This window comes from Doryrhamphus excisus, linkage group LG2 (genome assembly GCF_037039965.1).
Source record: "Doryrhamphus excisus strain RoL-2023G ecotype Guam linkage group LG2, RoL_Dexc_Guam_v1.1, whole genome shotgun sequence".
NCBI lineage: Eukaryota > Metazoa > Chordata > Actinopteri > Syngnathiformes > Syngnathidae > Doryrhamphus > Doryrhamphus excisus.
The window spans coordinates 12,612,621-12,720,802 of NC_136358.1; the positions used below are offsets into that span (position 1 = coordinate 12,612,621).

General features: G+C 42.9%; 9 protein-coding genes and 1 long non-coding RNA gene across 12 annotated transcripts; 4 read left to right on the forward strand and 6 right to left on the reverse strand.

The window, feature by feature from the left end:
• Positions 1-8,597: 8,597 nt before the first annotated feature.
• On the reverse strand, positions 8,598-29,016 carry slc41a2b (solute carrier family 41 member 2b). Of its 2 annotated transcripts, none has more exons than XM_078798035.1 (10): positions 27,710-29,012; positions 27,386-27,493; positions 26,548-26,619; positions 25,611-25,755; positions 25,369-25,515; positions 22,021-22,168; positions 21,385-21,464; positions 14,690-14,821; positions 14,454-14,602; positions 8,598-10,950 (listed from the first exon to the last, which is right to left on the reverse strand). In XM_078798035.1, the coding sequence occupies exons 1-10, from the start codon at positions 28,244-28,246 to the stop codon at positions 10,765-10,767; spliced, it is 1,704 nt and encodes a 567-aa protein (XP_078654161.1). In that variant the 5' UTR covers positions 28,247-29,012; the 3' UTR covers positions 8,598-10,764. The 2 variants fall into 2 exon arrangements, with proteins under 2 accessions (XP_078654161.1, XP_078654165.1); XM_078798039.1 differs by lacking the exon at positions 8,598-10,950 and adding an exon at positions 13,961-14,336 and having other exon boundaries at positions 27,710-29,016.
• A 610-nt stretch (positions 29,017-29,626) lies between these two features.
• Positions 29,627-31,336, forward strand: nopchap1 (NOP protein chaperone 1). The gene is made up of 4 exons (XM_058078083.2): positions 29,627-29,790; positions 29,960-30,028; positions 30,100-30,233; positions 30,303-31,336. Exons 1-4 carry the CDS (start codon positions 29,730-29,732, stop codon positions 30,474-30,476), a joined length of 438 nt encoding a protein of 145 aa, XP_057934066.2. The 5' UTR covers positions 29,627-29,729; the 3' UTR covers positions 30,477-31,336.
• On the reverse strand, positions 30,305-37,862 carry rint1 (RAD50 interactor 1). Of its 2 annotated transcripts, XM_058078072.2 has the most exons (15): positions 37,602-37,862; positions 37,409-37,534; positions 37,037-37,152; positions 36,780-36,953; positions 36,572-36,712; positions 36,304-36,493; positions 36,089-36,199; positions 35,783-36,008; positions 35,580-35,717; positions 35,418-35,512; positions 35,018-35,122; positions 32,858-33,078; positions 32,597-32,777; positions 31,993-32,111; positions 30,305-31,083 (listed from the first exon to the last, which is right to left on the reverse strand). In XM_058078072.2, exons 1-15 carry the CDS (start codon positions 37,833-37,835, stop codon positions 30,870-30,872), a joined length of 2,391 nt encoding a protein of 796 aa, XP_057934055.2. In that variant the 5' UTR covers positions 37,836-37,862; the 3' UTR covers positions 30,305-30,869. The 2 variants fall into 2 exon arrangements, with proteins under 2 accessions (XP_057934055.2, XP_078654152.1); XM_078798026.1 differs by lacking the exon at positions 30,305-31,083 and having other exon boundaries at positions 32,570-32,777.
• Positions 37,863-43,517: 5,655 nt separating this feature from the next.
• Positions 43,518-45,915, forward strand: prl2 (prolactin 2). Its single transcript, XM_058077988.2, has 5 exons — positions 43,518-43,573; positions 43,649-43,827; positions 44,532-44,639; positions 44,811-44,990; positions 45,502-45,915. The coding sequence occupies exons 1-5, from the start codon at positions 43,552-43,554 to the stop codon at positions 45,694-45,696; spliced, it is 684 nt and encodes a 227-aa protein (XP_057933971.2). The 5' UTR covers positions 43,518-43,551; the 3' UTR covers positions 45,697-45,915.
• hspa14 (heat shock protein 14) lies at positions 45,235-49,867 on the reverse strand. The gene is made up of 14 exons (XM_058077742.2): positions 49,750-49,867; positions 49,402-49,482; positions 49,135-49,217; positions 48,397-48,445; positions 48,217-48,322; positions 48,061-48,151; positions 47,888-47,992; positions 47,629-47,790; positions 47,392-47,547; positions 47,212-47,314; positions 46,922-47,137; positions 46,635-46,799; positions 46,449-46,516; positions 45,235-46,383 (listed from the first exon to the last, which is right to left on the reverse strand). Exons 1-14 carry the CDS (start codon positions 49,804-49,806, stop codon positions 46,305-46,307), a joined length of 1,521 nt encoding a protein of 506 aa, XP_057933725.2. The 5' UTR covers positions 49,807-49,867; the 3' UTR covers positions 45,235-46,304.
• A 2,352-nt stretch (positions 49,868-52,219) lies between these two features.
• cdnf (cerebral dopamine neurotrophic factor) lies at positions 52,220-54,547 on the forward strand. Its single transcript, XM_078798064.1, has 4 exons — positions 52,220-52,685; positions 52,862-52,989; positions 53,193-53,334; positions 53,781-54,547. The coding sequence occupies exons 1-4, from the start codon at positions 52,610-52,612 to the stop codon at positions 53,945-53,947; spliced, it is 513 nt and encodes a 170-aa protein (XP_078654190.1). The 5' UTR covers positions 52,220-52,609; the 3' UTR covers positions 53,948-54,547.
• A 964-nt stretch (positions 54,548-55,511) lies between these two features.
• On the reverse strand, positions 55,512-58,587 carry krr1 (KRR1 small subunit processome component homolog). The gene is made up of 10 exons (XM_058078042.2): positions 58,434-58,587; positions 57,900-58,075; positions 57,686-57,820; positions 57,475-57,600; positions 57,299-57,382; positions 56,738-56,794; positions 56,357-56,527; positions 56,192-56,269; positions 55,921-56,017; positions 55,512-55,857 (listed from the first exon to the last, which is right to left on the reverse strand). The coding sequence occupies exons 1-10, from the start codon at positions 58,507-58,509 to the stop codon at positions 55,706-55,708; spliced, it is 1,152 nt and encodes a 383-aa protein (XP_057934025.2). The 5' UTR covers positions 58,510-58,587; the 3' UTR covers positions 55,512-55,705.
• A 197-nt stretch (positions 58,588-58,784) lies between these two features.
• On the reverse strand, positions 58,785-65,752 carry LOC131132432 (uncharacterized). Its single transcript, XM_058078040.2, has 19 exons — positions 65,637-65,752; positions 65,505-65,563; positions 65,383-65,443; positions 64,952-65,094; positions 64,810-64,874; positions 64,644-64,737; positions 63,990-64,259; positions 63,640-63,924; positions 63,144-63,380; positions 62,594-62,911; positions 62,399-62,502; positions 61,308-61,527; positions 61,074-61,226; positions 60,664-60,854; positions 60,165-60,316; positions 59,699-59,956; positions 59,460-59,613; positions 59,245-59,377; positions 58,785-58,916 (listed from the first exon to the last, which is right to left on the reverse strand). Coding segments are annotated over exons 1-19 (3,024 nt in total). The 5' UTR covers positions 65,639-65,752; the 3' UTR covers positions 58,785-58,791.
• A 1,186-nt stretch (positions 65,753-66,938) lies between these two features.
• LOC131132433 (cAMP-regulated D2 protein) lies at positions 66,939-77,712 on the forward strand. Its single transcript, XM_058078041.2, has 8 exons — positions 66,939-67,441; positions 68,470-68,671; positions 68,818-68,951; positions 69,020-69,147; positions 69,284-69,402; positions 71,862-72,002; positions 72,080-72,252; positions 77,059-77,712. Exons 1-8 carry the CDS (start codon positions 66,998-67,000, stop codon positions 77,509-77,511), a joined length of 1,794 nt encoding a protein of 597 aa, XP_057934024.2. The 5' UTR covers positions 66,939-66,997; the 3' UTR covers positions 77,512-77,712.
• LOC144901978 (uncharacterized) lies at positions 76,185-84,063 on the reverse strand. The gene is made up of 4 exons (XR_013630173.1): positions 83,847-84,063; positions 83,611-83,783; positions 82,893-82,952; positions 76,185-76,450 (listed from the first exon to the last, which is right to left on the reverse strand). It is a non-coding gene; the product is annotated as an uncharacterized LOC144901978 (long non-coding RNA).
• Positions 84,064-108,182: the final 24,119 nt, after the last annotated feature.

Below are 108,182 nucleotides of genomic sequence, written 5' to 3' on the forward strand. Positions count from 1 at the left end.
TTAAATTGTATGCATTTTTGGATGCTTCTGGGGCCCCTGTTGACTGTGTGTGAGTTTTCCCCTGTTCTTTTGACCAGAAAAGTGCATTAGAAGAAAGTTGAAAAAAAACAAATCAAAACAAACCCGACATACTAACCTCCTTATGATTTTTGTCAAATATCAGTGCCCTTAAACTATGGCATTTCATGCCGTTTTTGGGTGCTTCTGGAGCCCCTGTTGAGCATGTATAACGTTTTGTTTTGTTTTTGGTTTTTTACCAGAAAAGTGCATTAGAAGCAAGTTGAAAAAAAAAAAAAATATATATCTATATATACTGTTCTCCCCCTGCATGCGTGGATTTTCTCCGGGTACTCTGGTTTCCTCCCACATTCCAAAAACATTCTAGGTTAATTGGCCACTCCAAATTGTCCATAGGTGGTTAGCACGCGGGCCAGCTAGGGGACCCAACTTCAATTCCACCCTCGGCCATCTCTGTGTGAAGTTTGCATGTTCTCCCCGTGCATGCGTGGGTTTTTTCTGGGCACACATTTCAAAAACATGCTAGGTTAATTGGCGACTCCAAATTGTCCATAGGTATGAATGTGAGTGTGAATGGTTGTTTGTCTATATGTGCCCTGTGATTGGCTGGCGACCAGTCCAGGGTGTACCCCGCCTCACGCCCGAAGACAGCTGGGATAGGCTCCAGCACCCCCCGCGACCCTCGTGAGGAAAAGCGGTAGAAAATGAATGAATGAATGAATACTAACCTTATGATTTTTGTCAAAAATAACCCCCCTCAAACACGGCCATTTATGCCATTTTTGGATGCTTCTGGGGACCCTGTTGTGTGTGTGTGAGGTTTCCCCTGTTTTTTTTTTAACCATAAAAGTGCATTAGAAGAAAGTTGAAAAAAACAAAAAAACACATTTGTTTTACTCCACCACTGAACCACTGCTATTGTAATTGCATAGCTCATGTGAAAATGTGCAGAAAAGTTGTTTTTGAAAATTCATAGCTGTTTTAAGACGGCAAAAAGAATGATGAAGAAGTGGTGCATAGTAAAAAAAAAAAGACAAACAGCGCCTGTTGAATTTACTGCCAAGTGCCTAGAAGGAATGAAGCCAAATCCTTTTTGTAGTACCATACTGAATTCCATTTTTTTTCTTTGCTTATATGCATCATAATGAATTGCATCAAATCGCAAGAAATTGCACCATATCGGATCGCATTTATAGCATTTATAGTATCACATTGCGAAGAGGGTGAATTGTATCGCCAGAAAATCCCATGTATCGTTAAAGTATCGTATCGCTGGCAGTGCATCCAGATGTGTATCAAATCATCCTCAGTGCTGTGATTGACATCCCTAATATATGATAATATAATATAGTATACTAATATAATATAGTATAATATAAACCCAGATTACCAAACAAAAGAACAAAAAGTCTCAATTGGGTTTCTTTTTGCTAGTGTCCTCTTGTCTCAGTGGATGTCCATATACTGTGATTCGATTTGTCAAAAATGACACCATAAAACATCTATGGATGTCTCACTACTTTTATTTTTGGTGTTTTATTTATGGCTGTCAGAAATAATATTGAAAGAAAGACTTATATTGAATTAAATAATCCACAATGAGGTTGGGGCCGCACGGTGGACGAATGGTTAACATGTGGGCCACCCAGTCACAAAATTTCACCAAAAAATGATGACCAATAGTTTAAATTGTATTTCACTGTCTCTGTGAAAGACAGTGGATGTCCATAAAATAACAGAAATAAGAGCGAAAAAGCACAGCCAATACACAAACAGTGTAGGATAAGTACAGCTCCACCATGCTATACGGCAGCTACTGTATATGAGGGGACAAAGTGGCATTGTGACTGTTTGTGTAGCATGACACCCAGGATTAGTTGGCAAACAAACTTGAAGAGCCTTTGACATCGTGTCCGTGCCCGTGCATGAAACCAAGTGACGGGATTAGAGAATAAGTGGCAGCATGAAGCCTTTTTTAAACCCTGCATGCTCCATCTTTTGTTATGATTTGGAATCCATAGACCAGACAATCAAACACTGTGACTTCTCGGATTAGCTTGTGTGGGAATGTCATCAAATCAATAGAAGTCAAACCATGGCTCCTAAGAGGATTATCAACACATACATGAACACGCTTGAACGGTCATATTTCTTCTTCTATTATTCATACACCATCAGAGAGATGATATTTATGAGGCGACGTGCAGCAGCGCTGGTCTCCGGTGGCTCGTCATGTTGCTTACCTGCAGGCTCCAAGCAAGGCTCATTAAAACTCCAGTGTCTACTTCTGTGGGCTTATTGCAAAGACCCCCAGCCCCCCTCATTAGGCCATAATGGCCCGCTATTAAGGGCGGAGTACAGTCAAAAACAGCACATAAAACCAAATAATGGGAGAAGATTTCACCACGGACTTGCTTTTTGTGCAAACAGTGCAGATATATTCACTAAGCTAACCGCTGCAAACATGCTCAGGCCCAATCAACATTTTTTTGTGGAAAACACATTTTGCACACATTCCACCAGATTTGTCATGACTCCCCATGACTGAGAAGCAAGCTTGGGACACCAATGATGCTGGTGTGAAGTGTCCTCAGAAGAAGACGGCCCAGCTAGTCCTGGAACATAAGAGACTACTCTTGGATCTCAGCAGAGAAAAAGTGTGCACCCTTCTCGGTGACATTTTCATTCATTCATTCATTCATTTTCTACCGCCTTTTCCTCACGAGGGTGCTGGAGCCTATCCCAGCTGTCTTTGGGCGAGAGGCGGGGTACACCTTAGACTGGTGGCCAGCCAATCACAGGGCACATATAGACAAACAACCATTCACACTCACATTCATTTTTTTACATCATTGCATCCGTCTTTATGACATTTCTTCAAAACATGACAACATGAACATAGTAACACTTTTAACCATTTTCATGGCTAGACACTAATATGAACACTGAGCACTATCATGCTAGGTGTTAGCATGCTAACATTAGCATAGGAACATTTTGGGAAGTCACTGTTACTGCCATTTTGGATGCTTCTCAGGCCCCTTTGAGTGTGTGTGAGGTTTCCCCCGTTTTTTTTTTGTTTGTTTGTTTACCAAAAAAAGTGCATTAGAACCAAGTTGAAAAAAACAGAAAAAAATGACATACCGCCTTACGGTTTTTGTCAAAAATCACCGCCCTTAAACGCTGGCATTTTATGCCATTTTTGGATGCTTCTCGGGCCCCTGTTTAGTGTGTGTGAGATTTCCTGTTTTTTGTTATTTTTTTTTTTACCAGAAAAGTGCATTAGAACCAAGTTGAAAAAAACGGAAAAAACGATATACTAACTCCTTACGTTTTTTGTCAAAAATCACCGCTCTCAAACTCTGGCATTCCATGCCATTTTTGGATGCTTCTCATGTCCCCGTTTAGTGTGTGTGAGGTTTCCCCCGTTTTTTGACCAGAAAAGTGCATTTGAAGCAAGTTGAAAAAAACAGAGAAAAACGGCATACATACGTTTTTTTGTCAAAAATCACCGCCCTTAAACTCTGGCATTTTATGCCATTTTTGGATGCTCTTTGGGCCCCTGTTAAGTGTGTGTGAGGTTTCCCTGTTTTTTTTTTACCAGAAAAGTGCATGAGAAGCAAAAACAAAAAAAAACGACATACAGTAAAGTCTCGTTATATCGATATTCTCGGGAGTCGGAAAAAATACCGATATAAACGGACTATCCATATATCCGATCCTGCGCCGAACTGCATTAAAAGTGGGCAATAATGCACTCGACATTGTTCTATAGTGTAGAACAATGTCAAGCAGCTTAAATCAATCTTTGCTTAAGGATTTCAATACCAAAAAAGAACACGGCGAACGGCTGCTTCCAGTCAACTTTATTTTTCACACTTCCACCACCAGAGCACAGCACACACACCGATTCCCACACTTCCTGGTTCACAGGTCATGCTCAACCCGCCCCACATAGCTGGCCAAACACATGCCTGTATAGAATCTATACACACGAGAGAAACCACGAACGCCAGCATGTACATATGAAAAACAGTGATTATTGCAAGCGATAAAAAGATATCTGAATACAACACAATTAAATACATGTATTTGTACGCTTGTGTCTTCATTGGAATAGGTGTGTATGCTATGTCAGTTGGTTCTTCTGTTGCAGGCATGTGTTTGGCCAGCTATGTGGGGCGGGTTGAGCATAACCTGTGAACCAGGAAGTGCGGGAATCGGTGTGTGTGCTGCGCTCTGGTGGTGGAAGTGTGAAAAATAAAGTTGACTGGAAGCAGCTGTTCGCCGTGTTCTTTTTTGGTATTGAAATCCTTAAGCAAAGATTGATTTAAGCTGCTTTTGTATCGATATAAGCAGACCAAATTGGCTGGCGGGAGATGAAAAGGGCATCGTAGTAACCGGATTACCATAATAACCGGGTATCGTACTAACGGAACTAATTATATCATAAAAGACTAGAAATTTGCCGGGAAATGAAAATAGTATCGTAATAAGTAGTAATTCGTTATAACCAATATCGATATAACGAGACTTTACTGTACCTACTCCCTTACGTTTTTTGTCAAAAATCACCGCCCTCAAACGCTGGCATTTTATGCCATTTTTGGATGCTTCTCAGGCCCCTATTTAGTGTGTGTGAGATTTCCCCTGTTTTTTTGTTTGTTTTTTTTACCAGAAAAGTGCATTGAGCATACTTGCAGTTTTCCTAACAAGTGTGTGAGGTTTACCCTGTTTTTTTTTTTTTTACCATGAAAGTGCATCAGAAGCAAGCTAAAAAAAACGACACACTAACCCCTTACGTTTTTTGTCAACAATCACCACCCTCAAATACTGGCATTTAATGCTATTTTTGTGTGAATCGTATCTCATCGTATCTCATCGTATCTCATCGTAGCCCCAGAAAATTCCATGTATCATTAAAGTTATGTATCGCTTGCAGTGCATCAAGATGTGTATCGAATCATCCTCAGAGTTGAGATTTACACCCCTAATTTGAAGGTTATACTGTCAACAGCCTTAATGTTAGTGAGCTAATACAAACATATTCAGTAAAGTCTCGTTATATCGATATTGTCGGGAGTCGGAAAAAATATCGATATAACCGGACTGTCGATATATCCGATCCTGCGCCGAACTGCATTAAAAGTGGGCAATAATGCACTCGACATTGTTCTATCGAGCAGCTTAAATCAATCTTTGCTTAAGGATTTCAATACCAAAACAGAACACGGCGAACGGCTGCTTCCAGTCAACTTTATTTTTCACACTTCCACCACCAGAGCACAGCACACACACCGATTCCCGCACTTCCTGGTTCACAGGTCATGCTCAACCTGCCCCACAGAGCTGGCCAAACACATGCCTGCAACAGAAGAACCAACTGACATAGCATACACACCTATTCCAACAAAGACACAAGCGTACAAATACATGTATTTAATTGTGTTGTATTCAGATATCTTTTTAGTATTTAATTGTGTTGTATTCAGATATCTTTTTATCGTTTGCAATAATCACTGTTTTTCATATGTACATGCTGGTGTTCGTGGTTTCTCTCGTGTGTATAGATTCTATACACAGGAGAGAAACCACGAACGCAGTTGGTTCTTCTGTTGCAGGCATGTGTTTGGCCAACTATGTGGGGCGGGTTGAGCATGACCTGTGAACCAGGAAGTGCGGGAATCGGTGTGTGTGCTGTGCTCTGGTGGTGGAAGTGTGAAAAATAAAGTTGACTGGAAGCAGCTGTTCGCCGTGTTCTTTTTTGGTATTGAAATCCTTAAGCAAAGATTGATTTAAGCTGCTTTTGTATCGATATAAGCAGACCAAATTGGCTGGCGGGAGATGAAAAGGGCATCGTAGTAACCGGATTATCATAATAACCAGGTATCGTACTAACGGAACTAATTATATCATAAAAGACTAGAAATTTGCCGGGAAATGAAAATAGTATCGTAATAAGCAGTACTTCGAACGAGACTTTACTGTACAAACATTTTTAAAGTATTTGTTTGAATAAATTAATCATAAAAAAGTAATTATTTGTGCCATTCTGAATACCGTATTCGGGTTCGGCTCCACCCCGTAGCACCAGCTTCTTAGAGCACAGCACACAAAATAACACACTTTTCCCCGAGTTGTCTTGAACGCAGCATAATCATAGGATTGGACACTAGCTTTTTTTTTTTCCGTTGGTCATATTGAAATGCCAAAGAGCCTGCACAGTGCCGGAATACTTCAAGCCCTGCTCATGTGAACACAACAGCTAGGTGTTACAATGATAACATTAGCATGTTAGCATCGCCAGCATGGTAACAGCATAGTAGCATATTTAGACATTATTATAGGTCGACACTATTATGCTAGACGTTAGCATGTTAACGTTAGTATGTTAGCATTGCAAGTATGCTAACATGAGCATACTTGGCAGTTTTTTCCTTTTTTAGTATTTTGAGATGTAAGCTTTTATACAAACTATGGGTTATCATACTAGCATTAGCATTCATTCAAAACCATCCATGGGATGTTTTCACGGTCAACAGATCTAACTATGTAGATAATAGGACTAATACTTATAATATGAATCATAATATATGAATCATAACATGGGGGGAACTAGGGCATTTTGCAGAGTGCTTTTCTAGCTATAATAAGCATTGACACCAAAGGGTTAATGATGAATGAGTTTACACCCCTGGTCCATGCTATACTGAGTGACGTCTTACCTATGATAGGATAGTGAAATGTCTATATTAGCGGAAAGATAACAACTGTATGAATTTGAGCTGCAGAACTGCAAGCAAATATGTCAGGTGTCCTAATACTTTTATATTACTGTAACACTGTTTTTCGTTCTGGCGGCATAGCTGAATGCCAATGAGGACCACCCACATAAAGACAAATGGACTGGCGTTTTACAGAACACCTAGTACAGGCTGACTCATCTGTCCTCTGCACTACCTCAATCCATCTCCCCCCTGTCCACATTTCAGATAGTGTCCGTGTAAAAGATAGAGGACACTGGTGGTGGTGGAGGGGTCAGAGGTCACATTCAGGTTGACTGCCAGCCGTCTGAGAGATGAAATATGCATGAGGAGGATGTGGCACAGACTTTTTAAAAGAGGACAGGAAACATTGTTTATGAGAACATGATTAGTATGTAGAGCAATGCACGGCAGCAATGTCACCCTAGGGTGCCAGCAGGAATTATTCCTTTATTCCCCCCCCAAAAAACTTGCATAAATTCAATAGCTTATCTCCAGAAGGGAACATTGTTGTGTCTGTCTAAAATTCGCGCCGGGTCATAAAACATTTAAGGTATCATGAGACTTTAGCTGGCTCTGCATGCACTTTAATAAGCTGCTGGCGGTGTGGAAGTCATGCATGTTCCACTTGCTTACAATGAACCCATCAGTGCCATTAGTGCCGAATGAGCAGTGTGCTCCTTACCGCTATTACAATATTGGGTCTATCACGCAACATAATTGATACTAAATATCCTTGTATCATAATCCATATAGTCGTCCCTCACCACATTATGGTTTTTCAAAAATATATGAATAAATCATGCTGTTTTGTGGTTGAACAATGAGAAAATGTGCATATTTAAGTAAATGCAATGTAATTTGTGCCAAAAATCAAGCATTTAAATGCATTAATTGCAAAAAAAACGTGTAATAAATAAGAAATCTTGCTTTATGGAATCACAGTCGGCTCTGGAAACTATTAGCAGCGATAAACAAGGGACAACTGTGCTCCTGCCGACCCTTCTCATCCTTTCTTGGCTATTTGGGGCAGGTAGGACCTTGCTTCGGATACAACGCAGCAAAATAATAGTGGCCTACAAAATCTGCCCAGCAACAAGCTATTTTATGGTGCCATGTCTTGTGTATGTACCTTTGGTCTAATTTGGATCTAAAAAAATTATAATTTCAGCTACGGTTTGCATAAAACAGTGATTGTTCCCTGCGTTTCTTTTGGGGGTGTTGACTGTCAGCTCCAATCAGACCTCCCCAAACCCCCTTCCTGTCTGCAGGCTTCATGTAAACATAGTGCTAATAGCCCGGAGGGTGATTAGATGACAGACATGCAGGGGATAAGGTTTCACGGGACCTCTAGTTAAGTCTGGGTCAGTGCTGTTGAACTGACAGGCAGCTCTGGAACCCCAAAATGTCAGCCGTTGTAAATAATTGACCTTATTAAGTTTCATGATTAGCAATGCTGGTGAGAAGCGTTACTATGACTGACAGTTGGCAAACAGTGAGCATGAATAATGGAAATGCACGCTACTGTACCGAGCTTTGATCAGATGAGCCTCAAGAACATTGCTTTAATGATAGCGGCGATCTTGCGTCCACGTCTTGTGACCTTGAAGCAGCAGATCTTAATCCCATGATGGCGTGTTAGTTTAGCCTTTTAACCACAACATTCACACGTGAATCAATTTTGCCCCTCAGAAACAAGATACAGCAGCTTCTCATGATACCGGGAATCGATTTTATGCAGAAAAAAAGGAAGAGAAAATGGAAGAACACGTGGAGTTGGTCCCGAAGAGCATCACAACCTAATCAATGGACCCATGAGAGATATATAGAATTTTATTCTAAATACATATATTCTGACAAAAATGTTAAAAGGATATATACTTCATCCACCATATAGCGACAACTGCTACTTTGTCAGTAGCTTTGCCAGCTCTGGCATGAAACGATCAACACTTGGAAATGAAATGAAAGAAAAAACACAAACACAAGACAAAAAACACCTCGTGAGGCACATATTGGAATTGAAGAGAAGTACTGGTTCCTGTCCCTCCCACGTACACAACACTTAATTTGAATGACATACGTACTGTACAAACCGCACCACAGAGAAGGAATAAAAGTAACATTGACATTTCAGTCTGATCACATCATGCTGACATGAAAATGAGAACGGTATGCATGCATGTTGTCGTAACGCATGTGTAAACAATCCACTTCATGTGTGCTACAGTGACCAATCCTGTACTGCATTCATTGCGACAAAGAGGGTAAAATATGTGTATGACTAACAAACATCTCACTTGATTGCGCTGAGCATAGTGCAGACCAACACTGTTTGTATATCACCAGCCAACTTCCACACAGTGGAGAAATACTGCATGTCTGCATTTAACATTGGGTGTATGCTGGTGTGCCAAGTCAGAGAACAGAAAAGGACTGTTCAGCCCACCTTGAAAAGTGTCTACTGTGGAATAATTTACACCCATAAAGTATTCATTTTTTTCAAAATGGATACAAATCTCTCGATTGGCACCCTCCACAAACCCACCTAATGATGCTAAATAAAAAGTAACAAAATCTCAACTGGTGGGTACGACCCAAATATCCTATATCGCTTGCTTCACCGTCATGGGGTGCAAGCCAAGTTTAGGGGCAACTTTGTCAAGCTTGAGCAGGAGGAGGGAAAAGCACTGGAGTGGGTCCCTACTAACACAAAGCTGCAGATATCTGCTGGAGAAGAGCACACCATGAAGACATGTGATGGTGGCTCCGGCAGCCAAACCAGTTGACAACCACTGCTGAAAATGCTCCGATTCAATTATATCAACCACGAGTCTCCTATATCAAAGCAAATAACAATCGGGTTAAAAACAAACATTAGCATTAGCATTTGAAGTCTTGTGAGTAACTTTATCTCCCTCTGCAGGCAGCTGTTGGTGTGAAAGTCATACGTGTAACACCTGCCATAATGTTGTTTACAATCAACTCATCAGCCAATCAATGCTTGCTGAGCAGTTTGCTCCTTAGCATTATTACAACATTATTTCTGGTTGTTGCACAATAGACTTGCTAATAAATAAAACAAAGAGCTATGTCTCCCTTTCCACTTTCCCCTTCACTGCAAATCATTATCCAAGTTTAAAACATGAAGTTGATACCTATGATGAGCTCTCAAATGCCTCTCTTCAATTATCGCCTCATTCCAGTAATAATGCAGTTTATGGAAACAAACACCCTGGCTATAATTTGACAATTGAAGGTGCTTCTATTCCCTTTTTTTAACCCTGCTAGAAGCAACATGGCACGTAAAAAGATATGAGACATTCCAAGGCCTTTATCCCATTTGCTGCACTGTACCTCAAAATATAAACTTTGTAATGAATATAAAGAGGTGATGAATGAGGCTTTAGGGCAGGAGTGTCCAAACTTTTTCCATCAAGGGGCACATACTGAAAATTCCAATGATTCAGGTGTCATTTTGATATTTAAAAACAGGCTAAAACCAACGCATGTAATGTAATGCGTTATAGGTAACAGGCATGGAAACTTTTGTTGGGCCAATAATAAACAAGTGGTGGGCTGGCCACTTTGGACACCCCTGCTTTAGGGCAATCAGGACTCAATTCAATGTGAATTAAATGGTAGGCTCATCAGCATCGCCATGTGTCTTATTAGTAACGTACGGACTAACATATCAGAGAGAATTATGATCTTATTTGGAAATTCTGACCTTTACATCACCCCGATAAGGTACGTAAAAGGTTAAAAAACGAGGACAATCCATCAGTGATTCCTGTGAAGTTGGGGACTTTTGACTGATAGAATAGTTCCAACAGATCTCCTCATGGAAAGGAAGTGCTTTGGTGCGAAAATTGCAAAAGTCATCATGAAAAAAGTCTGGAATCATGTTGTGTCTTGTTCACAGAGAGTTAAAAAAAAAGGCTTTAGTGTACTAGAAGTCAGATGGCGTCAGGCCTCACTTTCAGTCGCCCACATCACTGTCCTGGTCGCCTATGAGCCACAGGAAGTGGAAGCTGAGTGCCAGCAAGGCGGTGCCCAGCAGGTCCCCCAAAGCCGTCAGGTAGGGAATGGAAAAACTGTCAGGGTCTTTGCCGCTCCTCCACATGGAATGTACCATCCAGTCGGCTATGCACAACAGCAGCAACACCTGGACGGACAAACGTTTGGGCATTTATGTGAAATTGTAACAAATCCTTATCTTGGTTTTATTAAAAAGGCATCAGTAAACCTAACTCCAGTGAGCATACATAGTATTCTGGTCACTAGGTGTCAGTAATGTTACATTACCCTAACTTACAATATGGAGTCAGCGATGGATGCATAGTCCAACATGACATATAATAGTGTATAAAAGTTTTGGGCTTCTTTTCTTACTTTACCTTTCTTTACCACTCCATTTCTAAACCTTTCTTACATTTAGAATAAATAAATTGGAGGCTAACTACTTAGCTCAGATTTTGCCATGCTTAAAGCTGCAGCCGTCCCTTCAGAGCCTGCGCAATGTGGTGTCAACAAAGAATAACAAGAGAGTAAAGGCGACTGGGGGTGTTATTTCATGTCTACAGGGCTCTAATATTGGTAAAAATGCTCTATGCTCCAACTATGAAAATAGTCCATTTATTGGCAGGGAACCAATTCACCACAATAAACGAGTAAAACCACAGTTCCAGACACTGGAACGAGTTAACTGTTATGTCCTATTCAAAAATTTGTTTTGAAATACCAACATAACGTTACTGAAAACAACACATCCTGATATTATTATTATTATTATACAGTAACAGTAACAATATTTTCCAAAATGCTAAGAAAAATCACAGCTTAATATATGCATACTGACGTATGGCATAATAGAATAGATTAAGGAGCCAGTTATTCATGTTTGATGATTTATATTAGAGTTTGGTCCAGACAGCCATGTCTAAAAGGATACGTTACTCCGGAAAGTTAGCAAAGGAATAGGAAGTAAATAATGGGAACAAACAACTTGTAGGATCAAGACTGTTGAGATGAAGGATTTTAAGAGTCATAACCCTGAAAGAAAAGCGCAGTGGGAAGAGCGGCAGGCTGTGACTAGTAAGAGTGTTATTCAGAAGTCATGCATGAAGAAAGTGCAGCAGAAAGAAACAGATAAGTCTATTAAAAGATAAGGTGAAAAGTCTATAACTCTAAGGGAATTGTCTGTCCAAGCATCATATAAACCAAAAGTATTGCGGTCATTTAAGGCTATATGCAGCCTTTGAACCAATGGGCTGGTGGTATCTCGCTGTAAGATAGATGGGACTACAAGCAGCATGAAGAGGAAGTATAGTATATATGAATGAAAAACAAAACACAGATTTATCAAACGTGATAACCAGCTGACAGTATAAATCCAGCTTAGTCATTATTAGATTATAACTACAACAAACCTGACGAATGCTATCCGATATTGCTAACAGTGCCTTGTGTACTGCATACGGTGTTGCTGCTATTAATTTAGTATACAATGAGTCATCCAGATGAACTAATATGAAATTGAAAATTCCAGGGGGGGAAATATTCGATCCCCTGTTGATTTTGTAAGTTTATTCCCTTCATCAACCGTACAGAATGTTTTGAAGTTCAACAGAAGATAAAGAATAGCACCAAAAGCATTAACTACATGTTAGAAATAAATTTATATTTGATCCCCTGGCAACTAGCATGCATTCTGACATCTCCAGCACACATGAAGCACACAAATTACTCATGTAATTCAGCTTGGTAAATATGAAGACCATTCATTCATTTTCTACCCTTATCCTCACGAGGGTCGCTGGAGCCTATCCCAGCTGTCAACGGGCGAGAGGTGGGGTAAACCCTGGACTAGTCGCCAGCCAATCATAGGGCACATATAGACAACCAAGCATTCACACTCACATTCATACCTATGGACAATTTGGAGTCGCCAATTAACCAAGCATGTTTTTGGAATGTGGGAAGAAACCGGAGTAAAACCATGCATGCACGGGGAGAACATGCAAACTCCACACAGAGATGGCCAAGGGTGGAATTGAACCAGCATCTGCGCTCTAACCACACGACCGCGGTGCAGCCCTATAAAGACCATAACTGGTGCAATAATGCATTAATGGAAGAAAAGTGAGGGATCAGCCCTTAAAATTACAAGGAAGGAGCTTGTTGATGATGTCAAGAGAGTTGGGAGCTCGGTCACTAGGAAAAGCTTCAGTAACACACCTTGCCGTGATGGACTGAGGCTGCCAGAAATTTGCCAATCAACACCTGAATGACTTAATCAAGACTTGGGAGTATGTGATGTGGTCAGGTAAAACCAAAATGCTCCTCTTTGGCATCAAACCAAACCAACACCATTCCTACTGTCAAACATGGAACATGGAAATAAAATCTCCGTAGGGGCTGTTTTTCTGCTAAGGGTAACAGGAAGAATTAGATAAGATGAAGGGCCCTTGCTATGTAGAATCTTCAGGCAGAACACCAAAGATGGGTCAGTGATGAATCTTTCAGCAGGTCAATGACCCAAAACATACAGCTTATGCAACATAGGGGTGCATTCTAGAAGAAACACATTTAGATACTGGAGTCTGGGGACCATAATCTCATAGAAAAGCTGTGGAGCAAGCTGAAATGTAGAGTTGCCAAGCAACAGCCTTGTAATCTTCAGGATTTGGAGATGATCTGTCCTTCCTGAGATGTGTGCAATCCTACAAGAAACATCCAACCTCTATGCTTGGCAACAGGGTTGACTCCACCAAGTACCACTGTAGGTCACGTTTTGCTTCCAAAACTTTATTTTGAACTTCTATGGAGTCCTCATTTGCAAACTACCCAGAAATGTGGAATGTTCATGTCTCTGTCGGGGTAAACTTACAAACTCAGCAGGGGATGAAATAATTTCCCCTGCTGTAAATTTGGTTCAACAAATAAAATGGGAGCAAATATAGCTTTCACGTCTGCCTGGCTCCTTAATCATAGCCTGAGCAGAAACAGCTGCCAGCACATCTACTCGACTTTTCTAATAGTGTTCTTCACTTTTAATGTTGTTTTCTTTTTCAGAAGGACTATCAAGAATGTTTAAAAGTGTGTTTACTCTTGCACCATACTCTTGTACCTGCACCATATTACTCAATGCATCACAGATTCTGCCTCCACAAAGCTAGGAATTGGGTATTTATTAACCAGTATGATTATTTTGGGGCATTATTGCACCAGTGTCATGGCTCAGTAGTAACCTATTTGCAAGGGTGGCATTGTAGTGGAATTGACATAAATTACATAAGTGGTGCCGTCAATTATCAACTAGTGAAACCTCATAAACATTAAGACAGTTCATGCTGCATTGGAAATAGCAGAGGTAGTTCTTCACAATGCAAAGCATTCCCTCTACCGACAAAACAAAAGAATATCTGATATAGAATAGAACAGAAAAAGAATATTCAGTCATTCTGTCTGACATTGCCTAAAACCACATAGCTCTAGGAATGGAGATGATGCACACAGCTGCATCTTCATCCTGTACAGTGCAAGTGTGAACTGAAAAGCGCATTGAAAGATTAATAACACTACGTCACAATAAATTAATTTTGGCTTTGCATGTTTCCTGTCTATAATGCAAATGGTGTTGCTTCTTACTAATCAAACCATGCTTACCTGCAGCAGTGCAGCAGCCAGGTATACAGACATAAAGATAGGTGTCAGGGTAGTGTGTCCGCTTTTCATCAGGTGAATGGTGTAGAGGAAAATGACGTGACCAGGGATCACCAAAAGAAGGAGTACCTGAGCAGATCTGTGATTGGCTCCTGATTAAATATCAAAACGTAGAGACAAATGTTAATCGTTTCCTTGAGAACTGCTGAATCGTTCAATCACGGTTGTGCGAGACTTACCTGTCCCACAGAACGTGCGACAAGGGTAGTAACAGCCCTTGAACTCATCAGGAACTTCCCCGGGGGTGCAGTGGAAGTGCAGGCAAGTGGAAAACCGGCTGGACTGAATTGCCACCAAGTTACCCCCGATACCTACAAAGACAAAAAAAAAGGTGGTTAATTAATCTAAAGACAAGTTATATGAATTATTCTATACACTAGGTGTCGCTAATGTTACATTGGTAAGACATGACGTAATATTAGCTTACTTTGACACTGCACAGAGTCAGCCATGGCTTGCCCGATATGACATAGTGGAAAAAAAGTTCTCCTCAGATTCCGCGTGCAAGTGGTAAGTGTTCTTCTTACTTACTTCTGGCGGCAGAAAATAATGCTGAGCAATTGTGAGGTCTGACTTATTCATGGAAATGAAAATGTACTCTTTTGAACGCATGTTGTTTTGGGAGCTGAGATCATGAGCTCCTTCGGGCGGCCGAGCAACCATGGCAGCCAAACGCATTATGGGATGTTAGTGTATATTTGGGATATTATATACTTCAGGCTATTAAGTGTTAACTTGCAGTGTGATGACTTTACCCTTCTATCTAAGATGACATCGTGAGTCAGACTGTTATATTGCGTAATGACCTCCTGCGTTTTCCGATACGATGATAAACTCGTGAGATATAAACGTGTTTTGATGATTGGCTCCTGTCAATTACAGAGCTGTCTTGTCCTCACAAACTTAATCATGGGAGTGCCACAAGGCTTTGTGCTCAGTCCAATGCCATTGACTAATCATATTCTGATACGTACAGTGAAGAAAATAAGTATTTGAACACCCTGCTATTTTGCTATTTCTCCCACTTAGAAATCATGGAGGGGTCTGAAATTTTCATCGTAGGTGCATGTCCACTGTGAGAGAGATAAACTAAAAAGAAAAATCCAGAAATCACAATGCATGATTTTTTAACAATTTATTTGTGTGATACAGCTGCAAATAAGTATTTGAACACCTGTGTATCATCTAGAATTCTGACCCTGAAAGACCTGTTAGTCTGCCCATTAGAAGTCCACCTGCACTCCATGTATCATCCTGAATCAGATGCACCTGTTTGAGGTCGTTAGCTGCATAAAGACACCTGTCCACCCCATACAATCAGTAAGACTTTAACTTGTAACATGGCGAAGACCAAAGAGCTGTCCAAAGACACCAGAGACAAAATTGTACACCTCCACAAGGTGTCACCTCGTGGGGTCTCAATGATTCTAAGAAAGGTGAGGAATCAGCCCAGAACTACATGACAGGACTTGGTCAATGACCTGAAAAGAGCTGGGACCACCGTTTCCAAGGTTACTGTAGGTAATACACTAAGACGTCATGATGTGAAATCATGCATGGCACGAAAGGTTCCCCTGCTTAAACCAGCACATGTCAAGGCCCGTCTTAAGTTTGCATATGACCATTTGGATGATACAGAGGAGTCATGGGAGAAAGTTTTATGGTCAGATGAGACCAAAATAGAACTTTTTGGTCATAATTCCAATAAGCGTGTTTGGAGGAAGAAGAATGAAGAGTACAATCCGAAGAACACCATCCCTACTGTGAAGCATGGGGGTGGTAGCATCATGCTTTGGGGGTGTTTTTCTGCACATGGGACAGGACGAGTGCACTGCATTAAAGAGAGGATGACTGGGGCCGTGTATTGTGAGATTTTGGGGAACAACCTCCTTCCCTCTGTCAGAGCATTGAAGATGGGTCGTGGCTGGGTCTTCCAACACGACAACGACCCGAAGCACACAGCCAGGAAAACCAAGGAGTGGCTCCGTAAGAAGCATATCAAGGTTCTAGCATGGCCCAGCCAGTCTCCAGACCTGAACCCAATCGAAAATCTTTGGAGGGAGCTCAAACTCCGTGTTTCTCAGCGACAGCCCAGAAACCTGACTGATCTAGAGAAGATCTGTGTGGAGGAGTGGGCCAAGATCCCTCCTGCAGTGTGTGCAAACCTGGTGAAAAACTACAGGAAACGTTTGACCTCTGTAATAGCAAACAAAGGCTACTGTACCAAATATTAACATTCATTTTCTCAGGTGTTCAAATACTTATTAGCAGCTGTATCACACAAATAAATTGTTAAAAAATCATGCATTGTGATTTCTGGATTTTTCTTTTTAGTTTATCTCTCTCACAGTGGACATGCACCTACGATGAAAATTTCAGACCCCTCCATGATTTCTAAGTGGGAGAAATAGCAAAATAGCAGGGTGTTCAAATACTTATTTTCTTCACTGTATGTTTTTAACACATTTTATGTACAGCATCATAAAACTAGGACACCTGAAAATGATACTTATGGTGATGATTCAGCTAAACACCCTACAAATTACATTGGGGTCATGCATAGTCGCATTTTCCCACCTTTGTGTCCCCCCTTCAGGATTACAGAGTCATGACTGTATAATACTAATATCACTTTTTCATTTTTATTTATTACCTTAACATGAATAATAATTTGATACATTTAAATTAATAAATATGTCTTTACCAACCATTTTGGAAATAAAATCCAGGCCCTAATGTAGTCTAAACAATTAATAGTGGTTTAGGTTACTGTGTGTTTGGCTGTGGGCAAGAATTGGCACGGGGTGGTTTTAGGATTGAGGCGGTAGCGCCATGTAGGTTTGAGGCAAATTTGGCTTATTCGGGTCACTGGGTCTGACAGGAGTGAGGATGAGGATGGTGAAGAGATCTGGGGTTTTAGCAAGGCTGCAAGAAAAGAGGATGGGGTGGTTGGGCTTTGTGTCTGTCTAAACCTGGGACATTCTGCCCACAGGGATACAATATAATGAGAAGAAAAGACATCATTTATCGTGGAAGTGAGCTGTAAAGTTGACAGGTAGCTAATCTGAAATTAAACAAAAAAACACCAAGAGGCAAAGATGGGGCGATGATGAGCCAAGATTAAAAACTCATCTGTATCAATTTACTGTGGTGAGAAAATATATGATGTTTTACAATAACATGACTGCAGTGTTCGCGAACCAGACAGAAAGGTTAAGGAATATATTACAACAGTGCAAAGCAACTACATAATGAGAGAAGCGTCAATAAGCAGATATATGATAGAAAATCTGGAAATAGCCAGTATAATTGGACAATTTGTCAATAGAACACAGATTTGGTGGCTCCTTTCATGGAGTGAGGGGGGGTTCAGGTCCCACATCAGCATGCTTCTGCAAAACAATGGTTAATAGAGGACATTAACATACTAACTAGTGCATTAGATGACTGACAAATACATTAGTGCTAAACAGATGTCCTCTGGTAGCCCGTCTGCCACTAAAAAAAGAGTTGTTTTTTTTGATGAGGAGAATGAATATTAAATGGAGGAATGAAAAATGAAGGCAACATGTTTTATCTACAACCTTTACAAAACATGTTTTAGCTTCACATTTTGTTTGTACTGTATTCACGTTGTTACTTATGTTGTAATATCTACAGTTGTGCTCATAAGTATTTATACCCCCTAGAAAAAAATCCAGCATTCAATTCTTGTCAATTGTGTCTTGGATGTTGGGAATAGACCTTGATTCAGTTAGACATAGTTGTTATGCAACAATCCAAGGCACATTTGATTTGGGTTGACGGGCATTATGACATTTATGATAACATTTGTATTTCATCGCCTGTTCAAAAGTATTCATACCCTTGTCCTCTGGAAGTATAAAGTCATCTGTTTTTCATTGTTCAAGTATTTTTCTACTTGCAAGATGTGTCTTGTTGGTCCCTGCAATGTTATTCAACAAATCCAAGTAAACATTAAGTATAAATTGAGAGGATTGGTGAGGTCACCGTCATTTCGAAGTCCTCGCCAGATTCTCCACCATGGTCAAGGAGAAAGAACTGAGTGAAGACCTGAGGTCACGTATTGTGGATGCACACAAGGATGGTTTGGGCTACAAAGCAATATCCAAGCGCTTTCAGGTCCATAGAGCCACAGTCCAGAGCATCATTAAAAAGTATTCCACACAGTGAAGAACCTGAGAAGACCTGGATGGAAGCCCAAAGTCTCAGCCAGGCAGGCGAGAAAATTGGTACGGGCCGCCACCATAAACCCCCATATCACCACCAAGGAGATGACAAGGGAAGCAATATCTCGAGACAGACACTGCACAGGACATTGAATAGGGCAGGACTCAATGGACGCCGACCACGCAAGACTCCACTCCTCAAACCCAACCACACAAGAGCACGTCTGGACTTCGCCAAAAAACACCTAGACGAAGCCAAGGCATTTTGGTCGTCAATTCTGTGGTCAGATGAGATGAAGATGGAGCTCTTTGGGCACAGAGATGTTGCTTACGTTTGGCGAAAGAAGGGTGAAGCTTTCAAACCAAAGAACACAGTGCCAACTGTTAAGCATGCAGGAGGAAGCATAATGCTGTGGGGCTGTTTCTCTGCGAGTGGGACGGGGAACCTCATTAAGGTGGACGGCATTATGCGGAAGGAACAGTACATTGAGATCCTCCAGCAGAACATCCAGCAGTCTGCTGCAAAACTTGGTTTAGGGCCACATTGGCTCTTCCAACAAGATAACGACCCCAAACATACCACCAAAAAAGTCAAGAAATGGTTTGAGGACAATGAAATTAATGTTTTGGAGTGGCCAAGCCAAAGCCCGGACCTCAACCCTATCGAAAATCTGTGGCGGGAAGTCAAGGTGAAGGTCAGTGCAAGGAAGCCATCCAATCTGAAGGACCTGGAGAGAATTTCAAAGGAGGAATGGGCCAAAATCCCTGTGAAAACGTGCCAGAATCTGGTAGTCAACTACAGGAGACGTCTTGAATCTGTCATTGCAAACAAAGGCTATGCCATTGACTATTAAGTGACATCATAAAGCAGGGTATAAATACTTTTGAACATGAGATGTTTTGCAAATTTGTGAAATAAAGCAGAAATAAGAAAGACATTCGTCTCAAACATTTATGCTGTGTTTGTTAAAACCTGTTGTATCATTTTATGTCATTTGTTGTAGAATAAATGGAATCTAGAAATAAATACAGTAAAGTCTTGTTATATCGATTTTCTCGGGAGTCGGAAAAAATACCGATATAACCGGACTATCCATATATCCGATCCTGCGCCGAACTGCATTAAAAGTGGGCGGATCTTTGATATGGCATGTAATTTTCTCCTTGAGTTCATGGATTGCGTATCTAGCATGCTTTTGTACTACAATAAATTTTGTACTACAGTAAATAAAAATAAACTTACGCTGTAGTGATTACCGGTTACCGGGACATAATTCACCCCGGAACTATCGATAGGGAAGGTGTTGCCACCCGGAGGGGTAGGCCCGAGGGACGGGTGTTTTCCGCTGTGTGTGCTGCACTCTGGTGGTGGAAGTGTGAAAAATAAAGTTGACTGGAAGCAGCCGTTCGCCGTGTTCTTTTTTGGTATTGAAATCCTTAAACAAAGATTGATTTAAGCTGCTTTTGTATCGATATAAGCAGACCAAATTGGCTGGCGGGAGATGAAAAGGGCATTCTAGTAACTGGATTATCATAATAACCGTGTATCGTACTAACGGAGCTAATTATATCATAAAAGACTAGAAATTTGCCGGGAAATGAAAATAGTATCGTAATAAGTAGTAATTCGTTTTAACCGATATCGATATAACGAGACTTTACTGTAGTTCGGAAATACTCCAAAACTGATAGGGGTATGACTACTTCTGAGCACAACTGTACATTTCTTATTTTATTATAAGAGAATACAGCTCACAGTGCAGTTTTTCTTATTTTTCCTAATCAAGCTCTATGCAGTGCTTATCAACTATGCACACATCATCCCTTAACTACAGTGTGGCCTTGCTAACTACATTTTTCTTTAATATGTAATGGTGCATTTCAATAAAGATGAGACTCAATAAAGATCACTCACCCTCGCACATCACAAATTCTCTGATCGCGACCTGGACGCCTCTCAGCGGCAAACTAATTTGAGTCAGAATTGCTTTCCGTCTCGTTGACCGTCTCTCTTTATTAACATTTAATTAAAACCTTATCGCTTGCCGCTGCACCGCCATGGACAGTGCGACTGAGCCCATTAGCGGTGAGAAGTGGGCGAAAGAGGTGCCGGGAGAAAATAGGAGGGAAAATGACCACGATTCAATCTTATTGGGTTGTTTTATTTATGGTAGAGAGCATAGTTTGTGTTTTTTTGATTTAGCATTTATTCTTTCACACCTGAGAAGGTGAAAAACACATTTCCATGCAAATATGCTGGCTTGGCTACAATTTGCAAGTCCATTATAACATTTGAAGGTGAAGGTCAGTATCAGATGATGACTCAGCGTCAACTGACAGTTCTCACGATACAGCTTTTCTCCCAACAAGAAATCTCATCAGGTTTAATCTCCTGGGATCTCAACATCCCTACTGCTTCGCGGTAATGGTGTTAACAAAGTTAACAATACTACAACACATAAACATAAACAGATCCATTTTTCATGAAAAAGACACCTTTGACAGAAGCAGTCAACCATGTATGACGACTTAAACAGGCACGAGTTAGTGACAATAGAAACATGTAAGACCGGGGCTTCAAGAGTTGGTCTAATGTCCCAGGTTGATAAGTAAGTTAAGAACCACCATGATCACCATCAGCCATTTGAGGCATCATCAAGTTGCAGTTGCAAGCGTTGACTCACCATTGATTACCGGAGTGTACACGACAATTCCAGCCAGATTGGGGTCAGACACCGTCTTGTCCAGGATGAGTCCTCCGATGCTGCAGAGGACAACATAATTAAACATAGTTTACAAGCCCGCTTTTACCTGATGCACCAACATGGCACCTTTCCAGCTTAATGGTGCTCAAAAGACCTCGGTGGACCGTTCACATGTTGACGATGCTTCAACACAAACTCAGGCCAGCATAAGTATGAATTATAGTCAAGGACTCTTCCAAAACTAAAGCTGATTTTTGTGTGTGTGTGTGTGTGTGGGCACACTTCTTTATAAATGTTCCAAAGCTCACTGGTTCCACAGTATGATGAAAATAAATAGTATTTGTTTTCAGCTCAAGCTGTAACGCCCCAATTTAAATGGTTTCAAGTGCACACCACTGTAAGAAATGAGCACAAAGGAGGCAAATGCTGTATGGCTAAAGCTCGGCGCTTAAGGGACCTCAGGAGCATCTGTGCTTAGGTGCTGTTGCAATTTGTTCAGAGGATGAGTCATCGGGCAAAGCAGACGCTTGGGTTACAGACGCAGAACGACTGTTTTTCTTCCCTTCTCTTTTAAAGTCACCGGCACACGCCCACACACACACAGCAGGCAAATACCTGCTGATGACCATGGCAGTGATGACAGGCTCCCATCCTGAGTACAGCAGGGTGCGGCTGGCCGGGTGCTTGGAGGAGATGACCATCCACAGAGGGGTCAGACACATGAAGAAGGCACAGACCACAGATGACACGTATGGGTAGGAATCTGGAGAGGGAGTTTACAGTACAACCTTGGTTAGCATAATCAATTCATTCCGGAAGGTCTGACAACCGAAATGAACGCAAACCGAATCAATTTTTCCCATCACAAATAATGTAAATCCAATTTATCTGCTAAAAATGTCAACACGAAACACATTTTTTGAGTTTTACAATTATAGTTTTACATGCACTATATTGGCAGCATAAAGTGTAATGAACATATTATGCTTGATTTCCTGTGATGCCCCTGGATGCATTTCACAAATATTACATTGTGTAAGATAAACAAATCCAATTCATTCATTCATTCATTTTCTACCGCTTATCCCTTATTAAGGGTCGCGGGGGTGCTGGAGCCTATCCAAGCTTTCTTCGGGCAAGAGGCGGGGTACACCCTGGACAGCCAATCACATGGCACATATCGACAAACAACACTCACATTCACACCTAGGGACAATTTGGAGTCACCAATTAACCGAGCATTTTTTTGAAATGTGGGAGGAAGCCAGAGTACCCGGACAAAAACCCATGCATGCACGGGGAGAACATGCAAACTCCACACATAGATGGCCAAGCTGTGAGGCCTGCGCGCTAACCACTCGGCCGCCGTGCAGCCGCTGCAATAGTCAATGTAACTTTTAAACATTGTCTCATCAAAAATAGGACCAGTCAAACTAAAATAACATGTTCTACGACTATCAACTGTGAGACATGTTAGTCTTAAGAAATTCACAAATAAAACGCTGCATATTTCTATGTGGCACAAACAACAAGTAAAGTATGAAACTATGGACTAGTACAGCGAAATTATAAACTGTGCTTATTCATCTGCCGGTTGCGTCTTATTTTGCCGCGTGTGACTCTGGGTGATTCTTCCCCGAGGTGTGATATTGGATTTGAAGTATTAAAAGGAAGACACCTAATTCCCTCTCACAGCGTTCCACAATCATTAGAAATTGCATATTTACAACCCGAAGGCAAAACGTGGAAATAGCTTTTGGACATACCGAGCAAGCAAGATTGTTGTTCTGTGGAGCCTGACACCATGACAAAAAAAAATCCTATTTAAGCCAATATCGGCCAATATCATCAGACATACCTAATTTTCATGCCCACCCCATCTCCCCAACACTCTTAACTGCAATATTTATATCATATCTTGTATGTTCAGCATGTATAACACAAAGCTTTCCAAGACTACCCTTTTGTTGCTTAAGGCTAATTACCCTGAGCACCTGCTTAAAGCCGCCACCCACCAGCTGGATTTTTTTTTCCCCTTGCCAATACAAAATAACTCTGGTTGGAAAACAGTCCAAGGTTTATATCGGGATGGTGTGAAAGTAAGAGAACAGAAAGGGCTGGCTGTTCAGCTGAATACAGGGGCATCTGACTTTTTGGCACATTTAATGAGGCACAGAGGTAGAAGATGTGACCTTCTGGAGAAAAGTTTGAAGATTGCAACAACAATCTTGGTCGCTTGGGCTTTTAAGGTTGCATGGATTTCCTTGCCACCTGTATCAAGTGCTTACTCAAGAGGCGGTTGTTTAGTGGTGTTTCCAGACATGCTAACTGTCCCCACAAACAAACTGGAAATGCTTCTACATTTTGGAAAACAGCTTGAGGGAATGCCCATCCAAAGTAGCCAGTTTGGATGAGCTGGTTGTGGAAGTTTGACTCGGACTCCCAGCTCTGCTTTAAGACCTCTGACCCCCAAGGTTTCTACAGACACATCCCATTAAAATCTTGCAGAGAGTTTTCCTTCGAAGAATGCTGGAAGACCCCACGGGAGACCAACTCCACATTTCTTCAGTTTCTACTCTTGTACCTCATCGTAACGGCCATTTTTCTTATTGCTATTGTGTATATAGGCTATATCAGTGATTCATATACATTTGGTTCTGTGCAACTCATTCCCTGGATGAGGATGTCACAGTACTTGTGCAGCAGAGAAACAGAAAACAAAGCTGATATAATAATCTGTAACTGTTGGGCAACATGACGACTGTTAAAAGTGCGGGTGGTAAAATGGCACAACAAAAAGCTTGAATCGTTAAAGAAAACTTGGAAGATTTTTGTGTCAAATCTGTCATATTTGGCATTGTATGCTACTCGTTAATAGTAAAATCAAAAACTGACCATTCATCTATGGTTGAACGGCAGCTGTTAAAGCAGTCTGTAATTAAAACCGAGTGATGCTGCTTTACTCAGGATTTCATGTTTTCCCCCAATGCAGCTGATCACTTTTTGGTTTCCAGGTGTGAGCGGGAAAAAACAGCCTTTTGTTGCACTTCAGCACGGCTGGACGGGAACAACACGAACATTGTTCAGCAAAGAGACGCAGCCAGACAGCCACTCTGCTGTGGAAATATTAAATCTGAAGGGTGTTTAATAAATTTAGCTCACAGCGTGTCTCTGTTTCTCTCAGAGCAGACATCTGTGTCACGCACTTGAAGCTGACAGGGACAGGCTGTATGTGATGTTTTTCAGAGGAAATATCGCTGACTGTATCCTTGTATTACAAGCAGGTTTGGGTGTGACATGAATTAAACATGTGGAATGTGCGGTGAGAAGAGAGGCGCATCTGTTCTCCACACAGGGAACGGTGAGAGCACAAGGTGAAGCGGCAGTGACCTCTACTGGCTGACTGAGGAATTGCGACACAGAACATTAAGAAGACCAACAACTTGAACGTTGACACGTTTCTCTGTGATGCAAAGTGTGGAGTTTAGGACGCGAGGCAAAGCCACTAAACAGTTGCCCTTTTGTCTACATAACTACCTACAGATGAACGGGTAACTTCTGTTTTAGATATAGGCATCTTACCACTGAGTTAGTTTATCCGTAATCCAAATGATAACGATGAAAGTGGCCTCTCTGTATGTAGCTTGAGACGTCGGTTTACCACTTCACCTTTGCCGAATCAGGAGGGAAGCTTTATGACAATAGACTGATGTCATACGACATCTACAAAGTGACGTTTATGCATCTGACCCATATGAATAAGAATAAAATTATGCACTACCACTCTCTCAGTCAGGGGGCAGTAATGTGTTATGAGGTGTCAAGACGGAGCAGCTGCCGTCAACTGCTTCATCAATGTAAACTTATAGTGCCTGACTTTATAATCCATCACCCATCCAGTTCTTATGGGACATTTGGAACAGTAGGTGCCCCGAATATTGATGTTCAGGTTAATTCACCCACCTAGGCACTTGTAGAGGCCTTGACTTATCCAGGCCAGGATTGCCAAGGTTATGAGGTCACCAAAACTTGCTGCAATAGGGGTGGCAACGTTGTCCGGGTTAATGCCTGTCTTCTTGGAACCCACAATCACGCCCACCATAATGAAACCTAAGCGAGTAAGATGAAGCAATCAGAAGTCCATACTGATTTTGTGTGGAGAGGACAGCAGTAACTCAGCTGGAGGGTCGGAATCAATAGTTTACCTTGCAGCATGGAGGCGATGAAGGCCGTGGCTACACTGCTGGAGCACAGCAGCACGGCGTGGCTCATCTGGAACTTCCCCTCTGGGATCCAGCCAAGAACTACAGCTGCGACAGCTGCCATGAAACCCACTACAGTGGCCTGAACCTGCCGACAGAAGGACAAAGAGGGGGTGGTTAAAAAAAACTATTTACTTGCTGACACTTGACTAAGGACAGATTGTGAAACACTGGGCAAACAGGGATATTATGGCGAGTTTATCAATATGTCGGTATATGAGTAACAGTGTCTGTGCTCAGACTTACTACAGGAACAAATAATTTGGCTTCATTCGACTCCATATTTAGACTCTATGATTCAGCATAACTTTTTATTTGTGGCGGAAAAAAAACACATTTCATTTTTAAATAAATATAAATTGTATTTTCCCATTTGTACTTTTTGGCCACACTAGGTTTACATACTGTATGTGATAATAAAGGATACAATGTCGATATTTACAGGTACTTATGCACCCAATGGCTCTGGAATCATCAATTTTCTATACTACTGTACTTGTTCTGGTGACGGGTAAGCTGGGGCCTATGCCAGTTGACTTTGGGCGAAATGCAGGGTACAACCTGGACTGATTGCCAGCCAATCATACTACACATATAAACAACCATTCATAGTCAAAGTCACATTCACACAATGGACAATGTAGAGTCTCCAATTAACCTGACATGCATGTTTATGGAATGTGGGCAGGGGCAGAGTACTGTATATTACCCACGCATAATTGTGCCGCTCATCTGACAAACTCATGCTCTTGATAAATAGACCATGATTTCAACAGGCTACAGACATTCATTGCCAAGAAGCATTACAAAAAAAACACAAATTTCCACACATTTCAACAAAAATGACATAATTGATGTGTATCCACAGTTGAATGATTACCTGCTTGAGTGCCAGGTTGCCTATTATTAAATTCCACTTCTCTATCGGAGAATCCATCTTGCCCACGTTCACCTGTGTTGGAAACAAACAACAACAGCAAAACAGCAGTGAAGTCACATGCAGCTTTGGTGATTAATTCGCCAAACTAAGTTGTTTTGAGTAATGTTGGCATCTCTATTCAAACACTTGTGGTTTTGAGTTCAATCAGACATGCTAATAGGCTTTGCTCAGAGCTGGTACATCTTGTTTGGTTGGCATCTGGAGGACGTTTGCATAATTAAATATTTCTGTTTCTATGTTACCTAAGTTGGCTGGACTACACGAGAGAAGAAATGCTCCTCAAAAATTGCAGTTGGGTAAGACAGATTTTGTTTCATAAACAAACGATAAAGCCGCAAAAAAGCAGAGACAAAACATGTGCCGACTTGCTTTTCCCATAACAGCACCTTCAGTAAACGCTCCTTACCTGGTTAGCTTTGTTCAAACGCCAACAGGTGTTATAAAGCAAAATATTTAATTTACTAGTGTTTAGACTTTTCTAGCACACTGTGTGCCTTTGAGACATAAGAGAACAACACTGACATGAGAATCTACTCTGCTATGAATATGGGGCTTGTGTGGGGCCAAAAGCAAATAAAGAGATTTCTACGTGCTGCGTTTTGAGGTTTGACAAGTGGCAAATAACAGGGAAGCCCACTGAGACCTGTTGTTAAATAAGGTTTGATTGTAACTTAACCCGTTCACACATATTTCCACTCTGGCTTTGAGTTGTGGACAATTACGCAAATCATCTACGCCGTCAACCTCAAATGTGTACATGTGGTTATTTTGATCTAACCGCTGTTGAGAGGCGTGAGGCCAGCGTCATCTCCAGGTTGCCCTTCAGGCCAAGCAGAGCCGGAACCAGGATGAAGATCTCTGTGATGTACTGGAAAGCCTCCCAGTGCTGTAGGGAAGAAAAGGGAGCAAGGCATGTATTGTTTGACAGAACATATCAGTAATGAGATATTATTTTTAAGGGGAGATCAATTGAAGCATCTTGAATCTGTGACCTTGGGTATACAAACCAACTGCCTTCAATCTTTAATATAAATTCATACAATTAAAATATGGTGCAGACAGAGTCCACAAACCACAGTTTGACAATTGTAGCTCATCTTACCTGCACAATGTCCAGCACCATGCCAGCTGATACAGTTCCAAAGCCAGCCAGCAGGAAAGGCACGATGATCTGCAAAGCCATAGCAAGAGGGGACTCCTTGGGCAGGATATGCACTGCCGCTTCCAGTCTTTCCTCCTCCCCGCCTTCATCCTCATCAGCATCCTCTTCGGACAGTCTCCTCTCAGCCAACATGGGCACCATTTCTGAGTAGCTCCCATCTCCAGAGTCGGATAAAGTCACAGACGACCGAGATGCGCGGTCCAGCAGCCGTCGGCTTTCTAGTTGAGACGGTGCTTCTTGTCTGTAGCCATTCTGGAGGGAAGTGGCCTCATGTTTAGCTCCAAGGTCCACCATAGCCAGACGCTCATCCTGGAGTTTGGTGTACCCAGTTGGCACCATTGTTTGCAGGAGAGACGTGATCCGACCAGATGATTTTAAGGCGAAAGGACTCCGGCCACCGCCTGCTCCACTCATGCGTACTGTAAGGCTAGAGCCCAGGGACTCCCCTATTGCTCCTCCTAGACTCTGGATACTCATGATGGGTCCTCCAACAACAGTGTCTCATCTCCCACAAGCCAGAGTACAAGTGTCAGTCGATGGTGATTTACAAAGGTACAGGTAGGCCATTAGTCTGCAAAAAATACACCAAAAATAAATACTGTAAACCTGCACTGTAACATTTAAATATTAAGACAGCAGTAGTACATAAAGCCAGAGTGTCCAAACAAGAAAAATTAAAGGATGCAATACAATGTAGGTGAATAATACCCAAAGAAAACAACACGTTAGCATTGTGTGATAGCTAACAAAGTAAATTTCTTCATCGTGTGACAATAAACCTCATTATTGATGAATTAACTACATTTTACAAGATGACTACGGCCAATGAAAACGAGCTGAAGGCAAAAAATGGCCCTCGGGCCACACTTTGGACAACTATGCCAAAAAGTCTTAATGTAGCCCTAATGCAGCCCTGAAAGTAATTGGGGCAACAACATTATTCAGGCCCATTTTCTTAGTTTAAAATATCTGACGCCTAAAATGTAAAAGCGTCACACAGCTTCGCCAACGAACCACTAACGTTCAGTACAGTCGTCATTCCGTATTTATGTTCGCGAGCGTTGTGCTGCATTAGCTATAACGTTAGCTGTGTAGAAAATGCAAATGCTGGACCGCTCCATCTACTACTGAGAAAACGGTGACTATTTAGCCCACACAACAACCACATCCTCATTATTCAAGTTGAATTTCATCGACTGGGAAAGTTACCAGTCGTCGATATCGCATCCGAGAAAAGGAAGATGCTAGTGTAGTTTCCTAAATGACAGCCAGCCGCGTCACAGCCAAAGATCGTCTATGACAAAACAATTGGTCACTACTTGAAGGAGCTAATTTTCATGAAATACGTGTGATCACATATACGTTTTTGAAGACAGGAAAATAATATAAACAAGTACATACTTTTTAAGCTTGTATCCTAAACGTTTATATTATACATATATATCCCATGACTTTGTTTTATCTTACATTATTGTATGTTTCACCACTTCATGACGTGCTTGCTAAATATTACATTTTCTATAAATACACAAAGTACACTGAATTGTATAGACAAAATACATTTGTTTCACATTGAATTGTATTTACCTTTAGAGATAAATGCGTGTTTTATTGAATTTTGTGAAGTAAATTAAAATAAGTCCGAGTGTGACGTCCTCCACAGTACCGGTTGAGCAGCCTTTGAGAACAGTGTCTCAATTCGCGGACTTCCACACATACTTTGTGGTTGTCTAATTTATTTATTTATTATTTGTTAATCTCATCTTATCTGTCATCACTTACTAAAACAGACATTTTCAGCAGTCATTCGATGTATCGTGCCTTCTTTGTATGTCATTTTACTCCCAAACTACAGAGGGCGCAACTGGAACATTAAGTTTATTATTTGTTATTCCTTCAACGCGGATGTTACGCTAACTAACACATGTAAGGATTGTTTTGTAGTCGTGTCCCTTTAGCGATGGATGAAAAAACTAATAAATCGAGTTCAAAGGATTTGCTGTCATGGGGCAACGGTGGAGGTTTGTAAAGAAAGCTTTTTCTTTGCTGTTAAACTGGAGGTTAGATGTTCGAGTGGGGAGGGGCGCTCGCGTTGGCTGGAGTCGCAGCATTTATATTGGAACACATGCTAGCATGTATTGGTAGACAATCAACGCTATGCACATTTGTTTTTATTGAATGACGTCACAGGTCTTGCTGAGAAGCTACTCCTGAAACCAGTGACTGCCTTGAAAACCGAGAGACTTCCACCAAGCAGCGGTGAGATGTGCTTTGCATTGCAGTTTGCAATGTTTAAATTGAGAAATAATGGTTTGTTTTTTGTGTTTCAGTGATGGAACGGTTGCAGAGTTTTCTCCCTCAGATTGCAGAAGCAAATCAAAAGCTCAAGCAGCAGATGGAGGGATCTCCTGCAGCACACTTCGACATAGAGAATGTAGAGGAGGCGGAAAAAGTGATAGAGATGGTGAGTGTGAAACACGTTTTACAAATGTCTTTTCATCTGATTATTCAGATTTTTTTGCCATCTTTCCAGGATGTTGCATTGGTGGAGCTCAGCGACTCTGAGGGTGAGGAGGATGCATCAGAATCCGATGAGGACTCTGATGAGGAGTGTGGTTTAACTGAACAGAACCTCAAACTACCACGACACAACAGAGGCAATAAGGACAAAATCAACATCCAGGTTGTGGAGCAGAACGTGGACTAGATGTAGGACTTTATATCAACAATGGGACTTCTTTACGTTGATGAAAAAGGCATTTGTAGGACACAACACTTTTGTACAGAAAGATGGAAGAGCTTCCTCAGCCCCATGGGAACAGTTTGTGCCTTCAGAGCAGGCAGCGCCATTCATACAACATAAGTCAAGGCGTGATTTTTCTAATGTGCCATGGCTCAAAGGTTGGGAAACAACGCTTTATTGTATAATTTCTACATGTAATTGCTTTTTGTGTGTGTTTGGCTTTGTCGGAATAAAATAATCCACACCAGCTTGGATTCATGTGGAAATTACCCTTGACTTCAGATCAAGTCGATAGGTATTTTGTTGATATTAAACTAGGTTTCATATTGATCTCGATTGAAATCAAACCCATACACTTCACTGTCCGGGCCAGGAGGCTCTGAGGTTGAGGAGAATGAAGACATCACAGGGAGCCAAGTAGTAAACGCCCAACTCGTTCAACACAGACTGCGGTGAAGGGTCATCCCTCCCCGTCCAATCTCTGGTCGTCTCCTCAGATTCCTTAATGAGAGTCCTCAACAGGATGGCAGAACCCACGTTGAGACATAAGATGATGCAAGCCTCCTTGACACTAGCAAAGTACATAGTAGATTATTTTTCTTTCTAAACATCAAATCATGGAGACATAAAATGCTTTTAAAATATAGCTACAACAACAACAAATATTCATTTAGCTGTGTTTATGACTTGTATTTGTTCACAATATATTAGTTGCAATAATGATTCTGTTTCTTCTGTTTTGTGGGATGTACATGTAACTAAATAATTTGGTGGTCAAAGCTGTTTTCCTTTCCACTTTCTCATGCACACCAAATCATTATTAAAGTTCTAAAATAAAGCCGTTGTGTTCATTCATTTTCTACCGCTTATCTTCACGGGGGTGCTGGAGCCTATCCCAGCTGTCTTTGGGCAAGAGGTACACCCTGGACTGGTCGCCAGCCAATCACAGGGCACATATAAACAAACAACCATTCACACTCACATTCATACCTATGGGCAATTTGGAGTCGCCAACTAACCTAGCATGTTTTTGGAATGTGGGAGGAAACCGGACTACCCGGTGAAAACCCACGCATGCACGGAGAGAACATGCAAACTCCACACAGAGATGCCCGAGGGTGGAATCTAACTCTGGTCTCCTAGCTGTGTGGCCTGCGCGCTAACCACTTGGTCGTCGTGCAACCCAGCTGTTGGATGATTATGTTTTTTTTCTCTCTCAAATTATTGCCTGATTCCTATTAACACAGTTTGCAGTTCAGATAAATAAACAAGCATTTATGCTATACATTGTTAAATTAATACCTCTACGACTATTATTATCTATATTTCTCATTAATATTCCAATTTTGCTGGGTATATGTGTTAGAAATGTCCACTTTGTACATTCTGGCTATGCTTGCTGCATATTGTATTTCCTCTTCCAATAGCAGATGAATGTAAAAGCTGTGTCTAAAATGCTGTGATCTACCAGTCCACTTACTGCTTAAAAAAGTTCTCCGGTCTTTTGCAGTGGTGTCCGAAGAGAGGAAAAAGATTTCTGGTCATGTCAAACTGAAGCTGAGCCGCTCCACCATCACTGAAATGATTAGACAGAATCACCTGAAAAATAAAGTATGAGTAAAATACAGGTAAAAGGTAAAAGTAAAACACGTGAATTTATTTTGCATACATGTGTACAGTATCTAAAACAAAAGCAGTACACCGCTCACATTTCAGCAGCGATTTTTATCATAACATATCTTCTTAAGGGGCAATACTATAGAAAAACATAACTTTGTTATACGTTAAAGTAGTAGTCTGACCTGTATAGCAGTATAGATGTACAGAAAATGACAACACACTGCCATAATTGTCTAAATACCTGGCAGCACAAGTAAGAAGATGAAGGAAGGATGAAGAAGTGTGACAATGTATACATTTAGACAATAGTGGCTTTGTATAGACGTAATACTTCTTACACTGACTACTCCATAAGGATATCAAAGTTTCTTTTACATACTAATGCCCCCTAAGAAGATAAAATAAAAGGCTTGCTGAAATGTGAGGGGTGTACTCACTTTTTATGCAGCATGCACAGTCCTTACTTCTTGGTAGAGAAAACTATCAAGTCTTTCTGCAAGGCCCTGCCAAGCCAGCTGGAACAGAAACAAACTTAGGACCTGGTGGAGGTTCAACAGACTATCCCTGATGCAAAGCATCATGGGACATGCAGAACTGGACAAAGTCATGGCAGACATGTCATGCTGGGATGGATGACAAAACCATCTAAAGGAAAAGACAGAAATAGAATCCATCAATGCCAAGTTAAGCGTAATGAAGGGGATTTTGATGTTTGTGTGTCCCACCTGTCTTGGCAGTACGCTACGGCTTTTTCCGTGATGTCTCTCATGATTCCATCCAGCAGCCTCCCCATCATGTCACCTTTGAGTCGATCCAGCAAGGCCAGCAGACCTTCAAACAACGAGCCCTCCAGAGAAGCCAGACGACCCATCTCCATCACCCCGAGACCTCCCACGACTGTCTCATCGCCCAGGGACACTGCAGCCTGCTGAAGTTGTAGGAAGAACTGCAACAGAAACAATAAAAAGGTGCGTGTGTGTGTGTGTGTGTTGGAGGAGTATTTATCAACAAATGCTGCATCGTGTGGTAGCTTGGTGCTGCATGTTCAACACATCAACACATATTTTCTATACGGAAAGAAAATCAAACATATATGAGATTTATCAGTACCAAAAATTAACAATACAATAATGCATCTGATTTATACCAACAAAAATATACAGTGCATCCGGAAAGTATTCACAGAGCTTCACTTTTTCTACATTTTGTCATGTTACAGCCTCATTCCAAACTGAATTAAATTAATCTCTTACCTCAAAATTCTACACAAAATACTCCATTATGACAATGTGAAAAAGTTTTTTTTTTGACTTTTTTTTAATTTATTAAAAATAGAAAACAAAAAAATCACATTTACATAAGTATTCACAGCCTTTGCCATGAAGCTCAAAATTGAGCTCAGGTGCATCTTTTTTCCACTGATCATCCTTGAGATCTTTCTACAGCTTAATTGGAGTCCACCTGCAGTAAATTCAGTTGATTGGACATGATTTGGAAATATAATAACTGTCTATATAAGGTCCCACAGGTCCGATGGTCACTCTGTCAGAGCTCCAGCGTTCCTCTGTGGAGAGAGGAGAGCCTTCCAGAAGGACAACCATCTCTGCAGCAATCCACCAATCAGGCCTGTATGGTAGATTGGCCAGATGAAAGCCACTCCTTAGTAAAAGGAACATGGCAGCCCGTCTGGAATTTGCCAGAAAGCACCTGAATGACTCTCAGACCATGAGAAACAAAATTCTCTGGTCTGATGAGACAAAGATTGAACTCTTTGGTGTGAATGCCAGGCGCCATGTTTGGAGGAAACCAGGCACTGCTCATCACCAGGCCAATACCATCCCTACAGTGAAGCATGGTGGTGGCAGCATCATGCTGTGGGGATGTTTTTCAGCAGCAGGAACTGGCAGACTAGTCAGGATAGAAGGAAAATGAATGCAGCAATATTTAGAGATATCCTGGATGAAAACCTGCTCCAGAGCGCTCTTGACCTCAGTAGACTGGTCATGTACCTTGACCATATAGACAGTAGACATTAGCACACAGCCAAGATCTCAAAAGATTGGCTTCAGAACCACTCCGTGAATGTCCTGGAGTGGCCCAGCCAGACTCCAGACTTGAATCCGATCGAACTTCTCTGGAGAGATCTGAAAATGGCTGTGCACAGACGTCTCCCATCCAACCTGATGGAGCTTGAGACTTATTGCAAAGAAGAATGGGCAAAACTGCCTAAAGATAGGTGTGCTAAACTTGTGGGATCATATTCAAAAAGACTTGAGGCTGTAATTGCTGCCAAAGGTGGATCAACAAAGTATTAAGTAAAGGCTGTGAATACTTATGTAAATGTGATTTTTTTGTTTTCTATTTTTAATAAATTCAAAACATGTAAAAAAAAAAACTTTTTTCACATTGTCATAATGGAGTATTTTGTGTAGAATTTTGAGGTAAGAGATTAATTTAATTCAGTTTGGAATGAGGCTGTAACATGACAAAATGTAGAAAAAGTGAAGCGCTGTGAATACTTTCCGGATGCACTGTAAGTAAAGCTATTAAAAGCTACATTGATGAGACAAAAATCTACCGCAGGAAGTACTGTCAAGAGTCTATATTATGATTTTTATGTCTTATTTTCTCTGATTATATCTACTAAATTTGGCAATACAAATGTAAAGGTAACAATAGAGGTATTACTTCATGTCAAGGGGGCACTAGTTATGATAAAGAAGATCATACTTTATGGAAATTCCCCTAAAACAGGCAGATCTGGAACCAATTAACCGTGATCAACAAGGGACGACTATGATGAGTTAGCCACTGCCAACACAAATAAGTACTGGGGCATGCTCGATATAGCTGCCATTTGAAAACAAGGGAAAAGACAAACGTACCACATTGTCTCCCCAGTCTGTCAGGATGGTTGAAATGTAGTTGACCGCATTGAGGATGGCACAATAGCGCGGGCTGAGTGGGCAGCGTGATTCCTCCTTCATCACCTAGGAGAGAAAAAATGGCCACCACCAAGATTGAAAAATCCTATGGGAAAATGGAATAGCACCAGTGAAAATGGAATAGCACCAAATTGTACAACATGGTAGATTCCAAGGGCCCCTGGGAAGTGATGAGAAGCTCAGTGGACCGTTCTAGCTAGCTAGGTGGTAGCCGCCAGTGACATATAGGCATGTAAAGAAACATGCAAGAAACGTTCAACACCAATAGGTTTGGGTGCTCAAACAGGCTAGCATTGGTTAGCGTGTCAAGATGTCAAACAAGTCTTGTTGACATTCTTACCTGGGTGAGTCGTATACGGAAGTCATCGACCAGTTCTCTTTGTAATTCCAGAAACTTCAGCTGTGCAGAGACACAGGGTAAAGCCTGGTAGCGGTCTGAGGAAAAAAAAGTTAAATTCATTAAAACACACAAATGTGTTACTCACAGAAAGGTCATTCTTACCCGTAATAACCTGGAGCAGAGTCATGAACGTCTCAGCGCAGTCCGGAGACTTAAGCTCATCCATGTCACGGATGTCTTTATACTGAGAGCTCCATGCGCCCTCGGCTGACAGCATGGCGTCCACTTTCTCCACAGCCACTGCACATACGACCGGTGAATCCACAACAAATTATATGTTGACGGGTGAAATTTTGCCCACATACTCTTCTTCTCCACTGTGAGCCACTTCTGAAGGATGGCGTCCTCCAGCAGGAGGTGGAGCAGACCAGGAAGCGACGCAGGGTATGAGTGGTTGCTTCGCAGCTCCTTTTCAAATTGCAGCACCTCCTCCACCAGGTGGCAAAAGGGCGCGTCGTCATAGAGCAGGCGGGATGCATCACCAGCTACCTTCTCCTGGACTAAAGATAGCAGGCCTCGACACAGCTCCACCTGCATGTGGACATAGTACATTCTCTTTGTGTTTAAATTGTTTTATTATATTATACTCTATTTTATATTTTTATACACACCCTGGCGTTGATGGTGGCACCAGCTCGGTCCAGGATAGGCTGGATCTTTTCCTCCATGAAGCTTGTGCTGTTCCCTATCCACATTAGCACCTGAGTGAGGTACCACTCTGGCTGAAAATGCACAAACAAATACAAGTTTCATATACCAATTAACACCTTAATAACTGTAGCTGGTGAATATTCCGGGATCCCCTGTATTTGTTTGGGAGACAAACCTTGCTGAGGGTGTTGGTCTGTCGATTGCCATAAAAGTGGTATCTAAACCTCTTGCTGAGCGGCTGCATCATGATCTGGATGGGCAGGCAAAGGGGGGGAGCTTGAGGACAAGGCGGTGCTGAAGGAGCGCCCTGGGTGGAAGGTTCAGCTTTCGAAGGAGCAAACGTCCGCTGAGAGATGAGGTCATCACTAGAGAGGGTTGGTTAAGGAGTACAGATGTATGAGAGAGCCACAGGATGTAGAGTGGATTTCCAAATGAAAGGATACGGTGTCTGCAGGGCGAGCAGCTGTGTGACGAGCAGCTCCAGCTGACTGGCAAGCTCTTGCCCACTGGCAGTGGGTGTCAGGGACTGGGTCGGAGGGGAGATAATGGGCCAGTGAAGCTGTGTCAACACCTTCTCCAAATCACTGCGAACGAAATAGGATTATATTGTATGTATTTTACAACCCTGGAGCTTTAGACGTTTTTTTTTACCCGGCCAGGCGATCTTTGATGATCTTGTGCCAAAATTGTAGAGTTTCTCTGAGAAAGTCACGGAGGTGAGAACATTTTGACTGACTCAGTCCGGCATCCATCACAGCCATTCTCTCAACAGCCCTGATGGCTTCCCACACACTGCTGGTCATTAGACACTGCTGGACGACAGCACTGTAGGTGTACAGTTCAATGCATTGTTATTGACTCTATCAAAGCTAACATACTTCGACTGTCAAATAGTCTACTTTCCGTACCTCAGCTCTTCAATGTGCTGAAGGCAGCGGAGATAATTCATGTGTCTCTCCACTGTCTCAACCTGGTTAAGAGTCTGGCCAAGGGTATCCATCCATGGCTGGACCTCTTCAAGATGCTACAAGATGATACATGACAGTTTCATGGAAAATATAATTGAAAATAGAAATTAAATATTGATTTATGAAGTAAAGTAAAGGTAAAGTAATAGAGCATTTTGTTTTCAGCTTAACATTTTATCCAAAATCCCCATGTCCGAATCCTTTTGTGAGTAGGTGTATCCAGTATGCAGTACTTAAGGAGTGCAGTTAATGATGAAAATGCTTACTATGCATGTAAAAATAAAGTACGCTACAATATGCTATCTACAGTACCTGGGACAGTGTTTCGGAGATATGTTTTTCTCTCTGTAGGAGCTCATCCAAAGAACATCTAGCATCTTCCGCTGCAGAGAGAGCTGCAGACACTTGAGGAGGCACAGAGCTGGACACTGTCAAGACCTAAGAGACGTACAAACACATGCACATTATATTATACAATGACCACATCATATTATCATATGATCACCTGTTCTTCCAGCAAGCTGTTTTCCTCCTTGAGTTTGTGCAGCAGGCTCCCAACGTTCTTCAGGGATTTGACGTCGCTGCCCACCTCTTTGTCCAAAAAGTCTACCACATAGTCGCGTAACTCGTCGGAAATGAGTGAAAAACAGCCGCCGTCCTGAGTAACTGTCACAGCAGGATTTAATAAGTCTTCTAAATGTTGGTCGGCGGTGTTTTGTTTAGCTGCGGACGCCGCCATCTTGGCTGTCAACAAAACTTCCGCTCCGAGTGCCACGGATGCTACGTGAAGGGGGGGCGCTTGATTTTGAATTCGGCGTCGACCGTGGGCGGTGACTTATGTAAAAGAAACGTGCATTCCCCGCCAGTCAATCAACCGGTCTACACGGGGTTAATGGATGTATTGAAGATTATTAGGGCTCGAGCACTGACCAGTGCGAAAGCCCTATTGTAATCGTAATGTTTACAATTGTCTGTCACTGTGTGTGTACATAGACTCTAACGCGCCACCAGCTGGTGGAAATGTATATCTGCCGTAACTTCCTTATGCATAGTCGGATCGTCTCCAAATTTTCTGATGGGTTGGGTCATCCTCCAGTCTCTGACTGTGTGTGTACATAGACTCTATAGCGCCACCAACTGGTGGAAATGTATATCTACCGTAACTTCCTTCCACATGGTCGGATCGGCCCGAATTTTTTCTGGTGGTTTGGGGTACCCCCTGGTTTATGACTGTGTGAGTACATAGACTCCATTGCGCCACCAACTGGTGGAAATTTATATCTGCCGTAACTTCCTTACGCATGGTCGGATCGTCTCGATTTTTTTGGTGGGTTCGGTCACCCTCCAGTCTGTGACTGTGCGTACATACACTCTATAGCGCCACCAACTGGTGGAAATGTATATCTGCTCTAACTTTTATCCTGTGTAGTCCGATCCGCCCGAATTTTTAATGGTGGGTTGTGTCAACCTCTGGTATGTGACTGTGTGTGCATATAGACTCTATAGCGCCACCAACGGGTGGAAATGTATATCTGCCGTAACTTCCTTCCACATGGTCGGATCGGCCTGAAATTTTTTCTGGTGGTTTGGGGTACTCGCTGGTCCGTTACCATGTGTGCGCATAGACTATATAGCGCCAACCACTGGTGGAAATGTATCTGCCGTATGTACCTTCCACACGGTCAGATTGTCGCAAATTTTTCATGGCAATTTGGGGCGTCAGACAGGACGTGACCGCATACCCGCATTGGCACCGGTGTCGCCCCCTCCTGGTAGAAAATTATAAGTGCCGTAACTCCCTTACGCCTTATCAAATCGCCCCGTTTTTTTACGGGGTGTCCGCGCGCCCCTCCACTCGTGCGTGTACCCCCGACTCGTGCGTAGCCCCGAGCGGCGCCGGGGTGCTCGAGCCTGCTCATCACTGCTTGCAGTTTTAATTAGTATATTCGGACTTGGTATGTATAGTTTTAAATAAAAAAAAAAAGACTTTTGCAGTTAGGGCCAAACGTGTGAGTGAATTTAAAGGACCAATTAAGGCAGGGGTGTCCAAAATGGTCATGCACATATTGTGAACACTGTGAATTCACTTAAATCACAAAATTTTAATCCACCTTACTCAACACTTAATTTGGCCATTTCAAAACATTTGAAATATATTCCTCTCTCTGTAATGAATGCATTTAATATGAAATAAAATAAAGTTTTTGGCCATATTGGAATTTTTATATACATATATAAAATATATGTCTACAGTGCATCCGGAAAGTATTCACAGCGCTTCACTTTTTCTACATTTTGTCATGTTACAGCCTCATTCCAAACTTACCTCAAAATTCTACACAAAATACTCCATTATGACAATGTGAAAAAAGTTTTTTTTGACATGTTTTGAATTTATTAAAAATAGAAAACAAAAAAAATCACATTTACATAAGTATTCACAGCCTTTGCTTAATACTTTGTTGATCCACCTTTGGCAGCAATTACAGCCTCAAGTCTTTTTGAATATGATCCCACAAGTTTAGCACACCTATCTTTAGGCAGTTTTGCCCATTCTTCTTTGCAATAAGTCTCAAGCTCCATCAGGTTGGATGGGAGACGTCTGTGCACAGCCATTTTCAGATCTCTCCAGAGAAGTTCGGATTCAAGTCTGGACTCTGGCTGGGCCACTCCAGGACATTCACGGAGTGGTTCTGAAGCCAATCTTTTGAGATCTTGGCTGTGTGCTAATGTCTACTGTCTATATGGGGAAGGTACATGACCAGTCTACTGAGGTCAAGAGCGCTCTGGAGCAGGTTTTCATCCAGGATATCTCTATATATTGCTGCATTCATTTTCCTTCTATCCTGACTAGTCTGCCAGTTCCTTCTGCTGAAAAACATCCCCACAGCATGATGCTGCCACCACCATGCTTCACTGTAGGGATGGTATTGGCCTGGTGATGAACAGTGCCTGGTTTCCTCCAAACATGGCGCCTGGCATTCACACCAAAGAGTTCAATCTTTGTCTCATCAGACCAGAGAATTTTGTTTCTCATGGTCTGAGAGTCATTCAGGTGCTTTTTGGCAAATTCCAGACGGGCTGCCATGTTCCTTTTACTCAGGAGTGGCTTTCGTCTGGCCACTCTACCATACAGGCCTGATTGGTGGATTGCTGCAGAGATGGTTGTCCTTCTGGAAGGCTCTCCTCTCTCCACAGAGGAACGCTAGAGCTCTGACAGAGTGACCTCCCTGACTAAGGTCCTTCTTCCCCGATCGCTCAGTTTAGACGGCCGGCCAGCTCTAGGAAGAGTCCTGGTGGTTCCAAACGTCTTCCATTTACGAATAATGGAGGCCACTGTGCTCATTGGGACCTTCAAAGCAGCAGAAATTTTTCTGTATCCTTCCCCAGATTTGTGCCTCAAGACAATCCTGTCTCGCAGGTCTACAGACAGTTCTTTTGACTTCATGCTTGGTGTTTGTGCTCTGACATGCACAGTCAACTGTGGGACCTTATATAGACAGTTATTATATTTCCAAATCATGTCCAATCAACTGAATTTACTGCAGGTGGACTCCAATTAAGCTGTAGAAAGATCTCAAGGATGATCAGTGGAAAAAAGATGCACCTGAGCTCAATTTTGGACTTCATGGCAAAGGCTGTGAATACTTATGTAAATGTGATTTTTTTGTTTTCTATTTTTAATAAATTCAAAACATGTCAAAAAAAACTTTTTTCACATTGTCATAATGGAGTATTTTGTGTAGAATTTTGAGGTAAGAGATTAATTTAATTCAGTTTGGAATGAGGTTGTAACATGACAAAATGTCGAAAAAGTGAAGCGCTGTGAATACTTTCCGGATGCTATATATATATACACACACATAAATATATACACACATATATACACACACACACATACATATACACACAAACATACATATGTATATATACATATATATCCAAGTTGGGGGTTCATGTTGAGGTTCATTTTGCAATTACATTCTAGTATGGCCATGAAGAGTGAGTCTATAAGTAGATAGATTCTTTATTGTCATTGCACAAAAACACAGTTGTGAAATTGCCAACGAAATGTCGTTGCCTGGCTCCCATATAATAACAGACACAAAAGAAGTAATTTAAATAAAAAATAATTTAAATAATTTAAATAAATAATAATAATGTAAGTAAGGGGGCTTATTTGGCATTCAGCAGTCTGATGGCCAGGGGGAAGTAGCTGTCTCTGAACCTGGTCGTCCTACAGCGGATGCTGCAGAGCCTTCTCCCCGATGCCAGGCGAGAGAACAGTCCATGCTGGGGGTGTGTGGGGTCAGAGCAGATCCGATGGGCTCTAGATACACACCGGCTGTTTGCCATGTCCTTAATGGGGGGGAGCTGGGCCCCGATGATCTTCTCCGCTGTCCTCACCACTCTCTGCAGTAACGTCCAGTCCGAGGCCTTGCAGCTCCCAGACCAGACGGAGATGCAGTTGGTCAGCAGGCTCTCGATGGTCCCTCTGTATGGTCCTGACAAGACTATATAGTGCCTTCGGGCATGAATCCCCACAGGTTTCTGTGCAGGTCAGTTTGCAGAGGACAAGAGGAAAACGTGCAACTATCTGCCCGACAGCTAGTATGTCACGCTGTGTTTGTGTCAGTGAAAGTGCAGCAAAATCACGTGGATCCCCTCATTTTTCATTGCGTCCTGAGGGAACGGGACGGGCATGATTGGTTTTGGCAATTGCACTTCTACAAGGAAGCACATACAGTATATAGTGTATAGTATATATCACAGTCATTATTAGGGCTTTAGGTGTTGACATAGTATGCAAAAGGTTTGAATACGATATTGAATGATGACTGTGTACACTATCTCACAAAATTTCCTGTGGGCCAATATTATAGAAATGATATACTTTAACTTGTATGGCTTTTACAGCCATTACTGTGTAAAAGTAATGGCTTAAAAATGTCACAGTACATGTTGGAATGAACCGCAGCTCCTCTACTACTGGCAGCACTCGTGCAGCACCAGGCCATGACACCAGCATTGCTATAGTATTGCCCTTTGTGAAGATACAAGAAACGTGCTTCCGGGTGAGTCACCTGCTTACGAGATGAATCCAAGCAACGGTCTAAAGGACATGTATACTGCTGTACAGTGTCATTGTCAGGTCTTATGAAGGTCTTTCTTCCCTTCCTGTTAGTGCCAGCGGTGAGCCCAACGACCTTTCATGGGGACATGAATCATACTCACGGTGAATGTCTGCTGAGTAACCGAAACATTCAAGATGTGTGCAGTGGTATGACAGCCCCGCTTAATGATGTCATTGCTTTCGTAGGCCGCCTTAGGTTACTTCATTCAGATTGTCACTTGTGAATGCACCAAAAGAAGACGGGTGCATTTAAGGACAACAAGCATACAGTACAGAAAGATGTAGCTCAATATAATCATATAAAAAGAGGTGGGGCAGCAACCATTTAGCAAAATTAGAGGAATCTCCTCTGCTGCTATTTTCTTGTGTAGAAAAAGTGAAAGTGCAAGTGAAAGTGCAGAAACTTAAAATAAAAATGGGAAAAAAAGCTCAGCTTTTGGCTTCGTTTTTACACTGAAGGCATTTCTTGGCTGGGAAACAAACAGATGGCCAATGCAATGAAAGGATATTCCACCACCAGAGATAAATATAGAGAGAATGTTTACTGTAAGTACATGTATTTAAAAGATGTAATAAATCATCTAAAGTTATATGAAGAAATCAAGTATGGAAAGACAAGTTGATATTGTGTAAAAAAAAAAAGACAGGAACTAGAACTGGAGGTAGCAGAGATGAGGATGCTGAGGTTGTCATTGGGAGTGACCAGGATGGACAGGATCAGGAACGAGTACATCAGAGTGACAACATGTTAGAGGCCTTGGAGATAAAGGCAGAGAGTGAATATATTGGTAGAAGGATGCTGCCAGGTAGGAGGCGTAGAGGAAGACCAAAGAGGAGGTTTGTGGATGTAGTGGAGGAGGACATGAGGGTAGCTGGTGTGAGAGACAGATGCAGAAGACAGGGTTGGATGGAGGAGATTGATTTGCTGTCACACGGAACCACATGGAACTCTCCCCTTAGTCTATATATTATAACATCTGTGCAATTATTATAACTACCTAATACTCAGCTACAGTAATTCTTTTATCACCTTGGCTGTCAGATTAAAATTTTCTATCAAATGAACTAACTTATTGCAAATTCACACTACTGTTTTCACTAACATTAACTGATATCACTTGTTTTTTTTTTGAGTGTGTGTGATGTCAAACTCTTCTTAATCATGATTCATAGGACTCCAATGTCAAATGTGACATGTCTTTAACCTCCCTGTTATCCCTCCCCGCCCGTGGCTTTTTTTTCCTGACTATTAAAGCCAAGAGTCAGGGAGGGACCTTCACAAGATCTGTTCTGACCAAGGAGCTCCTCCACACTTTGCAGGATGCTGGGAAACCTCACATCAGGTATACCCATTTAACTTAATGTCATCCTGTTCTCTCCCCTCTGTAAGAATGCATCTATTTTAATTCTCCCACTAGTTTGGGTGTTATTGCTGTGTCTGACATTGGGCAGCCAACTCACGGACGTGGCTGCCGCACCTCTCTGTACCAACGCCCCGGCAAGGTGTCGCATCCTCGCCCTGGCCAACCTGTTTGACCGAGTCATCCAGCACTCAGCCAGGATGCACGGCATCTCCAATGGCCTGCACTCGGAGCTTGTAAGTCCGTTTTTTCATCAATGTATGCATTATTGTTGTGAACTATTTAGGTACATTAAATTTGGGGGTGAAAAATAATGTTAACTGCTAGGTACACAGTAGAAAAAAATTGTTTTTTTTTTAATGATGCTGTGAGAAATGTATTAATTTACCAAGATATCTTCCTCACTGTGGTTTTAATTTAATTTCATAAGTTGTAATAGTCATTATTTACTTTATCTGGAACATGCATCACTGTAGTATATCTCATTTACACAACTCAACATGTCTGAAAAGTACTAGGAAGAAACAGAGCTTGTTTGATCAAAGCCCTTCTCTATGTGTCAGGAACCCTAAATGAGGAAAAGCGGTATGGAAAATGGATGGAAATAGTAAAAACAGGCGTAGAACTGACATAATCGTTGCATCATGAATAGCTGGATATTTTTTATGATTAGACATTCATATGTAGATGTATTCATTCTCTATTATTTTGGCTACCTTATGGAGTAACAATATGTTGCATTGAAGTTGTACTCCATCACTACAATAATATACATAATGTTGAATTAAGAGTGCAACAGCATGATTAATATTTGAGCAGGATCTGATTGGATGTTGAGTGAATTCTACTATTTCATTCATTACTACTGTCCCGAAACCATGACATTTTCATGACCCCCCCTTTGGCATTTCATTCTCGGATTTCCACGTCCGCTGACCAGGAGCAGTACTTCCTGCCCAGTAGGAATCACATTGGCAAGGTCAGCCGCAACTGTCACACCTCCACCCTCCTGACCCCCAACGGCAAGGAGAACGCTCAAAGAATGGCGGTGAGTGAACCGCGTTGCAGTGTCCATGTGATATTCACTGTACTTGTGTATTTGTATTTGTGTATTTTTTGGGGGGCAGGTTCTAAACTGAATTTATAATCATCTACTTTACTATGCAGTGACATTTAAGTTTTGGCCATTTTCCAACATGTTTCCATTGTGTTACTGTAGCGAGAGGAGCTAACAGAGGTGATCCTGAAGCTCCTGGTGGCGTGGAAGGACCCCTTGTGGCATTTCCACCAGATCACCGCCCACCAGCATGACCTCGCCAACTTCAGCTTAGATAAAACTCTCGAGATGAGCAACATGGTGCACGAGCTACGCAAAGGCGTGGAGAAAGTGGCCGAGAAGGTACGCATCACCAGCTAATCATAAGTTACTGGAATCCTAAACATAGGATGATGTGAACAAATTGAGAAGGGGTAGGATTGAATAAGCTCTGCTTTTTCCTAACTTCTTTTCGCACATATTGAATTGGGCAACTGAGCTAAAACACATAATGACCATGTTTTTTCTTATAAAACCATTCATATAACTTAGAATGCAAATAGAAAATGTAACAAAGTTACACACAGAGAAATACTTTATAATAACTTTATTTAATATTATTTTGAAAGCCAGTGGCAGTTCCTCTCACTCCAAGTCAGCTGGGATAGACTCCAGCCTATCATACTTCACTATATCTCTCTATATTGAATTGTCACTGCACTCATGAGATATGCTAAACTTTATAAAGATGTTGCATTTAAATGTATTGTAGTCTAATAATGCATGTAAAGTAATAGAAATATACCCACACACAGCATATACCTAGTGTATGTTGTTATTGTGTTATCATTTGTGTGTTATCACACTACCTTAGATGCAGACGCTGGGAATAATAAGCAACTCGGTCAGTAGCCTGTCATCTTTGGAGGATATACTGCCCTCTGAAAGTGCTGAGTGGCGCCTGATGAACAACCACGAACTCCTCTACTGCTTTCGCCGAGACTCCGACAAGATCCAGAACTACCTGAAGATCCTCAAGTGTCGCATCGTCCCCGAGTACGGCTGCTAAATAGTAGAAGAGAGGAAGAAATAATACAGAGCTCCACTTCAGGGAATATACATTGGAAAGGAGTTTTAAACTACACAGATTAAGATGTAGTTTACTGTGGGATGTGTTTACTGCTGTTATGAAGCAATAGCGAAACCCAAAGACTTTGACAATCTCTATTCTTAATACAGCACAGACAAGGACTATTGTTAGTATTCCTGTTTCTGTTCATAACATGTAAATATAATGCAATATAAAATGTTTGAACAAACATTGGAGCAATGTTTTTGTCATTCTCTACCATGATGAAAGGAGCTAACTCAAACCATCACAATGTACCCCACTGGGCATCTTCCAGTTGTTATGAGCCACACACCACTGAGGGTCTAAATATTTTACACGATGGAATCATACCGCATCCATTATGACAAAACAGATTGATACCGACTGGTCACAATATTAGATAAAGAGTGGCACACTTGAATTTTGAGTGCATAAGTCTGCTCATACTAAGAAGTAAAGCCTGTAGACTTTGAATTTTTTATTGAATTCTATGCGGTAAAAAAAGAATTGGACTGGAACCGCGTGTGATGGCATGTACTGTGTTTTGGACTTGTACAGCAGTTATATCAGGATGCAGCGGCTATGGTGATGACCTCTGACCTCCCAGAGTTCTGCTCCACACAGGAAACATGAACGGAACCATCCCTGCAAGACAAACACATAGACTGTGAAGCAAACACACGGCGATGTTTTACCATCATGGTCCGTACCTTGTCATGGTGACTACAGTATCAAAGTTGTGGTGTGCCTCTTGCGGCTGCAGGTCACGCAGGATAATCTGTACCAGAGGACGAATGCTTCGCATCATTATCATTACGCATTGCTAGTTTTTATCAATTCAAACAGAGCGCAGAGGGATCTATCATTTTAAATAAGAGTTTAGGTTTTTTGGGTACCTTGGCAAGCTTCTCTGGCTGCTCTGCAGCACATCTCTGGTAAATCTCGAGGCAAACCGATGAGAGTTGGCCTCCTCCGCTAAGGGTGTGATGTCTGCGTGCAGGGAGCGGCAAGCCAGATGGCAGTAAAACGGTGAATGCCTCCCCTCCGGATTCATCCACCTCCTGACAAAACACCCGCAACAAGTTACATTCTACATGACACGTGCAAACTAAAATGTGTCATGTGTCTCATGTGTCAGCAAAATACATCAAAATGCATTGGTCAAAATGAAGAGTCTGCTGACCTTGACTAGTATGTCTGAGGCAGACACATCCACTTGGACAGATTCGTCATCAGCAACAAGGTGGTCCCTGCCGACCAATAAACCTGCCTGGAGGGCCGCCCCCACTGCAATGACCTCATCAGGAGGAGCTGAACTGAGGAGTTCCACATCAGGGAACATGTCGCGCATCATCTGCTGCAGACGAGGGATGCGGGCCGAGCCGCCACAAAGAACCACCTACAAGAAATGGAGAACTGGGGGATTACACTGGATCTTGTACTTGATCAATGTGTGGCTTTCACATACCGTACCTTGTTGATGTCACTGCTGGAGAGTTTGGTCTCCTCGAGGAGCCGTCTGATTGGCTGGATGCTCTTGTTGAAGAGCGAGGAGCAGAGCAGCTCAAATCGAGCTCTGAGAAAACAACACCATCACAAAATGAAAATGTTTTGGGTTTTTTTTTAACCACTTTCAGTCAGGTTGTCACTCACCGAGAGACATTGCAGTCAAAATCCACACCATCGTACAGGGAGTCAACAAAGCAGTTGGCTGATCCCAGAGATGATAGCGAGTGCTTGGCCATGTCTGCGCCGTTCATCAGCTTAAGCATGGCCCGCGGATTACTGCTCACGTCATGTTTAAAGGTGCTGCACCACAAAAAAACCAATGTCATATAAAACCTCTACTGCTGTATGAAGCAGAGAAGGGGGAGTCAGTGTCGTCTGTACCGTTTGAACTCGGTGGCGAGATGCTGGGCCAAGGCCTGCGTAAAACTCTCCCCACCGATGCTGTGGTCGGTGTGGGTGTTCAGAACCCGGAACATTCCACCGTTGACCTGTAGCACCGTCACGCTCAGAGAGGTCCCGCCCAGTTTGTAAACTAGAACATGGCTGCATAAATACATAAATATATATATATACTGTAATGTTTTAGTCCAAAACTGTATAACCTCAGTGTCATATCCTCCAATAAGGCCGGGTGTGATACCTCTTTGGAGCGGAACAGTCCTGTCCGATGTTATAGGCTAACAGAGCTGCAGAAGGTTCATGGATCAACCTGAGGACGTTGAACCCCGCAGCTTCAGCTGCCTCCCTGCACAACAAAACACAGAATGTGAAGGGTAAGAATGATAATATTTACATTAAAAGAATGTGACGCACCTTAGCGCACGCTTCTGAGTGTTTCCAAACTCAAATGGGACGGTAATGACGGCATCTGTGACATCGGAGCCCAGAGCTGACTGAGCCGTTTCTGCAAAAGCAGAGCATTACGTCGCTGGAATTTTTGTAGGGCACACGTATGACTGCAGGCGTTACCCTTCATTTTGTGGAAGATGAGTTTGGCAACATTCTCCGGTGCAACATACTGTGGTTGTTCTCCTGCAGTAATCTCATAATACGGCTTCCCACCTCGATTTACCACCTGGGTAGAACAACACTGATGTCATGTTCACATCACACACAAAATTAACAAATAACTACCAACAAAACACTCACCTGACACTTGGTCTCTGATTTATGAGCTTGCGTCTCTGCGTCATCAAAGCTGCCCGTAGAGAAACACAATGGAATATGGTGAAATTGTTAGGGATACACTAAAATGGCAGTTCAGCATTCACTCCCGGCAGAAAATAGAAAGTGGTTTGATATCGTTATCCAGCACCAGGTGCTGTCTCACAAGTCAATTCACTAAACAGTTTCCAGCAGGAAGAGGTTTTATTTATTTCCTTCGAGACTTTCCCCTATTCAGAATATGAAGCACCTTTCACTATTTTCTGCCACAGAGTCTTGCAGCTGAAATGGTAGATTTGTCTCTAATTATGTTTACAATGTCTAATATATGATGTTACAGTTTTTTGGAAAGCTGACTCTGTTTATATTTAACTGTCACATGATAACCTCTCAACATCCATTGCAGCCATTGCATTCCCCCATCTGTGATCCCTTCTCAAGGTTTCTTTTTCCCTACTGGATTTTGAGTTTTTCCTTGCCCTGATGGGGGTTCGGATCAGTGGATATCGTCTGTCGTCTATTGTCTATCATGTCCTGTTCTCTACTGTTGCCTACTTGTTAAGCCCTTTGAGGTTCTTTTGTGATTAAGGGCTATATAAATAAACATGACTTGACATTGATAAAGGTTGATGAAAAAAACAGCCATGGGCCACACTTTGGACACCTCATCTTGGGAGATATGAAGCTATCAAAAATAACACGTAGAACATGACATTATGTTACCTTCTGCCCAGCACTTGCTTGACTTTGACAACTGTGTTGGCAGCATTGCGGACCCGTCCTTGCTTCGCTGCGATACCCACAAGCTGCAGACGGTAAGCATATGTATTACACATCTATATCAGCGAGTACAGTATAAGTGTCATTGGTTAGACAATACAAGACATGCATTAGTGTTGGAGAGCAAAGCAACCTCAGGCAAGACAAAGCACGGAAAAAGTTAACACTGGTAGAGAGTGAGAGAGAATCACGTAAACTATTAAATCGTACCTTCTCATTGTCTCTATAGGCGACAACAGCTGGAGTCACTCTGTCTCCTGCATCATTAGCAATGACGTCAGCTCGGCCCTCCTGAACACACATACAGTACGTTATAAACTTATTACAACAAATACACAAACAAAACACAAAAATATACCCACAAATGATAGGAAATACCCATTACTAACAACTTCGGTCTCTTTAGCTGAAAATGTGCCATACAGCAACTCAAGGAAAGCTGGCTTACAGGTTGTAAGACGTTTTCGTGGAATTACGGCGTCGTAATAATAGTCTTTACTGCTAATTTCCGTAGGTACCAAATGACAGATGATATAAACATGAGTGGGTGAAGCATACCTTCAATATAGCCACACAAGCGCATGTGTAACCGAAGTGAACGCCAATGGCAGCCATGCTTAAAGCGCTGTGACCGGTGTCGGTAGGGACGGGGCATAACAATAGCTTCCGGGGCAAAATTTTCAAAACAAAAGCATGAATTGTGTTGTAAGAAAAATAAAATAGAAGAGCCCGAAAACTGTTGTCGTAATTAACATAATTTAAAAAATCCAAATAGGTGAGGTTTTTCATCATATCTAAAGGTCTAAAATGTGTTCCGAGTGTGAACGAATTTGACGAATTTCACTTTTCATCTGAATGAGTGACATGTCAGTTGAAAGCTTACAGCCAATTGAAAGGAGATTCCTTCCCCACATAAAATTCGGGCCAAGAGGTTAATTCGAAATTTATCTGAAAACAGGAATTTACACACCCACTTTATTATGGTGGTCCTATCATAAGGAACGTGTCATAGTTTCTGGTGGAAATTATTTCAGTGTAACACCTAACAATGGGTATACAACTAATAACATAAGAATCAACTCGGCATTCATATTAAATTGTAATGAAGAGAAGACAGCAAAGGTAAGATTCAGAAACGGTCATTTTTGTCCTGTATTGTCTTCATGTCTAGTGAATTTTAGACATATGATAATACTAAATTGCTAACGTCAGCTTCAAGCTAGGCGAAGTTTACTGATATGGATTTATGTTATCGAATGTTACTTGTCTTTTTAAGTGCTTGTGGTTGGAATTTTCCGTCAATTGATTTTGCTGAGCTTTGCTGCGTTAAGTACAGCATTGTTGTAGTGAAAACTATTGCTTGTTATTAATATACCCCGGTACCAAGGTATTTTGGCCTCACAAATATACAGTGAAGAAAATAAGTATTTGAACACCCTGCTATTTTGCTATTTCTCCCACTTAGAAATCATGGAGGGGTCTGAAATTTTCATCGTAGGTGCATGTCCACTGTGAGAGAGATAAACTAAAAAGAAAAATCCAGAAATCACAATGCATGATTTTTTAACAATTTATTTGTGTGATACAGCTGCAAATAAGTATTTCAACACCTGAGAAAATGAATGTTAATATTTGGTACAGTAGCCTTTGTTTGCTATTACAGAGGTCAAACGTTTCCTGTAGTTTTTCACCAGGTTTGCACACACTGCAGGAGGGATCTTGGCCCACTCCTCCACACAGATCTTCTCTAGATCAGTCAGGTTTCTGGGCTGTCGCTGAGAAACACGGAGTTTGAGCTCCCTCCAAAGATTTTCGATTGGGTTCAGGTCTGGAGACTGGCTGGGCCATGCTAGAACCTTGATATGCTTCTTACGGAGCCACTCCTTGGTTTTCCTGGCTGTGTGCTTCGGGTCGTTGTCGTGTTGGAAGACCCAGCCACGACCCATCTTCAATGCTCTGACAGAGGGAAGGAGGTTGTTCCCCAAAATCTCACAATACACGGCCCCAGTCATCCTCTCTTTAATGCAGTGCACTCGTCCTGTCCCATGTGCAGAAAAACACCCCCAAAGCATGATGCTACCACCCCCATGCTTCACAGTAGGGATGGTGTTCTTCGGATTGTACTCTTCATTCTTCTTCCTCCAAACACGCTTATTGGAATTATGACCAAAAAGTTCTATTTTGGTCTCATCTGACCATAAAACTTTCTCCCATGACTCCTCTGTATCATCCAAATGGTCATATGCAAACTTAAGACGGGCCTTGACATGTGCTGGTTTAAGCAGGGGAACCTTTCGTGCCATGCATGATTTCACATCATGACGTCTTAGTGTATTACCTACAGTAACCTTGGAAACGGTGGTCCCAGCTCTTTTCAGGTCATTGACCAAGTCCTGTCGTGTAGTTCTGGGCTGATTCCTCACCTTTCTTAGAATCATTGAGACCCCACGAGGTGATATCTTGCATGGGGCTCCACTCCGATTGAGATTGACCGTCATGTTTAGCTTCTTCCATTTTCTAATGATAGCTCCAACAGTGGACCTTTTTTCACCAAGCTGCTTGGTAATTGCTCCGTAGCCCTTTCCAGCCTTGTGGAGGTGTACAATTTTGTCTCTGGTGTCTTTGGACAGCTCTTTGGTCTTCGCCATGTTACAAGTTAAAGTCTTACTGATTGTATGGGGTGGACAGGTGTCTTTATGCAGCTAACGACCTCAAACAGGTGCATCTGATTCAGGATGATACATGGAGTGCAGGTGGACTTCTAATGGGCAGACTAACAGGTCTTTCAGGGTCAGAATTCTAGATGATACACAGGTGTTCAAATACTTATTTGCAGCTGTATCACACAAATAAATTGTTAAAAAATCATGCATTGTGATTTCTGGATTTTTCTTTTTAGTTTATCTCTCTCACAGTGGACATGCACCTACGATGAAAATTTCAGACCCCTCCATGATTTCTAAGTGGGAGAAATAGCAAAATAGCAGGGTGTTCAAATACTTATTTTCTTCACTGTAACAAAACATTGCATCCATAGTAAATAGATACTCTTCCTGTTCTTGTTCACATTTTCCAGGAATTAATGAAAATGACTAAATTTGTTCTCGCATGAACTTAACAATATTGTGTTAAGGAAACAAAATCAAATATTTTGTCATTACTATAGTGATGACCACCACTAGGGGGCTACATTGTTATGGGGGTTTTACTTTGATGAAATGTATTGCATTGTACAGTAGTGTCTATGACAATTTAAAAAAGCGAGTGGATATAAGAGAAAAGTTGAATTGTAATAATAAAATGACTCTAAATGAAGAATTGTCTGTCGTGTTGTGAGTACAGTGACGTTGGCAAGTGCAAGTGGGCTCGGGGAAGTACACTTGCTTGGGACATGTAGCTATTAATAACAAGCACCACTATGTCGCCGCTATTTCTCAGCACTCTGCTGCTGCTGTTAAATGGGGTGTCTTATTCTGCAGCAGGAAACTGTGACGGTGAGAGCCAGCTGGTTATAGTCAATATTGCAATTGATCAACAGCTTTATATATCTTGCAGTTGCTGACTGTATGTACAGTATATATTGTATTTATTATCTTGCATGTCATGTTTTCTGGCTTCTTCACTGATAAAAGCACATTTTATGACGACTAACTACAAAACTGCCTTGCAGTGTGCGTGGGCTTTCTCCACAGACTATATGGAAGTGCAGCGTCTACCCATAAGGAGCTCACTCCTGCTCTGGTGGAGGAAAAGCTGTTCCAGGCCTGTTCTGTTGCCCAGGGGAAGGAGGCAAGGCTGGTGAGAATAATGACAAATGGTAAAAGTAATGGCAAAAAGTACATGGTGACAGCTGTAAATAAATAACATATTTGTAAAATTAAATATTTACAATTTTGCATTGTCTTTTTTTTCATTACATGAATACAAGTACAAACTATTTTGTTATGGCTATGAGTAACACAAAAGGAGATAATGGAGTGCATGTTGTTGTGCTGTACCAGTGTTACTACCTAGGAGCGAGCAGTGATGCAGCCACCCGTGTCACAGCATCCGTGTCCCAGCCTCTTGCCTCCCACATTCCTGTTGACAAGATATGCCAGCGTCTCAGCAGCAGGGACATGCAGATCTGTCAGCTCAAATATGGTAATTATGTTGCGACCCCGATGCTATTCAGCTGGTTTCATTTTCAAGATATTTAAAAAAGGAAATTGATGACATTGGATCATTTTAAAATCATTGTCATCTATGTTTGTTAAATTAGAGAAACTACCATTCCCGCTTCAACACATGCAGCAAAATACTGTAGATCTACTTATGCAGGTTTCTGTAAGGGTGCCTTGTAACTAGTGATGTCACTAAAACAGCTGAGTTATGTAAACATACTGGCCTCTAAAGGCCAAATAAATAAATGAAACGTAATATTTGGTAAGTGTGTATGTCCACTTAAACCAGGGGTGTTCAGAGTGCTGACTGGGGACCATTTTCAACCTGCAGCCTAGCCTATATTGACCTACACTGACGGGTTTTAGTATATTTAATGTACAAAAAATAATCAACATGACTGGATAATGTGTTTTGTTTTTTTACAGAGCCTGAGCCGAGACAGTTGAGCAGTGAAAGCCTGAAAAAGATGAAGGTGTTGCAGCTGAGGAATATTTTAGCATCCTGGGGAGAAGAGTGTCGAGGGTGCTTGGAGAAACATGAGTTTGTCAGCCTCATCCTGGAAAAAGCACCACTTCAGAAAGCGGAGCTGTGAACAAAATCGATACACCAATGCAGATCGGGGTCAAAAGGACTACAGTGGTATGAAAAAGTATCTGAACCTTTTGGAATTTCTCACATTTCTGCATAAAATCACCATCAAATGTGATCTGATTTTTGTCAAAATCACACAGATGAAAAAACTGTCTGCTTTAACTAAAACCACCCAAACATTTATAGGTTTTCATATTTTAATGAGGATAGCATGCAAACAATGACAGAAGGGGGAGGAATAAATAACTGAACCATCACATTTAATATTTTGTGCCCCCCCTCTTTGGCAGCAATAACTTCAACCAGACGCTTCCTGTAGCTGCAGATCAGTCTGGCACATCGATCAGGACTAATATGGGCCCATTCTTCTTTACAAAACTGCTGTAGTAAAGTCAGATTCCTGGGATGTCTGGCATAAATCGCTGTCTTGAGGTCATGCCACAGCATCTCAATGGGGTTCAAGTCTGGACTTTGACTTGGCCACTCCAGAACGTGTATTTTGTTGTTCTGAAACCATTCTGAAGTTGATTTACTTCGGTGTTTTGGATCATTGTCTTGTTGCAGCATCCATCCTCTTTTTAGCTTCAACTGTCTGACAGACGGCCTCCTGATAACATCCTGATAAACTTTTGAATTCATTTTTCCATGAATGATTGCAAGTTGTCCAGGCCCTGAGGCAGCAAAACAGCCCCAAACCATGATGCATCCTCCACCATGCTTCACGTGGGGATGAGGTGTTGATGTTGGTGAGCTGTTCCATTTTTCCTCCACACATGACGTTGTGTTCCAAGTGTTCCAAGAGTGTCCAAGTGACTTTTTGCGAACATTAAACGAGCAACAATGGTTTTTTTTTAGACAGCAGTGGCTTCCTCCGTGGAGTCCTCCCATGAACACCATTCTTGGCCATTGTTTTACATATAGTTGATGTGTGCACAGAGATATTGGACTGTGCCAGTGATTTCTGTAAGTCTTTAGCAGACACTCTAGGGTTCTTTTTTACCTCTCTGAGTATTCTGCGCTGAACTTTTGGCGTCATCTTTGGTGGACGGCCACTCCTTGGGAGAGAATTTACAGTGCCAAACTCTCTCCATTTGTAGACATCTTCTCTGACTGTCGATTGATGAACATCCAGCCTTTTAGAGATGATTTTGTATCCTTTCCCAGCTTTATACAAATCAACAATTCTTGATCGCAGGTCTTCAGACAGCTCTTTTGAGCGAACCATGGTGCACATCAGACAATGCTTCTCATCAAGACAATTCAATTTAAGCCACTCATCAGTGATTGAGCACACACCTGACTTAATATAGTTAGGTAAAAATCGGTTTCAATTGTCTCCTTAGGTAAAGGGTTCAGTTACTTATTCCTCCCCCTTCAGTCATTTTTTGCATGCTATCCTCATTAAAATATGAAAACCTATACATGTTTGGGTGGTTTTAGTTAAAGCAGACACTGTTTTTTCATCTGTGTGATTTTGACAAAGATCAGATCACATTTGATGGTGATTTTATGCAGAAATGTGAGAAATTCCAAAAGGTTCAGATACTTTTGCATACCACTGTTAATGAATCAAACATGACATGTTGATTTAATTTCAGTCAGCTGCCCTCCTCGATATGCTTACAAATATAAATATCGACCGTAGAAAACATGGGTGAAATTGGTCTTCTGGTAATCGATCCACCTGTGGAATATCTTTTTGTGCTTCCAGAGTCCATCAAACAAAATATCACATATCATAATACAGTTCAAGCGGTGCTCAGCTTTTGATTTTTGTTTTTTTGTTCTTTTTGCCTGTGGTTACACTAGTAGGAGGTGCTGGATTCACCGGTGGTGCTCCCAGTTTTTTGGTTTTAGCTTTTCTCACTTTGTCTTTCAGGGCAGCGATGTCCAGCCTGCTTTCCAGAGGAGCTGAAACAACAGTTCACGGTTTTAGCCACATAATGTTTCTCCAAGATACGTGACAGTTTCTACCTTTTGCAGCCTTCTTCAATAAAGGCTTCTCTTTCGGAGGAATAAAAGCTTTCATTCGCTCCTCCTGCTTCTTGGTCAGCGCCTTGGCCTGCTTGACCTAAAATAAAATACACACAACAAAGGCGGCCATGTTTGTCATGTCATATTAGGTGAAAGGTGTACTTTATAGCACAAGTACCATCACCTACTAGTACTATGTGGCTTGTACTAACAAATAATTGGCTTGTGGCATATGAGATTTATTAAAACTTTAATAGCGCATGCGTCCCACCTTTATTTCTTCCATTTTCTTCCTCCTTTTCACACTTTCCCGCAGGAAGAACTCTCCCGTGGCCAGCTCCTTGTCAACCTTTTAAAAGGGCAACACATTCAAGTGTGAAAACATGGTAAAAGGTCTCCAGTTATAATTGTATTCTTATTTAACCGTCAAACTGACCTTGCTATCCGGCTGTGGTGGCGGGAATGGTGTGTACTCTTTCTTCACACTCTTCTTTTTGGGCTCCTTGCGCTTGGTCAGATTCTTGTGGCGGAACTTGGGCAGGAAGCGCTCCCAGTTCTGCGTGCGAAGCTCAGTGTCTTTGGACAGTTCTCGTTTGATCATCAGTGTCTGGCAAAAAAGGATTTTGATAACCACCTATGACACTTGTCACTTTATATAAATCACTTGGCACTATTAATGCCCTCAGCTCCAAGTTGACCCTGTTTTGGCAGGGAAACCCAGAGAGATGTGTCTGTCAGTAGGTCCAGAACAAGGATGGAAAACATCTTCATTGGGCATGTGAAGCTGAAGTGAAGAAATTCTGTTTGTGAGGCTTACCTTGATATTATAGATAGGGTGGATGTTCTTCATTGTGTCCATGACAACCTTGCGCACCTACCAAACAACAACATTTCATCTATATATTATGTCAGGGATATTCAACTGCATTGTTTTCGCAAAGCCATGGACCGGGGTCAAAAGTCCTGCACAAAATCACCCAGTTTTGCAGAATCTACTGCAAAAATGTTTTATATGAAAAGCTGTATCCTAATAAACAGGAATGATTATGTTATAGAAAGGATCTTTGACTCATATAGGGCAATAGGCCCTTAAAAATGGGAGGCAATTTGAAAATCCCCACCATTATTAGTGGACCGCTGCAAAAACACTGGAGTGCTTTTAGGGAAGGATTTGCGGCTCTAAGCTGCGTGGTAGTAAGTCTATATTTCCGCCAGCAGAAAGTGCTTGTTGTACACTTGATGGCATGTCAAACTTAATGGCACAGGGGGCTGAAACTCAAAAGGGAATGATTTAAAATGTGTTTTTGTAGTAATGCTATTGTCTATAGGTCTACCACTAAGTCTATGGTTATGCAGGCACAGGAGACAAAGTGCTCACCTCCTTCAGGCCGTTATAGGGCCCCAATGCCGACACTGTGTTGCCCTGCACCATCACATAACAGTTGGTCAACAACTCCAAAGCCTGGAGAAGACGGAAAAATAAAACATTCAGTAGAGCCAGAATTCAGAAAACAAAAAAAAATTCTAACAGCGGTGGCAAATGTTGGGACTCACTTTAAGGGTGGAACCTTTGGGGCCGATAAGACGCTGTCTTCGCTTCACAAATCTTTCCCTGTTCCTCACCAAGGTCCCTATTTTGATGATGTCACACGCTATGCCATCCTCTAATATCCGTACTGCCTGGGGTGGAAAGGAAAAAAAGACATGTTTGAAATGAATATGGACACTGTAGACTTTGGATTTCAGCGATGTGCACTGCATCAACCTGCTCAAAGGACACACTCCTGGCAAGGAGCTTAATGAGATCCCTTGCTCTAATGATGGCATAAGGGTCAAAGGTCTTCTTGGTGGTGCAGACGCTCATGCTTCCCTCAATCAGGTCCAAGGAGGCTTTGATGTGCTAAAAAATTTGATAAACCCTCCGAGCGTTGGAACTCATTTCATTAAATCGACTTTATGTGGTACATCAGTGTACTCACCAACTCTCCTAAAGCCTTCTCCACCAACGGCCAGCAATCTTTCAGGTAGGCTTCTCTGTACTTTGGGAAGAGTGTGGCGAAACTACTCTCCTCCAGCAAACCACGGGGGTTGTCGTCTTTGGTGAAAGGTTGCTCTTTCCATCCATTAGGGACAGTCAGAAGTTCAGCTTCATCCACTACGCGGGAAAAAAACACTGTAGATGATTTGGTAAACAATGACCCTCAATGTAGCGTTATGTGCTAGGAACACAAGGAAACTGACTTAGTTGTGGTGGACGATGAGCAGATCAACCCTATACATATTCAATCACACCCAAAAAGGGTAACAACTCAATAAAAGACCAGTAAATATGTTGTTAATAATAACAATCCAAATTGTTTACAAACAACGCATCGTGTACCCTAGTAAATTAGCTTCATGCTAATTCCTGCGCGTTAACAAACAAGGTGGTTAGCAGTGATTCAAACATCCCACCGAGTGAACACTGGTACCACTTTTGTAACAACACATGGCATAAGACATTAGGAAATTACCTGTTTTTTTGTTGTTTCTGGATTTTTCCATAGGTTTTGCGTCCCTCACGTTGTCTGCCGTGTTCCCAGACTCCATGTTTACGCAAAAGAGGAAGTGACGCGAGATTTTATTCTTCGGGGTTTTACTAGTGTTCGGATGAAGAACACTGCTGACTAGTGCGCCACCAGCAGGCAGCATGACAAACAATGCAGATTTTGAATGGGAATAATTACATAAAACTTCAAATACTATTATTAGGTACTATTAATAATATAACTCAACAGTTGTTTATTATTTAACAAAAGTCAGATAAGGACTCAATGACAGTAAAGTGGAACTTTATGAAACACACTAGAAGAGAAAAAAATATCCAACACTTTATTTCAGCCGTGGTCTGTCATAAAAGGTCGTGATGGCTTTGGTTGCACTCACTGACAGTAGTGTTACTCCCAACATGCTCACTAGACCCACCACAACGAAGATCATTGTCACATGCTCCGTCCCTACAAAAACACGGGGAAATGTAACAGTAACACAATCAGCATTTTCAGGTGCATGCAGAGGTAGATAAAGCTGCTGGATGCTGACCACTCATGCCATAGATGTAACAATTGCCATCTTGTGAAGCGAAAAATGGCAATATTTTATATTTGCGGGCCTGGTCCTAATTAGAATTATTTGCTTTTGTACTGTGGACCACACACCCGGTGACTACAAGGGTGAATGAAATAGATGTGTTATTGTTATGTCGCATTCTGATTTTCAAAACATTTAGTTATGAAAATGCATGCAAGACAGGAATGTCAATATTTAACAGGCAAGCTGACTCACAAGAAGACGGCCGGACACCTGACATCCCCCGGCTGACCATCAAAGGTCCAGCGGACACCACAGCAGCTTGTTTCCACTTTGTGTCCATTATCTGATTGCTTTCTCTCTTGATGCGTTGATGGTTGGTGCAGTTCTACATGATTGAAGGAATAACAGCATTATATTTACTAGTATCATGATTAAGTGCAAGTAAGTGAGGCTTTCACAGGCGTTACCTTTGTGCAGTTGTCTTTATGTCCACATACGCTGGCCAAGCAGTGGAAATAAAGGGGCAGTTCTTCAGGCATATGGAACATTTGCAGGCTGAATCTGCTTTTCTGATCCACGCCGTTAGGAGAAACCCACCGGAACGTCTGGTCAATGGAACAACTAGAGTGAAAGAAAAAAGAATCCCAAGTCATTGAATACCCATTGGGTCATTCCTGTTCTGGGTCTTAACATGTAATTCCCTCACCCATCCTGAAGAAAAATGCCTTTAAGGTCACCCTGTGGTTCGGAGCTCTCCGTAGCCCAGCAGGACTCCACGTGCACCAGGACATTTGAGGCAAAAGAGTTGTTGGTATCCAGGGCAACCTCAAAGAACAGCGTGTCTTCTGGCTCCATACCTACAAAGTCATGAAAGCTGCTGCTATAGGACACGTCTCTGAACAGCTTCATGGTCAAGCCCAGCTGCAGAGAAGCGTTGAACTCCACCAGAGAGTAGGCAGAGAGCCTACAACACAATAAGGAAAATATATATGCAAATTATACAACACTCTCTGGTATGCATTTGTGTATGCCAACCCTTCCACCCCCACTTAAACTGGCATGCCTTTTATGGTACATAGGGGGCGCTACAAACGTCATCTGCCTTTAATGAGCCGCTATTTGTTTCTAATGTCCACAAATGTATTTTCAGAGAGAGTTTATTGTCAACTCACCACTTCAAATCAACGCCAACATGGGCATTGCGAATATAATGTAGCGGATAGACGCACTTCCACACAACTTTCAGATCCCTCCGGCTGATGGCTTCGTCCTTGGTCAACGTCACAGTGAGTGTGTTTTGAAACTCAATGTGAGTTTTATTCAGCTAGGTAAATGAATTCATGATTTATTATAAAAATATTACATTGCCATGATAAAATTGAAGAAACAATGGTGAAATATGAAATGCTTGCATTACACAATGCATGGTTATGTAGTGGATGGTGTCACGTCTGGCAATGCATAAACAAATAATGCAAGCAAAGCAATTGGTACTAATGTTTGCGCTATTAATAATTCTGAAGGAAATAAATAAATATAAATAAATCTGAAAGGAATAATAATAATAAGTGTATATTTTTGCCAAGGTGGTGCATAATGCATCCGTTGACAATAAATATGTAAAAGTAACAGATAAGATCGGATAGGTAGAAGACAGGTCTAGTCACTCACGCGCCTCTGCGTCCCACATTCCGAGGCAATTCTGGGGGTGTGGAAGTGGTACATCAACCCGCTTTCCTCCACTGCACATCTCCCATCGTTCAGCTTCACGTCCACCTTCCCTCCAATGTAAGAGGTCAGGTAGGGTTTTGCGACTCCACCGGTCATCACCGTATCCAGGCACTGACTGAAAAGGCCTTTCTCTGTTGTAAAAGTTGAGGTATCAGAAATCGAAAGGAGAGGTAAGTGACTTTTAAATGTCAACAGCAAAGAGGGATGATCACACTTTTTTGAGCATGACTGAATTTCTTTTAGTCATCGATGAGAAAAGCAAAAAATATATTATTGAAATATTTATCTAATATTTAGTGTTCTAGTCATATTTTTGCTGTTCACAGGTTAGATGGGTGGATTTTCTGTACCGTTGCAGATACGCTGGGAAGGTGCAGGTGGCTGAAGCACAGCGCCCACATCATAGTAGCCTGTATTGCATGCACAGTGGTATGAACCCAAAGTGTTGACGCACTGTGAATTCTGGGGGCATGATTGGGCTTGTGACGCACAAAGATCTGGACCTGTGACAACAAACACACACACACAATTCCACAAAATGTGCAATGACTTCAAACTATTCTCTGATTGCAATCCTCTCCTACCGTCCCAAAAAAGGACCCCATCTCTAACTGAGATGTTAGTACTGTGTAGGGATTCAATATAAGCCATGTGAAGTTGAACTGGCAGAGGCATGTAGTCTTCTTGTTGGGCCGCATCAAAAAGCATCAAAAGAACCTCCGTTTTGTTTGGCTCGGCTGCAGGTTCTATGGAAGCCAGCTCAACACGGACTGCCGGATGGAAATCACTCAACAACAACTCCAACTGGAGGACACACAAAATGAAAACATGAATGACACTTGCAATATTGTCCACACAAATACGGATATATTCAAGAACACACATTTTCCCCACTATTTCACCCACTGTCATGCACATCTAGGCCAATCAGAAGCCTTGGAAAAGCCGCCACAGCTGACATGGTTGCCAATTCAGATTTTTCTGTTCATCAAAATATAGTGGTCATTCAGTTTTTTCATTATTTATTTCCAAATGGTCCAACAAAATCTGATATGAATCCAAAATAATCTCAAACAAATTAATCCATTACAGATACCCAAAAGTAAACAAAATGCAGATTATTGGGAATAATTACACTTTTACAAGCGGAAAACAATACAAAAATAATTCTAAATGACGAATGGATGGAACTTATTGTTGATGTGGACATCATGGTGAGATCGAATTCATTAGTGTCAGACTCAAGAAAAAAAATGTACAGACTGAGATAGTACAGAGGAAACGGACTATGGTAGTTTGTTCCGTGCAATAATGTATTGTATGAAAACAGAAGAAGAATTTAGATATAGATTTTAGATTTAAATGTAATTATTTTGAAAGGGACAATACATATTAATGAACACTCTACATGTACTGTAAATATGTGAGTTTGTAGCCAAAGGCCAATTTCCGTCCCCAGTCCCTGTGATGAAGGTTGATGTTAAAATTTGGCAAAATTCTTCATCGAAATCTGAGGTGTAAGAAAACCAAAGTTTAACTGTAGATGTACAAAAATGTTAAAGCCCGTGATTTCAGATATTTCATCTTGTTTTAGATTAACATTTTTAGTGCAGAGACTAAAACAGCCCAATGTTGAAGGTGGAGAATGAAAATATCGTAACATGCTGTGCCTTACCATATTTTGGGCACTCTCCACCATTGCGGCTGTTGCCTCGGACAACTCATCCTCCATGTCCTCCGGGAGGGAACCCGGCATGACGACTCTGACCGCATGAACTTCTACAGCAGCACAACAAATCAGTGCTGAGAGAAATATACAATAAACGATTACCCATCAATGGTACAAAATACACATAAGACAAGATTTGACCTTTGTCTTCATGTCCGTGAAGTCCAGCCCCCCTGACAAGGAAGCCATAGGTTGAATTATCGACTTTGAAACACAACAGAGTACGCTCTGACTTCCACTGCCCGTCACACTGCTCCCACACTTCAAGGGTGTACACCTTCCGATCGTCCAGCCCCGGGAGACGTAGCTGCGTCTCAGTCATATTGCCCGTTTGCAGCGTGGTGCCATTCTCCAGGGACAGGGCAAATGAAAACACCAAAGCAGAGTTGTGTGTGCCAGGAATCCACAAGGCCATGGAGTCATTTGTGCGGTACCTGAGCTCAATCACACCACGAGGTGCTGGATTCATGTGCAGAATCAAAAAGGTCAGGATGCAAAAATGTTATGACAATTTGTAAAATGCAGTACAGTGCAAACTACAACTACAATAATAAACAACGCACAGTACTTTGATTACATCATTGGCAGATAGTATACTTCTATGTTCGCTTTCCGATGGAGTAAAGCCCAACTGTCTTAAGAGGTATTTATCCTGTTGATGTAAGAGTAATTGCTAATCATCAATAGTTACCTGTGTGTACTGGGAGCATCATTCCATCTCCACAAAGCGCTTCCACCCTTGCATGGTAAAGGCGGCATGGCAGCAACCCCTTCACCGTGTAGTTGGTGACATGAGTGGTGCTCAGCAGGGTGCCCTCATGGTAGATCCTGACCATAGGGATGGACGAGGCGTTCCTCACCTCCCAGCCCAGCGTGTAGTTGTCGGGACCCAACGATATCAAATGCAAGGCCTCAATGCTGGAGTGAGCTGCGTTGCAAAGGGGAGTATGTTAGGTTGGTCTTCATTTTAAAAAAGGTGCACTATTGGTAATGGTTTAATTTCATTTGAACATGCATCAGATTACAATTGAGTGCATCATCATCAGTTCACAGTTCCAAGTGTCCAAAAGGGGTAGGAAGAACCAAAGCTATTAAAGCGAAATTGAAGTTTTAATGAGAATGTAATGTGTTACCCCTAGAGCCTGTCTATGACCACATTTGAGAAAACGCCAACATGAAGAGCTTACCAGTATTTCCATCGTTCAGGATCATTCCACTGTAGCGAGACTCACTCCCTGACCGGCAAACAGTCTGCAGGCCAAACCTGACTCTGCTGCAGGGTTGCAGGTCAGACAAGGTCCATGTAAAATTGTCCGTCATGTGCACCTCTTCCACAACGCGGTCTGTCCCATTGAGATGGAAGGACGTCAGCAGGAAAAAGGAGAGCCTGGACCTCTCAGGGTAGTCCCAAGTCAAAGATATGCTAGTGCTATTCCACGAGCTAACCTCAAAGTTGACAGGAACAACTGGATCTGATGAAAAAAAACAATATACTTAACAGCGGCGCCCACTCTCAATATAATCCACCCGGCCTTACCAGTTACAGTAGAGAGGCAGCTGACAAGGTGGGCATCTGCAATGTCCACACATACTATATAGAGCGTGCAGGAGTGCATGTTCGTGAAGAGATAATGGCTGGAGGTGGTCATCAGTATGCTCTGGATGTCACTGAAGTCCTGGTCAATACGGTGCAGTGTCACAGTGCTGCTGCTGGAAGAGACTGGTATTGGTTGGCCCTCTCTCCATGAGAACAGCAACGTGGAGGAAGACTTGGACTGCAGCTTGATCGGATAGCTCACAGAGTGACCTGGGATGAAAACAATGACTAAATAAATGATGATAAACAAATAGAGATATTCAAGATGCAACAATCATTAAGATAAACGATCTTATAGTCCTGAAATTTTGTATTAACTTTGAAGATGTCCTTACAAATCACTCACACAGTATGTTTATGTAACTCCAGTTTGGCTTGTTTTTTCAAATTAACAAAAAAAAACCCCATCATTTCAGTAACAATGCACTAATGCAGAATCTAACAGTAAAAGCGACACATTTTGCTGCATGATTTGACTGGGAAAAAGCAGCACCATCAGGTGGACAAATATAGTATACAAATAAAAAATTGAAAAGCTGGTGGTCCAGTTGTGTGATCAAATAACCAAAGAAATCCACAGTCATGTATTCTTACCGAAAGCCAGGAAGACGTTTTCATCCTGGTAGAAGAAGAGTGTGCCATTTGCACACGGAAACACCTCAGCGGGACCCAACAAATCCAGCATAACCTAAAAACAAAGAAGGATTCTGACAACAGTTTCTGACATTGAGCAAAAGCAGTTAGTATAGTATTCGATCACCTGTGTGGTAACTGTCGGATGTTCCTGGGGTTTCTGTCGACCAGTGACTTTGGTTTGCATGGTATCTTACAATTACAGATCAGCACATCATAAGAATGCAAACAATTTCGGCAGGTCAGTACACTAAAGATAAAATGCTTACCTGGGGAGATAGTTAAAGTCCATGTGTGAATTGTGTCTCCATTTTCAAGGGTTAGTTTGTTCTCTACACCTGGAGGTAGAGCCAGTGAAGTCACCTTGCCCAAAGTCTCAATGTATTTTAATTCTGTGTCATTGAGCCAGATACTGTCATCATAGTCGGAAATGGACAAAACTGGATTCAGTATCAGAAAACAACTACATATTTAGTATTGCTGCATTTACAGTAACAGTTGTTGTATTTATCTTTTTTCCTTTTCCTTCTAAATGTTATTCAAAGCTTTAATTTGGAAACACAATCTATGAGCAGATGAACGAATACGTGGGGGGAAATACAAACATAGCATTACATTCATTTACTACAAACATTGAAAACAAACAAAATGGCGCCCAGGAGCGGAAAGAAGGAAAACAATGAAAAAAGTACGTTTTCACCTTTTAAGAAAATCGTTCATGTCCAGCCAGCAAATGGAAAAGGAAACGCCACCAGCACTCCCTAATAAACAGAATATGACAAAAGCATAATTATATATATTTAAACGCACCGCCATACTTACCGTATAGTAAATTAAGCAGTAGCGTGACAAGGACGAATGGAAAAATGTCTACGGAATTCCTGTTGATAACGATATCAAATTAATATTAATCAAAAACATTACGGTTAATAATTGAATTGTGATTTTTCTCACATTTTCTTCGTGATTCCAGCAAAACAAATAACGTATTTTATTTATTTATTTTTTGGTTAATGGAAGGCCTTACGAGAACTGTTACACCATTAATAAATGACAGGTGTGTGATTACGTCACCCGTGAACCCGGAAGTTAAAACCCAAACTAGTTACGAAGTTTACGATTTTAGAATTACTTAGATTACTTGGATTATTGCACTTTATGTGGTAAATATGTTCAGACCTATCAACTCTTAACTGGTATACTAGCTTGTCGTGGTGACATTTAGTCAGAAATTTTACACTGGGCAGTCTCTATATGGGTTTCACAAGTGCTTCATATTATGGCCAGTAGGTGTCAGTGTGCACCCAAATATACATTCAACGTGTGTCGTGGGTGTGGGTGATACTGCAAATGCAATTTGATACCAAGTAAATACAAGAGCAGTTTTGCCAATACTGATATTTTTTTGTAACTTTGCTTTAATTCACGATTAATCATAGTGAAACATGGGTCAGATGCTTTGTCAACAAATTTATTTTTGAACAATTTTGTGTATATAGTATAAATAACACAATTATAAGACAATGGAACAATATTAACAACTATTATCTTTTTCCCTTTTTGCCCCTAAACTCTCCTGAGTCCCAATACAAACAGACTTGACATAAAATGTACCCACTCCGTTTGAAACAATTTCTTCTGTTTAGATGAATCCAATTGGAGAGGCCAACTAATTAGCTCGGTAGCTTGCTATGCTTAGCGGCTGCGGCAATGTAGGTGAGGGTTGGCTTGTGTATTCCACTTTGTGCCTCAGGGGGCAGTAGTGAGTCATTCTTATTTACCATGACCTGAAAACTGAAAACGATATTTGTGATTTAAAATATAAAGTCAGGACTGACTTCTACTGTATAATTTAACTATTGAATGGATAAAAAAAATATTTTTATTACTAACAAAACGGGTTTATTATGCAGCTCACATATTTTGCGCACAACACTGACTCAAAGCAATTCAGCTGAACCAGATCACTTTAGTGACTCAGAATGGGCGAATTTACCCCCACTAATCATAGTTTCCCTTGCGTGTAGCCTGATTAAATTGAGAAAAGTAAAGACGATGTGTCCTCCATTACAGTCCTACATACGATGCCTGTATTAAGGTGCTCGAGGTCTGGTGGACAGCACTGTGCACAGTCAGACAGAGCTACTTTTGTCTGACAAATCTTACCATGCAACTGCTCAAATTGGAGTCACAAGCCTGGCAGAGTGTTTGAGGCTGCAGGCTGGTGAAGGTTTTGTGACTTTGCTGGAACATCACTCAAGTCAAATCATGATCTGAGCTGAGAGTGGAGGAAAAAAGAGCTGTTCAATTGCAACATGGGGAGCTGGACGTGTTTGTCGTTGTTGTTTTTTCCTTTGGTGCTGGCGACCAAAACTGATGATGAGATCGACCTTGTCACCTTTCTGAGAGGAATGTCCCCTGGACTCACGGTGCGGGACGGGCAATTTGTCATGAACTCAGAATTTGAGATAAACTCTTCTGAGGTTTTGGAGAGGCTGGAGGACAAACCAGTCAAGAAGGACATCAGTGGGACTCCTGGGCCTGTGGTTGGGACCAAAAATGGTCAAATGAAGGGTATTGCAGTGGATAAGGCCTATATATTCTATGGGATCCCATATGCAGAACCCCCTGTGGGGGCTTACCGCTGGAAGCCCCCCAGACCTGTGAGTCCTTGGAAGGGGGTTTATGATGCCACCTTCCCCAGGGCGCCATGCATGCAGAGCTGCAGAGGACCAATTGCTGAGGAATGTCCTCAAAATGTAAGCAAAACGACAACTTGAAACTTATTTTCAACAGTTTAGGCCACAAAATTGAGCAAAACATTGTACTCTATTATTATTACTACTCTATTATTTGTATTATTATATATTCATTATTATTGTGTGGCGCCATAAAACCCCATAAGATGGGCTGACTTGAAATTTCTCATAAAGCTCCAGGCCTTCTTCAAAACTATACCTTTAACGTGTTTTGCCGAATTATCACTAAACCACGTACACGTTTGGACACTGTTTTGAGTAAGAATGGTCGAAAAACATGGCTGCTATCAACCAAAACGTCTTTGTCCATAAGTCCATAACCGTTTACAGTTGTCCCTCGCTATATCACACTTCAAATATCTCTCCCTTACTTTATCGTGTTTTTTCCAAAAATAATTAATAAATGATCACTGTGATTGACTATGGCCTACTATTAGTCAAAAATATTGGAAGATTAATTATATGTAGTATTGTGGTCAATAGACATCATTGATGTTCTAAGACATGACATGCATGGAGACGGCTATTGAGCTGTGACTGAGTGAAAAAAGGTTCCCCTCTCATTCCATGTGGAAGTGGTAATATTGGCTTGTTTGTCCTTCTTCCACACGTCGTTTAAAACTCTTTCCTAAGAATCACAATTAATAATAAGCTTGGTAGCTTCCTATGCTAGCGCCGGCGGTCTCTTATGTCCCTGCAAGTGATAATGTAGCCTGCACAATGCAATGTAAAAATAATAATAAGAGTGTAAAAGTGACTATTGGTGTTATTTCATACTCTAATAATGTTAAACCCCTACTTGGAATGCCATAATGCCAGAATGCCACAGGTTTTCTATGCTCTAACCCCAAAATAACCTCACATTCAGGTTAATTAATATCGAATCTTACTTACAGTCCATGTAGGCGAGGTATTGGCTTGTCTATTCCACTTTGGGCCTCAGGGGGCAGTAGTGAGTCAGTCTTACTTACTAAAAACTAGATTTGTGATTTAAAAGGTAGTTAAATCTTCATATTGTGCCCATTAAGGTCAGCGAGGACTGTCTCTACCTCAACATCTTCGTCCCCCTGGATGTGAACTTCAGCTCCCCTCTTCATAGTCCGCTTCCTGTGATGGTGTGGATCCACGGAGGGGATTTCATTGCTGGTTCGGCCTCCAAGCCGCTGTATGACGGCCGCTTCATGAGTAACTTCACAAGCACTATTGTTGTAAGCCTGGAGTACAGACTGGGTGAGAAGTGATTACATAAAGTACATGTGTGTGAGCATCATGATTGGAAATGGCTGATTGGAATTACTCCACTTTCCAGCCAACACAAGTCATTTGGTAAATAACACGCTGAAGTTAATTATTGTGTTGGTGACTTGTGATTTAAGGCGCTTTCGGGTTCCTTGTGTCCGGCAAAGATCCTGCCACATCCGCTGTTGGGAATTATGGGATTCTGGACCAGCAGGCGGCCCTCCTTTGGGTCCAACGGAACATCCCTATGTTTGGAGGCGACTCCAACAAGGTGAGTATATACACAAATGAAATGATGGCAGCAAGCTTGAAGTGTAAGAAGAGCATGTTTTGTGTCAGGTGACGATATTTGGAGAGAGCGCTGGCGCTCAGTCAGTGAGTCTTCACCTGATAATCCAAAGCAGCAAGCCTCTGTTCAAACAGGCTGTTCTGCAGAGTTTACCCTTCTCTATTCCTCTCAAGACCAGGTAGGTGATCCCCAGACTGTAACAATTCAGATTAGATTAGATAGACTAGATAGATTACAAGACAGTAATAGCTTGCAGAGTAAAAACAACAAATAAAGTAAGAATACATCTTTCAATTCCCCTCCAAATCTCTTAGATACAATGCCCTGGCGCTGGGAAAGGATTTTGCAAAGAAGACCAACTGTTCCATCAGCGACCTGGTCTGCTTGCTGTCCCTCACGCCGCAGGCCATCTTGGAGGCGCAGATAAAAACAAGTAGGACGACAAAAACACCAACCCACACTTAGCAAACTTAGCAACAATGTTACATATAAAAGATGGGGGATACACTGGCAAATTTATGATAGAATGAAATTATGTTTTTATATTATTATGAGATATTACACAAATTTAATTAGTCTGGAGGTTTTGTTCAGATATCTTAGCATTGGATTGGTTTTAGCATCTTTGAATTTTTCTGTATGATGTCCTCCTATCTTAAGTGAGAAAAAAAAATATTTTGACGTGCCAAAATGCTTGAAACAAGTCAACATACCATTTTGGCAAGTCAAATTGTATTGGTTTTTCTTCTTATTTGATATAATACAGCTCAAATTTGAGTACATATTACTATACTGCATACTGATGAGATATGCATAATAAGATAAGCATATCTACATTCGCTAAGTATTTTATAAGCAGTTTTAATCTTGATGTTTTTTGGGGGTGTTTTTAGAACCACGGGCATCCATCCATTTTCTTCCGCTTATCCGGGTCCGGGTCGCGGGGGCAGCAGTCTTAGTAGGGAAGCCCAGACTTCCCGGTCCCCGGCCACCTCCTCCAGCTCCACCAGGAGGACACCAAGGTGTTCCCAGGCCAGCTGTGAGACATAATCCCTCCAGCGTGTCCTAGGTCTGCCCCGGGGCCTTTTCCCGGCTGGGCATGCCCGGAACACCTCACCAGGGAGGCGTCCGGGAGGCATCCGGACTAGATGCCCGAGCCACCTCAACTGACTCCTCTCGATGTGAAGGAGAAGCGGCTCTACTCTGGCTGAGCTCCTCACCCTATCTCTTAGGGTGAGTCCAGCTACCCTACGGAGGAAACACATTTCAGCCGCCTGTATCTGCGATCTCATTCTTTCGGTCATGACCCAAAGCTCATGACCATAGGTGAGGGTGGGAACATAGATCGACCGGTAAATTGAGAGCTTTGCCCTCCGGCTCAGCTCTCTTTTCACCACGACGGTCCGGTACAGCGACCGCATTACTGCCAAGGCTGCACCAATCCATCTGTCGACCTCACGTTCCCACTTTCCCTCACTCGTGAACAAGACACAGAGATACTTAAACTCCTCCACCTGGGGCAGGACCTCATTCCCAACCAGGAGGGAGCACTCCACCCTTTTCCGACTGAGAACCATGGGCTCTGATTTGGAGGTACTGAGTCTCATCCCAGACGCTTCACACTCAGATGCAAACCGTCCCAGTAAACGCTGAAGGTCGCAGCCCGAAGAGGCCATAAGCACCACATCGTCTGCAAATAGCAGAGATGAGATTCTAAGGCCCCCGAACTGGACTCCCTCAACACCTTGGCTGCGCCTAGAAATTGAAAAATGAAAATTGTGAACCGAATCGGTGACAAAGGGCAGCCTTGGCGGAGGCCAACGTTTACCGGAAACAAGCTCGACTTACTACTGGCAATGCGAACCAGACTCCTGCCCCATTTGTACAAGGACCGGATAGCACGTAGTAGCGTGCCACCAATCCCGTACTCCCAGAGCACCCCCCAAAGGACGCCACGAGGGACACGGTCGAATGCCTTTTCCAGATCCACAAAGCACATGTAGACTGGTTGGGCAAACTCCCATGCACCCACAAGCACCCTCGTGAGGGTGTAAAGCTGCAGTGTTCCACGACCAGGACGAAAACCGCATTGGACCTCCTGTATCAGAGGTTCGACCAACGGTCATACTCTTCTCTCCAGCACCCTGGAATAGACTTTCCCAGGGAGGCTGAGGAGTGTGATCCCCCTGTAGTTGGAACACACCCTCCGGTCACCCTTCTTCAAAAGGAGGACACCACCCCAGTCTGCCAATCCAAAGGTACTGTTCCCGACTTCCACGCAATGTTGAAGAGACAAGACAGTCCCTCAAAATCCAGAGCCTTGAGGAATTCTGGGCGGAACTCGTCCACCCCCGGAGCTTTGCCACTGAGGAGCGTTTTAACCACCCCAGATACCTCAGCCACGGTGATGGCACTGTCCACGTATGTGTCCTCAGACTCTGCTTCCTCTATGGAAGGTATGTCAGTGGGATTGAGAAGGGCCTCAAAGTATTCCTTCCACCGTCCGACTACATCCCCAGTCGAGGTCAGCAGGCCCCCGTCGCCACTGTAGACGGTGTGGACCGGGCACTGCTTCCCTTTTCTGAGGCGCCGGACGGTTTGCCAGAACCTCTTCGAGGCCGACCGAAAGTCGTGCTCCATGGCCTCACCAAATTCCTCCCACACCCGAGTTTTTGCCTCGATAACCGCCGAAGCCGCGAACTGTTTGGCCTGACGGTACCTGTCAGCTGCTTCCGGAGTCCCACAAGAGAACCACGGGCAGTTGTAAAAAAAAATCCCTCAAAGAAGCTGTTAGGAGCTGTAATAATTTTTTCCTCTCTCTCTCTCTGACCTTCCATCAAACCCTGTGAGATCATTTTTTCAAGCGAACTGACAATTCTGTGATGATTGTAGGTTCGAGGCTTGTGAACCCGTTCAGGTTCCTGGAGGTGTTTCAGACGTGGGGACCGTTCATTGATGGCGACTTAATCAAGGAACAGGCGGTCGCTGCCTTCCAGACGGGCGACTGGCAGAAAGAGAAACCAGTGCTGCTAGGTACACACACACACACATATATACGTACGTATATCATAGACAACAATTAGTTACAGGGTTAGATTTTTGTCTTGCAGGTACAACCTCGGAAGAAGGCGTGATCTTTGTGTACGGCATCTTTAACAAGCCTGTGTCTGCAGTGAAGTCCATCATCTATGTTACAGCCATCTTCAAGCAACATGCTCTGCGGATCCTGCACAAGTACATGCCTCTTTATAGCGATGCCGATCGTAGAGATATGCTGGCTCAGGTAAGAAAAACTGGAGGTTAACAGAGCACTGTTCAAACTGCAGTAGAACAGCAGAACACCCCTGCATTCTATATATACACATTGAGATCAATATTGTCTCTTGACTTGACTTGAAACATTTACAGGGACCTTGTAAGGATGCCGGGGAGGTTGATGACCAATCTCATCACAGTCGAGGAACAGAACTTATACATAACCACTTGTATTTTTACATATAACACGACTCAACTCGAATTGGATCGACCTGAAAATATCATCAAAGACCTGGAAGTTTGACATTAATGACTTGGACTCATCTTATTCTGATGATTGGAAAATACTCCAGATTTTAGGTGAGCGTGTGGAGCAGTATCCGCCACAGCGTCTGCCTAATTGGATGCCTCTATTAACATCCAATCGGGTTTGAGAACAAACATAGAAGGTGTGGATTACATTTCTGTGCACTGAGCAAAGTTTGAATGCTATGTCAACAGCATGCTATGTCCCACGGCTATACTTGTCACACTGGTCTTGTCTTGACTTACAAAAACACCTCTGCAAATAACGTTTACATTTGTGTCACCAATAACACAACGACTAAGATGTGGCTGTTTTGTTCAGCATACATTGACCCACATCGCATTGGTTTTAGCATCTTTAGTGTCGAAAATGTATCAAAGCGAGGCCCCTGGCATCTTTTATAGCGGCCATTGCCAGTGCTGAATCTTACTAACGACCACGAGGATGTCTGCAAAGCTGTATAATGGCTCTTCAATTTAACTTCAAGCCTCATTGCTCACATTTCACGTTGCAATTATTTGTAATGTGCTGCAGGCCTTTGTGAGCGATATGATCATGTGGAAGCCAAATGTGAAGTCAGGGATTTCCAAAGACTGAGTATGGAGGAGGCATCCACTGTTCTGTTTTATTCCCCAATTGTGAGTTTCAGACATAAACAAGTTTTCTTATTTGTTTTTATGCTCCGAGAGACTTGCTGATTACATTTGGATTGTTTTTCTCTATTGAGAACTGTTTATACATACAAGTGGACTATAGCAGGGTTTACTGCTTTTATTTATCAGACTTGCACTCAGGTGAAGATAAACAAATAGAATAGAAGAGACTCTCAGACAAACCTGTTTTGTTGCAGTTTCTTGCCGTAAACATCACTTCATTTGCCACCCAAAAGACCGTCGGTCTCCTCTGCATCTTAACGATGGTTTGTATGTGGAATTGAGATGTCAATCAAGTGAGATGTCTTCTAAGACAACCTTAACACATTTTGGCCAAAGCTGCGGCCCTCTATGGGCAACAACAACTGTGATGTGACCCACACTGAAAACAAGTTTGATACCAATCGACTGTCATATTTATTAGAAACAATTTGTCTCAACAAAAGAAACATTTTGAAAAATCATGACCCATTGTCATCTAAAAAAGCCTCTTCTTCTACTACCAAGTACGACTAGTTCATCTTCATACATTCACAAATAAGAATCCAATTCAATAATGCTGGAAACAAAAAAAAACTAAAAAAAAAACATATACAAAAATATTCAAGCAAAATATGAAAATTAGGTTAGGGAAAAAGTTCTAATATTATGGGACTAAAGTAAAAATATTAAGGGAATAAAGTCAAGATATTATGAGAACAAAATGAACTCGGAAAAATTTAAAACAGATGGAAAAAATGCTGAATTTTTTCAAGAATAAAGTCAAAATAGTAAGAGAAAAAAGGTAATATTCTGATGAGAAAAAACATCTCAATTTTATGAGAATGGAAACTTGGAATATATTATGAGGAAAGATTATGTAATCTTAGTAGCATATAGTTTAAATATTATGGAAAAATATATTTTTTAAAGTCATCATATGATGAAAAACAAAACAATGAATTTTTGAAACAGAATTTTGGAGGAAAAAGTTATATTGTAATAATTATAATCTAAAGTTATTTTATGACAATAAAGTCATAACACAGTATTACGAGAAGGACATTTCCAAATATTATGTAGAATATTTGGAAAATGAAAAAAAACTGCATGAAGAAATGGGGGTGAAAAGAGCAAAAACTGAGTTCTTCTAGTTATGTGTACATGTGTTTATTGATATTCAGCAATGACTGTACCATAGCTACACAGACACAACCGAACATTGGGTTCCTGCGGTTTTAAGAGTTAGCGTATAGCAGCTTAAAAAGAAGCTTAAAAAGAAATGTCTTTAGTTCAAGCAGCTTCGTGCTTCACATGCTGAAAACCAAATCAGAATCAATGCACTTTTACTTCAGTGTTTTCCCTTCCACCTAAAGTGTCTGCATTGTTTACATCATTAGTATTTGAAAGACCATATAAAAGCCAGCACTTGAGGCCTAATGACTGTAAATGTCGCGGTAAAAATGAGCGCAGAAAGGGAAATCTCTGATGATCAAAGTCACTTTAAAGCTCCGCCGTAGGGAACATTTAATTAAGCAGAAGAGACAATAATGTGTGCAAATTTGAATTTCTCAGCTCATAGAAACAGATACAGTCGCTCAGACTGAGACCAAATTGCATTTCATTATCGTTCTTCTGTTTATTGACACTTTTTGTCTTCTCGTCTGAAGAGCTAACAGGGATGTTTTGGAGTAGGTATCTAAATCTTGAATGGATACCTTTTGAAATGACAGTGCACACATGCTGCATAATACAGATGGATGGTCATGTGTGGATCAATGTCTACTATTGCTTGCGACCTATTCCATGATCATCACTTTAGTAGATCTCTCCTGCCTCCAGAGGGAGCTAAATCTCTAGCTTAAAAGGCAACACTCCCCACCCCTTATCATTAGTATGTTGGTGAAGCATGTGACCCATCTCCATGGGAGTCACCAGAGTTGGGCTGATTGAGATGCAGCCAGACCGCAAACACCAGGAAGTGATTGGTCTGTCATAAACACCCACGGTGACGGGTCATAGCCCCCAGAATAATTGATGAAGAGACACACAGAGATGGCTGGCGAACACCAACTGGAATGTCAATGCTAAGTTAGCTATTACACTCATCTAGCTTTTTCATCATACATCTCACTGTAACAATTCACATTTTACAATTTTACACATTCCTACAAATTACAAACTTGTAGTATACAATACTTACAAACATCACGTCTTGACGACACATATCCCGGCTGGAAAATATTGAGTGAATTGACTTGTGAGACAGCGCCCTCTGGTGTATTCATAGCTACAGCACTCCCCCTTCCCCCCCGCATAGACATGCATAAAAACATTTTCTAGTTGAGTTTCCACAAAAAGTACCACCCACCGGAACTTGCAGCAGGTCATTACTCAATGTAAAAGTCCAACTCACGGTGTCATCTTACAAAGAACACTAAAGTCATCAGACAGCAACTTAACACCCCAAAAGTAGCTAGGAAATATACAACACAAGTACCAATACCAGCTTCGTCCCATGATGCAGGAGTGGGCAAATACTTTGACTCGTGGGCCGCATTGAGTTAACAAAATTGTCTGGGGGACCAGAACATATATTTAACACACACCCACTATTTTATGTTTATAATTTTCCTTGAATTATTTGTCTAATTTCATCTATACAAGTGTTATACTATCAGCTGTATGTTCTCATGTCCCTTTTTTCAGGAGCACTTTAAACATCAGACCACATCAAACTATGTCATTTAATTTGACAGTTTTGTTGTTGTTTTTTTTTACTAAATAAGACATACGACTTGAAGTAATGTTGCCAGTTTGTATGTTAAAAGTTTAAATACTGAGATACTGCCGGATTCAAACACTTGGTGGGCCCAACAGCTGCCATGGATGGCTGCCGGCAGCCCATAGCAGCCATTTGAAGATGGCATGTGGCCCTCGTGGAAAACGTTAGGACAGCCCTGGCTTAAAGCAATCTTAATGTAGCAAATGACATTTTGGCCACTACATTCTAGGGGGGTTTCTTGATTTTGCAGTAAACTGCAGCCTCTGTCAGTTTTCAGTGCAAGGTGTGCGCCTCAGGGAAGCATCGAGGGTCAAGAGGTTGATGCTCCCGTTCTTATTTAGTATTCAGTGACAGTCCAATGTGCAGCATGGGGAGACAGTGGACACACACACACGTATATGCACACACACATACCCTGAATGCCACTTCTCCAGAGGATTTGAGGGGAGGTCAGCGTAAATGTCAGAGAAGGTTGATGTAGAGAGCTCAGCATTTTTTATGCCTGTAAGAACAACAAATGGATCAGCATCATTTTGGGGGAAAATGCATGCAAGGATACAGTTCATACTTCAAAGCAGCAGCATTTTATTTCCATCCATAACTGCTGCTGGAAAAAAGTGAAAGTGTTTGTCCCAGAGAAGAGCGAGCTTTCATCTCTTTTGGAGAAAAATACCATAATGTGCGTGTGATAATGTGTAGGTGTGTGGATCCATCAGCTGTACAGCGGTGTGGGTGCAGGTTCCAGTAAAACATCGATGAAGGCTGGTGTTTCCTTTTTTTTTAGCCAGGAAGTAAAAAATAGTTGAAGCTGAACTGCAGGTTTACAAGCGCGGCTATCATTATTTTGTTTTGTAGATAACACAAAGTGAGAGACGTGGGAGGATCGATCCAAACATCGATAGTACCGATATCATGAGTAGTGTAGAGATATTTGCTTGATCAGATCGATATGTTTCAGTTAGTAGGGCTTTGAGGGAAAAAAGTGAAATAAATTTTGCTATTGTTTACTTATTTTGGACTATTGACTTAATTTAGCTCAAACAATTGTGAGTACTGTAATTGTACTGTTTGGATGAGATTGATACCATAATTCCTTTTAATTCCCTTTAGATCGTCACAGACTTCGTTTTCTTGTGTCCGTCTCGGAGGTCGGCGCGTGCTGGCACAGAAGCAGGCAGCAAAGCATGGATGTACGTCTTCGACCACGTGGTGTCGGACCCCGCCGTCTGGTCCGGTTTGACTTTCTGCTACAATCACGCCTGCCACGGCGCAGAGTTGCCGTTTGTCTTCGACTCCGCGCTGGTTGCCAACTTTACCATGACGCTCCCCGAGAAGCTGCTGTCCAATCGGGTGCTGTGCTACTGGGGCACCTTCGCCCACACAGGCGACCCGACCTCGCGGGCCCATCAGACGACCTTCTGCAGGAAGCAGCGTCTGCCACTGTGGCCTCGCTACTCTGACACCAGTGGATGGCTGGTCATGAACCTGACGGTGCGTTCACATGCACAAGTCGGGACCAGAAGCCATGTGTGTGACTTCTGGGACCATCTAGGTATCTACTAGAGGTCGACTTTCTTTGAAGGCCTCGTTTTCACTGTGTATGGCATGAGCTCACTCTAACCATGATGAGCATTCTTTGTTGGCCATTTAACCTGTGTCTAGATCACAGCAATGGGAATGTTAGGTTCCATTAAAAAAACACCCAACCGAAACTGTACTGCTGAGTGGAAATGGGCCTCCGAGAGAAGTACTCTGTATTTGTATTACCACGTCTTTACAACAGAGAAATCATTGGCCAATAAACATTTACAACAATAAAGTCCTCATCTGTTCAGTTTGTTCTTTCCAAACGAATGATCTCTCTGTCTATGGATCGAAAGCAGAATTACGGTGCACGACACCAGTCACACCATGACTTCTACAGACTGGTTTATTTGACTAGTATGAGTGCTCCAATCTGTACTCAAGCATTGTACACTTGTAGCATTAATAACTGGGCCTACTAGTTAGTAATGGTAACTTGTAACATGAATAACGAGAACAACCTGAAATAAGGCCATAGAATGCTCGGTCAAACTCGATCAAATCATTCTATCATTAATGTGATCGCTCATCTCACCAGTTATTAACAATTAACACAACTTTGCATAATAGAAATAACCAGAAAAACAACAGTATGCTTGGTCATGCATGAGCACATGTGCAACCTAGACAACTTATATCATTAATGTAATCGCTTGTCTCACAAGTTATGAATGATAACCACCACCTTGCATAGTAGAAATAACCACAAAAACATGTCATTAAAGTGATCGCTTGCCTTGCTAGTTATTTATAATAACCACCACCTTGCAGAATAGAAACAACCAGAAAAACAGAAAATAATCCACACAACAGTATGCTTCGTCATGCATGAGCATCAGAATGTGCAAACTAGACAAGTTATATCATTAACGTGATCACTCATCTCGCCAGTTATGAATGATAACCACCACCTTGCATCATATATACCATAAATACAAAATAATCCACAAAGTGAAAGCCCACAATATGCTTGGTTGCCCACAAGCATACATGATACATGATAACATGTATGCACAAATCACTAATGTGATTGCTCATTTCGACAGTTATTAATGATAACCACCATCTTGCATCATGGAAATAAACAGAAAGACTTTGAGTAATCCCAAAGTAATAAGTAAGAATTCTAGGTCATGCTTGCTTGTTCTCATATAATATTTTTTTCTATAAGGGTGTTTTTTCCTATGTTGCTTAAATCAGGCATGACCAGCAATCTTGTCTCCATCAGGTTTAAACAACCACGTATGCATGCAAACACGTGCATCAGCTCAATATAAATGCCTGTCTATACTTGCATTGATTAGCAGTGTTGTGTGTCGTGACAAATAAGGTGCATCCTGGCCATCTCATTATCTACTTTGCTGTCATCCGCTATCAAAGCACCCCCCCCCCCCCGCACCCCATTCAGCTGTCAGAAATGGCTGATAGCTAATCAATCACAGGTCATATTCCAAACATACTAATGCACATATTAGTTAGAAGTTATAATAGAGAAGGGACGCACATAATGAAAAAATAAGAGTAGAATTAATTGTTTTTCTGCACTTAATTGCTTTTGTAGCATTATTCAATGGGCCACACTCGCTCTAACACATTTCTCACTGAAGAAGGCGCCACATAATCAATACAATTATGTGTCTGCATGTGGTCTAAAAACTCAGAATGTTTAGCACATTGAATCCTGTTACAATGTGACGCATAAACCATGCGTGTAAATGCAAACCCATGCCATTTATCATATAATGGAAACAGCACACAATTTATTTTCCTGGAAATGCAGTATCCCCAAGACATACATATTAGTGCAAATTGAAAGGGTATAGACTACGGTACAGTTTGCTCATAAATCACAGAGAATGTCGAAATTCTAAGCGGTGGCCTGTGTAGAGAGAATTAGGTAGGTTGCAGAAAATAACAGCAGCAGTTTGCCTGACTAAGATATAGAAGTTGGCTGCTTGTTTTTGTTTTCACACCATTACAAAGATTATATGCACGCTAGGCCCAAACCGTAAGGGCAGCCATAAGTGTCCTTTTCAAATACCTCCACCTGTTTTCAACCTCAATACTGTTGTTATCACTTTCTAGTTTAAAACAGTGTTGTGCAATTAAAGTCTGTGCTGCTTTGAGCGCTCACTGATTATCCCCCCATAAAGAGGAGATGGCCTAATAAACCAACTTCATTTCAAGGTCCATAAAACTGACGGCCTGTGAGGCTGTGTGCGTGATGAGCAGCGTAGTTAAGTTTAGGGTCGGCCAGGTGCACCTTCATCATTGGTTGGTTATCATGATGAGGGGCTCTGGGCTGGTTGGGGTTCCAATAAATTAACCCCACTCTAGAAGATGTATTGATCCCTCAGTGCATTCCCCAGTGGTTACAACTTTACCCTGCTTGGCTTTGTTGTGATTGGATGAATCATTAATGGCGGATGTTTTTGTAAACAGTGAGCATATTATCATTGGAACGTAATGCAGTGTTACATAATAAAATGGGCTTTTTACCCCCTCAAAGCACGTCACATAAAGAAGAAAAGACCATTATACAAAGAGTCCTTTGAGTTAAGACGTGACAGATGAACTTGATAGGAAAGTTCAAACCCTTCTTAGTACCCTTCTCCACAATTCAGAACAGAAGTCCTTGTTTCCTTTTTTATTTCTGTAACTGTGTAGAATGGACTGACGTTTGTGGTCTCTCTTATTGAATTTAATTGTAAAAGGGCACATTTTTAAGTTGATTAAATGACTTCTTTCTGAAAATGACATTATCAATTTGGTATCATCATTAAAATGAAATATAATGAATTCTATAAAATATAATCCTATTGATTTGGGACTCAAATGCTCTACCTGACCACCCAAAATAAATTTAAAAATCCAAATAAAATTAAATAAATTTGGAAATATTATAATAGACCATAAGAATAATAACTCTAAATGATCTTCAGAAAAAGCATCATTTTTGTATATATAGTCCTCATCAAAATCTTCAGACCAGTTGAAAAATTGCAAGAATTTACATTTTTCACTGTTGGAGTTTCAAAAAGAGAAAGAGTGTCAAATTGTCTTTGATTTTTGAAAGACCACAGCCTTTAAAAGCAAAAGTCTTGGCAAAAAATTTCTGTGACACTGGCATTATCTTTTGATGGCAAAGAAAAAAAAACTTTCTCGCTTTGAACGCAGTCAGATTATTAAGCTGCATAACCAAGGCTTTTCACATCTTGAAATATTGTCATTGGGACAAAAAAAAGGATCGAACCGTCTTTGACAGTACAGTCGACTATTCTTCAGGCCTATGGGAGGTGAGCCATGGTCCACAGATGGCCCCTGGGCTACACTTTCGGCATCTTTGGTTTGCAGGTTTAACCAGGAATACAAGAATGTCCAAGTTCTGTGTCCTTGGCGCTGTCATTGGTCATGGTTTGCATACTCAGAGGTGGATCTCTGCTCCAGCTCGGTGGATACCATTATTTGAGAGAGGAAATTGAGGGTTGGGCAATATCGGCTAAAAAGCCAATATCGGAGTAGTGGAAGTTGTAAATGTGGGTCAGTGTTTCTGGTAGTGCTGCTAGTGTTGGTACTGTACTCGACTGTGTAATAACAACAACAACAACAACAACAACAACAACAACAACAACAACAACAACAACAACAACAATAATAATAATAATAATAATAATAATAATAATAATAATAATAATAATAATAATAATAATAATAATACATAGTTTGATCCCACCCCAAAATAAGCCCAAAATATCTAATAATTGCTAATGAATGTGAGTGTGATTGGTTGTTTGTCTATATGAAGAGCTTGCAACCAAAAGGCGCTAAATCCAATTTTCACTAAGTTGCATGTTTTTCATGAGTTTAATAGACCTCTGTCAAGTGTATCCAAATCACATATTTTGGTCTTGAAATCATTTAAAAAAATATGAAAAAAAGTGATATGAAATTCATGCTTTCAACCAAAAGGCGCTATTTCCATTTCAGATTTCAACCAAAAGGAGCTAAATCCCTTTCTTTATTCTTTTTTCTGATTGGCCCAAGTTTCCCATCTATTGATAATCTGACCAATCAGAGAGAAGAATACAATTGGCACTGCACATACAGAAAGCCAGTATCAGTGCGCATCCTGTTTTGTTTGTGTACATTAAGTACACGTATGATAGTTACAGTATGTTATGCAATTCAGGAGAACACAAATTGTGTTTTTACAGTATTCTGTAACATGGAAGGTTTTTTTTACGCCATAAAAGGCATGTCTCTACCTTGACACCTCCAACATTCATGAGAAACATTATTTTACTTGTACTAAAAAACATACAATGTAAGATGTAAGATGTGAGATGATTTTTGTCACTGGCACCTTCATGGTGCAGTCAAATATGAGCACTGCTTTTAATAACATTTTTATTATTGTCTGCAAATTGTTATTTTTCATGTGTCGCTCTACTGCAGCCTACAGGTTGAATGCACCTGCAATGTATGACATGTCTTGTACCATTGTCTTGTATAATTGGGTATGTTGAGTTGTGTTAAAGCTGATCATCATGGAATGTGGATGATGTCAATGTGTGCTATAATATCTTAACAAAATTTTATCAGTAACAGTGTACTAGTGGTAGGTTATAACATTTTGTTTCTGTAATGTGTGAAGGTGAATGAGTGCATGTGTGTGTGTGTGTGTGGGTGGGGGGGTGTATTGTATGTTGAGAATGGCTTCTGTGTTGTAATTATTTTATTAGCATAGCACATTAAAGCATCTTACATTCTTTTACAACAATGCCATTGAAGAAGCTAAAGGTGACTTTATTTCAGCCAAAAGGCGCTAAATCCGTAAAAAAAATTAATTACAAAAATATATAAAATACATGGTGTGTGCAGGATTTTTATAGCATGCATTTTTATGACCTATATAGCTCTTTCATTTGCAATATAGACTTGATGACCAAATAGGTTGATATGTGCATAATTAAAAATCATTGATTTTCTCGAAATCAGTCAAAATGGATTTAGCGCCTTTTGGTTGCAAGCTCTTCATATGTGCCCTGTGATTGGCTGGCGACCAGTCAGGTGTACAACCCCTCTTGCCCTAAGTCAGCTGGGATAGGTTCTAGCATAACCCCACAACCCGAGTGAGCATAAGCGGCATAGAAAACGGATGGATGGAAGTAGCAAACATTCACAATCTACTTGCAGTACAAGATGTCAGCACATGGATATCCTACACGTTTTCACACCTTACTCCAGCCAAAACTCATTTCCTTTTTCTCTGAAAAGCAACAGTAACTACAACTGATGGCTAATTTTATCTCCTGAACCTTCAGATCCGCTCTGTAATTAATTAAAAAACATATTCTCACCTCGTTCTGATCGTCTCCATGTGAGGATACAGCGTGACCAGTGCATGACTGACTGATGACCTATAGATCAAGGTGATAGATCAAGAAGGTGATTAAAATAGTATTAAAATAGAAAAGAGACAATGAAATAAAAATGAAACATACTTCTCATGGTCACACATGATGTGCCGGGTGTTGATTATGAGCACCGACTGTGCAAAAGCCTTAAATATATTATTGTCATACTGAGCCACGGGTGAGTGAATATCGTGTTTGTAGTTCCAAACATACTCGCTGTACTGCGGTACATTTAAGCCTTTTCTTTGGTCTTCAGCCTTGAGCGTCTATCAAAACATATCGCATTGTCCTGTGTCAGCACAGTGGCAGCTCGCCTGTGTCGACTCTTTATGGCTTTGGCTGTGGTTCTCTTACAGTGAGCAACAAGAAGACCCATCATTGTGTGAGTGTGTTTGTGTGTTTCATTATAACTCTCCCAAAATGTTATTATGCAGAATGATCAGCGCAAACACACACAAGTTTTAGCATCCTTAGACAAATGGTCAGTGGTTTACAGACTAAGTTACTAAGTTCGATACGATGGTCATGTTTTTCAACCAATCTTTCTTAAATTTTGCACACACATGCTCGACAGTCCCCTAAAAGTATATGCTACATTGTGATCTTAGCACCTTCAAGCTCAATGAATTCCACCCATCCATCCTCTTTCAAGCATCCTCACCTGAAAAGCTCAGGCTTCCCCTCTCCCTGACGGTCTCCTACCAGTCGGCGTCGGGGAGGCATCCTGACCAGATGCCTGAGCCACCTCATTTCTCGATGTGGAAGAACAGCGGCTACACTCCAAGTCTCTCACGGTTGACAGCAATTCTCACCTCAAGGGAGAGTCCAGCCACCCTACGGAGAAAACTGATTTCAGCCACTAGCACCCTTGCACCATCTTGTCCTTTTGGTCACTACCCTAAGATCATGAACATAGGTGAGGGTAAGAATGTAGATTGACTGGAAAATTGAGAACTTTGCCTTGCAGCTCATCTTTCTCTTCACAAAGTCCCCATCACTGCAGACGCCGCACCAATCCACCGGTCGATCTCCCGTTTCATCTTTCCCCTGAGTTACTTGAACTACTCCACTTGGGGCAGGATCTCATCCTCAACCCAGAGATGACACGAAAATCATGGACCCATATTTGGAGGTGCTGATTCATCTATGAACCAATCCAGAGAGAGTGAAAGATCACATCCTGATGAAGCCACATCACATACAAAAATCAGAGACACAATTCTGTGGCCACCAGAACGGATCCCCTCAAAACCCAACCAATTTCCAGCCATCAAGCTCTGATACCGATCATAGGGAGGGAAAAATCACCCAAATTAGGTGGTCTGGCACCTCGAACACGGTCCGAAAAGTCCCAAAGTAGACTGGTTTGGCAAACTCCCATGCATGCTCAAGGATGCTACTGAGATGGCGGGTAGTTTGAACAGTCAGGTGTTTGAACACCCGTGAACCGCCGTCGTTGGTCTGTCAACTCAACTTATGGGGTGACACTTTTGGGCCCTGAACCACCCAAAGTGTGGTTCAGAAGTAGTAGGGTACATAAATACATACAACACAATATTCATTCATTCATTTCCTACCACTTATCCTGAAGAGGGTCGCGACCTGTCTTCGGGCGAGAGGCGGGGTACACCGCCTCTGGACTGGACTGGTCGTCAGCCAATCACAGGGCACATACAGACAAACAACCATTCACACTCACATTCATACCTATGGACAATTTGGAGTCGCCAATTAACCTAGCATGTTTTTGGAATGTGGGAGGAAACCCAGAGAAAACCCATGCATGCACGGGGAGAATGTCATGCCCTGTGCGGGTTTGTGCGTGACAGTTTGTTTGGTTTTTGTGTTGGACTTCCTCTGTTGCCTTGTCTGCCTTGGTTGCCATGGTTGCCCACACCTGTCCCTAATTTGTGTATCTATTTAGTTCAGGTGTATGCGTCTCCCTGTGTGGGATCATTATCATTTGTCCCTCTGCTACCTGAGTTGCCTTTTTTCTGCTGCCGCTATTATAGCAAAAATAAATATTTTTATTTTCACTTTTGGTCTGGCTCTCTGCATCCTGGGGTCGTATCGCAACACCGCCAAGCGCAACCGTGACAGAATGATCCCACCAAGTGACGACGACCTCGCAGAGAGCGATTTTTGGACCTGGCAGCTCATCAAGGCCATGGAGGACGAGGAGAGGGCGATGCTGCCATGGGAGATGGAGGACTTGGTGCGCGGTCCGGACGACAGGTTCGTTTCCACGGCGTGGCTGTATCCCGGACCCACCGACGGCACTCCAAACCCTCCGCGACGCCGACGCAAGCCGCGGCGCCACAGAGCGAAGCCAAGCTCGTCCTCCCCTCCACGCAAAGCGAAGGTGCACCCGCCCTCATGCCCTGCCGGCCTCGACGAATGGACCCGGCAGTTCTTCCAGGCGATGAAGCAGGAATGTGCAAGGTACACCCCGGAGGAACTGGAGACCATGGAGTGGGGGCCGGGCGGCACCCTAGTGCCCATGGCGTCGGTGTTCCCGGTACCCGCTGCACATCCTCCGACGTGGCGGCGTCGCCAACGCATGGCACGTCGCCAAGAGGTGTGGCCGCCCTCTTCCGCCTCGCCATGTCACGCCACGGCACAGCTCAACCCTCTCGCTGTTGCCGAGTCGCAGCCCGTCGTGCATTCCCCGACGGCTCCCGTGCCAGGTGGCGAAGCTCCCCGGATTCCTCCAGTGCCCAAGCCGCGCAGCCCCTGGGGTTCCCAAGACCCGGCTCCCGTGCCAAGCTGCGTGGCCTCACAGATTCCTCCAGTCCCCAAGCCACGCAGCTTCAAGGTTCCTCAAACCCCGGCTCTCGCACCAAGCTGCGTGACTCCACAGATTCCTCCAGTCCCCAAGCCACGCAGCTTCAAGGTTCCTCAAACCCCGGCTCTCGCACCAAGCTGCGTGACTCCACAGATTCCTCCAGTCCCTAACCCACGCAGCCCCAGGTGTTTCCAAGACCCGGCTCCCGTGCCAAGCTGCGTGGCATCCCGGATTCCGCCTGTGCCCAAGCCGCGCAGCCACTGGGGTTCCCAAGACCCGGCTCCCGTGCCAAGCTGCGTGGCATCCTTGATCCCGCCTGTGCCCAAGCCGCGCAGCCCCAGGGGTTTCCAAGACCCGGCTCCCGTGCTAAGCTGCGTGGCATCCCGGATTCCGCCTGTGCCCAAGCCGCGCAGCCACTGGGGTTCCCAAGACCCGGCTCCCGTGCCAAGGTGCGTGGCATCCCTGATCCCGCCCGTGCCCAAGCCGCGCGGCTTCAAGCCTAAACAAGTGGCTGCGGCCGGGACTGCTGACCTGGAGGAGCCAGTGACCCTCCTCCAAACCTCCCTCCTCCCTTCCCTGGTTTCGGCTCCCTCTGATGACGGCGTCTGGGATCCGCCTACGAGAGGGGGGGCTAGTACCACCTGCTGGGCTATGCTGGAGGCACAGCCCAGCCTGCCAATAGAAAGGGAGGATGGCGCCACCTGCGGGGGGAGTGAGGAGGCACAGCCCACTCCACCGGCAAGACGAGGAGCAGGGCCTGCTGGAGCAGATGGAGAGGCTCTGGCAGGGACGACACCTGCTGCTTCGCCGTCTCCGCGTCAGGGCTGGACGCCTGCTTCTTCGCCGTCTCCGCGTCAGGGCCGGACGCCTGCTTCTTCGCCGTCTCCGCGTCAGGGCCGGACGCCTGCTGCTTCGCCGTCGCCGCGTCAGGGCCGGACGCCTGCTGCTTCGCCGTCGCCACGTCAGGGCCGGACGCCTGCTGCTTCGCCGTCTCCGCGTCAGGGCCGGACGCCTGCTGCTTTGCCGTCTCTGCGTCAGGGCCGGATGCCTGCTTCTTCGTCGTCTCCGCGTCAGGGCCGGACGCCTGCTTCTTTGCCATCTCCGTGTCAGGGCCGGACGCCTGCTTCTTTGCCGTCTCCGCGTCTGGGTCGGACGCCTGTGGCTTCTAGACTTCCTGCCGGAGCCCAGGTTCCACACCCAGGGCGCCCCCCTGAGGATGCCTCCCTCGCTCTTGGTCGAGGGCGCCCCCCGGAGGGTGCTTACCGAACCAACCATTCCCTCCGTCACGTGGAGGGGTCTTGCTGGCTCCGCCGGGCCTGCCGCCCCGGCCGGCCCCCAGAAGGGTCCCATCGGCGACCCACCTCCGGTCCCCCCACCACCCATCCCTCTTTGACTGAGAATATTTTTGGACGTCTTGGATCCGTCCTTGAGGGGGGTGTACTGTCACGCCCTGTGCGGGTTTGTGCGTGACAGTTTGTTTGGTTTTTGTGTTGGACTTCCTCTGTTGCCTTGTCTGCCTTGGTTGCCATGGTTGCCCACACCTGTCCCTAATTTGTGTATCTATTTAGTTCAGGTGTGTGCGTCTCCCTGTGTGGGATCATTATCATTTGTCCCTCTGCTACCTGAGTTGCCTTTTTTCTGCTGCCGCTATTATAGCAAAAATAAATATTTTTACCTGCATTCGGTCCTGCTCTCTGCATCCTGGGGTCGCACCGCAACACAGACATGCCGAAACGTGACAGAGAACATGCAAACTGCAATTGAACTCGAGTCACCCAGCTGTGAGGCCTGTGTGCTAACCACTCGTCCGCCATGCAGCCCCACAATACAATATATACAATACAAATACATGAAGTTGCAGTGCATCATTTGGACATCAGTTGAGTGTTGTGTTCAGGAACAGTGTCTCAGGTGTCCTGTGTGAGGTGTCTTTCATGTGAACAATAGCAGCGTCTCTATTTCTATTATACATTTCTCAGTACACAGAGGTGGACCCCTCCCCCAGGGGACGGAGAGCCAGCCTTACCTCAGCTTTCCTCAGCCTAGATGCACCAATTATACATCATCTTGCATTCCCATTAATTTCTACCTTTGTTTGATTGATAATCCACTATAACACACATATAAAGTTTTATTCTGTTAGACCCACCCACAAAATGTGATTCATAGTAAAGGATTATCATTACAGACACTTTATTAGGTTGTCACTCAATACCTCCACCGCCTTATGCGCATTCATTCACACATTGCTGGGAACTGAGACGTTATACTGGTGGGAAACACAAGAATGTCACCCTGCAGTTGTTACAGTCATGCACTCAACACACAGATCAGTTGAGTGGAGCTGAAACTGCCATTATATTTTATTGTTCAAATGACAGAATAGCGTGTTTTATAGCTTCAAATGTCAACACAATGGTCAGAGAAGCTCACATTGTGTCTAGCGACAGCAAACATGCTACCCATTGGGTATTAGCAAATACGTGAGTGAAATTCACTTTGAATAATACCGCACATCATTTAACCATTGGGTATTACCGATGTGGTCTTATCCTGGCTGGTTTTCAGACCAGAAATTGGCAATAATTTACCCACAATGCTCCCAGGTCCCTTCACACTTCATATTGCGTGAAAGAGGAAACACAAGCACACCTGCGACCATCCTCGCTTCTGGCTGCCGACCCATATTGGATTCATTCCCACATTTGGCCCCATGGCTCCCCTCCAAGGATAGAGTCCCATGTGTGGGTGTGTTTAAAGGGGTAAAAAAAACAAAAAAAAACAGGATACACTGAAACTATCTTGGATCAAACAGTTTCCATAGCAACACCTTAGCTAAAGTTTCACAGGTGTGGGGATGGTGATGCTAAGAGCGGCCGTTATTCCCCCTCTCGTTCCGCTTTCTCAGAATAAAACCTCTCAACGCTCGCTGGCTTTAATGAGATACGAGTGGAAGTCTGATGGAGGGCTGTCATGGAATGTTAACAGGGCAGACCTCGGCGGAAGTAAGGGAACGTGTGCCAACAAATAAAAGAAAGAGTAGCCTTGAAATGCTGTTTATTAGTGAACTTCTGAAGTGGTCTTGTCATCCATTATTAAGTAACAGGGAGACTTAGTTAGGACATTTCCGATGATTTGTTCTTCAATTTTAATGATAAGTATTGCAGTAAATCCCTGCCATTGTATTGTCAAGATACTGTTGTTGACGTAAAGTCGCTGTGGTTTGAACATTTCCTTCTGACGTTGGCCAGCCTCATAAGGCGAATGATGATTATGAAGGACATAAGGACATTTTTTGATATCGTTTCCCTCCATTTGTGCATACTTTTATTTGAATTATACTGTTCATATAGGGGGGCGGCACGGCGGTCTAGTGGGTAGCGTGCAGACCTCACAGCTAGGAGACCAGGGTTCAATTCCCGCCCTCGGCCATCTCTGTGTGGAGTTTGCATGTTCTCCCCGTGCATGCGTGGGTTTTCTCCGGGTACTCCGGTTTCCTCCCACATTCCAAAAACATGCTAGGTTAATTGGCGACTCCAAATTGTCCATAGGTATGAATGTGAGTGTGAATGGTTGTTTGGAAAAAGCGGTAGAAAATGAATGAATGAATGTTCATATAGGGCTGCACGGCGGCCTTGTGGTTAGTCCGCAGACCTCACAGCTAGGAGACCAAGGTTCAATTCCACCCTCAGCCATCTCTGTGTGGAGTTTGAATGTTCTCTCCGTGCATGCGTGGGTTTTTTCTGGGTACACATTCCAAAATCATGCTAGGTTAATTGGCGACTCCAAATTGTCCATAGGTATGAATGTGAGTGTGAATGGTTGTTTGTCTATATGTGCCCTGTGATTGGCTGGCCACCAGTCCAGGGTGTACCCCGCCTCTCGCCCAAAGACAGCTAGGATAGGCTCCAGCACCCCCTGCGACCCTCGTGAGGAAAAAGCGGTAGAAAATGAATGAATGAATGAATATATTTGTTTATATTTATATTGGTTGTCTACAGTGCATCCGGAAAGTATTCACAGCGCTTCACTTTTTATACATTTTGTCATGTTACAGCCTCATTCCAAACTGAATTAAATTAATCTCTTACCTCAAAATTCTACACAAAATACTCCATTATGACAATGTGAAAAAAGGTTTTTTTTGACAGGTTTTGAATTTATTAAAAATAGAAAACAAAAAAAAAATCACATTTACATAAATATAAGCCATGAAGCCTTTGCCATGAAGCTCAAAATTGAGCTCAGGTGCATCTTTTTTCCACTGATCATCCTTGAGATCTTTCTACAGCTTAATTGGAGTCCACCTGCAGTAAATTCAGTTGATTGGACATGATTTGGAAATATAATAACTGTCTATATAAGGTCCCACAGTTGACTGTGCATGCACAAACACCAAGCATGAAGTCAAAAGAACTGTCTGTAGACCTGCGAGACAGGATTGTCTTGAGGCACAAATCTGGGGAAGGATACAGAAACATTTCTGCTGCTTTGAAGGTCCCAATGAGCACAGTGGCCTCCATTATTCGTAAATGGAAGATGTTTGGAACCACCAGGACTCTTCCTACAGCTGGCCGGCCTTCTAAACTGAGCGATCGGGGAAGAAGGGCCTTAGTCAGGGAGGTGACCAAGGCCCGGATGATCACTCTGTCGGAGCTCCAGCGTTCCTCTGTGGAGAGAGGAGAGCCTTCCAGAAGGACAACCATCTCTGCAGCAATCCACCAATCAGGCCTGTATGGTAGAGTGGCCAGACGAAAGCCACTCCTTAGTAAAAGGAACATGGCAGCCCGTCTGGAATTTGCCAAAAAGCACCTGAATGACTCTCAGACCATGAGAAACAAAATTCTCTGGTCTGATGAGACAAAGATTGAACTCTTTGGTGTGAATGCCAGGGGCCATGTTTGGAGGAAACCAGGCACTGCTCATCACCAGGCCAATACCATCCCTACAGTGAAGCATGGTGGTGGCAGCATCATGCTGTGGGGATGTTTTTCAGCAGCAGGAACTGGCAGACTAGTCAGGATAGAAGGAAAAATGAATGCAGCAATATATAGAGATATCCTGGATGAAAACCTGCTCCAGAGCGCTCTTGACCTCAGTAGACTGGTCATGTACCTTGACCATATACACAGTAGACATTAGCACACAGCCAAGATCTCAAAAGATTGGCTTCAGAACCACTCCGTGAATGTCCTGGAGTGGCCCAGCCAGAGTCCAGACTTGAATCTGATCGAACATCTCTGGAGAGATCTGAAAATGGCTGTGCACAGACATCCAACCTGATGGAGCTTGAGACTTATTGCAAAGAAGAATGGGCAAAACTGCCTAAAGATAGGTGTGCTAAACTTGTGGGATCATATTCAAAAAGACTTGAGGCTGTAATTACTGCCAAAGGTGGATCAACAAAGTATTAAGCAAAGGCTGTGAATACTTATGTAAATGTGATTTTTTTGTTTTCTATTTTTAATAAATTCAAAACATGTCAAAAAAAACTTTTTTCACATTGTCATAATGGAGTATTTTGTGTAGAATTTTGAGGTAAGAGATTAATTTAATTCAGTTTGGAATGAGGCTGTAACATGACAAAATGTAGAAAAAGTGAAGCGCTGTGAATACTTTACGGATGCACTGTACAGTGAAGAAAATAAGTATTTGAACACCCTGCTATTTTGCTATTTCTCCCACTTAGAAATCATGGAGGGGTCTGAAATTTTCATCGTAGGTGCATGTCCACTGTGAGAGAGATAAACTAAAAAGAAAAGTCCAGAAATCACAATGCATGATTTTTTAACAATTTATTTGTGTGATACAGCTGCTAATAAGTATTTGAACACCTGAGAAAATGAATGTTAATATTTGGTACAGTAGCCTTTGTTTGCTATTACAGAGGTCAAACGTTTCCTGTAGTTTTTCACCAGGTTTGCACACACTGCAGGAGGGATCTTGGCCCACTCCTCCACACAGATCTTCTCTAGATCAGTCAGGTTTCTGGGCTGTCGCTGAGAAACACGGAGTTTGAGCTCCCTCCAAAGATTTTCGATTGGGTTCAGGTCTGGAGACTGGCTGGGCCATGCTAGAACCTTGATATGCTTCTTACGGAGCCACTCCTTGGTTTTCCTGGCTGTGTGCTTCGGGTCGTTGTCGTGTTGGAAGACCCAGCCACGACCCATCTTCAATGCTCTGACAGAGGGAAGGAGGTTGTTCCCCAAACTCTCACAATACACGGCCCCAGTCATCCTCTCTTTAATGCAGTGCACTCGTCCTGTCCCATGTGCAGAAAAACACCCCCAAAGCATGATGCTACCACCCCCATGCTTCAGTAGGGATGGTGTTCTTCGGATTGTACTCTTCATTCTTCTTCCTCCAAACACGCTTATTGGAATTATGACCAAAAAGTCTCATCTGACCATAAAACTTTCTCCCATGACTCCTCTGTATCATCCAAATGGTCATATGCAAACTTAAGACGGGCCTTGACATGTGCTGGTTTAAGCAGGGGAACCTTTCGTGCCATGCATGATTTCACATCATGACGTCTTAGTGTATTACCTACAGTAACCTTGGAAACGGTGGTCCCAGCTCTTTTCAGGTCATTGACCAAGTCCTGTCGTGTAGTTCTGGGCTGATTCCTCACCTTTCTTAGAATCATTGAGACCCCACGAGGTGATATCTTGCATGGGGCTCCACTCCGATTGAGATTGACCGTCATGTTTAGCTTCTTCCATTTTCTAATGATAGCTCCAACAGTGGACCTTTTTTCACCAAGCTGCTTGGTAATTGCTCCGTAGCCCTTTCCAGCCTTGTGGAGGTGTACAATTTTGTCTCTGGTGTCTTTGGACAGCTCTTTGGTCTTCGCCATGTTACAAGTTAAAGTCTTACTGATTGTATGGGGTGGACAGGTGTCTTTATGCAGCTAACGACCTCAAACAGGTGCATCTGATTCAGGATGATACATGGAGTGCAGGTGGACTTCTAATGGGCAGACTAACAGGTCTTTCAGGGTCAGAATTCTAGATGATACACAGGTGTTCAAATACTTATTTGCAGCTGTATCACACAAATAAATTGTTAAAAAATCATGCATTGTGATTTCTGGATTTTTCTTTTTAGTTTATCTCTCTCACAGTGGACATGCACCTACGATGAAAATTTCAGACCCCTCCATGATTTCTAAGTGGGAGAAATAGCAAAATAGCAGGGTGTTCAAATACTTATTTTCTTCACTGTACAGTGCATCCGTAAAGTATTCACAGCGCTTCACTTTTTCTACATTTTGTCATGTTACAGCCTCATTCCAAACTGAATTAAATTAATCTCTTACCTCAAAATTCTACACAAAATACTCCATTATGACAATGTGAAAAAAGTTTTTTTTGACATGTTTTGAATTTATTAAAAATAGAAAACAAAAAAATCACATTTACATAAGTATTCACAGCCTTTGCTTAATACTTTGTTGATCCACCTTTGGCAGCAATTACAGCCTCAAGTCTTTTTGAATATGATCCCACAAGTTTAGCACACCTATCTTCGTTCAAATACTTATTTTCTTCACTGTATATCTGCCCTGTGATTGGCTGGCGACCAGTCCAGGGTGTACCTCGCCTCTCGCCCGAAGACAGCTGTGATAGGCTCCAGCACCCCCGCAGCCCTCGTGAGGATAAGCAGTAGAAAATGAATGAATAAATGTTTTCATATACTGCTGGTAAACTAGATCTGTGTCCACAGCTGCCAAGGCACCAACCTTCTATTTTCTGGATGACCTGCTCCATAACATAACATAACACCCCTATTGTCACCTTTACACTCATATTATCCAAAACAGTAGACATGATAACTGAAAATTAACCATTTAAGACTATAAGACTGGTTTTTGTGTATGTTGCTGTAATTGTGTTCCGGTGCGAGAGGAGCTGAGAAGGGTGTTGGACAGGAAGCGACGTTGCGTCTTCAGAGTTGAGCTTGCATGCATTCAAACGTCTTTGAATGCATCTTCTGAATTCCTTATATTTGTATTTTAGTTCATTCAGCCATTGGTGTGCTTGAAAATTATTTATTTATGCAAAAAAGAGGTACAATTTGCACAAATAATATGCCATATTGAACCATGAAACCCCATGATTTATTAATTAATATGTTTTTTAATATCATGATGTCATACAATTCGAAGCGCAAAGTGGTAGGGGGGACTCAAATGTTTCTTAGTGCCACTTTAAAAAAGGTTATGTTTGGAACAAATACGTTCCAAAAACAGGTCAAACACTAATGAGCCAGACACAGTGTGTGTGCACACATATTCATACATGGAATATATTTCCATATATTTTTAATACTCATAACCGCCCACAGTGCATGCATCAGCATACTCTCAAATATGCCAAGACAGAGCATATATATTATATATATTATATATATATATATATATATAGTATATATTATCCCAAGGGGTGGAAGGAGGGGCGTGGGGGTGCACAAGTGCATATATCACAGACAAAAAAAAAAAAAAAACGGCCTAAAACTCTGACAGGTCCAGTAATTGCATTCAGTGGATCATAAAATTGCACGAGTTGCATCACTCTTGCCCTGATGACAAGACGAGGCGGCGAGGGGGATGCGGCCGCGGGTTTAAATGCACGGCGCGTTCCAATGCAGAGTTAATTAAAAAGTGGAGTGTGCGTATAGCCATGCGTCACCTCGGCACCGAGCCCCGCCAAAAGTCGACTGCGGGAAGAGTTTCAGTGAGCCATTTATTTTCCTCACCTCCCACCCCCAGAAGCTCAGAGACTCCATTAATTGCTCGAGCGCTCGTCTGGGTAAATACACTGGACACACATGGAGGTTTCTCCTGCTGGAGACATTTTAGTAAACAGCACATCTGTGTGAGTATTTCCAATTTAGTACATTAATTCAGCCTAGTTAGAAATACTGGCCTGCTTGTTGAGCCTTGCCATTGTGGAGTTCCACAGCATTTACAGGAATGGCCTCTACCATCTTTATTTTACAGCTTGCCATAAATAAGATATAATAGCATGTGAGTTGTTGCACCATCCCACATATAAATTAGACCATAACTTGTAAAGTTTAAGACTTAAGAATAAATAATAATCTCTGTTTGCTCTACCAATGATGGTATAGATTAGACTATGCAAGAAAACATTCAATGATTCAATGTACTAACAAAAGCAAGGTCAGGTCCCCTATTTTCCTGGGAAATAAATGCAAATGGTGACAGGTGAGACTATATTGTTGGACTCCCGGAAACATCTCCAAAATGTTCAGGTTTTTGTAAAAGACATAGCAAACAGGCCTTTGAATGTCAATTAAAACAGACTCCATAATTGTCCGCTTTGTGTCTATACCCGCCTCGGGATTTTCAAAGTCTTTCTCTACCACAATGCAGATGACAAGAGAAATACAAAGCTGTCAAACTGTAGTAAATGGTCTTTTTTTTAATTCACTGAAGAAGACAGAAATAGTTAGTGACAGGCGCTGAGCATTGGCTGACTTTTCAATCAGGAAAGACGCCCATATGAATTAGAATGTTTTGCTATTGAAATGAAATAAAATATTTATTTTGAGAGGGAAAAAAAACAAAAAAATCAAACCTGAAGGTGCATTCCGACCACAGCCCACGCGTGTTTTGTCATTCCCTGAAGCTATTTAATAAAACAAAAGCTTTTCTGGAAGCTTTTGAATGTTGCCGTTTCCATGGTAACCGCATGTCCAACGGCCATGAGGTTTCTGGAAGCAGCAGATTACACGGAGGGCAAACATAAAAGGCCATTGCAGACAGTAAAAAAAAAAGCCTGAATTTAAAAATACATACTGTTTAATATACCTTTGCTGCTACAGCTTGTATTTGACACTAATACGGACCCTAAGGCGCTAAATGAAATACATTTTTTGTACATTGAAATCTAAAGACACCTCAAAGGAGAAAATATAACATAAATTAGCTGAAGTACTCCCCCCTCCGTCGGCTATGATTTCATCAAGACTAATTGAAAGTCTATCTTCCAACAGTGATACGTGCTGCTGTATTTTCACACCAGTATATGACTGTATATGACATGTATCCCTAAAGCCAAGGACCCAATTAAACACAGAAACAAAACAGTTGAGGACCTACTACATAGAAAAGATGAAGCAGTCAGATCTTCCACGAACAAAGAGGTTCACAACCTAGGCGGAGGACCTATTTTATATTCTCTTTGAGGAAACAGTGCGCTTCTTCGCTAATGTGAGTCTCCCTCTGAAGTCTCGGCCAAGCGCTCTCTGGGAGCAATCCCGATAGAATTTGAGGAGCCCCTGTGTCGTTAGTTAAAGTGAATAAACAAACACTTCACTTCCTTGATGAGCTGTACCGCCACTGAGTTAGTCTCTTTGGTCCTTGGGTTTTGCTCTCCAGCGGGAGCGGCACGTATCAAAGGATGACTGCTGGCGGTTTTGGATAAAAGACTTAAGAACTGCACATAGTACTTAGGGCGTGCGCAGTGAGTCATGCATGTGTGCATTTGTACACATGCACCTGTCTTCTGATTCATAAATACGGGTGAGCCGAGTCGAGCAAACAAGGCTTCACTAACAGTCCACATGAATAAATGCATGAAGGCTCGTTGGAATAAATGTGGAGCTATTTTTAGGCCTGCCTGGTCAGACAGTGATACTTCACTTCAGATATATCTGATGCATGACACAACAAAATGTCAGCCAGGTCCAATATTGACAGAACACTTCTCAAAACAAATAGCGTTTATACTGTGGTAGACAAGAATTCATCATGGAGATTGTGTCCTGTGAAGCGGCTCATAAAGCGTTAATACCTTATTTTGAGGATGGATGAGACGTTTGGATGAAATGATCGGTGCACTCGACTGTTATACCTCCATGGAGGCTAATTTAGGGAGGCTACGATCACAGGGCACATATAGACAAACAACCATTCACACTCACATTCATACCTATGAACAATTTGGAGTCGCCAATTAACCTAGCATGTTTTTGGAATGTGGGAGGAAACGGAGTACCCGGAGAAAACCCATGCATGCACAGGGAGAACATGCAAACTCCACACAAAGATGGCCATGTGTCAGGGATCAGACAGAACGAGGACCACACGAGCGTCACAGTTCAAGATGTTTATTGAAGCTCCAGCAGAGATCAGGAACGAGTCTTTATTCGGCAGAGGCACAGGCAGGGGTCAGGCGGAGATCGTGGTCAGGGCAGGTCAGGTCGTTGTGGCAGGTGGTCAGGACAAGGCAAAGGTACCGGCAGGGGTCAGGCGGAGATCGTGGTCAGGGCAGGTCAGGTTCTGGTTCTGGAGTCAGAGTCGAGCTGTGGGCTGAAACAGAGAGCAGAGCTTCGTGCAGGCTTGCAGACGATCCGACAAGAGGCACTGAGTGGGGGAGGCTTATGTAGAGCAGGCAGGGCAGGTAATCATTGGCTGCAGGTGTGCAGAGTGTGTGTTGAGGGAGCTGGGTGTGGGGTTGGCTGGCCAGGCAAAACAGAGGGAGAGACTCACCAGGAGGAAAATAGCATGGGGAGAATGGATCATGACAGAACCCCCCCCTCAAGGGACGGCTCCTGAAGTCCCCAAAGCTGGTGGTGTGCTAGAATTCCTCTGACAGGTCAGAGTCGGCTGCAGACTATTGGGGTTCAGGTGGTCTTGGCTGGGTGGCCTGGCGAGGTGGGCGGCCCCGTCGAACGGCAGGCTGGTCAGGATGCTGCTGATGGAATTCTCTAATGAGAGTTCGGTCCAGGATCCTGTTCGATGGCACCCAGCTCCTCTCCTCTGGACCGTAGCCCTCCCAATCGACGAGGTAGTGAATGCCTCGACCCCATCGTCTGGAGCGGAGCAAGCGCCGGACGGTGTAGACAGGATCTCCATTGATGAGACGAGGAGGAGGGGGAGCAGGTGTCGGGTGGACCAGTGGACTCTCCTGGAAAGGTTTCACTCTAGAAACATGGAAAGTTGGGTGTACCTTCATGGATCGGGGAAGTTGAAGTCGGACTGCCGACGGACTGATGACCCTTTGGATGGGGAAGGGACCAAGGTAGCGAGGAGCCAGCTTCTTCGACTCCACCCGAAGAGGCAGATCCTTGGCCATCAGCCACACCTTCTGGCCAACCAGAAGGTTGGTGCTGGGGCTCTCCTGCGGTTGGCACTGGTGGTATAGCTGCTGACCGACTTGAGGAGTGTAGCACGGGCTCGGGACCAGGTTCGGCGGCATCTGCGTGCATTGGCCTGGGCAGATGGACAGGTGGCCTCTTCTTCCTGACTGGAAAACACAGGTGGCTGGTAGCCATAGACACACATGAAGGGTGACATGCCAGTAGCAGAAGAGATGAGGGAGTTATGGGCATATTCGATCCATGTCAACTGTTGTGTCCAGGCTTGAGGTTTGCGAGAGGCCATGCACCTCAGTGCTTTTCCTAGCTCCTGATTAGCCCTCTCAGATTGGCCGTTAGATTGGGGGTGGAAACCAGAGGTTAGGCTCACAGTAGCTCCTAGGAGATGGCAGAACTCCTTCCAGAAAGTGGAGGTGAATTGTGGCCCTCGGTCTGAAACAACGTCTCTTGGCAATCCATGAATGCGAAAAACATGGTCAATGACCAACTGTGCAGTCTCTTTGGCAGATGGTAATTTAGGTAGCGGAATGAAGTGTGCCATTTTACTGAATCTGTCAACAACTGTAAGAATGACTGTCATACCGTTAGATGCAGGCAGGCCTGTGACAAAATCCAAAGAGACATGGGACCAGGGACGAGTGGGCACAGGCAGAGGCTGGAGTAGTCCGGCAGGAGGCTGGTTAGTGGACTTGTTTTGGTTGCAGGTTGGACACGCTCGCACAAATTCTTTGACATCCCTCTTCATAGAAGGCCACCAGAAGCGCTGAGTGAGGAGATGGTTGGTGCGAGCGGAGCCAGGGTGGCAGGCAAAACGGGAGTCATGACCCCATTGTATGACCTGGGATCGAAGATTTTCCGGGACAAAGAGCAGGCCGTCAGGGCACGCACTAGGACCGGGCTGATCTTGGAGGGCCCGTCGAACCTGTTCCTCCACCTCCCAGGTCAGGACTGCTACCATGCAGGGATCAGGCAGGATTGGGGCAGGCTCTGTGGAATGTGTGTCATCAATCTGGAACTGGCGGGAAAGAGCATCTGGTTTGGTGTTACGTGAACCAGGACGATATGACAGAGTGAAGTTAAAACGGGTGAAGAATAAAGCCCAGCGGGACTGCCTTGGGTTCAGGCGTTTAGCAGAGCGGATGTACTCCAGATTTTTGTGATCGGTCCATACCAGGAATGGGACTGTGGTTCCCTCCAGCCAGTGGCGCCACTCCTCCAAGGCTAGCTTGACCGCTAGCAGCTCACGGTTGCCAATGTCATAATTGCGTTCTGCAGGGGACAGTCGACGGGAAAAGAACGCACAAGGATGTACTTTATTGTCATCACCTGCCCGTTGAGAGAGGACAGCCCCGACTCCTACATCAGACGCATCCACCTCCACGACGAATTGTCGGTCAGCATCCGGCATCTGGAGGATGGGAGCTGAGGTGAACCGGTCCTTCAGGGTGGCAAAGGCCTTGTCAGCCTCTGGGGTCCAAGCGAAGGGCTGCTTGGTACTGGTCAGTGCAGTCAAAGGAGCAGCGACTGTGCTGTAGTTCCGGATGAATCTCCGATAGAAGTTGGCGAACCCCAGAAACTGCTGCAACTTCTTTCTGTTCTCCGGAACAGGCCAGTCTGTCACCGCCGAGACCTTCGCTGGGTCCATCTGGATACTGCCATCCGCCACGATGAACCCCAGGAAGGTTGCTGACTTGACGTGAAACTCTCATTTCTCCGCCTTGACATAGAGGGAGTTCTCCAGGAGGCGGCGGAGGACCCGCTGAACATGGCAGACGTGTTCGGACATATCCTTGGAAAAAATCAAAATATCATCCAGGTAAACGAAAACAAACTTATTCAGCATGTCTCGCAACACGTCATTCACCAGGGCCTGGAACACAGCTGGAGCGTTGGTGAGGCCAAATGGCATGACCAGGTACTCATAGTGGCCGGATGGGGTGTTGAAGGCCGTCTTCCATTCATCCCCCTCTCGGACTCGGACAAGGTGGTAGGCGTTCCTGAGATCCAATTTTGTGAAGATGGTGGCTCCCTGGAGTAGCTCAAAAGCAGAGGTCAAAAGAGGCAAAGGGTACCGGTTCTTGACTGATGTCATTCAGTCCACGGTAATCGATGCAGGGTCGAAGTGAGCCATCTTTCTTCCCCACGAAGAAGAATCCGGCACCGGCTGGAGAGGAAGAAGGGCGAATGATCCCAGCAGACAAGGAGTTACTAATGTAATCGTCCATAGCCTTTCGTTCAGGAGCAGACAAAGAATACAGACGGCCCTTGGGTGGAGTGGTACCTGGGAGGAGGTCAATGGAACAGTCATAGGGACGGTGTGGTGGCAGGGACATGGCTTTGGATTTGTTAAAAACCTCGCGTAGATCGTGATAGCACTCAGGAACGTTAGAAACGTCAATAGCGGAAGCAGGTGGGACTGGGCAGCGGTGCAGTGAGGCAGAGTGTAAACAGGTCTGATAGCATCTCTCACCCCATTCCTTGATGGTTCCAGAGACCCAATCAAGGTGAGGATTGTGCAGGCGGAGCCAAGGGGAGCCTAGGATGAGAGGTTGATTAGGTGAGCGAAGTAGGTGGAAGCTGATTGTCTCACGGTGGTTGCCTGAGATCATCATGGAAATGGGTGAGGTGATACTGGTGATGGTGCCCAGAAGATGGCCATCCAGAGCGCGGACGGGAATGGGTTCGGGTAAGGGGCGACTCTCAACTCCCAACTGGCAAGCTAAATCAGTGTCCATCAGGTTAGCTTCAGCACCAGAGTCTATCAGAGCGGACAGGGTGTTGGTTACATTGGGAGAGTGAAGAGAAACTTTGAAAAGAGGTTTACTGAAGTTGGAGGATTGCAGGTTTGTTGGGCTCAGCCGGACCCCTCCTACTTCCGGTGAGCCCCGTCTTTTACTGGACAAGTGGCGACACGATGCCCTTCTCCTCCGCAGTACAGGCACAGGTTGAAGTCGAAGCGATGTTGGCGCTCTTCGGGAGAGAGCGAGGCACGACCGATCTCCATGGGTTCAACGTGATCAGCAGACGCAGAGGTTGAGTGCGTGGTCAGAGATCGGCGATCACGAAGAGTCTGGCGCCCTCTCTCTTGACGGCGGGTCTGGATCCTGCGGTCAATGCGGACAGCTAGGGCGATTGCTTCATCCAGGGTGGAAGGTCGATCATGGGAAACCAGCTCGTCCTTCAAGTAGTCTGCCAGGCTATGGAGGAAGACATCCACCAAGGCCTCCATATTCCAAGAACTGCGTCTCGCCAGGGTTCGGAAGTCGATTGAGTAGTCTGCCACTGACCTTCGACCTTGACGGATCGTCATCAGAGCCTGTGATGCTTCATCTGTAGACGATCCCAAGTCGAAGACCTTCAGCATCTCCTCAGCGAACAGGTTGAAGGAAGAGCACACAGCTGTCTGGCGTTCAAATTCAGCCGTTCCCCAGAGTCGTGCACGGCCAGTCAGATGTGTGATTGCAAAACCCACCCTCGCTCCCTCCGTAGCGAAGGTTCTAGGTTGCAGAGCAAACTGTAGTCGACAGCTGGTAAGGAATGCCCGAACCTGTGCAGGATCACCATCAAAGCGTTCAGGGTTGCCGACCTTGGGTTCTGGAGCAGTGGTGGTGAAGAATGGAGCAACAGAATCAGACATGTTCGGATCAGACTGATGTGGGGTAGGTGCAGCAGGCGGTGGCTGGTTGGAGAGCAGATTAGCGATCTCAGCCAATTGCTGTTGTTGTTGCTGAATCTGCTGCTGTTGTTGCTGGCTGAGCTGAAGCAGAGAGGACATGTCAGCAGCCATGCGGCTCACCTTTCCCTCAGTGGATTCCAGGCGTTGCATAGCGGAGGGTATTTCGGGTCCTCTGCTGGGAGAACTGCGCGCTGGGTCCATGTTGGTCGGATCGTACTGTCAGGGATCAGACAGAACGAGGACCACACGAGCGTCACAGTTCAAGATGTTTATTGAAGCTCCAGCAGAGATCAGGAACGAGTCTTTATTCGGCAGAGGCACAGGCAGGGGTCAGGCGGAGATCGTGGTCAGGGCAGGTCAGGTCGTTGTGGCAGGTGGTCAGGACAAGGCAAAGGTACCGGCAGGGGTCAGGCGGAGATCGTGGTCAGGGCAGGTCAGGTTCTGGTTCTGGAGTCAGAGTCGAGCTGTGGGCTGAAACAGAGAGCAGAGCTTCGTGCAGGCTTGCAGACGATCCGACAAGAGGCACTGAGTGGGGGAGGCTTATGTAGAGCAGGCAGGGCAGGTAATCATTGGCTGCAGGTGTGCAGAGTGTGTGTTGAGGGAGCTGGGTGTGGGGTTGGCTGGCCAGGCAAAACAGAGGGAGAGACTCACCAGGAGGAAAATAGCATGGGGAGAATGGATCATGACACCATGGGTGGAATTGAACTCGGGTCTCCTAGCTGTGAGGCCTGCGTGCTAACCACTCGGTCGCCATGCAGCCCGCTACCGATCATCTGTGAGAGAAATGGACCCATATCAATCACATAGATTAGCATGATTAACACGTATCTATGATGAGTGCTATTGGCCCGTGGTGCCGTATAAAGGGGGGAAACTCCAAAGTCCCCTGACCAATTTCGAGAGAACAGACATCACTTGTGAAACTTACTTTAAGGAGATTTTTTTGGGTTACTTGCTATAGACCGCTGACTGCCTTGCATACTATAAAGGTGAGTGTTGTCCAGTGTTTTGACGACATGAGCTGTCCTTTGACTGAGGATCTCATCTTGGGCCTTGAAAACTCCCCATACTGTGTCAAGTGTTCTTCAAAGTTTGTTTTGGGTGTGGCGGGTGGCTGAAATAGTATGAGCCAGGGTTGATCTGTGTTGAAAGACATATGCCGATCACATGCTTTTTGGCCGATGGATGCAAATAATTTTGTTTGGTTGTAACTTAATTATAAAGTGATTTGATGGCGCTATCTGCAGGGGAGGGAAAAAAAGAGTGCTGCAGCTATGAATCCAGCACAGTCAGTCAACATTTTCCAGCAGGGAGATGCTTTGTCAAGACGTGATTGCTGTGTAACTGCATGTTTTGTAAGTACAATGCTGTATAATGTAGTATGTAGATAGATAGATAGATAGATAGATAGATAGATAGATAGATAGATAGATAGATAGATAGATAGATAGATAGATAGATAGATAGATAGATAGATAGATAGATAGATAGATAGATAGATAGATAGATAGATAGATAGATAGATAGATAGATAGATAGATAGATAGATAGATAGATAGATAGATAGATAGATAGATAGATAGATAGATAGATAGATAGATAGATAGATAGATAGATAGATGATCGACTGTACAGTATGTCTTCTCAAAGGAAAATTCTTGAAACTGGATGTACTTTTCAGTCGTCTTTGTACATCTGGTATAGCAGCATACATTAGTATACATGGTCATTATTGTCTAAATAGCTGGCTTATGTTGATTAATCAGAGCTCTAGACAACCCTGACTGATCAATGATTATGGAGTCTTGTCCAAAAACTTGAAACATAAAACATCCTGATGAAGTACTGCAAAATCTGTAGCCATTTCTCTGTAGCAGTGAGGATGATGGGTTTAGTTCAGAGCCGGGAGGCGGTGTTGCCAGCTGAAGTGTGCTAAAAGGTCATTAAATGATGCTGCGCACTAATTAGAATAATTAGGTTGTCCTTTTATTTGCATTCAGCCGACTATCAGATGGGTTCTTTCAGAGCTCTCTGGAGTTTAATGCTATCAAATGAGGATAATCGTGTAATTAATATTAACACTGAATGTCACACGATGTCAGGGTAGGTGAGCTTATTTGCTGAAAAAAACAAAATGATCAAACTCAGGTGGCAGGTGGCATCATCTTCTATGTGGCGGGACAGAGACGGTATTGTGTCCATTTGAGCACCGTTTCTGGTAGGTTCCCAAAATACCCTGCAATGTGTGAAATCTGCAATTCTCTTTTGTTTAAACACTCAACAAAGTTCAAACCTTCATTTGAATTTTAATGATTATCCCATTAGGTTGTTGGTTCACTGCACTGTAGCGTTTTTGTGTCCTTGTTAAAACATATTTCGTATTTTCCTCCTCTTTGTGTAATGGCACCTTAAACCCACAACTTATTCGTCCTTCTTTGCTGTTTGGATGCAACCTCAGGTGCCTTTTACGATACAGAACGTATCGCCAACATTGTGGGTATACACACTTATGTAAGTATATCGCAAGAACATGACTGACGAGGTATACGGCGGAAGTGGGTCCACAAACCCAGGTTTTGTGCTCAAGATGCCTATAAATACGAAGAGTATTTACTTCTCCAGCAAATAAGGTGACATACGCATGAAGACTAATGGACTGAGTACTCAAACAAGGACTCCTGTCATATTTACATCTTTACATTAATTACTAATATTTCATATTAAATTTTATTTCTGGTTCTAATGTGACCATATCTTGTGTATTCCCTCCCTAAGCCTGGACATTACCTGGTCGCTGCCTGACTATGAGCTTAACCTAAGTTACCACGGTGATACAGCTGCTTTCGCTTAACACGCAAGTCAGCACAGCTCAATAAGCCACTAAACAACACATGAGGTTAGGTTGTAATGACCGCTGTGCATGTTAACGTAGCGAGTCCCTCCATGCTGTTTTGACAGGTGCCTGAATCTCTGTGATGACACATGGATTGATGTCGTTATACGGGACTATTGACATTACATGGAATTCGTATGTGTTTTTTTATTTCCCAAGAGGTTTTTCTTTTTCTCCTTTCAATTGTCTGCAGCAACTCAATGAGCAAAGGTCATCTGCAGCAACTCAATGAGCGAAGGTCATCAGATTGTCCTGGTACAGATGGGGGACACTTTTCAAGACTGCTTGTGTGTTTGTGAAAGAAAAAGACAAGATACGGTATTACATGTCTTGTTGCATAAGAAACGCAGCTTGCTTGCACAGCACTGTCAAACTTTCTGTAACATTGGAGGTTTTCCCCTTTTTGTCTGCAAAGAGAATATTTGATGTGAGAAGACTGTCGACTGGAAATAGGGATGCGGACGCATTGCTGACAGGGTAGAAATTATTCTCACCATAATGCTGGTTGTCCACAATCTCACTGTTTTGTTTTGTTTTTTTTGGCAGTGAGACAGAAATAGAACACAGCAACAACTGAAAATGGATTTGATACAATTGAGCTGACAGATGGCTTTTGCTTGAAGAAAACACATGGAAAATGTGCAAAGATCTAACACAGGCTGGGAAGTGTCCTTTATTCCCAAACACTGGAGTTATGATAAGATGAGATGAGATGCAAATATCATCACTACCCATTCATAATCATTTTTTAGGAGATTTTCCAACATTCTGGATAGAAAATGACTTGATAAGCCATAAGTCACGTTATTAGGAGAGATGTCCGACAATGATGGGTATCAATCATTTTTGGCCCAATATCAGTTGTTATCTGTATCTGAATTTTTCCCGCATCATGAAAACCGATATTAAAAAAATGCTATATACAACACATACAGTATGTGTTCATTCCACTACAGAAGATATCTCATGTTACACATATCGGGATCAGTTGAGAGTTGGACAATATCGGCATATGGGTTGATGTGGCATCCCGAGTTATGAGTTGTATTTTGTCTCCTCGCCTGTGTTTTTCTTCCCTTTCAGATGTCCTTGATCTGGCTGAAGGTGGGACAACTGGGCACACCTGCAGCTGATTGCTTTGCTGAGACGCTGGCTCTTTCTTTGATGCCTGCCTACATGGACTTGGTCCTTTGCCTACAGGATTACTTGTTGCTCGTCTCAGGTTTTTTATTCAAAAGAGAAATCATACATTTCCAGGTGGTTCATCAATTTTGGCAACTTGGGACGCAGAAAAAAGTACCGTTGGGTCAATTTAACATGACAAATGAAGGAATTATTATTACAAAATTAAGGAATTCAAGTTGGAGCTGCATAGTGGTTAGCACGCAGGACACACAGCTAGGAGACCCGAGTTCAATTCCACCCTCGGCCATCTCTGTGTGGAGTTTGCATGTTCTCCCCGTGCATGCGTGGGTTTTCTCCGGGTACTCCGGTTTCCTCCCACATTCCCAAAACATGCTAGGTTAATTGGCGACTCCAAATTGTCTAAAGGTATGAAGGTGAGTGTGAATGGTTGTTTGTCTATGTGTGCCCTGTGATTGGCTGGCGACCAGTCCAGGGTGTGCCCCGCCTCTCGCCCGAAGACAGCTGGGATAGGCTCCAGCACCCCCGCGAGGATAAGCGGTCGAAAATGAATGAAGACATGCTAATGTTGATGAAGTTAGTAAAAATGATGCAGCATTCAGAGATGGGAGGTCCTTGATTTTAGAAGCATCCATCCATTTTCCTCCACTTATCCATGTCTGGTTCGTGGGGGCAGCAGTCTCAGTAGGGAGGCCCAGATGTCACGGTTCCTGGTCCCCGGCCATCTCCTCCAGGCGTTCACCGAGGCGTTCTGATGCCAGCTCGGGGAAAAAAAATCTGATACCAATTTTTATGCTGATAACGGGCCAATAAATATCGGTCCCAATAATCCCTAGGTTTGTTATTTGAAAAAGGACTTCTGCCTCTATGAGATTATGAAATTGTTGTTTTGTTTTGGGTTTTTTTTTTGCATTATTAAGCAGCTTCCTGTATATTTAAAAAAAAAAGACATTCATGATGGGTAAATATTATTCAAACAATATTCTACATTTGAATGAAATTATCAATTACTATTAAATAGAATAAAATAATAATAATAATACACAGAATTCTGTGTGCTAGCCACCATGGTGTATGAATGTGAATGGTGCAAATTGCCAGCTACATTTCCGTCAGTCTACTGCCAATGCAGCTGTGACTACAGATGTAGTGTACCACCACCAGTGTGTGACTCCCTGATCAGGCTGTTACTTGTACTTATTCAATTTGGTGCAAAGTTTAAGATTTTATGGGTATCATCAACATTAATATCTTAATGTTACTACAAATACTTGAAATGATATCATCTTAATCACCTACAAACTTTGAAATAAAGTTGCTGAACACGCTAGAGGTTGGGCTTTGCACTTTAGTGTCCCACTTGATGAGAGCTTGTCACCGAATGGTGGTAAAATATAGAGGCGGTCATCTTTGAAAAAGGTGCATCACAAAAAGCACTTCACACCAATGTACTAAATGGATTCATCTACACTTGTGTGCACACTGGGAGCCACTGCGCAATCCATTATTCATGATGTGTCTGGGGGATGTGACATGCAGGGAGGGAGGAAACAACTTAACCTATGCTAAACACTGAAATTCCATTTGTTAAAAGGGCTGCCTTTTACATGTACAGATCACGCCGTGGCTGAGCATTTTTGACTGAGAGGAATGATCAGGGAGCGTCTTATTGGTGTCATAAAACACCATCGTTGTCATATTGATCCACTTTTATCAGCAGCATCCATCAGTCAGAGATGAGGAACAATAGCCAAGTCATCACAACTCCCCATGGCCAAATATAGAAGTTATGTGTGTTCTACTTGTTGTTGTATTGTACTTCTTGTAATTATTGTCGTAAGTTTCCCGGCAAAAACATCTAACATATTAGAGCAATGATTGCATATCACTGCTAGTACATGCATGCTCAGGATAAATAAGCCCTATATATGAAATGCAGCCGTCCCCCATTTATAGAACCGACCGTATTGTTGTAGGTATTCATAACCAGTTACCCTCATATTTATTTCTTATAAACATAAATGGGAACTGCACTTTTTGGGGGTAATTTTGACCATCATTCACAATCCTAATGTGAACACATATATATTTCCCTTTCTTATCTGTGCTTTCTACCGCAAGAAAACAAGTTAATATGAGCTAGCTAACAAACGACCTTATGGGAAACACCCATTTTGATGCTAAAGCCCTCACAGAAGAACCTCAAAAGAACAGTGTTTCATTTACATAACTGACTTGTATATGAACCAAGCTCAAACGATATTATTATTGTAGCAGCTAACATGAAAAACTAGGTTTTTGTGGCGGACTAACAGGAAACGTCTCTCAGCGTCACTCACAGAAAAAAGAGTGGATACCTAGCTCGCCATTTCGCTACAAAGACTCAACAAGATACTTGTTTGTCGTCAGGATTTTTTACCACGAGTCTTGTGCTGGAAGACACAGCTATGAGAGTGGACATCATAAGTGTTGTCGTTGCTGTTGCTGATGGAACTAGCATAAGTATGTGCATCAATGCGATTAGAAAAGAAGTTTTGATAGGGTTTTAAAGAGCGGACCTATGATGTTTTTTTCCACTTTTCCGACCTGTAAAGCCATGTTCACACC

Coding starts and splice junctions, on each gene's coding strand:
- slc41a2b (XM_078798035.1), bottom strand. CDS start 28,246: ATGAGTATCCAGAGTCTAGGAGGAGCAATAGGGGAGTCCCTGGGCTCT. Junction 14,822..21,384: donor GTACACTCCGGTAATCAATG/GTGAGTCAACGC, acceptor TTGTCTTTGTAG/GTATCGGGGGTAACTTGGTG. Junction 10,951..14,453: donor TGGCTGCTGCACTGCTGCAG/GTAAGCATGGTT, acceptor TTGTCCGTCCAG/GTGTTGCTGCTGTTGTGCAT.
- nopchap1 (XM_058078083.2), top strand. CDS start 29,730: ATGGATGAAAAAACTAATAAATCGAGTTCAAAGGATTTGCTGTCATGG. Junction 29,791..29,959: donor GTCATGGGGCAACGGTGGAG/GTTTGTAAAGAA, acceptor ATGACGTCACAG/GTCTTGCTGAGAAGCTACTC. Junction 30,234..30,302: donor CGGAAAAAGTGATAGAGATG/GTGAGTGTGAAA, acceptor CCATCTTTCCAG/GATGTTGCATTGGTGGAGCT.
- rint1 (XM_058078072.2), bottom strand. CDS start 37,835: ATGGCGGCGTCCGCAGCTAAACAAAACACCGCCGACCAACATTTAGAA. Junction 35,718..35,782: donor GCTCACAGTGGAGAAGAAGA/GTATGTGGGCAA, acceptor TCGTATGTGCAG/TGGCTGTGGAGAAAGTGGAC. Junction 33,079..35,017: donor CAGACTGGGGAGACAATGTG/GTACGTTTGTCT, acceptor TTTCTGTTGCAG/TTCTTCCTACAACTTCAGCA.
- prl2 (XM_058077988.2), top strand. CDS start 43,552: ATGCTGGGAAACCTCACATCAG. Junction 44,640..44,810: donor AGAACGCTCAAAGAATGGCG/GTGAGTGAACCG, acceptor GTGTTACTGTAG/CGAGAGGAGCTAACAGAGGT. Junction 44,991..45,501: donor TGGAGAAAGTGGCCGAGAAG/GTACGCATCACC, acceptor ACACTACCTTAG/ATGCAGACGCTGGGAATAAT.
- hspa14 (XM_058077742.2), bottom strand. CDS start 49,806: ATGGCTGCCATTGGCGTTCACTTCGGTTACACATGCGCTTGTGTGGCT. Junction 49,218..49,401: donor CCTATAGAGACAATGAGAAG/GTACGATTTAAT, acceptor TACCGTCTGCAG/CTTGTGGGTATCGCAGCGAA. Junction 47,548..47,628: donor CTCGCCACCGAGTTCAAACG/GTACAGACGACA, acceptor TTTGTGGTGCAG/CACCTTTAAACATGACGTGA.
- cdnf (XM_078798064.1), top strand. CDS start 52,610: ATGTCGCCGCTATTTCTCAGCACTCTGCTGCTGCTGTTAAATGGGGTG. Junction 52,990..53,192: donor AGGGGAAGGAGGCAAGGCTG/GTGAGAATAATG, acceptor GTGCTGTACCAG/TGTTACTACCTAGGAGCGAG. Junction 53,335..53,780: donor GATCTGTCAGCTCAAATATG/GTAATTATGTTG, acceptor GTTTTTTTACAG/AGCCTGAGCCGAGACAGTTG.
- krr1 (XM_058078042.2), bottom strand. CDS start 58,509: ATGGAGTCTGGGAACACGGCAGACAACGTGAGGGACGCAAAACCTATG. Junction 57,383..57,474: donor CCAAAGGTTCCACCCTTAAA/GTGAGTCCCAAC, acceptor CGTCTTCTCCAG/GCTTTGGAGTTGTTGACCAA. Junction 55,858..55,920: donor ATTGAAGAAGGCTGCAAAAG/GTAGAAACTGTC, acceptor CTGTTGTTTCAG/CTCCTCTGGAAAGCAGGCTG.
- LOC131132432 (XM_058078040.2), bottom strand. Junction 64,260..64,643: donor AAACGTCTTCCTGGCTTTCG/GTAAGAATACAT, acceptor TTTTCATCCCAG/GTCACTCTGTGAGCTATCCG. Junction 60,855..61,073: donor TTCCCAGCGTATCTGCAACG/GTACAGAAAATC, acceptor CTTTTACAACAG/AGAAAGGCCTTTTCAGTCAG.
- LOC131132433 (XM_058078041.2), top strand. CDS start 66,998: ATGGGGAGCTGGACGTGTTTGTCGTTGTTGTTTTTTCCTTTGGTGCTG. Junction 68,952..69,019: donor TTGGAGGCGACTCCAACAAG/GTGAGTATATAC, acceptor GTTTTGTGTCAG/GTGACGATATTTGGAGAGAG. Junction 69,148..69,283: donor TCTATTCCTCTCAAGACCAG/GTAGGTGATCCC, acceptor CAAATCTCTTAG/ATACAATGCCCTGGCGCTGG.